We start from the raw sequence: 144179 nt of genomic DNA, 5'->3' as shown, positions 1-144179 counted from the left end.
TATATATATATATATATACAGAGGTGTAAACAGGAATGTAGTATACCTAGAGAAGTAATAAGTATGTATATGTATACACAGAGGTGCAACAGTTTGTAAAACAGTATGTAAAGTATATAAAGGTAAATAAAAGTAAAGAGCCAGTTGAAATGCAGAATAACAGCCATCATTTAAAGCACCTAAATATGCAACATATTGTATTATCTTTAAAACGTGTACATGGAGACCCTGAAGGCAGCATAGTGCTGCATTCCTGCTTCATGGGCTTTTCATGACACTGATTCTCTGCTGAACACAGACCTCTGCTGGATACTTGTTGTAAACAACAGTCTAGTTCACTTGAATTCATCCAACATCCAACTCATATGGTACAGAGATCTCCACTGGACAAAAATTAGACCCTCAACCTGAATTGAATAAATAATATATGGAAATGTTTGACCAATGAATTCCCTTCTTCTAAATAATAATAATACAAAATAATAACAGTATATGGCTTGAGATCGTCAGCTGGGATACAACGAAGATGGTAATGTAGCTGATTACAGGCACTATTTAGGAGGAAACTCGTTACCATGGTGAGAAATTGGTTGCAATGTAATCAAGGAGTAAAGTAGCAAAGAGACGAAACTCCGGATGTTTTTGACAACAGACGCTGCCGCCATTTTGGACTGATAACGCTTTTTATATTTATAATATTCTATTGTTCAACACAAGTCCATTTCTGTAGAATATTCTAGTTGGCTAGGTGTGTGTGATTTAATTCTTCTTCTACTGTGAGTTTATACAGTGATGCTACAACAGCATACAGTACAGTATATATGGATGATTAACATTACATGCACTGGCTGGTGTAGCTTTATCAAAGAGTAAAGAGGCAAAGAGACGAAACTCTGTGTTACTCTGCCATTTTGAAAACGCTTATTACTTATATGATATTTTATCATTCAACACAGGTCATTTCAGTAGAATATGACAATCAAATAGAGGTTATTTTGTTTCACTTTTGTATGTCACTTTTTATGTGGACGTTTTACTGGCGTCCAGTAGTCGCTTTCAGTCCAAAATGGCGGAAGCGTAGCTTTGCTACTGGGTGCTGATGTTGCAGTGGAACGGAATAATCGATTTTCACTTTTTAGCATTAGACGTTCCTTGATGTAATATATAGGCGATAGTGGGGAAATTGACACCAGGTTAGTTTGAAGTTAAACTGCTAAATTGTAAAGGTTATCCTGCCCATCTTCCTTTAGTGATTGGCATGCCATCTGATGCATATGGCACTGGTGTTAAAGGGCTACTGCAGTGATCTAGTGTGGCGTGTTCGTAACGTTGGGGAAATCCCAAGAGACAGATTAAAAAAACAAATGGTCGAAATTGTGGCAGCAGAGGCCAAGATATCCTGACTTTTAGTACCTGGTATGAGTTAAACTCTGGAAAAACCCTGGATCCTACAATTCCCACAATGCAACTGTGAATATTGCATCAGAGATGAGTTTCCTGTTGTTTTTAGGAACTTTTAATACAAGTCTGTCTCTGTCCTTATGTTTTATTTAAAAAAAACATTTATACTTAATAGGCTTCTTTTTCGACAAATGTGTTTCTTCTCCCTGATGCTTAGCCATTGTTCTATTAGCTCTTTGGTTGTTTTGACTGCGTACTTTCCTAATGCAGGATGAGGCTGTTTAGCAGGTTGGGTAGAAAAGTATGCAGTTAAAATAACCAAACAAAAAACAAACAACCAAAGAGCTGATAGAGCAATGGCCAGGCGTCAGGGAGAAGAAAACACTGAATTAGTCAAACAAGACTCAGTCAAAATTGAGTATATGTCTGGACCGTGTACGGTCAGTCTGAATTTCTGGCTAAATTGTTACACAAATAGTCAGTGATCATGTCTATAATGTTAAATCCCGCGCTACATGTCCACCAGGTCCGATGAGGACACTAGGGGCTGCTCTAATCAACTGGCTGTTCAAGCGGTGACACTGAATGCACCTGATTTGGTCCCTGGTTTTCTGCTCGCCGTTTCAAACAGGAAACACCATAGCGGCCCGCTCGTAAACATTCTGTTATTCCGTCCAAATTCATTCCATTTTGAAAGAGTAACGGCCATTGACTAAACTCCAACACTCGGCCAACCAATCGTGTAACTTCATCACTCAGTCACTCACTTTTTCTCTCATGCCAAAAAGAAGCCTAAGTATGATTGTTACAAAAAAAAAAAAACACACAGACAGAGAATTGTATTAAAAGTTTCTAAAACTAACAGGAAAACTCATCTCTGATGAAATATTCACAGGAAATAATCTGGTCAAAATTCATCTACTGTAAATTGCTCGTTTTACACAAACTTCCTGCAGTTATTGCGTTCACTACTTGGGCTAAATGTACAGTTTATACGTTGTTCGGTTCTGTTATTGTTATGCATTGAATATAATATGAAACATCCATAAAATATGTCACTTAGTTAGGGGTCGTCTGTTTACTCAATGATAGAAAAGGGGTCCATTAAGGAAAAAGGTTGCATTTGTTATGTTTCCCTACTCTTTTTTTGTTTTCCTTTACTTTATCATCTGTCTGTAACGCCATAAAAAGACAATTCTAATTTCCTAGTTTAAATATTACTCACATCACACCATCTGACAGTGTCTCCAAGATAGCATGCATGCAAATCCTCCCCATTTCTCATATAGCAGGGCACGTTTCTACCCAATAAGTCCAGCAGGTGGCAGTGGCAGCCTGTTGTTGACTGGAGCTGATGAACCGATTAACCCCAGAGTGAGTGAATCCTCAACCTCCCAGCACTGTAACAGAGATATGAGCCTGTCTTATGCTGATTTAACTCTGACATTGCATGCTGCCTGACTGGGATGATGCTGCATGCATGTTCATCCTGTGTGTGTGGATATGTCTGTAGGATGCAGTGAGCTGTCAACAGTCCATCATGGTTTCTTTTTCCCCTCCTCTCTCCTTAAAGCATGCATTGCACACTCACCTCCTCTTTGCATATTGCTGGTTAGAGCTGCATGTATGTGTGTGTTGCTGCGGTCTCCTGGGCGCTGCCACCCTGCCCAGACTACTAATGCCCTACCTGCTTCTCATTAGAGGGTCCCGCTTGAGTCCGGCCATCTGCACCAGCTGGTTGGCAGACCCTCTGCCAACCGTTTGATGTCGACGATGAGCTCAGCGACGCGCTCACGACGGTGTCCCTGCGCCAGACTTAAAAAGACCTTTTTGCTTTGTAGTTTTTTCTTTTTTTCTTGAAAAGCCCGAATAAAAGTTCTGATGTTTTCATCCAGGCTGGCAGGCTTAAAGGGGACCGAGGTGGGTTTTGGATGGCATCAGGCAAAGGTGCTTTACCAAGGTTTGCACAGTTTGAGCTGCCTAAGATGTGCTGGATTTGTCTTGGCAGAGGCTTAAAGAGAAAGAGGAAGAGGTGATGCGGTGGTAAACAGAGACTGAATGTACAAAATGTCTTCTTGACACTGCGGGTTACACTCTGTGTTGCAAAATCAACATCTCAAAATATTCTCCAGAACTTGTCAACATCTCCCATTGAGGTTTAAGGAATAGGAATAATTTATTTGACCTGGAATTATTTTAGGATTTTATTCATTTGTAAACGTTAAAGGGGCATTTTCACCCAAATTACTGTTTTTTTTATGCTACATGACTTATTTCTAAGAAACGTATGAGCACATCTCTGGTAAACACAAGATTTAAAGTGGTGCTTTTGTGCGATTCTTTGCGGAGAAACTCAATTTTACAGATCCGACAACTAAATCAACTAATCAATTAGTCGACTAAGAATTTCTTTGGTCGACGACAGCCCTAATATATATTTATATATATGCAAATTTTCTCAGTTACTTACGGGTGGTTTTGGTTTATTTGCTGAGGTTTGTGGACTATAAACATGTTTTGACTAGGGCTGTCAATTAATTACAATATATATTTGCAATAAATTCCATGATTGTCCATAGTTAATCAGGATTAATCACAGATTAATCGCACATTTTTTATCTGTTGAAAATGAACCTTAAAGGGAGATTTGCCAATTATTTAATACTCTTATCAACATGGGAGTGAGCAAATATGCAGCTTTATGCATGCATGTATGTATATATCTATTATTGGAAATCAATTACCAACACTAAACAATGACAAATATTGTCCAGAAACCCTCACAGGTACTGCATTTAGCATAAAACAATATGCTCCAATCATAACATGGCAAACTGCAGCCCAACAGGCAACAACAGCTGTCAGTGTGTCAGTGTGCTGACTTGACTATGACTTGCCCCAAACTGCATGTGATTATCATAAAGTGGGCATGTCTGTAAAGGAGAGACTCGTGGGGACCCAGAGAACCCATTTTCATTCACATATCTGGAGGTCAGAGGTCAAGGGACTCCTTTGAAAATGGCAATGACAGGTTTTCCTCACCAGAATATACCGCAAGTTTGCAGTGTTATTTAACCTCCTTCGCGACAAGCTAGTATGACATGCCCAACCTAAAAATCACAAGTTGCATTAATGCGTCAAATAAATTGGTGGCGTTAAAACAAATTTGCGTTAACGCGTTATTATCACATTAACATTGACAGCTCTACTTTAGATTCATTTCCGTAAGTAGTCAGAATGAATTGAGTTTCAATGCCCAGCCATATAAAGGCCCTATAAAAAAAGTGGTGGTGTAGAAACAGAATTTAAACCTTCTAAATGTACAGAAAATATAATTGAATAAATACAACATGAATCATTAAAAGGTGTGGGATGGAGTAGAGGGGACTTGGCGTCCAACCCAATATAACGGAGGAGATTGGAACTCTGTTTGTGGTGCTCAGCACAGTGAAAAATTACATTTGAAAAATTCAGCAGCAACATCTCTTTCCTAAAATATAAATGTTCCTGTTACTCTGGATAATTCACAGAACACAGTGTAAACAGTTTTCATCTGGAAGAGAGTAGTTCCAGTGAAAACTGCTCTACGTGAAGCGTGTGGATTATTTAGAATAACTGATATACATCTTAGTTTCTGTGTGTCTCTCTCTGATGGTAACCACTACTCCTGGAATAAGAAGGTGAGTAACGAGAGTTGTGTTTAGCATCCCTAAATCTAACATGTCCTCCTGTTTTTTTATCCCCTTTTATCACAGAATAAGAAGCAGTCAGTGACTATTTTGGCCGGCTCTGATGTCACGCTGGCCTTTGGGGCACGCAGAGCCGTCTGAGGGAAATATGACGAATGCCTCCGGATGACTGCGAGGTGGGTAAACATGTGTTCAGAGATACTGGATACGGGTAAATACACCCACGAGCGCCGGCTGACACATGGCCGAGCTAATCCTGCTCTCAATCTCTTCTTCTGCCTCTCTCTTCCTCTCCCTCGGCTCTTTTCCTTCATGGTTTCATCATCGGCCACACTTTGAAAACAAAAAACGGAGAATCTAAACGAGGAAGGAGTGAGAGTGGAAGGGAGGAGGATGCGAGGAGTGTTGGGAGGCAGTGCTTTAAACATGGTAATGGCCGACTCTCCATCATGTGGAGCCTCTTAGGGCCTGCAGCCGTGCTAGTGGCCCACCGAAACATAAAGATGAATTAATCATTGCCTTCTCTTCCATGCTCCTCTTCACTCTTTACTCCTCCATCCCTGCTCTTCCTCAAACTCCGACAAATACTCGCCCCAATCTCTCTCTGTTTTGTGTAAACATTAAACTTCATCCTTCTCTCTTTGCAGCAGCTTTTTTTTTTCTTTTTGCACTCTCTCTTACCTCTCCCCATCTTCCCCATCTATCTCTCTCGTAGCTTAAATCCTCCCCTTCCTCCCCTCCGGCGGATTGTACTGATGTGTAATGCTGACCCACTTTATTTGACGTAGAGCTGGGAAGAAGGAAGGAACGACTGAGGGAAAGGATGGAAGGAAGGGAGGAAGGACATCACAGCTCTCCTCCTCCTCCTCCTCCTTCACAGTGCTGTGTTTAAGGTAAATATTTTTACAGCACCACTCATCACAAGGGCTTCTGGGTCGGCCCTCCCCACTTCGCCAACCCCTTCTTACCGCAAGATCAAATATTCATATGCCCTCCCATCGTCTCTCTCCCTCCTCATCCCTCCATTACCCAGTGTGTTTAACCCCCAGCATCATGTCATCTCTAGCTCTGCCACTCCCACTTAGTCACCCCCTCACGTTCCACATCTCCATACTTCAACTCCCATACTCTCTATACCGGTGTAAGGGGTGTGTGTGTCATGTATGGGTCACACTTCACATGCAGTTAACACATCAGGTGGGAGTGACATGCACAGCCCTCATGTGTATTTCAGTAGGTTGGCTGAGATAATAAAGGAGCAATGCAATGCTTTCCGACATGATGTGCATGTGATGACAAAACTAAACGGATGCATCTTAAGTGGCGCTGAAATAGTAACATATGACTGAAGCATGCTGCACTCACCTGTCACTCACCTTCTACAGATCAGCCCAGCTGAACAGCAGTTCGTGAAATGGTCACAACATATAATGTATTGATTTGTGTACATAGACACGAATTTTGCATTTTTTTTCGTGATGGTCAGCAGGAAATCAATTTGTATGTTATCCACATAATTGTGAACCAGGAAGTATAAAGAGCGGCAAACACTACATTTTTGCCAGGGGGCTAACAGGATAATTCAGCCATACATAGAATATATAAAGACATGTCATGATAAACTCTCTATATGTCCTTGAAAGAATATCATGGGAATATTGCAGTTATACCATAGGAGATGAAATGATATTTCAAGAAATATTCTTATTTAATTTAATTTGTTTTTTTATTTACACTGTGGTTATATTGCATGTCTTTGCTGCTCATATTTGTACATATTTTTTATTTGTATTATTTATTTATATTACTCTACATATATTGTTATATATTGTATTATTATGTACTTTGAGTATGTTGTGCTTCTTTTCCTTTATGTGTACAAAACAATGCCTAAAAAATACTCTGTATAACAATAAATAATAACACTAAATATTGTGTATTTGTAAAGTTATTATTTCTTATAGTCAATCATTGACTATACACTGCCCTCCTGCGTAGACAACGAGTAACTACACCTGTGTACGTTTTATTTTGAAATGATTTACCGGAAGTGTGAGTATACTATAATGAATGCATTGACGTCACTTTGACTAATTGAGCAGTTCTTCATTGTCACCACTAGAGGACAGCAAACACGTGATTTTAAATACACAGATCGACATCTGCTAACATAAACACAGAGGTAGACTCAGGAACTGCTACGGCTTAATAATATGATATACATTCTTCAGGTTAAATAACTAAAAATAAACAATAAAAATGGTTTAAAGCTAACTTGACCTGTGTGTTTAAAATCATGAGTTTTAATGCCCTCCAGTGGTCACAGGTAGGAACTGCACCATATAATTTGTTAAACTAGCAACCATTGCAGACTTTAGTAGGAAAGATAGTTATCAATACTGATTACATTCTCTAGCGGTGTCAATAAGACAGTTATATGTTAATAATATTATCTGTATTTCTAATGTATGCTTTGTTATAAAACAATATCTGCATCATGTAATGTGCTAAGAAAGTACATTTCACAGAAATTGCTGCACTGATGAATAACTTGACAAATTGAATATTGCAGTTCTTCACAGTGTCCACTAGAGGGTAGTGAACATGATTTTAAATAAACAGATCATCTCTTTGCTTTGTGCAACCGACAAACATTTTGTTTTGTCTTTTACCTTAAATTTAACAGCAGTGACTTATTGTTAATCTTTTGCATCTTCTTGTCAACACAATATGGGAAATATAAAGGAAAACAACTAGTAGGATGTTGTGCTTCTGTTCCTTTATGTGTACAAAATAATCCCCAGTAATAAGTACAAAAAAACGCAAAAAACAAAAACAAAATAAGTTTTATTTTGAAATGACTCACCGGAAGTGTTAGTATACTATAATGACTGCATTGACGCTATTTTTACTAATTTGGCAGTTCCTCACTGTCACCACTAGACGGCAGCAAACACGGGATTTTAAATAGGTAGACTGCTAATGCTTAAAATATAAACATTATTCAGATTAAATAACTGGTAAATAAAAATGGTCTGTTGCTAACTTGATGTGTGTATTTAAAATAACACGTTTTTAAAGGCTCTGGGCCTGAATCTAATAAGGATTTAGGCCATAGGAAGCTGACTAAGGTGTAGTGACTGTTCCAACCAGAGGGAGGCAGTAATGCGTCATCATGTGGCGTCACACGCGCCTCGTCTTAAACTTTTCCTGCCGAAATTCATAGTTTCCAGTCACATGACAGGCGTGGAGCCCAACAGGAAGAAACACTGTTCCAGCATGGCGGCTAACAGGGAACTCCGTAGATAACCACACAACAAGCCTGTTTGAGTTATTACAACCCACAAGTGTTTAGATTTATTTATTTATTTATTGAAGAAGGATCCCCATTAGCTGATACCAATGGCACCAGCTAGTCTTCCTGGGGTCCGGTATCAAGTACATTACTATACACATACTATACTATACTTTGACTTTTTTGTTTCGACAAACTATAGTTTGACTTTTTTTTCGACAAACTATATTTTGACTTTTTTTTCGACAAACTATATTTTGACTTTTTTTTTTCGACAAACTATACTTTGACTTTTTTTTTTCGACAAACTATAATTTGACTTTTTTTTTTCGACAAACTATACTTTGACTTTTTTTTCGACAAACTATATTTTGACTTTTTTTTTTTCGACAAACTATACTTTGACTTTTTTTTCGACAAACTATATTTTGACTTTTTTTTTTCGACAAACTATATTTTGACTTTTTTTTTTCGACAAACTATATTTTGACTTTTTTTTTTCGACAAACTATACTTTGACTTTTTTTTTTCAGACAAACTATACAGACTTTTTTTCTACATACTATATAACTTTTTTTTCTACATACAATACAACTTTTTTTTCGACATACTATACTTTGACTTTTTTTTTTCCGACAAACTATACTTTTACTTTTTTTTTTCGACAAACTATATTTTGACTTTTTTTTCCGACAAACTATATTTTGACTTTTTTTTTTCGACAAACTATACTTTGACTTTTTTTTTTCGACAAACTATAATTTGACTTTTTTTTTCGACAAACTATATTTTGACTTTTTTTTTCGACAAACTATATTTTGACTTTTTTTTTCGACAAACTATATTTTGACTTTTTTTTTTCGACAAACTATAATTTGACTTTTTTTTTGTCAAACTATATTTTGACTTTTTTTTCCGACAAACTATACTTTGACTTTTTTTTTCCGACAAACTATATTTTGACATTTTTTTTCGACAAACTATACTTTGACTTTTTTTTTTCGACAAACTATAATTTTACTTTTTTTTTGTCAAACTATATTTTGACTTTTTTTTCCGACAAACTATACTTTGACTTTTTTTTTCCGACAAACTATATTTTGACTTTTTTTTTTCGACAAACTATATTTTGACTTTTTTTTTTCGACAAACTAAACTTTGACTTTTTTTTTTCGACAAACTATAATTTGACTTTTTTTTTCGACTAACTATATTTTGACTTTTTTTTTCGACAAACTATAATTTGACTTTTTTTTTTCGACAAACTATAATTTGACTTTTTTTTTTCGACAAACTATACTTTGACTTTTTTTTCGACAAACTATATTTTGACTTTTTTTTTTCGACAAACTATATTTTGACTTTTTTTTTTCGACAAACTATAATTTGACTTTTTTTTTTCGACAAACTATACTTTGACTTTTTTTTTTCAGACAAACTATACAGACTTTTTTTCTACATACTATATAACTTTTTTTTCTACATACAATACAACTTTTTTTTCGACATACTATACTTTCACTTTTTTTTTTCCGACAAACTATACTTTTACTTTTTTTTTTCGACAAACTATATTTTGACTTTTTTTTTCCGACAAACTATATTTTGACTTTTTTTTTCGACAAACTATATTTTGACTTTTTTTTTCGACAAACTATATTTTGACTTTTTTTTTTCGACAAACTATACTTTGACTTTTTTTTTTCGACAAACTATGATTTGACTTTTTTTTTTCGACAAACTATAATTTGACTTTTTTTTTCGACTAACTATATTTTGACTTTTTTTTTCGACAAACTATATTTTGACTTTTTTTTCCGACAAACTATATTTTGACTTTTTTTTCCGACAAACTATAATTTGACTTTTTTTTTGACAAACTATATTTTGACTTTTTTTTTCGACAAACTATACTTTGACTTTTTTTTTCCGACAAACTATATTTTGACTTTTTTTTTTCGACAAACTATATTTTGACTTTTTTTTTTCGACAAACTATACTTTGACTTTTTTTTTTCGACAAACTATATTTTGACTTTTTTTTTTCCGACAAACTATATTTTGACTTTTTTTTTCAACAAACTATATTTTTACTTTTTTTTTCGACAAACTATAATTTGACTTTTTTTTTCGACTAACTATATTTTGACTTTTTTTTTCGACAAACTATATTTTGACTTTTTTTTCCGACAAACTATATCTTGACTTTTTTTTTCGACAAACTATATTTTGACTTTTTTTTTCGACAAACTATATTTTGACTTTTTTTTTCGACAAACTATATTTTGACTTTTTTTTTCGACAAACTATATTTTGACTTTTTTTTTCGACAAACTATATTTTGACTTTTTTTTCCGACAAACTATACTTTGACTTTTTTTTGACAAAACTATATTTTGACTTTTTTTTTCGACAAACTATACTTTGACTTTTTTTTTTCGACAAACTATACTTTGACTTTTTTTTTTCGACAAACTATATTTTGACTTTTTTTTTGACAAACTATATTTTGACTTTTTTTTTCGACAAACTATATTTTGACTTTTTTTTCCGACAAACTATACTTTGACTTTTTTTTGACAAAACTATATTTTGACTTTTTTTTTCGACAAACTATACTTTGACTTTTTTTTTTCGACAAACTATACTTTGACTTTTTTTTTTCGACAAACTATATTTTGACTTTTTTTTCCGACAAACTATATTTTTACTTTTTTTTTCGACAAACTATATTTTTACTTTTTTTTTCGACAAACTATACTTTGACTTTTTTTTTCGACAAACTATACTTTCACTTTTTTTTTCGACAACTATAATTTGACTTTTTTTTCGACAAACTATATTTTGACTTTTTTTTTTGACAAACTATATTTTGACTTTTTTTTTCAACAAACTATATTTTGACTTTTTTTTTCGACAAACTATATTTTGACTTTTTTTTCCGACAAACTATATTTTGACTTTTTTTTTTCGACAAACTATATTTTGACTTTTTTTTCCGACAAACTATAATTTGACTTTTTTTTCAACAAACTATATTTTGACTAGATTAGATTAGATTTGAATTAAATCCAAGCAATAGGTGAAAAATTGCATGAGGAATATCATCTTTCTGACACACCCTCCTTTCCCTCTGTGTCTGTGAGTATCCAGTGATGACAGAGATCCACACTTGGCTGTGAAGAACGCCAGGGAAGGACGAGGAGGAGAGGGAGAGAGTCAGAGGGTTTTAAGGGGCATCTGAAGAGAGGGATAGAAGTCACATGGGTGGAGGACAGAAGAGCACTTGACGGACCTGCCTCTCCTGTCTCTCTCTCTCTCTCTCTCTCTCTCCCTCAATCAATATTTGATGCGAGGGACTAAAACCAGCTTTGTGAACTCTAAAAAAGTGTGACAGCTGAAAATGCTCGGAGGAGAGCGGCTTACAGCAGCCATCCAGAGGCAAAGCGTAGGGAGAGCTGCTACTCTGCAGACGTCTGAAATGAGGGAGGCAGAAGAAGAGAGACATGTGAGTGTGTGGAAGCCTGGCAGGGTGGAGATGCTGCAAACTAGACACACACACATCTGTATTATGAGGGAAATGGTAGAGTAGAAACAGCTGGATGAAAGGGGAATAAAAGTGCAGGCCTTCATGTATCCTTTCTGAAAATATAATCAGACTTTTATGTTTATTTTTGGTAGTTTGCTTTGTAAAATACAACCGTAAAATCTCCCAATCTTAAAATCTGTGCTTAAATCTAGTTGTAATCTCTGCTCTCACTTTAACCTAGCGTCTTCAAGCAGAGAGAACTGGCACATTGTCCTTACTTTGGAGGATTTTGTCTATTCTTGTGAGGACATTTGGTCAATCTGAAATGCACAGGAACACACACAAACACGGAGGTCTGCACACACGGACACACTGAGGGCAGGCAGGGCCATTGAAATATTGATGGAGGCTCTCTCCTTGCCGTAATGAAAAATCGTCCTCCGATAAATGTTTCATCCCTCCAGATGCATCACCTACCCATTTTTAACAGATGAGGCAATTCGTTGCAGAAACACAAACACTGGGGGAAATGGGTCTCACTGCAATTTGTTGCCCTCAGCATACAACTGAGAGGGGCAAGGTGGAGGGGGTTTTAAAACAGACAGAGAGAGGAGAACAAAGGAGGACGGAGCAGCGCTTTACATCTTATTCCCTTTACACCCACACTGATTTTCCTCACACTCTTTACATGAACAGCTGTGTATATGATGGTGTTATGGCCAAATTCTACATTGGTTACTGTAATAACCTACTGACTGTCATTTGGTATAGTGTTTATCCATTACTGGGATCAAAAATGAAAGAGATGGAACAAAAACTATAGAACAAGTACACAAAGATGATAAAGATAAAAGCTGCGGATACAATTTCTCCCCATCGACTAATAAACTAATCGACTAATCGATGCAGCTCTAGATGAGGCTGATGGGAATGTTGTTAGTCGTAAACCGAAGTAGGCCTGCCCCCTCTTGGTCGATTAGTCGACTAATTGGTTTTGGTCTTAGTTGACTAAGATTTCTTTTGTCAATTAGTCAGTTTTTTATGCTTTTTCATGCTGAATGACTTATTTCCAAGAAACTTATGAGCACATCTCTGGTAAACACAATATAGAGAAGTGGTGCTTTTGTGTGATTCTTTGTGGAGAAACTCAGTTTTACAGATTGTTAGATTAAATCAACTACATGAGACAGATGGAAAGTCAAGGGATCATCAAAGTTACAATTCATCTTGAGAGGAACATGAATGTCTGAACTGACTTTTTTTGACAATCCATCAAATAGTTGTCAAGAAATTTCGGTCCGCAGACCAACCAACTGACAGATCGACATTCCCATCCCTAGAGCAACGCATGATTAAAAACTACACAAAATGTTAAAAACTTAAAGGCACAACTGAAAACATTGATAACATTCAGCCACTAGATGTCACATTCTCCCTCCCCTGTTCCATTGCATTTACTTCACAACAAGTTGTTGCCAGGCACCTACCGTCAATCTCAGCTATTTACCTTTTTTTTTCCCACACTAACTGACGACCCAGAGATACCACATGATACTTACGTTTAGCTCACAAGCCTTGTTAGAAGTGGGAGCCAAACGTCAGATATCTTCCACAAAGATAAACAAAACATTAATTTTGAACCGCCAACATTTTTTTAATTATTAATTCACAATCATAATATTTTTTTTCAGGAAAACCCATGCTCTTATACAGCTTTCTAAAGGCTCTGTGGATGTATTGTTTTTTAAGAAATATTCATCTACATACAATTTTTTATCAATAAGACCTTTAAGTTAGGGTTGTTGATTTAAAGTGGGGAAAAGAACAAAAATAAAATTGTCAGTGTACTCTGCATTACTGGATCAATGTTGTTGTCGTTGTTGTTGTTGTTGTTGTGTATTCTGATAAATGAAAAACTGAACTGAAAAAAATAGTGAATCAGCATTTGATGCCAGTCCCTCAGAATGAAACGTTTTCTTATAAAACGCACCACTTTGCACAGATGTTCAGCAATCACACCAGGTAAAAATCCATTGTAAAAGAAGCAGATATACATTTTTTTAACAAAAAGAAAATACAGCCAGTCATGTTGTGCTCTGAATGGGAGATGCAGATGCATTCTGGGAGCAAGGAACTCAGAAACTGAAGGTAAAAACTGGCCTGACAGAAAAAGTAAATCACTTCATCACAGAATAACCCATAAAATACATGGAATATTCAAAGCTGAAAAATATGTTGTTTAGGAGCTGAAATGTAGATCTGACCTCCCTGGAAGGGAGGCAGGTAAACTTTCCTTAGGTCTCAATCAAGTGTCACACATTGATGATTGCTTCTCCCAGTGCTTATATCATCCCTGGGAAGCTCCAGCTTACCGTACATCCTTGCTGACGAGGCTTCAACACAGTTTGCTTGTCAGATGATTTGCCCCTGTGAGTGAGTCAGCAAGAACTTCTCCCCTTAAAAACCACAACAGCATCAGGGGAACTTTTTATTTTTTATCAAGCACCTTTCGAATAGAAAAACATTTTATCAAGGGGCAATATATGTGTGGCAATTTAAGCCCCACTTTTGATTTTACTTTGTTATACCCTTTCATATTACATAGGTGGAAGCACAAAAACTCTCTCTTTACAGCTTGATTTCTCTCCCACTTTGTGAATGTTATTGCCCCTTGGATGTCGTACGCTGACTCAACATGTAAGGGCCGAAGATAATAAATAAAAGTGAAGCTAATGTGTGTTAAAAGTTTGATTCCTATCAGCGTGAGCCTCCGACCCACTAACCCACTTTATACCATACCACCAGCCCATGGTTTGGCCATGCAATGCAGCATCTGCTGTTCAGCTCACACCACCTGCTTGCCTATATTTGTCCACTCTTCATATACTGTATATATATGTATCTTGCATGCCACATGTCATAACAGCTAAAGTTCCCTGAGTTTGCGCACAAGCTGTTTCAACTGTCCAACCGTGGCGCCATCAATAATTGAGTGTATGATAAAAAAAAACAGAATGCATGAATTGTTTTGCTTGAGTCACAACAGCGATATGCACACTCTCCTCTGTAAACACTGATGTATCGGAATGATTGATCGTCCATCCACAGCATGAAACGCAACATGAATGTTTTGATTGTTCATGCGTGGTGTGGCTGGGTGCGGCTGCTGTGGGTTAGATTACAGCAGAGACTTATTTGGGACATATTTTCCTCCTCAGCGACTGTAATTAGAAAAGCCTCTCTGCTCCCTCGCTCATACGGCGAGCGCGTACTGTAACTATAACTCCTCGGGGCTATTTTCCCAAACTCTTGCCAGACTGTAAATGACTGCAACTTGTTTGATTGGCAGTGCATGAGAGCTCGACATGGAAAGCAGGCTTATGCGCACAACCGCTCATATTAAAATGCCTCCATCCTTATTAAGATTCAGAGCGGATTGGCTGAATCTGTCTTTATGGTGCTCTCTGTCTCTTCATTGTTATTGAGCGAAAACCCATTAAAGCTGGGCTAAGACTTGGCAAGCTTGTGGGATGCTGCCAATACAACTCCGCTGACATTGTCTGTACCCTTGATACCTCAGCCGTTTGCCGGTCTCATGCTGAATGATAGAAATATTGGAATTCAACTGATTTCCCCTGGCAAAGCCGAGACATTTTCCCAGCTGCAGTTAAACACAATACAAGAGGTGAAACAGCTAAATTGAAATGATAAAACAGCTTCAGCGGGCGCTTTTAGAGACAATAGTGCCAATCAGGAAGGGTCCTAAAGGCCTGAATAGGGAAAGAGCAATGTCAATGAATTGTCCCACAATATCCCTCTATGCCAGGAGGCTGGGAGCAAAATGGCTTAACGGCGTCCCTTTTAGCACTGCAGCCATGCTTATCCTAATAATCTCTGTCACTGTTGGAAGGTCAATATGACTGGCACTCCAGGGAAGGACGCATGGGCCTAGTTTTGCTGTATTAGTGCTGTATTATCGACTCTATTGCTATTCTTATACAGCCGCTTCGTTGTAAATAGTTGATTCAGTCACCTGCTCTGTGGCTGATCTCTGCAGTGGTGCTCCAACACAAATCTGCCGTGCACCTCCTTTAATTTGTCAACATGCTTTGCTGCTATTATTTACCAATTTAGAGGATAGTTTTTACTTTTTAATGAAGCTTTTAGATTATTAGTAGCTGCGAGGAGTGTGATTACTTTGAGTGTCAGACAAACGTGTTACAATAACCTTATTAAGCTTATTGTGTTTTGTCTCTTAAGGAGGGATTTACAGTTGACCAGTCAGTGTGTGAGTTGACCACAGTGGCCTCCAGGGGGTGACAAGCTACAGGTGACCAGAGCAGAGGAGGAAATGAGGAAGAATTGGACAGCCGACGGCATGCTGGAAGAGCTGGAAGAAGATGTACTTTAGAAAGTGTGTGAGTCAGGCGTGATCTCATTTGGTTGGAGGCTGAAAAGGAAAGAAGTGCAACACTGTAATGTGGAAAAAAGGAAATGGCAGTAACAGTAATTGTGTTAATGGGTTTATATATATTGATTGTAGAGGTTATATAGCTTGTGAGGGAATTTTTTTGTCAGCCTTCTTCGGCTTCCCCCCATTGATCTTAAACCCCCAAATGCGTTGTTGGACTCTTTCCTATTTCATTTAAATTGTTATCATTGAGGTACACCATTAACTCTGCTGTAATAATCCATCCTAGGTAAAAGCTATTGCATTAGTATACTGTACATTATCTAACTTTCCATTTTCTATTTTAAGCCTTAACTGTCCAATTAAGTGCAATCAAATTGCGGCAGCTTCTTCCTTTACACGTTGTTCATCCAGATGAATTGGACTCAGATAAAATAGTTCAGAGATATAATTTCATCTGTTAGAGATTTATGTTTTTATTAAACCTGCTGCGTCTTTTAGTGAAATTTAGAAGGGAATAACATGTCAGTATGTTTAGGAACATCATTTTGTATGTACATGCGTACCAAAAATGGATCATTACTAGACAAACACATTAATCTTATACACATGACAGAGCCTTCTGCTGGCCACTCAGTGGATAAATGTTGCTTTTCCTCCTTTAATCTCGTGTTGTGGACACATTTCTGTTTCTGAAATGAACTGCTAATGCTAACTATCTTTATCATAGCTTCTTTTTATGTGGTACAGCTAACTGTTCGCTAAACCATTCCCCTGAAAAGTGATCGTCCAATCATAGCTTAGCTTGGGTGATCTGATCACAAGGGCGTCTTGAGTGACCACTTGTGATCAGCTCTCACTTCCCCGCTCTACATGCAAATACACACGTAGTAAACACATGGCTAATAACTCATGACGTTGTGACGTCTGCCTGTTTATTCACATGAGGGGCGTATTCAGACCCTGCGCATCCCAGCGGGATGTCAATTGAGTAGGCGGTCCTTCAATGTGGCCCAGGACACATTCGCCTACACACTGCTAAAATAATGTGTCTATAATGTGGTCTGAGCGATCTGATCTCAATGCATCCTCAATGCACAACAACTTCCTCATTCCTGAAGGTGGCGCTATGACTATCACTCAATAAAGGCACGTATATTTGTCTTCAGGCCTGGACTCTTATCCAGCTTGTGAAATTTGGGGCAGATTGGAATATGTAGAGTCAGGTTACAACAGCCTCCTGTGTCGTGTCGTATGCCTCGAATGGTTGAGGTTAGGATAGATCGTCTGGCAGCGAGTCTCATGAGAGTTTTTGCAGATCTCAGATAAAATTTTGCAATTTACAGGCTCCTTTCTAGTCGTTAGTCGGGAAGCGGAGTAGAGGAAAAGAGACACCGTTGGGTCCCTGGCACTTTGGTGCCCGGGCCCTAATTAACGGTTAATTAGCTCGCTTCAGCTGATTGAATCAGTTGTCATTTCAGCTGCAAAATTGACGGTCGCCGGCTATAAATGAGCAGCCTCCTTTTGTCTTCTTCTGTGTAAAATCAATGACCCATTGTTTCAATAATAATACGAATTTCAAGTAGTAAATCTGCCACCAGTGTCACTGTAAACTGCACGTGTACAGGCGTACCAACAGTACTATTCATCTCAACAAATGGAAAATCTTTAATAGTATTAAGCTATAGAGAGTAAAAAAACATGTTTATTTACATCAAAACGCTGTGGAGCATTTCTTATCATTTTACTCAAAGTTGCTCTTATTCAGTAGGAAGTGGTTAAAGGTCATCACCGGGCAGAGTGTGCTCCTTTGAGACAGCTGTGGGAGGGACAGGTAGATCCAAATGTTCTTGGATTTGGTCTTTTGTCCTCTTCTCACCTCCTTCCTGCACTTCCATGTTGTCCACCAGCCTCCTGCCTCTGGGCAGCATGCAGGTCGTTACTATCTGAGAAGGAGGAGGTTAACTGCTGTGATGTGTCACTAGCACTCTCTCTTCAAATGCTTCTTGAAACAACCACAGCCATTAGAGAAGAAGCAGCCAAAGACGTTTTAGTGTTTTTAAGTTTGCTTGTGAAGCAAATGCCTCACCAGCTGAGACGACAGCCTTTATAGATGAACCTTGGTGCTGCAGGAAGCTGCTTTTACTTGTGAATTACAGAAACAAAACGGTATGAATAAAGACGCCAATCGCTTCAGATCTGACAATATCCCATCATTCCATTGTGCGTGTCTCCATTCATGCAGCATCTTGCTGGCAGGCAAATGAGAATGAATAATCACAGGTGGTTGGAACAGACACTGGCATTACCAGAAGGCTCTGAAAGCACTGTTGTGTGCCGTCGCCTTGCAGCATCAGACAGCGCCCATGCATCATAACAATACAGCGTTGGCACACTCAGGACATGTTGACACAGCAGTATAGCCAGGTTGGCGAGGTGGCAATCATGCCCACACACTGACAGACCTGGCAGAAACATGATCTGGAAGAGCTGCCGACTGGGGCCTCGGGCATGGCTGCTGGCATGCCTTGGCATTTATAGTGCTGGTGTAATGAGTGTGTGATTGATTGGAGCCACAATAGGGTCTCATGTACTCAGAGCGGTATACAGCAGGCGGCTGGCACTCCTGGATTAGAGGCCCCCTGGGCTCCCACCCAGATTAAAGGGTTACATTAAACAGCATGAATAAAAGATTGAAATTATTCTCTTTGGAGCGTACCCGTAGGAGAAAGGATCGCAATGTGTTTACACTCGTGCCTGCTGGGAAGGATGCTCTGGATGATGCTTTTACCATTTCCTGTTTCCTCTTGAAACACATGCTTGCTTGCTTGCAGCAAATGTCTCTATCTGTGGCTTTATGCATCCAAGGGCGAGTAGAATTTAAATATGTAATTACCAGATACAAATTGTACAAATGGGACACCCGTAACATGATTATGCCAATGTTAAAGGTTACCTCAGTCATTTGGATAATTACATTTACATGCTTGGGGCCAGGATCTCCTTGAGGATGAGAGGCTACAGCAGCACCACCTGAACTGTTTCGGAGGCATCCAGGAACTTTATGTTATCATGCTTTAATGAGGACATTTGCGCCTGTGGTCAACATAATTTTGCTTAAACCTTAAGAAGAAGGATGGCCGCGGGCGCTTTTATGATTTTAATCTTCCTAATTGGCCAAATGGTTCATGAGCTAATGTAATGAAGGAGGGTGGGGTGCCTTAATCAACTACAGGAATTGTGGGTAAACCAGTGGGCGGCACGGGCCCCTGGCAGGGTCCGACTCCCACCCCCCCTGACACACTATTTCATCTTCAACTCACCGATCACTTAACCAAATGAATTGGCTGCTCACATGTCGTCATGGTGATATTTCACACGTTTTTTTTTTTACCAGCATCATAAATATTTCCCCCCTCTTTTCCTCACTGTGCTTTGCTAATTATTTATTTATAAACATTACATCTTAAACTGTGTTTTACAGTTTTATTTTTACAGCGGTTCATACCCAGTCTTGCCAAGAATGGAGTGAAACACCACCTCAGGATGTAAAAAAAAAAAAGAGCCCATAAAACGTTAGATTTACCACTACATCAAGGGGAATTAGGAAATAAAATCCAGGTATCGGTGCCATCCCTATTGGGGATCCATCAAACTGTTTCTATTGATCTGTAATTCATCATTCAATCCAGGGCAATGGGCTAACGCAAGCGGAACAAGAGTTGGCTCCGGCCTCAGATGAGGACTCGCACATAATCAATGGCTGCTAATACAGAGAATGCTCTAATTATTGACGAGCAGAGCAATGCTCCCCTCTGTTTCCCTATCCATTCACAAAAGGGTCAATTAAATAGCCGTCTCTGCCTCGGACTCTGCTGTTCAGATTGGTTAGAGGAGGCTGTCGTCCCATGGGAGACAGAGGTGAAAGGGTGACAGAGCCGGGGATTTAGGGCCTACAGGCGCAGCGATACACAGTTGGTCTTTCTAACCAACGGAGGATAAGATGCAGAAAAGATTTACTTATCAGTCGGCTCATCAGCAGAATCACAGGTGCAGCTCGGCATGGGATGGGCTTAGAGCAAATTCACAAAACCAACAGTAACTCACGTCAACATCTCCAGCTCTCTCCGGGCTCAGCTTGAGGTTTGTGTGTGAATATAAGTGTGTGTGAACTCTTGCTAAACTGTGACATGCTTAGCGGCTTGTGGTTAGAAAACATTTTCCATTATTTTGCACTTCATGTGTTGACAAAAGTCTTTCGTCGCAAGCATTCCAGACATTTCTCTGTCTCTCACATGTGAAAAGCAACTGGAAAAACACCAACACACATCTTCAACTCTGTTGGTCTCTCCCACACAAACACTGGGCCGGAAGGTGAGGCTTGGTGGTAAGTCAGTAAATGAGGTGTGGTGAGAGAGGGTGGTCTGACACGGAGACAAATGTAGCTCATAAAGCCGAGGGAAGATGAATTAACCCAACAACAGCTAACCGCCTTCAACCACTCTCACCACTTTACCTCCACTGAACCAGCATACTGCAGGTATCCTCTTTCTTCACCAGGTGACCCTTGACCCCCTCAGTGGTGTCAGGTGATATTACAATGGGACAGTGTCAGCAAACCACCGATATGGATGCCAGTGTCAGAACAATGATGGACAGCTCACAGACACAGATCTGACCTGGCAACCCCAGGAGTTTATAAAAAGTGGACAGTCAAGCTCTGTTTGAAAAGAAAAGGCTTCTTCAATCTATCTGCTCTTATTCAGTCCCTATTTAAATAAGATACACAGTGATACATTCATTTAATTATATGTTCTGAAAAATATTGTATTTTGTTTTCTGTTCTGTCTGCCATTTGTTGCTGGCAGGTTGTGAACAGTGTTTTTTTTTTTACAGATGCCTGCTGCAGCTGGAAATAAGGCTGATACAGTTGAAACAGTCAATCTGAAAAACTAAAACAATGAGCTAAAAGATGCTAAAAGGCTCTGCAGAGCTGAGGGGAGCAGCAAAGTTGGGTGATATTTCTCTTTGGGTTTGTTACCAGTGATACCTTTCACTTTACACATTTCATTTGATGTGTAAAGTTAATATAAAACAAGATTAATTAGCGCAGCTTTAAAGGGAAACTTTGGGTGGTTTGTGCATCTGAACCATGTTCGGCTTCCATCCGTGTTACCGGCGCCCAAAACACGTCATTTTGCATCATCCGGCGGACTGTGAATGACGCGAAATGGTGCGTTTCGTCATCGGATGGACCCTTGCCTGGCGGTGAGCTGGAAGAATTTGCAAAGTTTCCCTTTAACTCTAATGTTATATCTAGTATATATGCATTTAAATCATTTTAATAAAATTTAAAAAAAAAAATGTATTTAATTTTGCAGAAACTTTAATATTTTTTTTATTTTGTTCTACTCTAGTGTACCACTTGTATTACTACAATTTCAATTGTATGTTTTTTTTTTGCATTGTTAATACTGCCCATATGCCCTTGTATGCTCTTTTTTCTTTTCTTTTCCTGCACCCTGTCACTATTTGCTGCTGCAATAACCCAACTTTACTTCACAAACTGAATCCTAATCTAATGTAATCTAATCTAATCAAAAGGTACGATCATTTACTTTGATTCTATGTTTCCAGTGAGTTTGCATCTGTGAGTAGATTGTTAGGAATGTAATTCAATACCATTTCAATGATTTACGCCAAACTGAGCTGTGATGTCACCTTCCTCACGTGACCTGTCAAGCTCTAATTAGCTCTCTGTGATAAGAAGCGCAGAATAGCAGCGATCAATCTCTCCTCTGTAGTCAGAGGTGTAAATGTTTAGATGTACAGCCGTGTTACTTCCCATGTTAACACACACACACATCCATTAGACGGAGCCAGCAGGTCTATCTGGACTCCCTCTGACCTGCTGGGACCTTTATCACTGGGAGACTCTGCACCTGGACACTGAGCGCTTGTGTGTGTGTGTGTGTGTGCGTGTGTGTGTGGGAGTGGATCAATGCACAAGTATGTGTTTTTAAGACAAAGTGTGTGGGTTTATGTCTATTACAGTGTGTCAGAGACTTCATGAACGTGTGCACGAGTGTGACTTCCTGAGCGTGAGTTTGTGAGTGTTTTTGTGTCACAGGTCAGATTGGGAGAGACTGGGAGGTTGATGGGATCGTGACATAACAACCACAACACACACACACACATATACACACTCCCACACTCCTCTCCCTCCCGTATGGAATGCCATTTTTCAGCCGCAGTCTGACTTTCCTGTTTGAATTAGAGGTGCAAACATCAGCCCGTCTTGATAAATGGTGTTTTTCCAGGGCCAAAGGATCAAGGCATCTGTAATGTAGTGTAAATTGATGAAGAAACAAAGAGAGAGGGAACAAAAGAGAGTGGGGGAATAAACACTATAGTCACTGTGTGTGTGTGTGTGTGTGTGTGTGTGTGTGTGTGTGTGTTGGGGGGGCTGGAGGGAAATGACAAGCGGCTGAATGCGGAGTGGAAATAAAGGGATAGATGGATTTTAAGTTGGGTTAAAGAAGAGCAAAGCAGGGGGGCATCAAGAATGTCTGGAGGCCACTCTTATCTCTCTGAATGAAAGGAAAGGAATGCACACACACACACACACACACACACACAAACAGCGCACCTAAATTAAGATGTGCACTGAAGGAGAAGCAAGAACAAATCAATGGGCAGTTTAACTCCCATCTTCCAGGGGATATAAGGATACCTTTAGGGTAGACACAAATGTGTGTTCATGTGGCTCTTTGTGTACATGTGCATGGGAGGCGGGGGGGGGACTGCTGACAGAGAATTAGCCCATATACTTTTAGCTGCAGGGGACTTGGGTGGGAACATACACCCACGCACAACCTCAATCAACATCCCCCTTCCTCCTACTGTTCCTGCACCTCGGCAGGTCTGTCTATCCAACTGCCTGGAACCTTTTTTAGTGGGGTGAAAAGAGTGTGTGTGTGCTTTGTGGTAGGGGGGGTCTTTAATGACAGAGCGGCAGGGTGTCTCTAAGCCACCCGTGGGTGTACCTGAAAGCACCACCCACCCCTCCTGAATGAGGCTTGGACTGTGGTGGCTCTGTTGTCAGCTTTGGCTTGATGAGCTGAGGGGGATGGAGAGAATTAGCATTATGTTTTGTTTTGGATGACAAAATCGTTACACCAAACTTCATTCAAAAGTCTGTCACTTTAATACCGCCTTATCGTATTAAAGCTCTTTTCAGACATGGAATATGTCACTACCCTGGGTTCCTTTATCTGTTCAAGTAACAGGTTTCTGTCATTCAGGACTATAGGGGTGTTTCATGTGTTTTGTGTTATGTTCACTACGCCTTTATTCAGACAAGACAGGACATTTATAAAAAGAGCCACAACAGTCTTGGTAGTTAAGAAGTTATGATATGATGGAAATGTTTCCTGTTCTTTAATAAACACAGATGGAATTTAAAACTGTTTTCTTTTCCTATGAAGCTTTAATTGTCATCAATTTTTTTGTCAATCATTTTTCATAATTTATTAGCTAATGCTGCTGCCTATTTTATAATATCTAACGATGCTCAAGCACAGAAGGACAGGACGTTAACAGGACTCTCATTTTGTACGTATTTGCTCACATGCTGTATGTAAAGTGTTTTGCTGGATATTCACAAATTCATGCAGTTAGAGGAGATGGAAACTATAAATATAGGGAGGAAATGTGTGTGTGATTATTGTGTTTGTACAAGTTTTTTTTCTTTCTTTTGTTTTTAGTTTTAAATTTAAACATTTATTAGCGTATTGTACTCTTATGAAGTTATAAGCATGCTCTATTAATCTCAGACTTGTGTCGAGCTGGACGTGTTACGGAAATGTAAGTAAGTCCGACCTGGTAACGTTTCCATTGTGACTTATATGTAAAAGCGACTCTCACTTATTCAGACGTGAGACCAACATGTTAAACTGCCATCACGTTTACATAACAAGGTGCATATTTGAAAGAGGCTAATGATACAAGGTAAGACAAGTTATTAACGATAATCAATCAAATAGCACTTTTTTTCTGCACCCTGTCAGTTTTTAGACTCACATTAATCACCACGAAACATTGTTTATTTTGTTGTAAATAGTTTTTCCTATGAAAGAAGTATGTACCGTTAACAGCAAATTAAAGTGCCAATCCCAATGATTAATAGAAGGCCTTACTTACCACACCAGGTATGTATCTTGGTCAATAATTAAGTTTCAAGTGGAGTTAGGCAATAGGTTCTGTCGCTGCGAGAGAGAACAATACGTCTTGAGTCTACTGGGGAATACAGGTGAAAAATAAACAGGTAATAAGAGAAGGAAAGTAATAGCTCCATTCCTCAGTTTTGATTGAGAAATCTGCATTATTTTCATATGCAATTTTCTGCATTTCTTTGCTGTAGCTAACCAGTTTCCCTATTGAGGATCATAACAGTTTCAGTTTACAACATCCAAAAGCCGGATTTCAATGTCAAAAGATTTCTTGAACATTCTTTTATTCATCAAAAAAGCATGTTTTTGTGGTTTTACAAAAGAAACGGAAAATGATATTTAGTCATAAATTAGAATTAGATCAGAAGAAGTCAGATCAGCGAAGTAAGGACCGCAGGGGATAGCGATGTTCTAATCTCCATTCACTGACATTTGGGAAGAGTTGAATAGAACATATTTTATTGAGTCGAGGAGTTACATTTGAACACGGAGTGTAATTTGGAGGAAAGTGGTTGATGAATAGAATAAGAGCCACTTTCTTCCCTCTTTCTTTGTTTGTTTTTCCCCTCTCTCACACACTCACACACACCCTGGCTGACCTCGGCGTTTTGTCATCATCCATTAGTAATTAGGAGCTGTTTCCTGAGTGTGTATCCAGAGGCTGGCTGAATAAAGGCTTTAGAGGAAATAATAATAAATAATAATCAGGCTGAACCAATTAAGACTGATTACCCTCTGCATGATGCTGCGTGCTATACACTCTGCTCTGCATTTACAGCTTCTACGTGAATATCTATCTGCAGCCCGGCTCACATGCTGCTGGGTTTCTTCCTAAATAAAGAACACGTTCTCATCCTAACTTGTCACATACTGCTGCTTTGTCTCGCCCCTTGGCGTCAGTTTTTCGACACCAAAACTGCTATAGTTACCCTTGGCGTCACTTTAGGATAAGGCAACAAAACCACTATAGTTAGGTTTAGGAAAGAACTACATGGCTGGGCTTAAAACTACTATGTTTGTACAGTGAAAATGACACTGAACGTTGTGAACAAGGGACACGAACAGCGGTCTGCTGGATGGAACCTTATGTTTGTTGGACCCATCCACCTCCCCTCCCGCCCGCCCAGTGTGTCTCTTTCGCTCTTACATCGCCACACTCTTGGCGCACTTTCTCGAAGCGTTTACTGTTGGATGGGTTTACATTACAGTTAATTGAACTACCGGTGCGTTTCATAGTGGTGCTAAAGGGTGCCGTGTGCCACGGTACCGAACGCCGATGGCCGTGACAAAGCCTCGGTATTTGACACCCTGGGAATGAGAATGGGCTGAAATAAAGCCAATTCAATGCTCCTGTTCATAATGTTGCAGTAACTGTAAAACCCCTGAACATTTTACTCCTCATGGCGGCTCAGTCTGACTCCAAGAGACCTGGTCTCTGCCTCTCAGGAAGGCTCTAAGCCCCTTTAAGCCTCAGTCTTAGCAGGAGACAAAAGCTATGTGGCTTGGGGAGGATTAGTAATACGGGTGGAGAGGGTCGACATCCCAAAACGTGATTAAGTGTTTGGGAAGTGACAGAGGAGGGCTCGTGAGACTTTAAAGTAACGTACTGAAGACGCCGGGTCCTTTCTGATGTTAAATAAGGCTGGGAGATGCAGCTCAGTGGGGGGAGCGGGGTGACGAAGACGCAGGAGATGTCAATAAGGAGTGCTTGGCCTCTGACAAGGAAGATGTGGCTGCTTTTGTTTCGCTGCTGTCCTAAGGGTGGACCATGAGGAGCTGGGATCACACACACATGCTCACGCACAGTCTGTGAAATGAATACCTACATTATTGATCAGAAAAAAGAGAATGCTTTCTCCGACCAAAGCACTGGTCTAACACAATAACACTGACCCTTTAAGGTGCTGGAAGGCACATATCCCGTTACCCTAACCAAAGAAACAAAGGAGTTCTTTTCCCTTTATGAATAAACACATACTTGTATTGTCTTTTTATATACCACAATGCACATGTTTCTCCATACTTTCCCTGAAAACATTAAATATTCATCCTGCTTACCACCTCTGTGTCTCTCTTTCTGCCTCTGTCAATAGGTTTTTAATGGCGGGTAATTGTCATCTGTCAGCGGCCCCTGGGCCCGTCCCCAACGGCTGGTTTGTGACTGACACCCACAGCCACTCTGCTAAGAAGTGCCATATGGCTACAGTTAACACTGACATATAGGACTGTAACACAGCCTCATGGGAAAAGAGCGACAGGACTTGTGGATACGGTTTAATGTGTGTGAAAGAGAGTGAGAGCAAACACACAGTAACAGATTGGCTTTTAGAGATGATGAAGAGATGAAACACTGGTAGGTCAGAAGGAAGAACCCAGAGTGTTTTATTTTTATATTCTGGTGACACCTTAAATCTGTGTTAGTGGAGTGTGATTGGATGTAATGATGCTCTGATAACAGCAGGAGGGAACCAGTAGAATTATTGATGAAGAAATAATCAATCATGTGGCATAGATGAAAGAAGTTGAAATATTCTGATATCAGGTAACAAAAAATCTAACTCTATACCTATAGCTATTTGACCCGCCTGTTCTCATTCCCAGGTCATCGAATACCGAGGCCATCGACATTCGATACCGCCGCACAAGGCACCCTTTAGCGCCGGTATGAAACACACCTGGCGTTCCATCAAGTACAATGTAAACCTATCTGCGGCAACTGTAAACGCTCTGAGAAAGTGAACCAGGAATGTGGTGATGTAGTTTAAAGAGCGAAAGAGACACATCGGGCGGGCAGGAGGGGAGATGGAAGGGTCCAACAAACACAGGGTTTCATCAAGGAGACCGCTGCTAGTGTCCTTTTCGTCACATTACAACCAGCTGTTCGTTCATGTCCGGTGTCATTTTCACTGTACTAATGCAGTCGTTTTTAAGCCCAATCATGTAGTTCTTCTCTAAACCTAACTATAGTGGTTTTGTTGCATAAACCGAAAGTGACGCCAAAGGGTGTGACAAAGCGGCGGTATGTGACGAGGTGGGATGAGAACGTGTTGATTTGACCCCCCAACAAGCAATGCCAACATGCTAACAAGCGCATAGTGGCATGCTCACATTTAATGCTAATATCATTATTATCAGCCATATTTCTATTATTATTACTGCTATTAGTATTATCATTCTATTATATCCACCGCTACTATTATTATTGTTTGTTAAAGGGACGTTTTTTCTTGCCGCTACCGCCCTAGTGCTTGCTCATGGGGGATCTCATGTTGGGTCTGTGTAAATTATACAGTACGGTATAGACCTGCTCTACATGAAAAATGCCTCGAGATAACTTCTGTTATGATTTGACGCTATATAAATTTAATTTAATTAACGTTTGCTAATTGGCACTTAACACAAAGTACAGCTGAGGCTGAATTGTCAATGTATTTGGTCACAAACCAAAGTATTAGACAGGTTACAATTGTGACCTTATGATGGCGCTATGTATAAAGTCAGAGGATCACCGAAGTAATTTATGGTGAGGGGAACATAAACGTTTGTACCAAATTTCATGGCAATCCATCCAATAACTGTCAACACATTTCACTCAAAACCACAAATCTCAACCTCATGGAATCACTCGAGGAACAGTCATCTCCAAAGCCATCCTCTGGGGACCATGAATGTCTGTACAAAATTTCATGGCAATCAATCAAATAGTAAATTGAAATATTTCAGTCAGGACCAAAGTGGTTGACCAAACAATAGAGCAACATGCCATCCCTGGAGCCGCTATAGCATGGCTAATAATGTATGCTCAGTGTTTGGGGCAAAGACATTGGATGAGTTAAGCAATAAACATTTCAGCGAGTCTTATGATCCATTTTATGGTATTCAGGTTAAACATGTACAGTAGTTTTTATTGCTCCTTTTTTTAGTTGGAACAGATGTAGGTACACAAGTAGAAAATGGCATATATTAAGGAAGTATTACATTCATTTCACCCAGAAACTCGGGAGCGCAATCATTTCTGCATTTCTTCCTGTTTGTGTCCCAGTAGAAGAAGAAGCAGAAGTCATGTGACAGTGGTGGGGTGCCAAAATGTCCAGCCAAATGGTAAGTAATGTAATTTTGCTAAACTTTCAGTCAGACATGTGTATGCTAAAGTAACATCAATATTGGCTGCAGTCAATGAAGGTGTACCCATGCCAGTATTGTCCTGGCTCACTGCCGCGGGTTAATGGCACATGCAATTGGAACAGAGCCATTATTAATGTTATAGTGTTATTTTTTACTTTTGGCATAGCTGGGATAACCATTTCCCTCCTTTCTTCCAGTCTTTGTGCATAGCTAGACTAAAAACAAATGGCATCCGAATAAAGGCCCCGACACATTCAGCATGTTGAATCGGCGGCGGAGCCTGTTGGTGAGAGAAATCAATCTGATTGGCTGTTCAGCTTAAATGAATCAGTGCACGAGAAGGGAAACGGAAGTGAGGAAAGCAAGCCAACGAATAAAGTAAAAAGGAAAAACACATAAAGGCTCTTCTCAATTTTCATCTTCATCTCATCTGATCATTCCAATACACGAACATTTTCACAACGACATGGCCTTCTGGAATGAAGCTAAGTGGTGAGTGAGAGTGGTGTGAAAATGGTCGTCGAACGCCGCTTTGTTTCATGTACGTATCATAACAACGACTCGTATATCTGCCGTTGTGGGTCTTCCGGTTTCCCTTTTTGAATGGCGAATACAGACTACCGCCGCCTGCTGGTATGGAGAGTTATTTCATCTCAAGCAGGTGCAGAACGTACGTGGTAACTGGCCGTCGGCTTTAGTCTTTGAGGTGTGTTCAAGTGCAACTTGTCAGCCAAGACAAACGCAACAAAGGCAACATGAGGCAACGTAACAGTCGGCTTCATCGCTGCTAATGTAACATTAGCATACCAAAATACCAAAATAAATACAACAAAAGAACAGGTTATTCAGTAAAGAGATGTCATGGCTAATTGCTTATGGATGTAAAGTACAATTTTGAAAAGACAGATACAAATAAAAACCATAAAATTGTGAAACCTGTTACCTGTGAACTGTAAGCATGTTTCTAGTTCATGCTGCTATTACTCTTTCAGCAATAAAACCAGCGGCTTTTTCACAGGCCCAACTGAAATGTATTTTAAAAAAACTCAAGGAAAAAAGGGCTGCACCCGGTGCCAGACATTCCCTGTTTTACATTTTACAAGTGCTACTCCCGCATCCACTGATCCTGTACTGGAAAAGTGTGTACGTATATGTGAGAGAGGGTTCTGGCCTGAGTCATTTACCATTGGCTTAGTGTGATAAATATGACCTGTCTCTGCTACTCTGGGTTATGTGCCATTGAGGGATGGCGGCTGTGTTGTGTAACTGAGGACCGAGGCAGGAGAACAGGCCTAGTAAATGACTTTAGCCCTGAGAGAGAGTTGGTTATCATTAACGGAGACGCAACAGCGTCGCGCTGCTGTCAGAGCTCTAACCCGTGACACAGACGTGGCAAGGACATGAGATGTTGCGCTACAGTTTTGACCTTGTGTCATTTTTAGAGCGGCTGTATCCTCGGCAGTGCAGCTGTTTGGTTGGCTGTTTTTTCTTATTTTTGTACTTTTTTAGATTTATGTACCGTGTATGTCCATGAGTTTCAGAATGTCCATGACTGCGAGTGCAAGAAAACATGCTGACACACACACACACGCCGCACATAAACACACGTTTCCTCAGTGGCTGTTTGTCAGTTTTAGTTGTTTTTTTTATTCTACTCGTATTTTTAGCTAACTATCCTTTACAGAATGCTCTCATGTCAGATCAGAGAATTGGTTCTGTAGGCGTTTACCCAACCCGTTCTCACTCTGTATGAGACGCACCAGACTTTCAACGATAACGCCAATGTAAACCCATCATTATTAGATGCCGAGCAACTGACGTACAGTGGAAACCGATCACTATAAACGGATGATTATTATAACAACATTTTTTTGTTGTTCTTTATATCTCATGTAGATTACCATCTAATTGACATTTGTGTATGTAATACATGCCATTTCCCTCACCAAGGGTGAGGCATTGCCGTTTTTGGCCGGCTATGCATCACCACAGTGCGGGCAGCACATGCAGATGAGCGGCTCCCCATTGCCGGAGTAAAGTAAAAAGTACAGTAAAAAAGCAAAATAAAAATTAAATTAACGTAACCTAGTTATAAAATGTGTTTCCATATGTTGTCATGTATGAAAAGATTAGGATTGACAAAAAAATTGGTATCGATATTCATGCTCCCCTCAGGATGTGTTGTAATAATTTTGGTGACCCTTGACTTTCCATCTAGCACCATCAAATCAAAATGTTAACTTCTTAATGTAATAATGCTATTCCCATCAGCCTCAGCTGTACTTTAACTTATAATTAAGCTGTCAATCTATTAAAATATTTAATCGCGATTAATTGCAAATAAAAAAATTTGTATCTGTTCAAAATGTACCTTAAAGGGAGATTTGTCCAGTATTTAATACTCTTATCAACATGGGAGTGGGCAAACATGCTGCTTTATGCAAATATATGTAAATATTCATTATTGGAAATCAATTACCAACAAAACAATGACAAATATTTTCCAGAAACCCTCAGAGGTACTGCATTTAGCATAAAAAATATGCTCAAATCATAACATGGCAAACTGCAGCCCAACAGGCAACAACAGCTGTCAGTGTGTCAGTGTGCTGACTTGACTATGACTTGCCCCAAACTGCATGTGATTATCATAAAGTGGGCATGTCTGTAAAGGGGAGACTCGTGGGTACCCATAGAACCCGTTTACATTCACATATCTTGAGGTCAGCGGTCAAGGGACCCCTTTGAAAATGGCTATGTCAGTTTCTCCTTGCCAAAATTCAGCGTAAGTTTGGAGCGTTAATTATCTTCCTTCTCGACAAGCTAGTATGACCTGGTTGGTACCGATGGATTCCTTAGGTCTTATAGTTTTATATGATGCCAGCATCTTCACTCTATCTTTAAAACTGAGCCCGCTACAACCTTAGAAATTGCAAGTTGCGTTAATGTGTTAAAGAAATTAGTGGCGTTAAAACAAATTTGCATTAACGTGTTATTATCACGTTAACTTTGACAGCCCTAATAATAATAAAAGCTAATTTAGTGCAAATTTTATAACATAATAAACATTATATCAGCATGGTAGCATTGTCTTTGTGAGCATGATAATGATTACATTACTACAGCTACAGCTCTTAGCCTTGTTGAAAACAAATTACACATTTCTTTCTTTCCATTTCATTGTTATAGAACTCCTGTCTTCATCAGAGACTCACTGTAGAACCGTCCTTCATCTTTGTATAACCCACCTGTCTTCATTTCACATAAACCTCTGTCATAGCAGCTGTCTTCTCTTCTTCTCTTCCTCCCATTCCCGTCTCCCCGTCCCCCCTTCCTCAATCAGTTTGTCAGTCCATCACTTTCTAAACAGGCTACGGCAGCGCAGCATTGTTGTTGATTTCATACATGTCATACGACACAATTAAGTTAATGGCTCCATGAATGGATTTCATGGAGAGTCGGTTGGATTTGTTTGGGAGGCACTTTTGAGACACAAAGAGGCTGTCATCTCTGTTTGGCCATCAGCTCCAAAGCTCTTATTAGCAGATGAGACATTTGACAGTCGTGCTGCAAATGAAGTGATGATTTCTTTATAATGAGCACATTAGAGAATTGTTAAAGATTAGTTCATCATCTTTCTTTCTTTCTTTCTTTTAGCTGCTAAAATGTTAATTTGCAGCTTTAAAAATACTACAGCTTTCGCAGTCATATATATTCACAGAAAATTACATTACGACAATGACATTATGACGACAATGTGTATGTGAAGATTTACCCTAAGTGGTTTGCATTTATCTCACAGCACATGAGCTATAGAGGAAAGAGAAGCAAACTTTAAGCAAACACAGACTGCTGGTTTTGGGGTTTGGCCAGACTGGTGTGACCTTAGTGACCTCTGTCTTAAGAACTGGAGTGACCCTGGACTCCACTCTCTTCATCACATAACCGTTGCAAATTATCTGTTCTTCTAAGATGTTGATGCTGTGGAAGCTGACTTTTTGTTCCGCTAGTGCTGCCCCTGTTTATCGAAGCAGTCATCAGTGCTGCTCCTCATTTAGTATTTAATTCCGATTCTAGTCTTTCAAAGGGAAAACTTTGTTATTGTCACTTCCTGAGCATATGCTGTAGGGAATGTTAATGTCACAAGATGCCAAAATTAAATCCGCTCCTTGTTGATGTTATTTTTGTCGATTGACTAAATGGTGGTTTTGGACACATGACAAAATACCAAGATCTGCTTTTATGTTCTAAAAGCTGGTTTATGTACTCCTAAACCAAGTCTAATGAACGTGCAGCAGCAAGATAATGAAACAGATTTGCCAAAATCATTCATAACTATTTAAGGTTGGTGATCTTGAGAAACTAGCAAGAGTAGATTTTTTAAATTATTCAACAAAAAAAACAAGCCCAGTGTTGCCATCTCTTTTTCAATGAAAGTAGCTAGCAGCACTAACTCCAAAAGTCACTAAATCTAGCGAGAAAGTCTCAACACTGACAGTCCGTCCCTTCAGGTCTCCCTCCTGGCCATTAGCTAGCCAGTGGGACACACAAACAGGGACTCACATGCACTAACATGTACACGCGGCCGGACCGGCTATACGTAAACAAAGATGGTGTTGCCAGATTGGACTGGTTTCCGCCCAGTTGAGCTACTTTTGATTAAGATGGGCCGGGAAAAATAGCGTTGGGCTGGTATATGAAATTTGGGCTGCCTTTGTCAACATTTGGCGGGGTTTTGAAAATATTGTGGAAACAATATTATGAAACAAGCTGTCATTTTATGGTCAAAAACACACTCACAATTCAGTAAACTTCATTGTGTCCACTCACCCACTCATATTATTAACTCATGTAATTGTGTTTTATATTGCACATAATGGTTTTACGGTTTTTAACAGGTTCTGGCAAGGTTATGATTTGGGCTGGATTTCATTGAATTGGGCGGGTTTTAAGTTGTTACTGGGCTGTAAACTGGCAATCTGGTCTGGTAACACTGAACAAAGCACAGAGAAACTTGTTTGTTACAACACACACAGAGGGAGAGTGACTTCTTTCTCTACTCAGGTAGACATTACTCCACTTTTACATAGAAAATAGCTGCTATATTAATCTGAATGACGTTAAGAGAACCGTTAACTTATTTCCAAACCTGTTTCCATATTTATCATAGGGAGGCTTGTATATAATATCCACAATTCTGGGATCAGGTGTGCATGATTTTGGAAGAACCACAGGTAGAGTTTAAGCTGAGATGAGTTTTATTTCCTTCTCTCAGCCTGGAGGCGTCACTACAGCTCTGCAGCTCTACAGCCTGCTATCAGAGCTAAGAACTGCACCTTTAATCAACTTGTCAATAAACATGCACAGTCACCGCAGAGATTGCTCCACATTTTGTGTTATCAAAGTCAAAGCAGCACTGAGTTAATGCAGCTCAGACAGAGGCAGAGGCTCATTGTGCTGCTGCCTGGCTAGCAGCCACCACAGCAGCAGCAGCAGCAGCCCTGCTAGTCAGGATGTTGCAGACAGGGAGCCCCGAGTATTTGTGCTTTCATTACCCGCCATGCCAACCAAAACTGAGTCACGCTGCTGCAGGGAGTTTCACCGTGGACTGTTAGTTTTTGTTGGATACTGTTGCTGACGCCAGTGCAGAGGAACTTCTGTTGTGTGCGACAGTGCCGGTCTTGAAACTACATTTTTCAAAGATAAAGAAATAATCTCTGCCAACAGGAAGAGGGCAGCTGACTTATGTAACCGAATGCTATTACTGTGTCTGAGATCTCTCCCTTGTTCACTCACAGGTTCCTCAAATTATCACGAGGAGAAAATCTGAATTGTTATCCAACAGAGAACCACATCTGAACTGGAACCAGCACATATATACAACAGGGATTCAGTAGAACACAGGCTTTTTGATTTTCTTTATTTACTCTGGTATGGTGTTTATTTTCATCTGTTTCTTTTCAAAGAATCAGAAAAGGTACTGCAGGCAGCGTAACTTCTCTCTCAGCTCTTAAGTGGCCACTGAAGTGGTTATAGATTTTATGTATTATATAGACAACCAGTGGAGACGTCTACATAATTAGCAACAAAATGTTCCTTTAATGGCTCCGAGCCTGAGGTTATAAATATATTTCCTATATTTCTGTCAAAGTTTCCGTACATTACTGCATGTTTTTATAGTACAGTAAGTTCAAAGAGAAAGTCTTTTGAATCTAACAGATGCATCTTTTCTATGTGTTTAATGTGGCTTGGTGGCATTTCTCGTATATACAAACTTACCAGCCATTAAAACCAGTTCTGGTTCTGTGGCGGGTGACTGTTGTGGTTTGTTTGTGTGTGTATTTATGTGCGTGTGTATGTGTGTGTTCAGCTTACAGGGTTTAGGGCCCTTCCTCCTTTGAGTAGTTACTCGATTGTCTCAAAGGCAAGATGCCCAGAGCGCCTTTCACCTCTTGGCATTAACTCTGTTGGAGCTTTTTCAGTGCTTATGCACATATATTTGGGTATCTGGAGTGCCTACCAACTATAGACTGTATATTAAGTTGGGCAACATAAAAGCTCCCTAAAAGTGAAGCTAAAACATCTGGATAGCCCCCTGGTGGCTGGCTGCAGTACAGGTCATAAATCCTGCCCCCTCCATGTTAGCGGATGGGACATGGAGCAAACTAAAAAGTCAAAGTACACAAGTATAATTTTGCCCAAAGATGGTTTCTGTCATTTTATGCAGTTCATACCACACTGATGTATGAACAATTGTTAATTTTTCTGATAAGCTTGGTTTTAATTAGTTATTTGATGCTATAAAAAAGGAGGTCTTAAAGAGACAGGCGCTAAAACGGGGTGTTTCAGACAGAGGGTGAATACAGTATGAGAAAAATAATGTGTTTTTTGAACATTAAAGCATGAAATCATGTTCTAGTAGAAACCCCAAATACAACTATAAACCTGAAAACTAGCATAATATGTCCCCTTTAAGTGCCAAACATTAGAGAGTAGGCAGAAAAAAGGACATTTTCTGAACCAATATTTGGTGCATTTGAAAACTGTTATCTTCTATAAAAACAAGAAATGTTCATGATTGACATCCAGCAATATAACAAACTACAGTTTTATTAATATTACTTTCAACATGAGTGATGAGGAGAAAGAAATATTTCTTCATTCTAACAAACCATCAGTCTTTGAAACCGAGCTGCATTAAATTGAGATAAAGTGGATGAATGAGCGGAAAGGAGACATTACAAATTATATTGGCTTACAGTTTGAGTAAAACCTGAACACGAAGAGACAGTGCAGACTCAGAGGGATGGAAACTGTGTGTGTGTGTGTGCTGGTCAGAGGTGGCGTTAGATGAAATGCCTGCCTCTCTGGTGACCCCACTCCCATCCGTCATGGTAGGTAAACAGCCCTCTGTCACCAGCTGACACTCCACCAGCACCCTGATCGCCTCAATGTGCCAAGTTATGGGTGGGCTTCTGTGGAAAGGAAGATCAAGGACACACACACACACAAACACTGAGAAAACCAAGATTCATACATATCTTTCTATTATTATGGTTTCTATCTCTTTCACACACACACACACACACACACACACACACACAAACACTGAGAAAACCAACATTCATATATATGTCTTTCTATTACTATGGTTTCTGTCTCTTTCACACACACACACACACACAAACACACGAGAGGAGATCAACACACACATTTCCTCCTCGTTGTGAGGTCAGTGTGGGGTGTGAGGTGCCTGGCAGTTTGTTGTCACATTCATGACAACAGTGATGGGGTCTTCCACCACCTGGCTTAGATTAGCACCCGATGCCAGATGTATCTTTACTGCAACACACCCATCCACACACACACACACACACACGCACCACGTCGGGGCGGAGAATAGACAGCCAGAGAGAGAGTGCATGCTACAGAGAGAGGGGTGGCAGTATAGAGAGGTTGAGCTTGGCAGCCACAGAGTGGTCCGAGCCGTGACATGCATGATTGAATGAGCGAAGCATCTGCTCTCCTTCCCGGCCTCCTGCAATAACAAAGCCTGATTTGAAAATCCACAGCCTGAGGCCCTGGTTCATGCCTTATATGCGACTACATGTGCAGGAGACCTATACCTTGTTCATGCTTCCAGGGCATAGCTACAAACGCTTGCTTCCAGTAGGGAAATTGACATTTTTTAACTCCTTTTTGGGATTATTTATTTAAAACCCTTTTCTCGATCGCTGAGAAAACAAAATCTCACCTCAAGGTCCATTTTGTAGCCGTTTTGAGCTTTCAGTGACATATTATAATATATTTCATATATTTATATATATATCATATATTATTAATATATGATATTTACATGCATGCTAATATTCCACTATTATTCCGCATATGACAATATTGTCATTTTGATATGGGTCATGTAAACAGCATATTCTGTTTGCATATTCTGAATTAGGCCTTATTCCGAATGGAGAATTTTCCGATTAAGACATGTGAGATATGCAGATAATATTCTGGTTTTAGGAGCATTATACGGCACATTTGGAATATGCGTCTCAATTGGGGTTTTGAAGTCAGTTTGCAACAGAGTCTCTTGCCTGTGTACGGCCAGTTCTGTGTGTTCACAAACCAAGCCGACAGTTTGCAAAGATGCATGCCCAAAAGAAAAGCCCACATTTCTGGTCGGAAGGAGAAACACCCCTACTTTAAAACATTATGAAAGACTTGGATATCAGCAGGTTTTTCGATGTGCGCAAATACAACACCGACCTTTTCAAGAAGGTGGTTGAAGGAATGAAGGAGGAAGGCTGTGTTCTTGCATGGTCATATAAGATAATCGGAGTATGCACGGCTGCATGTAAACAGCTTAGTAGGAATATTGTCTTTTTTGGAATAAGGGAAAAAAACTGAATATTTTGTGCATGTAACAGTAGTCAATGATACCACATGGGTCTTGTCCATGTAGTGTAGTCAGTTGATGAAGAACAGAATAAACTAAAGCAACATACTAAACCAAACCAAACGGTATAAGGAGAAGGGAATGAACTGCAACAGCAGCACAGCAGACAGAGAGAAACCAGACTGCCAGTAACAGCAGGGCTTTATAGACTGGGGACACTGGGCCCAGGTGCTACCAGTTGGCTCTAACGATCTCCTGCCACCAGGTACCTGGAAAAACATGGCAAATGAATTGACGTGGAAAGGCAGGGGTCAGCACAATAAATACCGTTTATATAGCAGGAGCAACTGTCTTTTTGCAATACTGTTATGAAGGAAAAAAGGGTGGAAACATCAAACCAAAATGAATGTAAAAGCTGCCGGGAAAAAGTGTGGAGAAGGCTGCTTGTATATAAATCTACAAACATAAAACTCAAGAAGTCTGTGAGGCCAGTCTGGTATGGCTCTTTAAAGTTTTTAAAAGAGTTTCTTGACTATTTCTTGGCCAGGATCAGTGACTTCCTGGAGTCTCTGCTGGTCCCGGCCAAGAAACAATCCAACCCTCCCCCCTGTAAAATGGTGATTGTGGTGGTGCTGGTAGACGGACTGTTTTAGACAGACAGTTTCCCCGTTTCCAGTCTTTATGCTTAGCTAACAGCTTCAGCTCCAGCTACAGACAGTATTTACAGCACAGACATGAGAGGGGTATCAATTTTCTCATCTAAGTCTCAGCAAGAGTGTGAGTAGGTGTGTTTCCCAAAAAGTCCTGGCACACCAAGCCAATGGTCGGCCGTCGGACAGATTGGGGCCGTCGGTGAGCATCTGTCGGCCTAGTTTTTGCGGTGCGTCCCACACCGTCAGCTCTAGTCAGCCTGTGGTTAAGTTGAAGCTAAACTAAGTGGTGAGTGAGAGTGGTGTGAAAATGGTCAGCAAATGCCGCTTTGTTTCCAGTTTCCCTTTTTGAATGATGAATACAGACTTCCGTGACCTGCTGCTGTGGAGAGTTATTTAATCTCATGCAGGTACAGAACGTAGGTGCTAACTGGTCATTGGCTGCAGTTTTTGTGATGCGTTCAAGTGCAACTTGCCGACCAACACAAAGGCGACATGAGGCGACACAACAGTCGGCCTTCATCGCCTCTAGTTCTTTGATGTCGGGTTGGTGTGTCTGGGCCTGAAGTCTCTAACCATAGAGCGCACTGTTAGCCGAATGGTTACAGCGCCTGCCACATAACAGCAAAGTCCCTGGTTTGATTCCAGCCAACCTTTGTTGCATATCACACCCCCCTTGCTCCCTGTCTGCCTATTTTATATGTACTGTTTAATAAGAGTAAACATACCATTCTTTTTTTTTTAAATGGTGAACTATTCATTTAAAGATATCTCTAATAGATATCTAGCATTCTTGTTTTTTCTTCGTCAGTTTGTCAGTGGAACACATTTCTGCATATTTAAAGCAGTGAGTCACAGACTAAACAAAGGGAAATCATGTTTCAGGCATATCTTCAACATTTGCATGTTCTGCTGACTGAGGTCACATAGTCAAATGATGATAGTAAGAAACAAAGATTTATAGGATACACGTGTGTGTGTGTGTGTGTGTGTCCACCCCCGTCCTCACATCCTTCAGCCAGTCTGAATGTGTGTATTGACACCAAAGTGAGGACACCAATGACCGTCTCTCTCCTGACAAACACATGAATGAATAGACAGGCAATAAGAGAGGAAAGTATAGTGGCTGAAAGAGGAAACACAACACATTCAGCAAACTGTGAAATAAAGGTTATTGCGGGACGAGTGCTCGTAAATTTTAAACATCAAGCTGTTAAGTTGCTTTATGTATTTCCTACTCATTCCAAAGTAAAGACAAATGGCAGTGATGTCATGCTGCTTGTTATTTTCATAGTGGAAACAGGAATATAAATGACCAACATGACTCTTGTGTAACAGTCACTTGGCTGATCATAACTCAGAGGAAAAGCTGATTTCATTCACTATTCTCCACAGATATTGTAATCTCGTGCATTTTCTTTGAAAATGAATGAGCGATATATATTATGCTTTCAACGCAACTTTTTTCCAACAGTTCACATGAGATAAAACTTGAATCATCCCTCTGGGGAAAGTGGGTCATTGCAGCAACAAAGAGAAGGTTATAGTGTCTACCAGGGGAGAACAAATATACTTCCATTGTTCCTATAACGCTTTGATAGGACACAGCACTGCTTTAGTGACATTATAAATAGAGTAGTTACAATATTTACAGCAATGTTGACTTTGTCCTTTTGTCACCAGGCTCACTCACACCAGACCAACTTTACCCCAGAAACAGTCTCACGTCAGCTGGTTCCCCAGTGATTCAACACCCCCCCCTCTGCTCTCACACCAGCCCCAATACTCGACTCGTTATCAAGCCGTTAGTCCTCACTGATCTTCTAGAGCTTCTGTCTAAACCCACCCACCGCCTCCATTCAACCTCCATTAACACTCCACTGACAGCAAGTGGCAGTCTGATCCAGGATCAGGTCAGCTTTTAGTTCTTTAGGCTGAGCTTCAACACATCTTAATATGACCATATGATGTCATCCATTAGGGAACTAGTGGAGAATGATCAATACTACAATAGACATGTAACCAAACAGCTGTTATCATATCCAAGACAAACTGATGTACCAAAACAGTCATCAAATCGTGGAGTATAAAGTATACAATATGTTCTTAATGTAGAGGAGTTGAAATATAAAGTGGTTCAGTAAGGAACTGCTCTCAGGTCAGTTAAGTAGCCTAATTTCACACAATAAACATCCTCCAATAAGTGTAGTTGTTTGGATCGTAACCCTCTGAGATACTAACTAAAGCCTATGTGTAGCCCAGGAAGACAAAGAAACAGTAACACTGCCTGTCTAAAATGCAAAGGATCATCAAAGAGAGTGAAAAGTAGTAGGACGGACCAACTGGCTCACTCTCACCTACACACACCCCCACACACACGAATACACTGCTTTGAGGTCGTTATCAGCAAATGAAGAGAGGATGGGAGGTCTGGGAAAAGGAGGAGAGGGTGAGAAAGCTCTGAGATCTTGTTGACAGGTTGTTGCCCGATGGGCCGAACTCTGTCCGACAGGCCTGCCGGAGAACTAGTGTTGACGTGTCTTGTTCTTTGAAGAGACAGACAGGTTCCCGTGTCGTGACCGTCGGTGTCGGAAGTAAATGAGCATCTCTTACGATGCCACGGTTGTGTTACAGGAAGTTCTTGACATGTTGTGATGTATCACATTGTCTTCTTTTCGACTGACTCAGCAACACAGCGCTCAGAGTGGGGGAAATAACATGACATGCAATTTCCCGATTGTCACAAAGTGGACAAAACTGGGATAAATGTCGTAGGAAAACAACCATATGGAGCTCAAACTCTGATCTCTGATGCAAGCTCCAAACATCTGCTGTGAAACCGTTTATGTTGTAATAATTCAAGTCAGTGAGGAGACACGTTTTATATTAGAATCAGCGTATGTGCTAAAACCTCAAGTGCCATAACATACTTTTTAATGGTATTATTTCTTCAACGGGGCTGCCACCTGGCAGAAACATTGCTCTAGCATTTAGTTATTTCTGCACGGCTGCACACAATTTTATAAACGAACTGACTCGTTTGTTTGCTGCATCTCAGCGCAGAGCGACCTTGAGTGTTCGGTTGGTTGGTTTCTGCGCCAGCGATGACGGTTGGAGGCGCTCTGTGGGCCGCAGCGCTGAAACCCAATAGGGTCTCCATATTAGCGGGCACTGAGTGAAACAGTCAACAGCAGTGTTTCAGGGAAGCAGTGGAGCTTTAACACCTACTGTAACGCCCTGCCCTGCTTCCTGCTCTGGATTACATCTAGGCTTAGCTACAGTATGTAGGGCACACACACATAGATGCTGAGACTTTTTCTCAATGTCGGCTTCTCTTTCCCACCCACTCACATTCGCATCGGCGTTATCCAAACTGCCGTATTGCACCCACTCATGCTCGCCCACTCACACAAACACATGTGCAATGACATCCAAGCTATTTCCCATTAATGCGTACTTGTAATAATCTGTTTAAGTGTTATGTTAATGGACAAACAGCAAAACACCTAAAGCACTGAGCATTAGTGATACACCATTCAGAGCAGCTATGATAGGCCTTCGCACACGCGTGTGCACACACACATCCCATCATATGTGCACCCTTTTGCTACATATTAGGGAACTGGTAATGGAAAGCCCCCCTCCTGTGAGTGCTGGCCTCATTTTGGTAATTACCGTGTGGAAGGTGTAATGGAAGCCTACTCCCCCCTTTTGAGCAACACACAATGGCATGCATGCACACACACACATTCAAACACCCATCAGTGCATACAGTCACTGTATTTCCTCCTGTTCGTCTGCACTGTTTCATGCACAGTGTAGGAAAATTCCTCCTCTAGAAACTCTGTGAAACACACACACATACACACATATGCCATCTGTCAAATGGCCAGTCCTATCTGTTATCAGCATGTCTTGGCCCGTCATACCTGCCTGTCGTCTGCAGCCTGTGTCCCAGAATGCTGACAGATAAGCCTGAGTGTGTGTGCCAGTCAAGCATCAGTGTGTACGTTTTGGATCTTAAGGGGTTCCCACGTTCTGCCGGGTTAATCTCAGTCCCACTAGTTCAGTCAGCTGGCCAGCTATTAGACAAACCAATCACACTCTATCGCAAACAGAAAAGGAGTGGACAAGCTCTTGAACACTGTGACAAGCTCTAACACATCCGCATCGCTGTCGTACGGATGCAAACATGACCCCACGCTTATAAATACAAGCCTAAAGACACACTGTAAGATGTCACGCTGTAGAAACAGTTGTAGCAGTGAGACAAGATGCTCACTAAACCATGACATCAATTCAGTGCAGTGTTTGATGGCATAACTGAGCATGAAATAAGACCCGACAATTCAAACAGCTACTTGTTAGAGGGCACGATGGAGAGTGAGTTTGGGCGGCAGGCTTTTTGATGTTGATTCTGTGTCACTGAAAGTCACTACTCAGTCAGTTTTAATCAAGGAGGAAGAATGTAAGGTCATATAGCGGATACAGCGATGTAGTAAGGTCGACCAGGAACTGGAGGTTGTTTGTGCATTCGCGTTTCAGCAACTGAAAAACTGAGGATTAGTCAAATTAGACTAGCAAAGTAGTAAAGTGCGATGACTTTGTTGGAGACAAGTTTTGCATGAGATGAGTCAACAACACAGGGTCACTGTGTCGTTCTTGCACTGTAATCTGTTTTGCAAATGTGTTATTTGAATGAATGTTGAAAAAGGAGAAGTGCAGAGGTGGAGAGGGAGACAAAGGCAAGATTCCCATCTCTAGAGAAAATCTGTGTTTTCTTGTCATTTTTCTGCCTCGGTAAGAGACTACTCACAAATGGCAAGTTAGTTTTAGTTTTACTTTTAGTTTCTCTTGTTTGCTTTCTGGCTCTTCTCTGTAGGCCTATTTCTCTCCTTTTTGACTTGAAAAGTTACTTTGTTCAAACATCACAACAAGAAATTCCCATCTCAACTCCTAATATTGATACTAGAGACATCCAGTGCCTTCTTATAGTCTGAATAAAGGTACCCTAGTCATAGCAGTCTGGAGGCTTTTGAGCGGCAGTTCAGATTGCAAATTCCAATCTATTCGCAATGTAGGAACGAGGATTGGCAGGAACTAGGGCCCAGGAACCAAAACTGGGCATAGATTCCTGCTATGAAAGTCCCTAAAAAGGTTCTGTGGTTCGTGCAAAAGTTACTGCTTTGGAAAAAAAGACCACAGGCAGTGGATGAATCTTGACCTTTCAACTCTGAAGTCTGACATTATTTTAGCCTGCTGTCAACCACAGAAAGCTTTCCATGAGTCCAAGAACTGTTCCCGGAACTCAAGAACCATACAGGCATTTTAACAGACGGAACCATGCTGTCTTAATTCAGTTCCTGTTCGACCTGGTCTCAGAGGAAGGCGTATAAATAGCACAACATTACAAGGACCATCCGCGGGTCATGAGGATGTATTTTAAGCTTTTTGCGTGTCATTTGTACACCATGCAACGAAACTATAGTAACGTCCGCAGTTAGGCTGAGGCAATAACACCACTTGGTTTTAAACATCATGGTTGGGCTTAAAATGTGTGTAAACTAGGTAAAATACATACACAAACAACATAACAAAAGTACGGAAAACACATCGCAAACGTCAGTAAAAAACAAGTGACAAACGCCACTAACGTAACTTACAAAACTAAACACCAATCCCGAACACCGGTCTCCTGGTTGAAAGTCCTGTAATTGTTGGACCCACCTACCCGCCCACTATAAGCGGTCTTTCTCGCTTTTTATTCTACGTCACTAACTCTGAGCGTAGCATATTTACACGGATGCATTTACATTGCAGTCACTACAGACTACATGGCGTACAAATGACATGCCTAAAGCAGGACTGATGTTCTTATTGCACTCTAAATGCCTTGTTTGTGTCATTCCTTTTCGTGCGAACGGGCTGTCCTTCCTCTACTATAGTTCCTGAACCCAAAAAAGTCCCTGTTCTGGGTTTGCCCAGGAGCTATTGTGGTGTAACTGAAGGAGCCAGTATACTCTGTCTAGAGATAGAACATACTATATTGTCTTCTACATTGTTTTATTCCCTATGTCATGAATATAATACACAGCACAGGTTGTATTGTCAATATACTCTCTTCTCTCTCTAACCCAAACGGTAACACACACACACACACACACACACACACACGAGAGCAAACAGAAGGGGACTGGAAGACATAGTGGTGCTTGGAGGTGGGTGGCACTCCTCAGCGACTCTCAGTAATAAAAGTCGAGCGCGATTTGAAAAGGCCCTATTGTGGCTTCATTCTGTTTTTCCACGAGGGTAGCATTCCTCCCAAATTGGACAAAAGAATTTTAATGGGGCGGCTAATGGACTGTGATTAGATAGGAGGAGAGGGAGAGAGAGAGAGAGAGAAGGAGGGAGAAGGAGAGGGAGAGAAATAGGTGGGCCTTGTTGGGAGTGGGCAGGATGGGGGTCTAAACGCTGCGACGGGGGGTTTGAGTTTCATCCATCCAGAGAGAGGGGGCGATGGGCCAGGAGATTACCCCATTTACCTGCAACCTTTGAGGGGGAACTGGAGAGGAGGACAGGGGGGTTTAAAGCGGAGGTTAGGTTGCGAGGGGGGACACAGGGGACTCCACTCCAAAGGTATATCCGTACATATAGTGGTGGGATGGATGGAAGCCCACCTGCTTTTAGCTGTAAGTGGATTCAGTGTGGCTCAAGTGGCCTAATGCAGCGCTTACTCACTGTTGTTCAAAGAGAGACGGCAGGACTGTACCGGATGCTAAAAATAGGGATGATATACCTTTTTACCAAAATATGAGTACATATTTTAGAATGATAGACAGGATGTAACACAGAATAAGTTTCATTCATTGAACTCTACTGTTTATTGTTACATTCACCTTCAACACAGCTTAGAGCTTTCTCCACTAGAGCTTCTGCTATTGCTCTTCTATGTTAAGTTGAACTTGTTACTGTAGAGTAAAAGTTTGTTCTTGCTTTTGTGTAGAATTTGCCAGATTTTTATAACAGTTAAACATTTCAATCGACTATCAGCTGTAAGTTTAAGCCAGATTCAAGTCAAGAATCAGATGACTTTAACTTGACAAAATTGAAAAAGTTCAACACATGATGTGTGACTTCACGAGGACGAAGATTAAATTCATGCTATAAAAAGACAAAATTAACTTTGTTTTCCTGACGATGGATGAATCAATCAGATAAAAAATATGTTGTGATCAACACAAAACACAAGACAACATGCAACACAATTAGGCTCAGAAATTAGTGTGTCTCAGGACAAAAAAAACAAGGTGCACCTGATCATTATATCTGTAGATTCACTATACCACCTGTTAAAGTCTATTTAGAAATTTGAATGACATCACATGTGGTAAAGGGTACATCATGCCTAGTATAGGACTCTAAAGCACAAGAATTTAGGATTTGGACCTGACTTTGGACTTGTTGATCTTGACTTGTAGCGTGACTTGGGGGATTTAGAGCTAAGACTTGAGACTCATGTGGCATTCAAAACAATGACCTTGTCCTCCCTCTGCAACTACCTATTCATGTAATAAACCACTATCATAATGACGACATGCATATATTGGTGTAATTGATTTATTTATTTGGTTCTACATGAAAGTTTGACTAGGAGTATGTCATGAGGTATAACTTTTCTCTACATATTTTCCCTTCATATAGGTGTCAGATTATTAGGTTATCACATGCTGACAGGTAACAACTGAATAGAAGCAGAATTTACGTTAATAGCAATAGAAATCTATGCATGATTGCACATCATAAAAATATAAAAACTATACATTTATTCATACACATGCATCCATATATACACATACACACTTACATACAACCAAGCACACTGACACACTAAAAATATAAAAACAAACCCCAAGAACTTCAACTATCCATCTTTTGTTATGTACTTTTTATTACTGAAAACATTTTTCAAGATTTATGACAGTAGTATGATAACTTTTACACTAATTGTACCACTCATATAGAGCAGTTTAAACCTCTTTCACACCAAGATTGTGAGATTTGTGATAAAAATGTAATTCCTGTTGAAAAGCACAAAATCCAGTTCAATATCTGTGGAACTAAGTCACTAATTGACAAATTACACGTCACTGTAAAAATGTGTTTGGTTTGCTCAGTGATGTCAGTCACATGATTTGTTTATGCAGCACGCTGTGACACATGAGAAAGGTCATGCAGGTCTTGGCTGAGGTGAAAGGAGGACGGTGGTATCTCTCTATCATCCATCTGTCTGAGCCGAGACAAACAGAAGCCTGTCAATTATTAGCCGGCTACTGTTGACTTTTTATCCATTAAACAGTGACGTGTGGAAGGTGCTGGAAATCAGATTAAACTGGGAGCTTTTGCTTCTTGTAGTTAATGTGATCTTATAAGTGTGCACAATGTGGGATGTGGTTTGTAAGGTGGATGGCATTTTTAGTTTAGACTGAAATATCTCAACAACTGTTTGATGGATTGCCAATACATTTTGTACAGGCGTTCGTGGTCCCAAGAGGATGAATCCTACTGACTTTGGTGATCCCTTGACTTTTCCTCTGACACTACTATGACGTTCACATTTGTGGTTTTGAGTTAAATACAACAACTATTAGATGAATTGCTATGAATTTTGGTACAGGCATTCATGTTCCCCTCGGGATGAATTAAAACAATTTTGGTGATCCCCAAGTTTTCATCTAGCACCATCATCAGATCCAAATTTTATTTTGTCCAATACTTTGTTGTATGAACAAATACCTGAAAAACAAATGGCATTTCCATCAGCCTCAGGTGTACTTTGTGTTTAATGCTAGTTAGAAAATTAGTGCTGCCCCCTCTTAGTCGTTTAGTCGACTATTCGGTCATTTTAGTCTTAGTCGACTAAGATTTCTTTAGTCATTTTTATGCTTTTTTATGCTGAATGATTTATTTCCAAGAAACTTATGAGCACATCTCTGGTAAACACAAGATTTAAAGTGGTGCTTTTGTGTCATTCTTTGTGGAGAAACTCAGTTTTAAAGATCTGTCGATTAAATCAAGTAATCGATTAGCCTACAAAATCACAAGTTTTAATTGACTTAGAATTTCTTTGGTTGAGGACAGCCCTATAGCAAATGTTAGCATGCTAACACGCTAAGCTATGAGGGGGATACATTGACCATGCAGACTCTTTGTCTTGTTATATGCATCTATCATTTCCACAGTCATCTATATTGAGTTGGGGTTATATCCTAAAGGATCGAATCTGTAAAGCTTCATTTAATGCTGCTTTAATTTTGCACTTCTTATCATTTTATAACTAGTTGTATGTTTTTGCACACTGTAAATGTGCATCGGATCAAAAAATCTGACTGCAAAAGAACCAAAAAATCCTGGGCTATGTTCAGAAGTATACTCTACCGCTGCGGTTTGTCAATATTAGTTTGTCAGAGAACCGAAAACTTGAAAATGTCACATAACAGATCTTGAAATATAATCTCTCTTCACTTTCTCTTCATCTTTTAAAGCTATTCCTACCTGATAGAGTGAAAAGCACCATTTCAGATTTTTTTCTTTTCAATAACAAAACCTATTTCTATTCTAAATGTATGGACCTCTCCTCCATGATCTCCTTCATCACATCTCAGCTGTCATTCTGTCTGCCAATTCCACTAGACGGAAATGACTCGAAATACCTTTTTCTGCCTTCACAAGTGCGCCCACAGCACCCACAAACACATAAATACACACTCTACTCATACCTTCATCCCTATGTAGATAAACCAACCCGGCACACACACGCACACACACACCTACACACACACCATCACGCATACATACTGTCATTCTTTTCCAAATTGGATAGAGACACTGCCATGCGATATTTACATAAGTAATAACAGCCGGCTGCTCCGGGGGCCAGCAGCTCCTATCTCACAGCACAGGATGGGTAATTGCTATTTTGGCACTGAGGTGCTACCTGTGTGCTTAAGTGTGTGTGTGTGTGTGTGTGTGTGTATGTAAGGAGGAATCATTTGAATAAGAATCGAAGTAAGAGATTGAGTTGAGGTGAATTTATTAGGGATTTGTGGGTGTAAGCGTCCATGTTTGTGACAGAATAAACTTCTTCTTCTTCTCTTTTTATTTGCAGCACATGTCTGGATGACTGTTTGTGTTAGTTTGTGTCCAGTCAGTGGGAGATGGCAGGCTACATCTGCAGCCCACAGCTCCTCAGCTTGATGTTTGGTGTTGGGCTGGCGCAGTTTGCTATCAGCACATATTGTCTGCAAGTGTGCTGCTGTGTGTTTTAGACGGTTGGTGTGACTGGATCTCGCCCGTCCATTCTCTCTCTCCCCCATCTGCGTGTTTGAATGCTTATTTCAAGCAAATATGTGGGCAGCTGTCAGTCGACTCTGGATGACTCTGTTTCTCGGTGAATATGTTTGTTTTTGTCTTTTTGCATGTGTTTTTTGGAGTGTGTGCCTTGTGTGTCTACTTCGCCATTAGTGTGCCCATGCTCAGTGTGTGTATGTGTGTTGTTCTTGTACGTCTATCCTTATGAAAACCATTTTTATTTGGATACTAATAGACATTTTTAAGAAAAGATACATATTGTGAAGCCATTTTTCTCTATTTTTTTAGGGACTAATTTACAGTTTAGATTACTCCTCATGTCTGAGGAGTAATGCAGCTAATAGAAGGTCTTCACTGGTATAGTAAGTCAAACTGTGTGTATGTATGTGTGTGTGTGAATACGTGTGTGTAATCCTCAGTGGTCTCGACAGCTCGACAGCTCTCTCCTCCTCTGTGCAACTCAATAAGCTCTCGCTGCTGTCACTGCTCAGCGGCGGGACGCCATAGCAACCAGCCCACCTTTAGGTGATTACCATGCTCAGCCCTACCTCACCCACCTCCTCCATCAACACCCATGGTGCAAATACAGCCCGCCCCCGGGAGGACGAAGAGGAGGGAGAGAGAGAAGGAAAAGAATAGCTGGTCCGAACAAAACATAATTCACCTTAGCATTTCTCCATCTCTGTACAAGATTAGAGCGGCTCCTGCACTGTGGCTTCTGCTGATATCTTGTCAGATTGTCAGATTTAGTGATCCTTCTGCTTTCACTGGAGGATAGGGAGCGTTAAGGATGTTCAGTTGCCTCTCTGAGTCTGCAAAGTGCATGAATCACATTGGAGTGAACCAATAGAGAAAATCCATTGGCTTATAGCAGACAGAGGTTATGATATTGACTCACACTGTGTTTTTACTGTTGCAGGTAACATCTGAGTTACAAGATTTTATGCATAGTTAACAATAAATACACTTTAAGCATAAAGCACTGTTGTAAGTATGTATGTATGATAAAGCATTTACCAATGTTAACACAGCTATCCACACTGCATTGCATCTCTATTTCCTGCTGCATCTGATTCGACTGTTATGAGGCCATTAAATAGGCATTATCAGTCGCTATAAGCAACATAAATGTGGGTCAATAGGGGCCTACTACTGTACGTCTCTTATGTTGTAAAAGTGAAAGTGAAACTTAAAAGCAACACGTTCTAACATGTTGTAAAACTGAATGAAACGTCACGTTTTGAACACAAACAAAACCCGGTCTAAACCCGGCTGGGTTTGCTGCATTCACTGTAACTTTCCTCTTGTCTGATCGTCACAGGTTGTGGATGAGATGAGACTTTCCACCCCTCACATTTACATGAGCTTTATTTTTTCCCACCATTGGCATCAATCTATGTAATGAATAAGCAGATTTATGAATTCAATCAGTTAAAGACAGCACAGCACACCTCATTAATTTGCTGGCCTCTTGCCAGTTTTGCATGTTATTTGTTGTGACAGCGGCTTCTATTTGGCAGTAAAGTTTGATTATTTTATGGCTGAAAACAGGAAGACGGGGCTGTTTTTCACCTCAAAAGATTTTTGGTCTGTGACTGGACGCCACTGGAAAATGTGGTCTTCATTTTGTAAACCACTAGTTTAACATCAACAGCACCAAAGGCATGAGATAAATCTACAAACTGACCATGATTTGGTTTGTTTACGATAATCACATCGCAGTTCTTCCCATAGCACCTTTCATTTGTACCAGTTTGTCTGAAAGTAACAGCTGAAGGGCCAAATGCTCATTGTGTGCTCATTAACTCCCACTACCTTCTGTGCTTTCTCTTGATTCTCACTAAATTAGGAGATGACATCAGTTGGAACACAAACTCCATCACCAACTCACACCGTCAACTTCGATAGTTCAGCCAAGTGTCAGTTTGTGTGTGACTGTGACGCTCGTGTCTACATCTGTGCTCTGAGTCGTAAACTCACAATTAAAAACAATATCTCAGACTTTGAGAGAGAGAAGGTCTGTGCATGACTTTTATAAATGCAATGTGACTGGAATGTGCATTAATAATCCATTTGTACATTTGCATTCGTACACATACCCACCAAGGCTTAGGGTAATGTCCCACATGGAAGCATGCATGCCCTCCATATCTTCCACATACATACGTTTTGTCGTTGCTGCACCAGTGTCTTTCTCTAAGTGTGATGATTAGGAGGCGCTCCGAAGCGCCTGACACCGTGCCATAAATTAACTTTGAGACACCTTAAATCATCTCCCCTGGAGTGCTTATTCCCTTTTGCGGCTGCCAAATGTCTTTCGCGTGTAATCTTTTACATAAAAATTCTAAAGCTGCCTCGAGTTGGAGCTGATTTGTAGCTTGTGTTGATGCTTTAAGCGTTGAGTGACTGTGCCGCCGCGCCACAGACATCTAAATGCATCTAACGGCAGCAGCTTAATCTGGCAGCCAGATGAGTTTGCTGGATCGTTACCCAGCCTCCTAACAACCGAAAATGATGCTTCTACAACAAAACTGTGGGATAGGCGGCTTTTCATGTGGTTACAAAGAGTAATTTGTGACTTTGATACAACTTCGCTACCTTAACGCCTCATAAAACAAGACACAGCAACTTGTAAATCACACACCTTAGTCACAGCATACGCAATAAAGGTTTCCATAAAATGCACATTTCAGTTCTATTTATTTCCATCAGACTTGCCAGAGAAACCTCGATATGTCTTGATCAGGGAAGTGATATTACAGTGTGGCATTAGACAAACTCTCTGTGTGAGCACATACGTCCTGCTGTTAAGTCTCAAACCAGTGGCATTTCCCACAACAACAACTCAGGACTGGAAACTGAAGGGTGGTAAACAACATTGCAGACACAACAACGGGCCGCTTTGAAAACCCACAGGTAATTTTGAAATGACACAAAGGGCGTCTCGCAGCTCGGTTCTTTTTCTAGAGCTTGCGCCTGCTGGGCTCCACCGCCGGACCTGCCGTGATGCTTATTGACTGACACGCTGCCGTCAGGGGGTAAAGAGCCAGGTGGCAGGGGCACGAATAGGTCAGATAACAGCCAGAGACCTGCCGTGGGGCGTGGGGATGGAGGCTGCATGGTGGACGATGGTGGAGGGTTTCAGAGTTAACATGCTGAAGAATGCTTTTCTTGTGAGTGGTGGGGATCTTTTTTTAATCTCGCTGGTAGAAATTTACTCATGTGGTGTCTCCATGTAAAAAGTTATTAAAGTACTGTATCTGTAAATAGAAACATTATTCAGAGTTGACCATTTACGTTTGTTACACAACTGCTTACGTAGCCTACGTATACATATTTAAAAGAACCCTACATTGACTTTTGGTTTCACACGGGACACGAACACTAGCCTCCTGGGTGAAAGCCCGTGTTTGACCCACCCCTACCACCTACGCAGACTTTAATCAAAATGTACTTCTGTTGAACCTGGGAATTTGTGTGTCCACCACAACATAGGATCTTAATTGACTGTCCATTGGCATTGTTTCCGTGGTGCTGAAATGTAATTTTAACACATTACGTGCAACCACCGTGTGTAAGAGGAGCTGTTAAGAGGTCGTGGTCATGAGGCTGAGGAAAACACTAGTTCAGAACTGAGCTAAGGTGCTAGAATATCAGAGTTTAGAGTTAAGACAGAGGCCTGTCTTCCTTTTTATTTGGTTTGGGGAAGTTTACACTCAAGCAAATCCAGCCGAACTTGCATTAGATAGGGTTATGTTTGCCAAACTCAAAGGTTATTCCTCGTCCCCCTTTTCTCTTGTGAAAAACGATAGACGATAGCCAGTGGGTTCCCAGATTGCATTTCGGCCAATGCGTTCCACCTCTTCTGCTCTCCACACGGACTGTTTACCTGCATTCAACCAAAGCCTACTCTAACGTGATTGGTCAATACTACTCGGACTACAAACTGAAACCAGAACGCCTCCGTTACCAAAATCTTTTTCTGCTTATGAATACATACAGTACATGCATATGAATGCAGAACCTTATTATAGAGATTAGTTTAGAAATGTCACAGGAAGAGACTTTAGACTGGAAGAAGAAAAAAATGAGACATTAATAGAGATTTCTGGAGATAATATAGCTACACTGATGACAGATTTATACGTTTGAAATGGCTCATCAGCAATTCACATTGTCATTTATGGTCTTAGAATTAGTTGGCAGAATTAACGGGAGATTTATGCGACTGCAAAATGTCCTCAGGAGATTTGGAAGATCATAGGCAAGGATAAAAACAATTCCCATCATGCTGCAATCGAAAAGTGTATATCGCTCGTGTGCACGAGTGCATCTGTGTGTATGTGTGAGCAATATTTCCAGTCCAGTGGATTTTATCTCATCTCTGACATTCGGGTTCAGAGCTGCTCTCCTGCTGCTCCTTTGATCTCCTCTTCCCTTTCTGCTCTGGTCTCCTCCGACTCCCACTCGCTCTGACCTCCGGGGACTGTCTTCCTGACTGCGGGCCCGAGGAACGCCGCGTGACGCTGGGGATCCGAAGGTGGTGGGCAGGGCCGGTAGCCTGGGGGTCACAGGCCAGCAGGAGGGACTTCAGGGGCTTTAGTTGAAACAATGGTCCAAACTGTAGTCAGGGAGGTGGGATAAGATGAGAGGGGGAGGGGGGTGGGGGGGGGGGTCGGAGGATTTTGCTTTGTTGACAATAAATGTGTAGTGCACTGCCCGAAGAGATGTGACGGACTGAGCACGGTTGATAGAACGGTCTGATGGATTTTTGAAGGCCGGTAGCCGACAATTTGTGCTGATATTCAATTGACAAATGTTGTCTCTTCACTTCCAGCCGCCATCGCCGGACACAGCAAACACAAGTACAAAGTCTTGGCTCAGATCCCATATGTTTTCATATAGTCTACTATAAATGTGAGGCCCCACACCACCACTTCCACCGCAGACATCGGATTAAACAGAGTGTCACTTTCAGCGTTATCGAGCTTGATTACAGTAGCTTGATGTTTCTGTCATCAAGAGCACCGACACCTACCTATCATCCGTAGAAAGACCGTATTCATACACATACTGTATCACATATAGGTGCAAGTCTATTGGAAATCAGCATATATGAAAAGAGTAACGCCTGCACACGGACTCCAAACCATCAAATTATATATTTAAGTAGACAACATTTCAATCCCAGTTGATGCTTCGTAACCTGCCCAAGGTGATAAACCTCTTAAAACAATGAACAGTTCACTGAGTATACCAATTACATCAATCCCCAAAAATGGCATCATAACCTTTATTTAACTTGGAAGTCACATTGAGATTAAAACCTCTTTTTCAAGTGAGACCTAGCCAAGACAGGGTCAAATAGCAGCATCCAACACATAACAAGACAACAACACTGAATCACGGCAGCAATAATAGATACGACAAAATACATTACATCATACAGTGCATAATAATAGCACATTCTGACCAGACGCCATGACTATTAGCTATAATAAAATGTCATCTCCTGATGAGGAGAACTGATCTAATTAGTGCAGCTATGACTGCTATTATCAGCAGCTGTTTGTAAGGCTGCTGTGGAAGAAAGCCTCTCACTTTCCTTCAGCTAAGTCAGCCCTCAACGCTGTGCATTATGTTGTAAACGTTGTCACATATTTGCTGAAATGCAGGTCAACCTAAACCTAAAAAAAACTGCTTCAGATATGATTTTACAAACTGATTGAAAAAGTTAGAACGTCCTCTATGTCAGAGAGCGAGATATAACTGATTCATATCCAGTTCTTTCAAAGGTGACGGGAGTCCCAAATATCAGCAAATCTCTCTTTAACACAAGTTTGTTTGTGTGAGTGAGCTTGTGTGTGTGCGTGTCTGTGTGTGTGTGTGTGTGCTCAAGCAAAGGATTTGGAGTCGGTGTGCATGATTGGCACACAATGCAGATGTGTGGGCAGCAGATGCCATCTGGAGAAAGCGGAGTGGGCTGGAGGAGAGGAGGAGGGGGGGGTCGCTCCGCCACTTCGCCCTCGGAAAAAAAAGCCGATGGTTTGACAGGAAGATAAAGGGAACGATGGGAGTGTAATCAATCAAAAACACTGCGACACAAATAAAGGAAGACAAGAGACACAATCCGCCCACTCGCACCCTGTCCCGACCACCATCACTGTCCGCCATTGTTGGTCCGCAAAACTTTTCTGCCATTGGTTGAAAGGATCAAAAGCGACCCTCCAGGTGCCCCTCGGGCTTTATAAGGTTGCCAGGCTTGACGTTGGGGAAGAAAACAGGGCAAAGTGCAATTCATCTGGAGATGTGGTTTAACACAACCAATGTTCGGGGGTAAATTGGCCAATTTCGGTCGAGCACCAGGTGCTTTGTCTGCTTCATTACGCCGGTCGAGATACAGCCACAGGAGAGACCATAACCCCACAAAGGCCCAGTATCCCGTCCCCAGGAGACTCTCATAAGCCCACACACACCTCTCCATCTATTCCTAAATCAGCCTCATTCTTCTTGACTTATAACGTTCTCCAAGATCTGGATCCATAGCTGCCCTCAAAGACCAGTTACACATAAAAAGACACGCTATACTCTCTCTTTCTTTGAGTGGCATCTGCGAAGGAAAAACAAAGCCACACTATGTCTAGAAGCATTTGAGACAATGGCAGGTCTATTCGCAGTGACATCACCCCTATGAGAAAACTCCTCGATGTTTCCTTGTATGGGCAGAAATAAATACATCGTAGCCAAGACTTGGAAGCCTGAGGTTGGTGTGACAGCTACTAAAAGGCATGGGAACTAGAGTGCTCGGGATGTGCCAAACGTCGATGCTAGAGGCTACAATATTTCCACACAAAGACACACTCATATCTTTGTATGTATCTATGACTCTGTAATGAGAAGGAAAAAGGGAAGTCAGACACCTGCTGCGTTTGAGGGAATCTTCTTATATCCTGCATCACAAACTATCATAAATTCAAAATGCACATGGCTTCATTTCAATTTTAAAGATTGCACATCACAGAAATAACAATATTGAGATTGAGATTCATGTGATGGAGTTCTGTTTTGACGTGCCGTCCTCAGAAAGGAGCAGGAAGCAATGGACTCTAAAGAAGACACAATATTATAAAAGGTGCTGGTTGTGGAAAGCTATGTGGCCACAGTGTGCGGTGATGCAGAACGGCCTAACCAGCCCACACGGTGACAATCTCCCCTGCAGATCATTGAAAGGTTTCCTGCCTGCCGCTGCAACGGCCACATCTCATGGGAGCAATAGAAGACCTGTGTAGGAGGACATGAAAGAGTGACAGCACCCTGGGCCAAGAACCCCAAACCTGGACACAGCTGGCGTTTCTCAAACATGAACAATGCAGCCTTTGTTTGGAGAAAAAAAACGGCAGAACTAAACTAAACTAAATCCTGCACACCCGTTCACCTATAGCAGCTCTATATCTGTACCCCCGTACTGATGGAGATGGATGAATCCCTGTGCACATTCCATCATAAATACCCATAAAGCCTTGGTAATATTAAAATAATAGCAAGTGACAATAATCCAATACAAGCTCGCCACCGTTCACAAAACAAGGCATTGTCAATTCCACAAAGTGCAATACCATGTAATGTGAGGGAGGTCATGCTCATGCTTGTTCTCTGATCCAATTTTGGAGGCAGAACAGGCGTCAATATGTCCACTAGGTGGCGACCTTGGTCTGATGCGGCTCACCTTGGACCAGCGCTGCGCTTGACTGGAGCCAGACTACATGCAGGATCAGCAGCACAGTCACAGTGAGAGAGAGAGAGAGCTGCTGAGGAGCACAGAGGACAAACACTGACGCATTGCATTTGACTCATATTAATGTATAAGTGAGGAGCAGTTTTCTAGCTTCCATTTAGGAAGCAGTGATGGACTTTCTTTTTCAAAACAAACAGTGCTCTGTCTTAACGTCTAGGCAGCACATGAGCACACTTTAATTCGTTTTCACAGGTTTACTGAAAAAGGGCAGTTTATTCTAGTAATGCCAAAACGTGACTCACAAGGAGTTTTAGAATAATAATTCAATAATAAAATAAAGGTAATTGCACTTGTAAAACAGGTAGGGTATAGATGTAACAAATAAATACATGTAAACAAAGGTAGTTGCACTTGAGGTGTATATCCTTCTGAGACCCAGCCCATTGACATGTGTCCTCTGTAGTGGACATTTTGTCCACATGCATATCCTCTTACTCTTTTGACCTACTATATCAACCCCTGGTGTATTGTAAAGAGGACATCATGGGCTTTCCAGTGATATGGTGTTTTTATTAATCAATTTGAATGTATTCTTGTTTTAATATCACTCTACAGCCATAATCTGTTCATTCTTTTAGTCTTTTCACAGTGAAATAGTCCTGTAGCCTAAATTGTTAAGATTTGTTTTTAACCCTAAATAGGAAGGAAATCACAAAAAAAAAGTAATTGGAAGACACTTTTTTTTTAAGTCTGTTCCCAGGAGGATATTGCATCAACGACATTGCACATGTAGCAGCTGTAGAATGGTTGCTGGTAGATTGAAGGACACTACTCAGACCAGGAATCAGGATCTGCACCTTTATTTCCTATAAGGAGCAGCACAGGGCACAGTCAACACACACACACACACACACACAGTGGCAGGCTCTTTCTCAGTCCCCAGTACAAAAGTTGTCCATACTTTTTTTATTTTGTGCGTCAACAATTAAAGCCCCCCCCCTGCTACAACATGCAACCCGGAACCATGAAAACACAACCGTTTCATTCATTTAATACAAAGTTAACACAAGTAAAGTTCACAAAAAAATAAAAATAACATAAGCAACATATTGACTCAGCTACACACAGACAGATGTATTTACATCGTCTTTGTACCTGCATGGCAAATGTGGAGCTGTCACCATCTCTAGTGTCCATTGGTACCTGAGAGAGTGAGTTGTTGGGGGGGGGCAGTTAATGATTATTCACCCCACTACCCCATCCCACCCCCCCTCACCGTCCACTATACGTTTCCTATATGGATTGACGCGTCAGAGCGCACAGAGTAAGACCCGCCTCCTGGCTGCTGTGGTGCGCTCGTTGCGTCTCTCTCTCCACCGTGTTCGCTTCATACCCATATTCCACTGGGAGAGAGAGAGAGAGATTGAGAGAGAAAGAGAGAGAGGGAGAGAGAGAGAGAGAGAGAGAGCAGGACCTGGGAGAAGAAGAGCAACGAAAGAGAAAAAGAGGAGAGAGAGAAAAACGGAACACAACGACACACAAATGGCACTCATGGCAGGGATTTTGTTCACGGTCACCTTTCTTGTTTTTTTTGGGATTTCTACATTTGTTTCGCCGGCTCGGATATATCCCCCAAATGAAGGTAAGGTTGTTGTCGGGAGAAAGGAAATAACTGCCTGCCTGCCTCGGACTTCTGGCTTCACATCTCCGATCCGTCTCCCCAGTGTGTGTTTGTGCGCAACTATACTATAGTTACGAGCGCGCGGATGAGTTTTATGGAGGAAAAAAAAGGAAAAAGAGCACTGACGGTCACCTTTACGCAGCGACTTTTGCGTTGGTTTAGGCTATGTGATGTGATGTGAACGCAACTGGAATGAGAAGTGGCTCTCCAAATGCGCATCGGCTGTTTTGGGTCTCTGCTCGCGGTGCTTGGATCGTGCCAGCTGCAGAAAGCTGCAGAAAGCCTGCATGGAAGCAGGAATACACACAGTCTCCGAGACCTGCTGATCTCTCTGTTATAAGAGAGAGAAGGTCGAACTGCTTTCTGCGTAAAAAGAAGTTCTATCTGTACCCCCGTACTGATGGAGATGGATGAATCCCTGTGCACATTCCATCATAAATACCCATAAAGCCTTGGTAATATTAGAATAATAGCAAGTGACAATAATCCAATACAAGCTCGCCACCGATCACAAAACAAGGCATTGTCAATTCCACATAGTGCAATACCATGTAATGTGAGGGAAGTCATGCTCAGAAAGCCTGCATGGGAGCAGGAATACACACAGCCTCAGAGACGAGCTGATCTCTCTGTTATAAGAGAGAGAGAAGGTCGAGTCGCTCTCTGCGTAAAAAAGAAGTTTAATGTTGCGCAGAATTTAAACGGACGTGTGTTGTAGAAGGCAAGGCAAGGCAGCTTTATTTGTAAAGCACATTTCAGCAACAGGGCAATTCAAAGTGCTTTACAGAAACATTCAAGAACATTGCGACAAAGTGCAAAAGAATATTAAGACATAATTAAAACAGTTATAAAAACATTAAAGATTAGAAAATAAAAACAAACTAAAAATAAAAGCTATAGGATAGAAGTTAAAATAGAATATAACACACAAGAGTAAAAGCTGTAGTGCAGTATATAAGATCATTTTCTGGTTTAATAAAAGGCAGCAGCAGCAAAGTTTTAAGCTTTGATTTAAAATAACTAAGAGTTGGAGTTGGTCCTGCAGGTTTCTCGGAGCTTGTTCCAAATATTTGTTGCATAAAACTGAAAGCTGCTTCTTCTGCATGATAGTACTGACTCTGGGGACACTAAGCAGACCTGATCCAGATGAACCTGAGAGGTCTGGATGGTTCAGAACATAGCAGAAGATCAGAAATGTATTTTGGCCCTAAACCATTTAGTGCTTTGTAAACCAGCAGCAGTAGAAGAGAAATGGAGACTCGACACACACACACACACACACACACACACACACACACACACACACACACAGACCGACTGGCAGAGCAGCTCTGGACATTCTGGAATTTATCCATTCCAGAATGAATTTATCCATTCCAGAATTTATCCATTCCAGAATGAATTTATCCATTCCAGAATGAATTTATCCATTCCAGAATGAATTTATCCATTCCAGAATTTATCCATTCCAGAATGAATTTATCCATTCCAGAATTTATCCATTCCAGAATGAATTTATCCATTCCAGAATGTCTCGCAGTGCTCGCTCCTGTTGTCACAGTGCGGTTCTGGTGGAAGGTGATTCTGTGAATAAAAAGATAAAAACAACAGTAAAAGTTAATTTGGTGTATTAGATACATGCCGAATTAAAGAGATGTTCCCTGCGATTAATAACAGCTCCTCTGCTCTGCCCTACCGGGTTTACATTTACTGAGAAGCGACCAAACATTGAAGTGCGAGATGTTTAAATAGAGCCCGGTGTGTGTGCGACACTAAACAAGAGCTCGGAGGGTTTCTGGACTAGAGCTGCCTGCTCGGGGTCCCAGTTTCTAAATGTTACAGGCCCAATACTGGTTACTTTCCAGTGCAAACACTAATAAATAAAGTACTTTATTTGATTTAAAACCACCTCATCGGACGCATGGAGTCTGTCTCCTGCACAATCATGTTTCTTCTCAGCAGAGCTCAGATGTTTGACCTAACAAGTCCACAACGATGCATCCAGAGCTCATTTCAGTTAAATATAAAAGAAATGTTGAACATTTTAAATGGATCAGTCTGTATTGTAGCTGATAAATTATACTCACATAAGGGCCTTATTTATTAATTTAAATACAGAGCAGCTTATTAAGCATTTTTACTCGCACCAAATTGAAAAACCTAAAAATAAATATAGGTCGAATTTACAATCCAACATTTTTGTTTAATTAATGCTTCACAGACGTTCTGTTATACTTTTCTTTTTCGAGAAAATATAGTGTGAGACATCTTAAGGCATCTTAAATGCGTTTTGTTTTCCAAGTTTATGCACAGGGCTCCTAATTGATTCACATCTAACAGGCTTCAGGCCGACGCTGAGCAAAATGATCTATTATTACTTTAAAGACAGTGGAGGAGTACATTTGTCTTTAGTAGAAAATCTTTATCTCAACGAAAATCAATCAAAAGGCCTTGCATAAAGCACAGCAGGGAATTACATATAACCAAACATGTACATGACTCGTTGGCCTGCAGTTTGTATTCTCTCTGTGTACTCACATTCATCATGGGAATATTTCTCTAGTTATTTCTATTCATTAAAGGCTTGTTTTTGCAAAACATAGGAACCCATTTTTCCTCCTTGTGTAAGTGGATCACATGCCAGTGTGGCTGATGTTGTGTGGACTGACTGAGCCTACATGCTCACTTCTCCCATTCTTGTTTTCCAGTCACGTTATTGGACTCCAGATCTGTACAGGGGGAGCTGGGATGGGTCGCCAACCCAACAGAAGGAGGGGTAAGTACGGCAAAGAAGTGTCCCCTTGTTAGGACGCATGGTCCCCTATTGAGCAGAAATGGAGAGATAATATCCATTATTGGCAAGAGCTGTGGAGTGGACCGCCAAACAGATACACAGCCCTCTTTGATAAGACTTAGTCCTGGTGAGCCCTTTATGGGAATATCATTGTTGATGATTTATTGTGCAGCTGTCTGCACTGTAGGGATATTAGGCTCAGGGTGAGATCAAGGCATCATTTCCAGTATCTCACACTAAAATACGGCTAAATTGGAGTTTTGTTGTATATAGAGACCCTCTGGAACACCCTCCAGGGCCCCATGGGGTCCCCGGAATCCACTTTGAGAACCACCGGTCTATAGGCACCCCCGTCACCTCCAACCCCTGCTCTCCTTTCTCCTCGCTTCCCCTTCTCTCTAACCACTCTGTAATGGTCAGATGCTGGGGCCGATACTGCAGCGGGCGTCAGGTTTCCTGAATAGACGGTGGATTGAATCGGTCTTTGTGGAGAAACTTTATATCCCTTTCCACCATTGAGTCGAAAGAGAGGGAGCGAGAGAGGGGGACTTGGCAGCTGAGAGAGGGTCCTCTGGAATGGATGAATGAGGGGGAAAGTGCAGAAGGGTTTAGCTCTTGCCGCAGGACGACTGGATCTCGCTATAAAGCAACGGGGGATAGGGTCGACCAAATGATCCCTCAGTCTAATTGGGATATCTACAGTGGCTACGATAAGGGAAAGAATAGGGGCCCCACAGTGGCCACGGGCATTAGATGGTTATGGAAAGGTAGGGCATATGCCACCATGCCTTAACCAAGTCTCAATTTGATATAGAAATGTCCAAAAATGTATTTGAATGCCGTATCTTTGGAAGCCAGTAGTGATCTAAATTAATAATTGCTCACATTAAACAAATAACAGTGTTCTGTCTGTCAGCAGTAACTGCTCCATTTGTTCCACTTACAGAAATGCAATGATGAGCTAATGTTTTATGAAAATTAATACAAATAAGCAACAATCAACTAATGAATAGGAACCCAGGGGAGCCGAATTTCACCTTGTGCAGCTGTTGCAGGCTCTGCTCGCGAGCGTTTCTCAGTGAACTTGGCCGGCGCTGCGTTCAGGCCCTCCCCACGGCCGTTTTATCGCAAACAAGTGATTGACAGGGTCCTGGCAGCGCCGGCAGGCCTCCATTCACCCTCTCATTACGACCAATTGGCCTTATTCTCCCTCTTCCCTGCTATCGGGGAAAGGTGCGGCCTTATCTCAGCGCCGCTTGATTTCCACAACAAAAGCGGGGCTAAAGGAAGAGAGCAGAGAGGAATGGAACAGCAGGGAATGATAGACATTTTCTCAAATCGTACAGCCGCAGCTATGTTTAGCATTATCCCACCCTCCTGGGAAATAAGGCTTTAAACCAGATTGTTTATGATAAGGCGTCAAATCAAATCTGGCAGCATAACCCATATCTTCCACTGTTCCATTATGACTTTTTTTTAATACTGTTTTCTAAATGGTTGAAGCTACGGCAGCCAAAGGCCTGTCTGCTCTTGTTTACAGCCCAGCTCAGTCAAAGACTCTATTTAAAACACACAGTGAAAAACTTAAGGGAACACAGCGCTTTGAGCCTCTCAAGACATGCTCGTATTTGCTCAACGGTGATCTGTCGAGAGGGGAACTTTATCATAAGTAAAACAAACATTCCCTCCTGGCTAAAATAAGCCAGGCCGTACAGGATAACGTAATCCATGCGCCCCACGTCAGCATCTCCCTCTCTCTCTCCTATGAGTTCATACTAACTACAGCAGTGAACATGTGTCTCCCGGTCCCCATCATGTATGCTGATGTAAAGCAGGCACACATTAGATCATTAGCATTGATTCCAGACCTTTAGTTTTTTGCATCCACATAATCCCCTGGTTTTCATTCTTTCCTTTTTTCTGAGCAGTGTGTGTGTTTATATATGAAGATGGTTTTGTATACCACTCCCCAAGTAATTGAAGAGTATGCATTACAGAGGCATAGAACTAATTACAAATTTCCGTTCACGCAGTGGAAGGGAAGCCATGAATATTAATATCTTTGTGATTCTATATTAGGACGTAACAAGTCTATTAGGTGCCATTCATAAAATATGCATTAAGTTTAGCCATCAATTAATTGCTCTGCTGAGAATCAAATATTGACTAATCTTCCTGCATGCACTTTTGCACAGTATCTCTCATTCTTGGCATGAACTGGCTCTCAGTCATGTGTGATACTCATATAGTCCATTTTAATTAGTTTGCAGATTGAAAGTCACAGGTTTAAAAACACCCTTGTAACATTTTTATTGCTGTGTCCTTTCCCCAGTGGGAGGAAGTGAGCATTATGGATGAAAAGAACATTCCCATCCGGACGTACCAGGTGTGTAACGTCATGGAGCCAAGCCAGAACAACTGGCTCCGCACTGACTGGATCCCCCGAGGCGGTGCCCAGCGTGTCTACATTGAGATCAAGTTCACCCTGCGGGACTGCAACAGCCTCCCGGGGGTCATGGGAACCTGCAAGGAAACCTTCAATCTTTACTACTACGAGTCCAACAACGACAAGGAGCGCTACATCCGCGAGAACCAGTTCGGCAAGATCGACACCATCGCCGCGGATGAGAGCTTCACCCAGGTGGACATCGGCGATCGCATCATGAAGCTGAACACCGAGGTCCGGGATGTGGGCGCCTTGACTCGGAAGGGCTTCTATTTGGCCTTCCAGGATGTTGGAGCGTGCATTGCGCTTGTGTCCGTCAGGGTCTTCTACAAGAAGTGTCCTTTAGCGGTGCGTAACTTGGCCCAGTTCCCCGATACCATTACTGGAGCCGATACCTCCTCACTTGTGGAAGTTCGTGGCTCGTGCGTGGATAATTCAGAGGAGAAGGAGGTTCCAAAGATGTACTGCGGGGCTGACGGAGAGTGGTTGGTGCCCATTGGGAATTGCCTGTGTAACCCTGGATACGAGGAGCGCAATGCAGAATGCCAAGGTAAAGAATTGATGTGTTTTTTTTGGGGCTGACTGTTTCTCCTTTCACTATTTATAGATCACTCTCTTCCAGTCCCTAAAGTATCCCACCTCTTTAATTCCCCCCATCCTCTCGGTCTGCCTCTTTGTCTTTATCCCCCACGTTTCGTTCTCTTTGTCCTTCCCTCGCCTCGATTCACCCACCTCGCGCTCTGTGGGATATTTTTGACTCCTCGCTCTCCCACTCTCTACAGTCTTCTTTCCAGTGTCTGGTTGTGTGATAGAAGCAATGATGATTGTAAATGGAGTAATTAGCAGGCCCACTGGGAGGCGTTGTGCAATGGGATGCGTCCCAGGAGAATTGGTGACACCGGGAGCGGAGTGTAGAGCTCCAACTGGTTTGCACTACCGCTGTGTCTTTCACCCCCACCTGCACTTTCTCTTATTCCCATTGGAGGCCAAAGCTGGGAAGAAGAGATAGACAGCTTCAGAGGAAAGGAAAGAGAGAGAAAGAGTTTATCATTCCAAGCAGGTATGAGAAGAACGAAAATACACAGCTGTGAGATGGGGTTGAAATAGTGCTATTTGGTAGCGGGGAATAGCCCTTCGTGGACGATTATTCTAGTCTCAGCTCGCCGTGATCCTATACCAGGCTGTTTGATGAGGTTTTAAGGTCAGTGCAGGGTGCCTCCTTTCAGATAGTTTTAAATCAGGAGCATGATAGAGCCTCAGCATGTTGCTGAATTCAGAATATTGCCTAGAAATGCCCATAAACGCTGCAAATAGATCATTCCGAATTTATGCTTCAAGACACTTATGATGAATGCCATTTTTGATCGACTCTACTCTAATTAAAACTGCTTGTTTCATCGCACATAGTAGATTGTAGTTTATGGCATGCAGCAGTGTAATTGTGGATAGCATCTAGTAGTATCCAGCAGCTGTTTTGTGGATCACATGCAGCATTTTGCCAAGCCGAGAAGGCGCAGTTGTCAGCTGGCCAGACGAGTGGATGCCAATTCTGCCACGATGGTTTATTGGTGTACCCCACCCGCCACCCACCGCCGTCGCACACAGAAAGCAGCAAGCCACAGCAGCGAGGGGTCAGAGGCTGGGCACGGGTGATTAACAGGGGGACGGACCACTACACCTCTCCTAATTTACGAGGGAGCCTTTATCTTGGAGGGCTAATTGCATGACAAACAGGTCTGGTGATTTAGGGGTACCGTTGGCTGCTTGGGGTCGGGGAGGCAAAAGGGTGCAAGTGAGCCGGGGGGTTGAGGGAGGGTGACCAGAAAGTAGTTAGTTAGAGACTTTAGGTAAATCTAGCCTGGATTATCATGCAATTTACTATAACAACCTCTCTTGTTTCAAATCACAATGAGAGCCTGATCTCATTCTGTATATCATAACTTGCATTTTCCTGCAACATTGAAATAGATTCCTTATCTCTTGTCTTTAATTTCATTTGAAATAAATGGGGGTTACTCTCCGAAGAAGGCAACAAAGGATTTGGAAACCTTGCTGTTATATGACTAATGCAGTCTCATAGTGTGTCTGCCAGCCTGTTAGTTGGCGGTGTGGCTTTTCAAGCCAATATATCCATTTAGTTCACATATCGCTGCATCTGCTTTAGTTTGTTTGGTTTAACAGTGCCAGTGCATCCACCCCATTCCCTTTTAGCTTCAATTACACTGTTTAAAAAGTTTCTTAGCATTTCACTTCCAATTGGAAACTGGATAACATGCATTGGGTTTGACGCTGCATGGCTGCCAGAGGCGCCAGTGTGGGTCACATCCAGTGAGTGAAGGGTTAAAAGGTGCTGGCCACTATCAGTCTTCAAGTGCACTGATGAGCTGGTTAATATTCCCCCATGTGAAAGGCTCTATGGGAGAGGGGCTTCATGTTGACCAAGGGACTAAACTGGTTTTGGGGGAGGGAGGATATCAAGGGAGAGTTGTGTGGTAAGGTGTGTGTGTTAACAGTTTTTTTCTGACATAAAAAGTTTGAAAGTGTGTGAGAGTGTGTCAGCCTTTGCTCACTATGCGGCTTGGTTGAAAACCTTTTCTTTTTAAAGGTTTTCTATGGTGCACACAAGCCCAATTGTGTGTGTGTGTGTGTGTGTGAGAGAGAGAGAGTGTGTTCGCATACTTGTGTGTCTGTGCTTGTCTTGTGTTCGTGCGGGGTTACAAGGGCACCTTGGCCCCTGGTTCCCAGCCCAGGATGAATGGGCTCTCCTCCATCATTGTTTGGGGCAGCAGCGGAGCCGACTGAGGCTGGCAATGTTTGGGGGGGAAAAGAGGTAGAAGTGGGGGGGGGGCTGACGGGGCACGTAAGAATTGTATTCTCCACCCCTGGCAGAGGTCAGAGTTCACCTCCTTCTGCATCCATCTTACTGCTGCGTCTGACAGGGTCGTGGATTTAGGATTGATTAAGACGTCAGGATTTTGACAGCTGTGGGGGTGTGTGTGTGTGTGTGTCTGAGCTCGAGGTGGGCCAAGGGTGGCCGGGGTGTAGACCCAGGGCCAAGGCAAGAGGGACAACCAGGGCACTGAGGGCCAAGGGGGCCCCCTGATCTAACGAGAAGGGACTCTGTCTGTTTGCATTTGGGATCCCTTTCCCTGTTAACCACCACCTCCCCCCAAATGCTCTGCTGTTGAAGGGTGGGGGGTCAGGAAGAGCCCTTCGCTCCTCATCTGGTGAGGGGGTCCCTACTGTTGGAGGGGTGGGGGTGTCGACGAGGGGGGATTAGTGAGAACTACGTACGTCGTTATGGGGAAATGATAATTACCTTAACTGTTTTTGTCGACCGAGAGAAACTTGTGAACGACGGCGTGCTCTGGCAGCACTTTTGCCTCTGCAGAGCAAAATCAGCAAATCTCAAGTTGTGTGTGTTTCCTTCAAGTTATAGTTGTTGGCGTGTGTGTTTGTTGAGGGTATAGCTCGGTTGAGGCGTGAAGGTGACAGACACTTTTCACATCGAATAATGCTAGTTCATGGTTGAGCTTTTAACCGGCACCCTGCAATCTATCATCACCACCAATCAACACACACACACACACACACACTCCTCTATGGTAGCTAACAGTGCCTCAAAAACAGGATTTAACTTTGAAGTTAACAATTGTTGAATACCTTTTACACTTTTATTCACTTTATAAATTTAAATTAATTCCTTATGGACTTTTGCACATTGTATCTTTCCCCCTTTGTTTTGCTCTTATTTAATAAAACATACCAGAGCTGCAACAATTAATCAATTGTTCGTTTAGTTGTCAATTATTAAACTAATCGACAATTATTTCGATAATCCATTTGAGTAATTTTTTTAAGAAAAGAAATCAAAATTCTCTGATTCCAGCTTCTTAAATGTGAATATTTTCTGGTTTCTTTACTCCTCTATGACAGTAAATTGAATATCTTTGAGTTGTGGACAAAACAAGACATTTGAGGACGTCATCTTGGGCTTTGGGAAACACTGATCGACATTTTTCACCATTTTCTACACCAAACATACTAATCGATTAATTGAGAAAATAATCAACAGATTAATTGACAATGAAAATATCGTTAGTTGCAGCCCTACAACACACAAAATGCATCTCCATTTTTAGATAAATGCTGCATCAAGGAATCTACAATCTTTACCTTCCTTTTCACCACTTTGTGTGTTCCCTCAAAACCTGTTTGCATGTGTGTGTGTGTGTGTGTGGATAACGGCTTAGGACCGATCAGTGTGTGATCGGAGCATTTTCTCACCTGAGACCCCCCCCCTCCACCTTCCACCCTCTCTATTCCCAGCAGCCTTTGCTGAGCTGGAAACTCTCATTCATATTGGATTAAGAGGTTTTAGGGATGAAGTTTCTCTCCTGTGCGCCACTCATTGTGTGTGTGTGTATCTGGGTCTTCCATTCTCTCTCCCTCCCTCTGTTGACAGTGTTAAATATGCGCTTGGGAGCATCATTCTAAATTCACCACGTAATTCTATTTAGCCCGCCGGTCCCCGATGGCTTTAAATACACAGACTCAGTCCCTTGCTCCTCTTCCTCCTCCATCTCTTCTGCATACACACAAATTAAGTATTTGCATCTTCTTGTTGGCCGACTTGGTTGCTCGTCCTGTTGCTTTCATGGCTCTTTCTAAGCATTTTTTTCTCACATCATATATCTCTTTCTCCTTTTATCTCCCTCCATTTTTCTGTTAGCAATTTTCCCCCCGTTCACATTCTATCTTTTTTTTATCCTCCTCTCTTTTTTTCCCCTCCCTCCTCTGTGCTCCGGCCGTCGAGGTGGTTAGTGTTCGTCAGCCTGTCTCTGGTGGCAGCAGCAGGAAGTGGGCTGAATAATGAGATTACCTTCACTGTTGGGGAGGGAGGCAGCACACAGAACATCATCACCTATCATTGTTCCCCACAAACACACACATGCAGGCACACACATGCACAAGTGTGCACACAAACCTGCATAATCAAAACCCCAGACACATGCAGGGAAGGATGTCTTAGGTGACAGGAACCAGTATGTGCATGTGCGCACTCGCGTGTGCATGCATGCTCGCACTTACACAAACCGACATTAAAAAAATCCAGGCACACACGTGTAGAAAAGGACATGTTAAGTAATAGACTCACAGACACATTCATAAATATGTATAGCAGATGCACACGGGAGCTTTAGTATGCGTTAGCGCACACAGACACACACTCAGAGCTGAGCCGAGTGCAGCAGAGTGGAGGTGAATGTACTCATCACTCTCACTGCCACCAGAGAGGCTCATTTTGTGCTGCTGAATAGAGACGAGGAATCTATTACCAACAGAGAGCAGGAAAGAACAACAGATAGAAAGAGAGGACACAATGTCTCATGAGCAATCCTCCGCCACTGCCACCCTCCCCTTCCTGCTGAAATAATTACTTAAAGCATTTTTTTTATATTCTGTTCTTGTTTAGCTCCTCAAATGATGAAAAAAACTCCTCTCAACACACAAATCCTCCCCTGACTGGGTGGAGGTGGAGGAGGGAGGTGAAAGGGGGGGGAGTGGTAATTCAGCCGTCATTAGCTGAGGTGCTGAAATGTTTTTCCTGCTTGGGCTGCCGTACCGCCTCAGTGTTTGTTCCCTTCGCAGTTCTCGACACTCATCACCCCTCTCCCCTTCCCCTCTCGGTGCCCTGTTCAGGGCAGGAAGCCACCGGTGATCGAGCATGACCCGGGGCCGATGGCCTTATAGTGCTCCCGCAGCGCCAGCTACACCGCAGCGCGTAGGGATCCGCTGCCACATATTCATCTTTAAATCATTTCTCTCCTATTGAGTTTTAAAAGCTCATTCTTTCCTATGAAAAATCAAGTTCCTTTTAAGAATTGTCTGGAGCAATGCGCTTTATGCAAAGAACTGACGCTGGTTTCAGGAAAGTGCCAGAAGTATGTCAAACTTCATTAGAAATAAGTAGAATTATCCCAGCCTCAAACTGGTTTGTGGAAAAATAAGATTTAAGTTGTGGATATGAGACTAAATAACATGTTACAATGAAAATGATGGTCATGGAGAGACAGCTCCAGAAACATCTTGGAGAAAAAAAGTAATTGTCTTGTACAAAACATAGAGTAAATACTTTAATTGTCACTGTAAGACTACGTAAATCTAAAATGTCAACTTTTAATGAGCCAAGGAAACAGCACTGTTTTTAGCTTTGTGATGATGCATGTTTCAGATAATCTACTGGATTTATTTTTAAAACCCATTTTAAAGCAACTACAAGGAGTTTTAACTGGTTTTGAAACAGTCTCAATTCAATACTGTCACAGTCTGGCTTCAAAACTGTGACAAAAATGGGAAACACATGGGTATACCTAACAAATAAAGTGATTTAATCACCAAAAGTACATAAAAAAAAGAGAAAACAAATGTATGGGAGGACTCTGTAAAGTCAAAGAAAAGAAACCAAAAGCTACAACACAAAGATGTGTTGTGAGAGGAGATCTGCCAAACCAGAGACTGCTGCATGCTCAGGCTTTTATACAAGGAGCACTCCGGGCTCAGGTGTGTCCCATACCGCGGATTATACTCCTCAGGTCTGCAGCCCTGCAGAGAGATAGCAGAGACACAGCAGAGGATCCCTCTATGCCTCTATAATAGGGCTGTGTATTGGCAATAATCTGCAGATATGATACGTATCATGATACAGGGGTCACGATTCAATATATTGCAATATATTGCGGTACTGTAAGTAAGGCAATATATTGTGATTTTTTAAAATCTAATTTTTAGAAAACTGTCTGAACACATGGTCATATGCATAAAATTTGAGTAAAAAAAGTTCACTTTTTTATGCAATCAGAACAGTTGGATTTGCATTTGCAACATCCAACATCATAGCACTACTTTTTGTGCAATCTGAGCCACTGTTTGCCACAAACCTTTGTATGTAAACTATTAATTAAAAATCTATTGTTTTTGAGAATCAATACAATATCACAAAATATAATATAACAATACTCAAGTGTATTGATATTTTCTTACAACCCTAATATATGACCTACATAAGTAAAGGAGACCATCAGTGAGAAGATTGCCTATGTCTATATAGTTATTCTTAATGCTTGTTATCGGTGCCACCGGGTCCAATTATGGCAAAATCAGACAAAATCATGCAGGTTCACCATAAACCCCTTCAGCTCAGACTTCAGTGGGGCCTCCATTGAACAGCCGACGCTGACACCACGGTGCTGGAGGTCCAGGCCGTATTGCTGGGCCCGCTGGAGGGAAGGGAGGCACGGGGAGAACCAGAACCAGGACTGCATGGAGCAGACTGTCAGACCCTGCTGCAGTAAAATGAGAGGATTTCCAAAGGGAATCTGGTGCTTGGTAACACTACCGCTTTTCTCTACAAGGACCGCCAAAATCAAAACATAATTAAAGTTCCTCGCAGTTGTTTTAAAAATTTAAAATCACAAAAATTGGAGGCACAATGTTGTCATCGGACAGCGGACGCTACCTTCTAAACAGTACACTATGCAGATAGTAGTAACAGGTAATGTGGAGTAAGGACAGCTTACATGATCCGTTAAAGTGCTGCTAACATCGTCAGCTGGCATCAGGAACATATAGCTGTGGAAGTGTCAAGAAGGGGTTTAAAAGGATGATAAAATGTCTCTGTCTATCTCCTCTCCTCTCTCATCTTTTTGAAAAGCATCTTCTCTTTGAAGCCCGCGATGGGAAGAGGGAGCGATTAAAGCAGTCAGCAAGCAAATTAGCATGTCAAAAGGCCCTGAATCAATACCCCAGCTCTCTACCAACACAACCCTGCAGTCCTTTCACCCCCTCTCCCTATCCATCCCTGACGTTCCCCCATTCCTCCGGCTGTTTCCCTTCTTCTCCCTCCATTTTCTCCTGCACTCCTGCACACTCTCCCTCTTGCTCTCTTGCCCCTCTCTTTCTCTTCCGCTCACTTCAAATTTTTCTTCCCCCTCTTCCTTCCAAAAACCTCTCGGTTTCTCCCTCAGCTGACAGAGCGAGAGACGAGAGGCAGTAAGGAGAGATGGACGGATGTATAGGCAGAGAAAGACGGACAAAGGGAGAAGTGGACAGCGATCAAGTGGGCATGGGTGGACTGTTTCAGAGAGAGAGGTTATGAAAGAGAAAGAGAGGGCCTCTGCCACCTTCTTTGTGCTGACGGAGAGGGAGAACAGACCTCTCTCGCCAAGAAGAGCGGAGGAGATGGAGATGAGGAGGCAGGGAGGGAAAGAAAAAGAGACAAAAACATGGGGGGAAGTGAAGAGGAAAGAGATTTAGTTCCAGTCTGGCAACTGTGCTTTTTCTACACTTCATCCGTCGGTTCACCATTTCACGGAAATCCCTTTGATCTGGGGCAAATGTGTTACTGATCGCGAGGACTGTGTGTGCGTGTGTGGACAGACAGAAAGTGTGTGTGTGTCTGAATCATTATCTGTCCTATATTTATTCTGTGCATCTGTCGCGGCAAGGCGTATCACATGCTGTATCACATGCTGTATCATAAACTTCTATTAACGTTCCAATCGCGTTGCGCGATCTGCGCCTGGAGACAAAGCAGCCCAGCAGCCCCTCAGATGGACGGCCAACTCTCTCTCCATATACGACAATTGAGGGCTGATTGCAAACACCTTGAACATGTTTTATCTCTCCGTCCCTCTCTCTCTCTCCTGCTGATTTCTATCTTAAGCTCCCTCCATCCTGCCGATAGTAGGTGGTCTTTTCTTCCCCTTCCTCGTCATCTATTTTCTCAGGGGGCGCAGGGTTCAGTGGCCAAATGAAAGGCTGCTCCGTGGCAATCAGTTAGGGGTTATGACAAAAAGCCTTGCAATAAAGAACCGCTCTGTAATCTGATGTGCCCTGAGACTGGACGCAGTGCCCATTTTAATGAGCTGAGATCCCCCTTTTCTAATCACGGTGGTGGAGGAGATGGCACACTGGCTCATTCTCCCTGGAAAAACACACACACACTTAGAATGTGTGATGTGTATGTAGGAAGAAGAATGGGGAATACAGGCCGGTTGTTGCGAGGAAACATCTGCCAATGCAATAGAGTTGTGAAGTGGGAGGAGGTGTTTTGGGTATCCAGGGTTCTGGAAGAAAAGTCCTGTTCATTACCTTCATGAAAATGTTAGAAGAGTTTGGCTTGAATGGCTATTAAACTCTCTCATGTGATTCATCACCACAAAAGATGAACAACTGCATTAGAAAAAAGCTGATTCATTGATTAGTGGTTGAAGGTTCAATGCTGTGTAAATATAAGGACAAAACGTCAACTACGACGTCCAAGGTACCTTCAGGTAAGAAACATCCAATCACAGATCTTACAATCCTGTTACATATGCCACTAATGATGAGCTGGAGCTAAAGTTGTTGCTTCGTAGAAACCTGAAAATATATTCAGGAGTTTAAATTAGTTCACTTTTAGTTTCTGGGTCAATTTTGAATGAATACTGCAACTGCGGCTACATCACACATACGTTTTTGCATAACTTTTGCTATGTTTCTGTCAGGCGTCCACACTACTCCGACGTTTTCGAGCCCCTAAAACAGAGACGATTGAAAACGTTGCTGATCCCGGTTAGTTTTAAAACTCCGGAGTTGCGTTTTAGTCTTGACCGATGACAATGAAAAACGATGACGCAGACACCCATGTTCGCTTCTTGATTGGGTCTTATCAGTCATGACGTGTCCTTCCCTGATTTGCCATGCTTCTATCACGTGAGCACTATTTGGTTCCCAATTCCAATGACAAAGCGCTTCAGATTTACTACTGCTCTGACTGTCTTGTTCTCTGTAGCATCAATGGCCGGGGATCATGGGAATTATAGTATTTAGACCGAGCCTCTAACTAAAGACCACAACTCAAACCTGCAGTATACATTATCAAGGTGTTGCTATGTTGAAGGAGAATATTATATTTGTGTCCACGGAAATTCCTACAGGAAATTACTGCGCCTGGCCAAGAAATAGTCCAGCACATAATCCTCCGTAGCACCACAACTTGGTATTTTTACACGGATCAAAAAAGAAGAAGAGGTATAACATGTTAATTAGTGACTGTTGGAGCTGCTGGTGGGCAGATTTTGTTTCTTTTCGACAGAGCCAGACTAGCTGTTTCCCCCTGCTTCCAGTCTTTAAACTAAGCTAAGCTAACCGGCTGCTGGCTCTAGCTTCATATTTACTATCCCCTCTTTGAAATGGGAATTTACGGTGGGAACTGCTTGACAACTCTATTTGCCATTTTACATAAACTCTAACACACATCCATGCACCTGGTTTCAGCCCAGAACTGTGAGATCAGGTATAGCTGACTTCTTGCTGCGAATACATGTGCACGCACACCAGCATGCAAACTACATGTGTATCAAGCACACCATGGGGTCTCCTGTGAGGTGTAACCTCTCTGTGGGAGAGCTGAAATGTAATTTGGGGATGTGGAGGTCTCGCAGCACCGGGGATCCGAATGCTGCAGATCTCCAGCCAAAGGCGGAGGTGTGTCCGTGCTAGGGCACGTCTCTGGGATTAGAAACCTTGATCTCCCCTGATCCGCGGCGAGCTGTCAAATACTGCTGGAAGGGGAGGAAGAAAAAAAAGTGAGAGACGCGCTCCCTTGAAGGCTCACACCACGGAGGAATGTGAGGGGAAGAAGAAACAGGAGAGAACAGAGAAAGACAGAGAGGATAGAGATTGAGAAAAAAGGAAGTGATTGAAAGGAAAAGGAGGCACGTAGATATCTTAGTAGAGAGTGTGATAATGTGTGTGACAGAGGGAGTGTGTGTGAAGGAGAGAGGAAGATGAATTGACTCCTGTCTAGTGGCCCTGATAAACGGCTGGCGATGTGAAAGGTGAAGTGGGGGGTTATGGGTACAGACGGTGATCGCTCTTTGAACAAGCCTAGCGTGGTCGTGTCGCGACCTCTGGCAGCTGCGGTTGATATTGCCGTCAATATCACTACCTGTGTGTATTGTAGGGTTGTTTCACCTGACTTTGAGCTGTTTTCACTGGAACTACTTTCTACTGAAGAAATAGTCCTGATAGCACACTATCTATTACTCTGGATAATCTACAGAATTTACCTTTTAAGCAGTTTAAATGGCAAGAAGAGCTATGTGTTGGTGTGATGTCGACTCTTTTTGTTTGGTGTGTAAAGATGAAGGCTGTCAATCGATTAGAATATCTAATCGTGATTAATTGCATATTAATCACACTTTTTTATCTGTTCAAAATGTACTTTAAAGGGAGATTTGTCAAGTATTTAATACTCTTATCAACATGGGAGTGGACAAATATGCTTGCTTTATGAAAATGTATGTATATATTGTGGGTACCCATAGAACCCATTTTCATTCACATATCTTGAGGTCAGAGGTCAAGGGACCCCTTTGAAAATGTCCATGCCAGTTTTCCTCACCAAAATGTTGCATTAATTTTGGGCGTTATTTAGCCTCCTTGGTGACAAGCTAGTATGACATGGTTGGTACCAATGGATTCCTTAGGTTTTGTAGTTTAATATAATACCAGTATCTTCATTTTAGCTTTAAAACGGAGCCTGTTACATCCTAAAAATCACAAGATGTGTTAATGCATTATTATTAACTTTGACAACCCGAGTAAAGCAATATTGGCAGTGTTAAGCGAGACAATAAAGGAAGTCATGAACATATTTCTGGCAGCTCTGCGAGGCATCGGGCGCTGCTCGAATCCCTGACAAAGCTGCCAAGTACGGAGCGTCACCTTAAGTGGTGAAAGAAACCATAAAGATAAGGAGAGATAACAGAAAAGGCAGGGAGAGAGCAGTAGACATACTTGGAGTGAAAGAAAACATAACCCAGAAACTCGACGCTGGCTCTCCTCCAGTGGTGCCCACACACTTACTTCAAAGCTCGCTTTGCATTTGAATCTCACTGCCCTTTGTTTGCCTCTTCCCATCATCGCCGTGCCTGTGCGTCTGTCCTCACATCAAAGCTAAAGGCTAAAACGTTACACATTAGCAGAGTAACCCTGTCTAAGCAACAGCCATTAACCCCAGGCTCCAGTTACACCCCCCTATAGCCCCCCCGCAAGGCCAGGTTCAACTAGCCTGGGGGTTAGGGAGGCCAACGCATGCACCCAACTGCAAAGTTTGTGGACGCACATATATGCTACTCGCTTTGGAATGCACACATGCAAAGCCATACCGTGCGAACAGGAGCTGACACAGATTCAAGTCGGAGGGGGTATCGCTTCCACGACAGCAATGACCTCGATCCTGTTTTGAGAGAGAGAGAGGAGGGAAAAGTGGTCTGGAGAGAGTGAGGCCTGAGTGACACCAGGAGAGGTCAAAGGTTAAAGCAGTGACAGCCAGAGTGGAGACCAGCAGACATGTCATTGGGCCGACATGAGCTGTTGAAGAGCTAGTGACCCAGGAAAGTTTTTATGTACCCTGACTGAGCACACGCACACACACACATTGCATATAACTGCATGAGACACAATGCATGTGCACGGTGTTCTCAGGGACACACACCCTCGCGCACACACACATGCACAATAGAAGGTGCGTTAAGGCCCCAGACAGGCTGTCGTCTGGAAGCTACAAGTAGATTACCTAAACAAACAACCTAAAAATACCTTCCTTTTCACCCGTAAGTCGACCCTTTTCCAACCCCTCCTCATAACCCACCACGCCGCTTCTGAGAAACCGGCAAGGTTGATGTTAAACTCCCCCCCCCCTGCGCCCCCCGAAACCTCAGACAACTGGGTAATTAAAGTTTTTGTATGCGTGTTTCTGCACAGTTAAGTGTTGACACGTGTGCTCTCTGATTTGACGTGTCACGTGTATGTGAGGTGTGTTTGAATGTGCTTTGCGTTTTGATTTTTGGGATGTGGCAGAGAAGCCAAAACTCACTTTAACCAGCAGGCAAACTCTCCAATGCAACTGATTTTCATTTTGGGTTGTTTGTCTTATGAAAATCCCCTCTGCAGGCCATTGTTTATCCGTTTTGTTTCCATATTTATCTGGATACCAGGCCATGTGATGTGGAAGTGAATGTTTGTTTTCTCTTTAAGGTATATGTGATATGGCGTTGTGGTAATGACATCATACCATCGTAGCCACCTGAGGACACACATGTGGAAAGCAGAAAGGGTGGAAACATTGAGACGCATTTTAGAGAAAAACTGAAATGATCTAATTATAGACAATCAACCTTAATTTAAGTTTCAATAAATATCAGTACACTAACACTGATCACCCAAACAGCCCAGTCACAACAGTAACAGGTCATTCTGTAATGAAGTGAGGCAACATGAGAATAGAGATGCATCACTGATGCATAATAATAATTTACAGGAACTGTGTAGGTGGTTATCATCTTGATTAGAGCTAATTAGTCAATTAAGCGATATAGATGGAAAAATAATCAATAAGCAATTATTTTTATAATAGATTAATTAAATTAAATTAGTTATTTTTTAAGTAAAACTTTCAACCATTCTGTAGGTACAGCCTCTCAGTTGTAAGAATTTGAAACTTTTCTTTTTCTTATTTATTTATTTATTCATTTATGTATTAGTTTATGTATTAGTTTATTTATATGTTTTTGACTAAGAAAGAAAAGTTTCAATTTTTTCTTTGTCTTATTTATTTGTTTGTTTATTTTTCATTTATTCATTTATGTATTAGTTTATGTTTCTTTCTTTATTCTATTTCTTTATTATTTAAAATAAATAAGAAAGAAAAGTTAAAAAAATGTCTTTGTCTTATTTGATAGTAAACTGAACATTTTTAGGTATTTGAAAGCTGTTTGTGGAAAATAAGCAAATTGAAGGAGACTTTGGGATCACTTTGGGTGTTATGAAATCATGGTGGGAATTTTTCAATATTTTCTGACATTCTGTAAACTAAATGGAAAAGTAAATAAATCAAAACAATAATTGACAAATTAGTCGGTAATAGAAATAATGTTAGTTGCAGCCCTAAACTTGACGAAGATTTTAGGTCACATTGTCCAGCCCTAATTTTAGCCTTATGTCAGACAAGTACAATGATTCTTTGTTCATTTTATTGAGCTACGTCATTAAAATAAGCTCAAAATGTTGTACCACTTGTTGAATTAAAAACCTGGAAAAGATGTAATTTAAGATGTCGCAATGTCACAATAACCAAATCTTGCATCACAAAATTGATATTGATTTATTACAAGTGTTGCATTGTGGGGGATTTCAGGGAATTGTTATGTATTTGTGCTACGGCGCGACACGTGGTTCACCCTTGTTTACAGAGTTTGGATATGAGGCCCCATTGAGACTGCTTCCCTATCGCTTCCTCTTCCTCCTCACCTATTCTTAGTGTGTGTTTGTGTGTGTTTTCCTCACACCTCCTCCCTTTTCCTGACCCATTCTCCGTGACTCGCCGCGAGTAGAATAGTTTAACTCTCCCAATTGTTTAGCGGTGTGTGCCGATGTGAGTGTCCCCTCGCGCAGCGGCATTAGCATACTCCTCCACCTCCCACCTCTCTGCCTCTTTTTTTTCATAATTGAATTGAAATGCAGCTCTTTTCATTGTAAACAATGTCAGGAAAGCATGAGATACACCGCCTGCTCACGCACACACACACATGCAGACGCACACACACATGTGCAACATGGAGCCCCTGGAGACCTTGGGGAAATTGGACCAAGACAATACCTTGACTGAGTTTGTTTACCTCATCGTCCCCGTTGTGCTCATGTCAAAGCCCGTTCGGTGTGTTTGCATGCACACACGGTATTGCAGAGAGCATCTGCGTAGTCCAGAGGGCCTTTGAAGGGCTTTGTGTGCATACCTGAGAGTGTGCAGGTGTGCAGAGGTTTGTAAGCCTCTGTTTGTGTATATATCTCTGTCTTGTTTGCCTTGAATTACAGTCCATTACCCACCTGCTGTGCAAATCTTAGGTCACAAAAGGTCCTTAGTGGGTTGGCGTCGTGCCCGGTTTTGGGTGGTGCCACCCTTTGCGGACCTGGCATGGGTGCAGAAGTGGAATCTGAGTGGCCCCCACCCATCCGCGCCAAGTTAAAGTGTTTCACCCAACAAAGATGGATCTGTTTGCCGTTCTGTCCATCTCTGTAGCCTTCAGTAACCTTCACTACCCTGGTCTGATTTTTAAGGAGTGGTTTTGTCCGTTCTGAAGTGGCTGGGTGGAATACTTTAGATTTCTACGATATAACCATTGTGCTAATATTCGTTCTTAAGGCCAGGCTAGAGGAATTAGGGAGGAAGTTGAGGCCTACGTGTAAATAAGAACGTGGCGTCCTTGGTTCGCAGGAAGTCTTCAGAACAATATTTCAGCAACAATATAATAATGGCACCTCTTAACAAAAATACATTGGAGCAGGAAACTGTTCGTTAGGCTTCAGAAAGGTTTTAGACACGACATACGTGGCAAGAAATCAGTCATGAATATAAAATGCTGCAAATTAGCACATTTCAGGTTGAACTCTGGTGTGAAGGAACAGTTGGAGGCTTTGAAATGTTTTTGAATGTGACATTTTTTTGCTCTCAGGGTTTACTTTTGTTTTTATTAAAATGTATTTTGCTCTTCTGCTTCTTTGGCTGGCGCTCCTATGTGTCAGGTACGACATTTTAATTAGGGCCGTGTCGTGGGTGGCTCTTGTGTGATGGATCGGCGCCGCTGAAAATACAGTTATAAATCATCCGCCGTTTGACAGACAAACTGCTGGCAACTCTTGCACCCCCTGGCACTGGCCGCCGCTAGCAAAGCCGCGGTGATTGTCAGCAAGGTTGGCTTGTGTGTTATTAACATCGTTAGCCTCGCTGGCTTTTGTTCTTGGCCTTCATTAACACTAGTAAGGATGTCAACCCAGATGTCACTACCCGACTCTTTTTTTTTGGTTTAGCATTTTTAAGAACGGTACCTCCAGTGTGGGACCTTTTCCCCCTAGGTCAAGGTCAAGATGTGTAACGAGTGTATGTCATCAATCATCGTGATCAGTTTCGGTGGCCGTGTGTCCCTCATCCATCACGCTGATGGCTTCCGCTGGCCGTGTGGCTGCGTGTCGCCGTCAGGGCCGGAGGTAATTAATAACCTCCAGTGACGGAATTAATGAGTTAACCTGCTCCGCTCTCCTGCTGTTCCAGCGACAGATGCTAACGGTCAGAAGCTAGTTATCCCTGCTAATATGCCAGTGGCTCAGGTGTATTGACGTGGATGGTCTTTTATTATCTATATGCGTGTCTGGGTGGGAGTAGACAGTATATATACATCCAAGACTTTGAAAATCCGACTCGGGACTGCAGCCGGGGGGTAAACAAAGCACTCTTAGAATAGTAATCCTTTCTAGGAGTCTCACCTGAGCAACGCACTGCTTTCCACAGGGAGAGGAAGAGATAGAAGAGACACAAAGGCAGAGGGATATGTCAGAAAGGCAGGTTGAATAGAGATCGCTGGCTCCTCAAGGTGCAGGAGAAGGAGAGACTCTCCTTGCCCTCAGGTCCTGAAAGCTGATCGCTTCGCTTTTTGAAAGAGCGGCTTTGTGAGGACGCCTCTGACTGCTCTTCTGAAGAGCGCTCAGTGTCTGTTATGACTAAAAAAGACTGACTGAGTTTTCATCACCCAAAGAAGATAAAACGCAGGCTTGAAAGGAGGGAAAATGGTGTAGCTTGAACTTAATTCTCTGTTTTTTGATTATAAGAGAGGCAATTGTTCTGCCTGGGCAGGCCTAGTTATTGTGTGCCGTGTGCTGGGTGTTATATTCCTGGGGTTTTTTGGACGCCTATTGTAGCGCAAGTTTGCTCTCATGCTTTCAGTCCCTGGTGTATTGGATACTTTGTTGTGTAGGCTGCAGAATAGCTCGCCTATCAGGCTTTGCATGCGGGTCACTCAAGGTGGGCTGCAGTGGGTGGGTGTGTGGGTAGATGTGGTTTTATTTGGCGGCATTTTAGGGAGCATCCACGGCTGTTCAAAGCCTGGCGTGTAGGTTGTTGCCACTCAGAGGAAAACTTTGCTGGGTTTTAGTTGGCTCGCGTGTGGGTAGCTATCATTGTATCATTAGCTTTTGTGCACTCGTAGTTTTTTTGCACATGGCTGCGTCGACGATTTTCTTGAACAGAAGTTCCCGTTTCCCCTCCCCTTCACGCGGCGCAACCGATTCAGCCAGCAGAATCCCCACCACACGGACAAAACTACTCATTAACTCCCTCCACCCTCGTTGCCCCCCCTTTTCCTCTAAAACGTGCTCCAGCTTAGAGACAACAGGGATGGGGACAGGGCGGGGGAGAGACTGACAAAAGGGGGGAAAAAAGACTAAAGCCAGAGAAGAGGATTGAATGAGTGAAAGAGCTGCTGGGGGAGAAAAGGGGGAAGAATGCGATGTCCCGGTCTATGAGGGATTTCATTTTTTTGCCTTTCCAGAATAGAACAGTAAGTCACCAGTCTCTTTGTCTGCCTTTGATCTCTCAGCTCAGGGATTTGGCACCTGACAAACCCCTCTCTGTCTGAAAGGAGGCCTGCAGAGAGAAAGCCTAGGAGAGCGGCAGACAGAGATAGAGGGCGACTGAGAGTGGAGAGGAAATAATACAGTTAGAGTTAGCGAGCGACGGGGCGAAAAAACGTGAGACAGTATAAAAAAGATGGTGTGGAAAAATTGGGTTAGACATTTGAGAGCCGTACGAGAGGATGTGATGAGGGCTTCTCAGCTCACATCCCATAAAAACTAAATACATGTGTGTTCACGTGTGTCTGTATTTGCGTCGGTGTGTGGGTTTGCCAGGGCTGGCCCGGACAGTGATAAATCCAGCGAGTCTTAAGGGAGATTCCTCTCTGAAGCCACGGTCTCTCGGACCACCCACCACTGCGGTCTCTTCCCTCGCACACACACACTCACACACTCCTAATAGGAAGCAAATTCTCCAGCTTTACTTGGATATCGACTTCTCTTTTCCCTCGACTGTTCCTCTCTGCGGGGCAGTCGCTGCTATAAACAAGCCCTCATATGTTGACATCACATTTTCAAACATTTCTGATACGCAGAGTTTAAAAACCGCAGATGAAGATCCTGGAGCATGTCTATGGCAGGCAGGGATTTAGAGTTGGGCAAAAGATTCTGGGACAGGCTGTGTGGGGACTTTGGGGTCAGTCCGGGACAGCTTAATAATTGACGAGCGAAAAACTCATCAACCGTGCACAGTTTGAGGTAGCCCGCTCTTAAACTGTGTCTCTTTAAAGAGGCTCAGGCCCAAAGGCTGTGAAGCATGGGACTCAATTAACTCTCGCTTCAGCTTTTAGCTTCGTCTCAAACAGCTGCTTGACCCCACTCTCAACTCCGGACACTTTCCTGCTCAGCGCACACGTACAAACCCTAGCAGCAACTTTGTGTTTTGTCACCTGAAGCGGTCACAACCTCTTAAACAATACCCACAAATCCCAGTGTCCTTCTGTCTCTAGTGATGAGACTGGGCGTGGAAAGATTACTTTAAAGATAGAGAGATAACACAAAGCGCCTCCCGACTAATCTCCCTCCTTTTTTTTTGGAACCGTGAAGAAAAGAAACGGAGGCTTCACGCACCCCTGCAGGCTACAATCAAAGAGACCCTTAGCTTAGCGTTAGCGAGTGAAGCGGCAGGGATTTAGCCCTGATTGACTGAGTGGGAACGGGCAAAGAATGGCTCAGCAGGTAGCAGCTAGCCCGGCCCGGTTAACGCCACGCTACCCTAATCCAGCTGCCGAAGAAGAGCGGCTGCGGGGCAAAGAGACTGACTTTATTACGCCTCCAAGAGAGGGCTTTCCTGGTATTTTAGTGGGTTTGTGGATTTCTTTTTCTGTTCGTACGTGCGAGCGTGTCAGGCGGTTGGTGGAATGTGTGTTTTTGTTGGACGATGGACTTCCTCCTCGCTGCGGTGTGTGTGGAAAGGCATTGATTTTATTTCTAGTGTGGTGAACACATGTTGGAGTTTGTTTATGTAACTGTTCTTTTGTATGAAGGATCCCCTGATGTATTTATGACTGTGGCATTGGAGCCCATGCCTTTCAAATGCACTTTTAGATCTGGGTTGTGTATGTGCTTGCGAAGACAGCAAGACTCAAGATGTGTATGTGTGTGTATAGGGGGGGATTCGCTTTCCCCCTGCAGACTATAAGTGTGTAATTATGTGATTTATATTGGGTATAAATTTACCCATCTGTCTCCAATGGGTCTTTACATCATAACAAGACAGACACACATACAAACCACCGACCCTGCGGCCCCAATACCATTCGCCGCCCACTGCCAAGCACATGGCAGCCTCATTGACTGACAGGTTATTTGGTCCAATCGGTGTCGCGACTGTCTGCGCCGCACCTCTCAGAGAATTGCTCTTTTGTCCTCCTCTTCTGGTTCAGCGCTCACAGGGTGAAACACAACCCTGCTAGGCTTCCCTGGCCATTATAGAAACCGATAGACGAGGGAGAAACTCCTTGAAACACGAGCCCACCAATCAAACTGTCACTCAAAAGAAAGGCGAGCACTGTCGCCAAAAGTAGGAAAAGTGTCACTTAGGTTACCGTTTCAGACTGAGGTGTGTGTGTGTGTGTGTGTGTGTGTGTGCGTGTGTGTGTGTGTGTGTGTTCGGTAAAAACAGCCCTGTGAGAGTGACAGAGCTCCTGGTGTGCCAAGCGTGGTGGCATTTGTTTGTTAAATGATCTGAAATGCCAGCGGCTCTGGTTTCATTGCGGCTCCAAGTCCTGCCAATCGAGCATAGCTTAAATTTGTGAGAAAGACAAGAGGTAGTTATTTGATCTTCTCTTTTTGTCGGAGGAAATAGCGCCCTTTACTCCCGTTCTGTTGTTTTTGATAATAGAATGCAGGTTCGTGAGAAAAGAGAAAAGAAAGATGGAAAATGAAGACAAAGGGAGGGAGGATTGGGGAAAGAGGAAGAAGCCTCTGGGCAACATATTGTTTTCTTGTTGCTAATTGGGTGAAAATGGGCGAGATCACAGAGTTCTCTTCTTCCCTCCCATTGGAAAACAACTATTTGATGTCAAGTGCAACGCTATGGCAACATCGCCTTATAAGCAAAACCTTAGACAGCCACTTATATCAACTTCACGTGTGATATGTATACTTCTTCATTGATTTCTGGGGATTTTTATTGGAGATGGCAATGCCGTCAGTCAATACTGGCCTAAAATATCTCAACAACTATTGGATGGATTGCCATGCAATTTTGTACAGACATTCATGGCTCCTAAAAGATGTATCCTGATGGATTTGGTGATCCTCTGACCTTTCCTCTAGCAGTCTCTAGTAGGGATGTCACAAGAACTGATACTTTGGTACCAAGTCGATGCCAAAATTCGGAAAACGTGATGGTACTCGTTTTTCTACCGTACCGTATCGGGGATCAAGGCTTGAGACTAGGACGCCGTCCCGTCGTCCTGGGAACGATAGAAATGCTACATTATGAACAACAAATCTGTGTTGAAATCAGCAACACGAGAGCTAGTTAACGTTAGCTGGCTAAATAACGGAGCTAACAGCTAACGAGTTACAATAGGATGCACTCAGGCTCTATTCAGTAAAAATTAGTATTGGGCGAAGGTAAATTATAACGTTATCATGATGTGTTCAAATGTAATCTTGTAAAAATGTAGGTTTTGGCAAGAAACTTGTGGCAGATTGTCAGGGATTAATAATAAATTCTCAAAAAACAGTATGCAAATGGTGGAGTGTATGTTGAAGTACATGGGATTCATTGTTTTGTTTTATTTTTTATCGTGCTATCGAATTGGGTATTAAGAATAGTGGAATTTCACTGTTTTCTCTCTGGTATCGTGACATCGCTGGTCTCAAGAACCTTCCTCTCTAGTATAAAAGATCTGTAATTTATATACTTGTATTTCATGTTGACGTCATATCTTAAACCAAACTCCTCTGTGTCCTTGTTATCTTTCAGCCTGTAAGATCGGTTACTACCGCGCCCTGGCCACTGATGGCTCCTGTTCCAAGTGTCCGCTCCACAGCTACTCCGTCAGGGAGGGATCCACCTCCTGCGTCTGCGACAAGGCATACTTCCGCTCTGAAACGGACCCGGCGTCCATGCCCTGCACCCGTAAGTACACCCACAATGCATAGGTTATATTTGAGTAAGCCATGACGAGCTGTGATTTACAGTATTTTGTAAACAGATATTTTTCCAAGCATGCAGCTGTATACTATATAAGTAAGACAATACTGGGAAAGAGCACCTCACACACACACACACACTCAGTGATTGCTTTTGCCTAAACATGGTCATGGATTCTCTCTCTTGCAACGTCAAACTGAATTACCCCCTCGCACACGCAGAGACAGCCCTCCTGCACACACATAAAGCAGGCGGCTGCTGGTTTAATAGGTGTCTTTTGATTCCAGGTGGTACTTAGCGATCAGTCACGGTGACAGAGAACTAATGAGGGTATAAACCGCTGCATCCCAGATCCAATGTTCCACAGAGAGGCTGCAAAACAACAGAGGAGGGCGAGAACGATCGGGAAAGACAAATAGAGATAAGATGTTAGCGGAGACACAGGGAGGCGACGAAAAAGGTGGAAAAACAAGGGCAGACGATAGCTGGAGATGCACGCCGAGAATGACTAAGATGTGATAGAGATAGAGGGTTAGGTGACGAGGAGAAAGAAAAGGGGACGAAATGCAGGAGTGCATCAAGCTGAAGGAAGAGATCCTTACTTTATCAGTGTTTGTCTGCACTTTGTTCCATCCGGCCGTATGAGTCAACCACTGGTGAATCTGGTTCTTCCAATCCTCCCCCCTGACTCCTTATGCCTGTGATAACAAATATTAACATCCTGATGACACCTCTTCCTTTTTTAAACCTCATTCCCTCTCTGACTCACTGAACTGGGCAGTCATACTGGTAGAAATATACACCCCCCCCCCACAACACACAAAGCCCTACACTCTCATTTCCCAGGAAAATAACAGCATTCAGACTTATGACAGACGTTTGTGTACGAGTGAGTATGTGTCATTAAACATTTTAACAACCAAAACATCTGTTAAGCTGCTTAGCTCATAGTTGGCTCACAATTTTGGCCCGAATGATCTGTCAGGTTCCTGTGGATTCATCACTCAGCGAAACAGTTTATTGAATCAGAAGAGCAGCCGAACCCCTCCCGCACAACACTTCACCGTCCAAGCGGCAACAAAACTGAACGGCCTCTAATTATTCCCCCGCTGCACACGGCATCTATGCAACATCGTAAACAATGTTCTATTGTGGAACATTTTTCATGATCAAGAATTAAATGAGTTATACTTGAACAAGATGGCAATCTGCAACATCCTTGATTACAGTTTGGCTCCATCTTTGGTGCTAACTGCTGATTGCTGAACTACACTGTTTTTCTAAGTGTCACTAAGCACTAAACGAGTTTACTCGGACCAGGAAATAGAAACACTTTTCTGAATCTGTTATAAGTCAGTTTTAATTAAAAAGGTTGATAAAGGTTGCATTTGCCTCTGGTAACAGCCCGTTCGCACGAAAAGCAAGGCATTTAATGTGCAATAAGAACGCCTTTTTTAGTTCTGCGTGTCATTTGTACGCCATGTATCCTGCATTGACTGCAATATAAACGCAACCGTGTATAAATGCAACAGTAAGAGTTAGTGACGTAGTATATAAAGCGAGAAAGACCACTTATGGTTAGTTGGAGGGGAGTTGGATGGGTCCAACAAACACCAGACTTTAACCAGGAGACCGGTGTTCCAGACCGCCGTTTTGTTTTGCAAGTTACCTGATGTTTGTCACGTGTTTTCCATAGTTATGTTAGGTTGTTTCCGTACGTATTTTACTTAGTTTCCGTATTTATTTTAAGCCCAACTATGATGTTTTTTTCCTTACCCTAACTGTAGATGTTTGCCTGGTGTACAAATAATATGCGAAAAGGCTCAAATGCGTCCTCATGACACACAGAATGTATGTGTAATGTCGTGCTATTGATACGCCTTCCCGTGAGGCCGGGTCACTGGTAAACAGTTTCGAAGTGAAAATGTCTAGGGCTTTTATTGTGTAAGGTAAGAACGAAAGGAGTGGATCTGGTCTGAGCTGCCTACGTCAATGTTGAAAGGAGCAATAAAGTTTGCCGTCTTGGTTCGGACTACAGAGCCTCCATGTTGTTGTACACTATAGTCATTTGAATATGTCCCTTCTGCACAACGCGATTGATTAATGCCTTTATTCGCGGTGTGAAAGCTCCGAAAAATCAACCTCATTCCGGAAAGAAATTATGTTTATTTTTTATAGTGTAATATTTGCATTCTGTGTGAAAATATTTTTCAAAACCTCCGTTTAACCTGGATTTTTATCTGTTTATTCGAATTCCACCGGTTTTTAATATATATCTATATTTAACCAGGAGAAGTGCTTCACTGAGATAAAACATCTCTTTTGCAGGAGCAGCACGTAGAACATGAGGTTACAAAAAATATATAAACATCACAAACTTATATATACTTATAATATACTCTGATAAATAATAAGTATTTTTATGAAAATAAAAACACAACCCTTACTACTATGTTGCATACCTCCCCCTTACTGTTTTGCCACATCACTAATATATTGAGTTATTAATGCATGATCTTGGAGCTTATCCCTATTGTCTTGTTAGTCCGTGTGGCATTTGAGTGTGGCTGCTGATAGCAACAGCTGTCAAAGCTCATTACTCTGCTTATTTCACTCTGCCTTCTCTACTGCGCTCTGAACTGCACCGTTAGGAACTGAACATTAGCTGGACTCCCTCAGCGACCTTTGCCCCGCCTCGTCAGCCGGCCAACATCTGATCTTTGAACTCTCACCCCGTCTGTCGTCTGCTGTTTTCCTTCCTCGTGCATTTTTTTTCTTTTTACTTCTCACCCACATGTTAGAGCTCTGTAATTACAGCTGTCACTCACACATCCCTCCTCATCCACATCTTGTTTTCACTCTCTCTCTCTCTTTCTCTCAAAACCCACTCAGAGTCACGAACAGAGCAGATGAAGGAAAAAAAAAAACCCTCCTTAAAGTCATTTCCCAGTTTGCCTCGCTGAAGGTCAGGCTGGGAAAGAGCCAGCATCTCTGGTAATTGGGTCTGTGTGTGTGTGTGTGTGTGTGTGTGCGTGTGCGTATGGGTAATTGAAAACGCTTTTCCCCCCTCTTAGCTCGGAGTCTAGCGATGCAAGCTGATGATTAAAACTGGATGTTGTGTAATTCCGTCACTGTGTGACTGTTTGTGTGCAGGCCTGTTAGTCCTGCTGTATTCCATCTGTCAGCGCCTGTCTTGCATCTACGCTCGTTTGCAGCAATTGTCCTTTTGATCGGCGATTAAATGTGTGCTACATTTGATCGAAACACTCGCTTTCCAGATTAGAAACAAGAGACACTTGCCTCCCACACTTTGGATCAATCTGCCTGAGGAAACCTGGCAGGAGAAATGTGTTTTATTACTTTTTAAAAACAGATTTTCTTTAGTCTAACAGTCTGTTTTGACCACTTTTTTTATGGTTTGTATTTTTATGTTTCTTGTCCTGCTTTGGTGTTTCCTGGCTTGCCTCCATTGCTCTTGTTGTGTATTTTATCTAGTTGCTGTTGCTATATACTTTTTTGTAGACCACTTTTGTAGCCATGCTTTGAAAAACACATAGATAAAAGATTTTATTTTTGTCAAGATTGCTAATAGGCAACTGTACAAAAATGTTCAACTTCCACATAGTCCACATAGTTTATAGGCAGATATTTATATTATATACAACATTAAGTAAGTTTTAATAAAGTCAACAGGTAGAAAATATCCCTTAAAGACAATTTGCAGCTCAATTCATACAGTTAACCATTTGTGCCCAAAGACTATATTTAGTATGATAAGAAAAACTGCCATCACATTTTTTCTGATTGAAATTTGGTACAAACATACTTTGAGCAAGTATCTAACAGTATATCTTTGAAATTTTTAGATCATGTGAAAAATCACACTTTTATTAATAGTCAAAATCAAGATTTTTGAAAAATGGAAAAAAAATTACACTGCAAATGTTTGCATATCTTTGATATTCAACTTGTTATGAGTTCATAGATACCAAATACTTGATTGTGCTCCATGTAGATTCTGAGATACAGACATTTGTTTTTATCATAAAACAGAGTCTTATGGCAATTCTTGAAATAGTCACAAAATTTAATCTATTTGATTCGTGTACATAGACGCAAATTTCCCTTTTTTTTGGCGCTCAGCACGACTTTCAACAATGCATTTTTCCGTTCCAGCCTTTTCAAAATAAAACTACTCAGTTAGGTTTAGGAATAGATTGGCTTGATTAGGCTAAGGCAACAAACTACTCAGTTGTTGTTTAGGAAAAGATCGAGGTTTGGGTTAAAATAACTCTTCAAGTGGCATAACTTAAGTACAGAAGTTACGTGACAAATATATAAACTTTGACTTCTGGTTTCACACGGGACACGAACAGCGGTCTCCTGGGTAAACTCCTGTGTTTTTTGACCCACTCGTCCATCAGCAATTACGTGGATTACATTTGAATTGATCTTGTGCTGTGCTTGTGCTGACCATCACGATAAAAATGTGACATACGTGTCTATTTACACGAATCAATACATTACATTTTGTGACTATTTCCTGAACTGCTGTGCGACAGGGCTGTATCATACCATATCTAGTATTTGGGCACATGGGACGACTGTTTTTTTCCTAAAACATAATGGAGTTTATTACAAAAACAGTCGTCCCATGTGTCCAAATTAGGCCAAATACTATAAAACAGTATGATAAGAAAAACTCACTTTTCAGCCAAACGGTTTGACAGATTTTGAAAATATCTTCACATTTGTGCTTAGTTAAGCCCAAAAAACACTCCCACCAAAAGGAAATTAAAAATTTCAGTTGCGGACCCAAATATGTTCGTGGCAAAAAAAAGCGGCAATACACATGAATAAATGTGGGTGAATATAAATACACACACATACACCACAGGGCGGTAATGAGGACCAGGGACAGACACCCGTGGGAGCAGGCTGCTCCGCTGCGTTCAGGTTATAAGGAGGGGCTGTTCTCCATTTTGGGGTTTCTGTTGGCCCTTGATGTGTTTCTCAGACTTTTCCCAGTTTTCTTAGCAGCGGTTTGGTGGAGGAAGAGGGAGGGATGGAGGGATGGAGGGAGGAATGAACGCAGGTCGGGGAGGACTCGAGGGGGGCATTGAATGAATCCCAGCCGGATGGTAATAGCGGACTCAATGTTCTGGCCAATTTAGCCTGCTCTCTACCTTGGCCCCGCACAACAGTCGGCGAACAATTACTGATAGAGAGGGACAGAAGGAGAGAGGGATGAAAGAAGAGGAGAGGTGGAAGCATGCAGAGAGGAAGGATGGAGGATGGGAGGGGAGTAAAAATGAGAAAGACAGATGAAAGAAGGGGGAGATGGAAGCGAAGGAGCGACAGGAAAAGAAAGAAACGAGGCTCGGAGCAAATTGCGAGGCCGTAAATGAACGGAAAAGGAGAAGAGGGAAAAAAGAAATCACCAACTTTCTTCATGGAGAAACTTTCTAAGTCTCCCTCTGGATTCCACCCGGAAGGAGTGTGAATTTTAAGGCCATGTTGAGCTAACGTTGCACAGAGGTTGTGTGAGCGTTGCGCTCCCGTCTCCCGTCCCGCCGCTCTCTCTCCCAGGATTAATTACCGGGTGTCAGTCACAGCTGACGGCTCTCCCACGCTCCCTTGCTCCCACCGGTGCATTCTGGGAGAGCGACAGGTACAGCCAAAGGTAGTTTGTGTGTGTCTGTGTGTGTGTGCGTGTGCGTGTGTGTGTGTGTGTGTGTGTGTGGAATGCAGCGGGGAATACTGACATATTGTGGAATGTGTTTAAGACTTTGTACAGTCATATAGTTATATACCGCTGTTGCAACTCTGGTCTCAGCAACAAACTGTAAGCATCCTGAGGTCATTATACGCACACTAACCAACACACAGATCTTAGTACATTTCTGAGGACATTACTGTCACATTAAAGGAATACTTCTTACAGAAGTACATTTATTTGCTTTCTTGCCAATATATACCACCTGTACGCTAACTATAAAGCTGGAGCCAGTAGACAGCTAGCTTAGTTTAGCATGAGGGCTGGAAGACGGGGCTTCATAGTTAGCATACAGACACGAGACTGGTATCAATCCTCCAACATATCCTCATACAACGGTTTGTATGATATCTTAGGTATCAAAATAAACTTCCGTCTTCACAGGAAACTATTTGGTTAGGATTAGGCAACAAAACCACTTAGTTAGGATTAGGAAAAAATCGTGGTTGAATTATGCCAAACCGGAAGTGGTTAAGCTGCACCATAAGTGGTGTAACTTCAATACGGAAGTTCTGTGACAAAAACTACCTAGTTAGGTTGAGGAAAAGATCGTGGTTTGGGTTAAAATAACACCGGAAGTACCGTAATCTAAGTTTGAAAGTTACGTGACAAATACATCAACGTTGACTTCTGGTTTCACACGGCACACAAACACCATTCTCCATCCATCCCGACCTCCTCCCAATGCGGCGTTTGCCACTATTTATACTTGTTCACAATTACGTGGATTACATACAAATTGATTTTGTGGGATATACACAATTTATGGTGCACTTACTTTTCGTAGGTATAGCTACGAACGGTGTATGAGAACAATGAGCAATCCTCTCATCTATTTCTCCGCAAGAAAGCGAATAAGCGTATTTCCCAACATATCAAACTACTGCTTTAACTCCCTAAACCTCCTCTATTCGTGTCTGTAATTGAGAAATAACTCTTCAATTGGGAGCTCATTTTCATCTTTTTATCCCTGCGAGGACAAGAACAGAAGAACAAGAGCACACACAGTCTCAGACTAGAAACATTCATATTACCTTTGTCTTGTTAAGTTTCTGACACCGTGAGCCAAGATAACAGCAGAGTAATAGCTTTATGGTGCATCTCAGACATTATTGCGCATTATTGAATGTTGAAAGGGATTAGTGGTTAGTGGAACCTAGCACACTGACAAAGGCACTATTATAATGACGGTTGGGTGTAGGCACCTTAATTTAGAAACCCCATCTGTAACTTGTTCCCATTGTCTGAGAAGCAAACGGAGAGAATGAGGTGAAAAGGAAAAAGCGGGGAAAGGGGGGAGGCAGAGCTATAGCATCATTTTTAATGAGAATTTATTAATAGGTTTTCAATGAAGGCTGCGGTTGGTAAGGGGAAGTTAAGGGGTGCTCATATTAACACACTGTGTATCGTTTCATCTTCATGCTTGTGTCTTGTGCTGTTAGTGACACTTTAGGTCATTTTCAGTGAAGCAGACGCCATCCATTCCTGTCCCCTCCCTCCCTCCATCCATCCAGACCTGCTCCTTCCATACTAATCAGAGGCTTTCTGCTTCCTGGATGAACAGACGGTGTTTGTCTTCTCCTTCTGTCCTTTTCCATCTCCTTTCACAGCCTCAGCTTCCCCTCCACAGTCACCACTATCTGCCAGACTAACGCTGGCATACGCGAGTCCAGTCCGTACAGCATGAGAGTTTTTTGTGAAGGCGCGTGCATCACGGGTGAAATTGTACTTCCACGTCTCCATTAACGCGGCAACAAAAGCGCACTTATTCCTCCTCGGGCGACCGTGTGCACACACTGTCCCCACCGCCGCTCTCTGTGTCTCTGTGAAATCACTCATTGCCACTCGGCTCCTCCAAAAATAACACTGATAATTAATTTCCGTTGCGAAATGATTCGTCTGTGGACTGACTGGCTTTCATATTTCACCCTGCATCGATCCCCCCCAGCCCGCTCGCGTGCGCTTCATTAGTCAGAGAGAGAGCGAGCGAGCGAGACAGGGAAAACAGAGAGAGAGGGAGATGGTTAAGTCAATTACTGTCGCTTATGTTTGAAAGCAACGCAAAAAAAACACATTAATTACAATAGAGCTGACATGTGAATTGAAACTGATGAGCAGGGGAGTTCGTGTCACATATCCGTGGAGCTGCTCCTCTTATAAAACACACAGAGGGTACATCAGAGCAGGAACTTAATAATAACAGGGTCCAAAGAAAACTTTGTCTAAAGTTATTGAGTGGGTGCCATAAAGGCCGACTGTTAGCAGCGGGCTCGGGCGCCCTGCCACCTCCAGCTGATCCGACATATGAATGGGAAAGAAAGCTGGCGGCCTATTGGATTTCAGTTAACGTGCTGAATTAACTGAGGTGAAATTGGATCCTCCCTCGCTGTAATGGACAGGACATTAAAAGGGAACTCAAGAAGCCTCAGCTCTCAATAAAGGGACAACCCAGTCAATTACACATATACATCTTTCTTCTGTATGTGTGGAAAGAATCAGTTACCTGACCCATTGACTTTCTTTGCAGTATTCACCAAACACGTATTTCTATTCTATGTTCTATTCTTTAAAAAAAACATGTGATCTCTTAAATAATGTCTCTCTCTGCTACCATAATAAATATAAGTGTAACTCTGTACCTGCTTAGCATTTGGCCTCTTACCACTCCTGGTAATAACATCAGCTCTTTCCTCTGTCTTCCTCCTCCACAGGCCCTCCGTCGGCGCCCGCCCACCTCATTTCTAATGTGAACGAGACCTCTGTAAACCTGGAGTGGAGCCCGCCCCTTAGCACAGGGGGGCGCCAAGACTTGACATACAACGTGGTGTGTAAACGCTGCGGGCCCGACGGCCGCCGCTGTCAGCCCTGCGGTAACGGCATCCACTTCAGCCCCCAGCAGCTGAGCCTGAAGGGAACCCGGGTGTCCATCAACGAACTGCAGGCCCACACCAACTACACCTTCGAGGTGTGGGCGGTGAACGGAGTCTCGCCTCAGAGCCCCGGGCCGGAGCAGGCTGTGTCTGTCACCGTCACCACCAACCAGGCTGGTAAGAGGACCAATGATTGTTTGAGTGAGCGGGTGATTTGGGTTGTGTTAAAGATGGGATGTGTTTAGTTCCAACAGTCATAGGAAGTCACCACCAAGAAAGATTTTGTGACAAACTGCCAGCAGCCATGAAGACCAAAATTGATTTAGACATCTTTGCCCTGAAGTGCAGCTTTAGTTAGCTGATATTTCTTAATCTTAATAATAATAATAATAATAATAATAATAAAGATAATCCAATAGCTAGTCAAAGTGCTCCCCATAAGTGTGTGGCATTGAATAATTCAAGGATAAATAAGTGTTAATGTCAATCTGACTGGAAGTGGGCAACACTGATGGGCCTGTTACGACGCTGGCTTGAGGGAAACAACGTGAAGGAAGACACAAAGTTGAATCAACTCAACACAATCTTTGAATTTATGAAGTAAGCAAAAGAAAACAAAGAGCAAACAAAGTGGTGTTGAGAGAGTCTGCTGGCTGAGACAGAGAGTGCTGCTGGATGGAGGAGGGGCTTTTAAACTCAGTTACTCAGAGCAGGTGCCTCACATCAACAATCAGGGCTGGTAGGCCAGACTGCAACCCGACTGAACAGACAGACACTGAGAAAAAAATGTGCTGGGACATAACAGGCCCGATATATTGACATACCAATATCTTTTTAACCCTATTGGACACGGTGGATCCCAACGAAACGCTGCGGATTACATGATTTCATGCAAGATTTATGGATTTAGTTACAGAGAAAGTTATGAGGAAATGGGAGTAACTAAACATAACTGCTCCTTTCTGTTTCTGATGGGCTAGCTTGTGTCTGTAAAAAATGTTTATTGGGACACCAACATATTTTCAGTCAACAGCTTTACATTAGTGCAGAACGTATATAACACTATATGCAACCATGGCCACTATGGTTACCTGTAGCTATAGATAGGAGTCAATAGTTGGGCGCTATGTTAAAATATCCGACCACCGTCAGTCCAACAACCGGCGATTGAAGATATATTTGCGCAGGTGTGTGCAGACCATTAAAATAGCGAAATAAAATGACAAAAATCGCCTTAAAATAACCAACCAGCCAAGCAACAAAACTACCGTAACGTCCGCAGTTGGGTTGAGGTAACAAAACCATTTAGTTATGTTTAGGATAAATGTCATAGTTAGGCTTAAAATAAGTACGTAAACTAGGTAAAATATGTAACATAAATACGGAAAACATGTGACAAACGTCACTAAAAAACACTAATGTAAATGTTAAAAAAAAAACAACCTCAAACACCGTTCTCCTGGTTGAAAGTCCTGTGTTTGTGGCATGCAATTGGAAGAGTGTGTTGGCAGAGAAGCTTTGTAGTTGTGTGTGTGTTTGGGGGCTTGTATTTGATGCAGGGCACAGGTTCGTTACACTGAGCACTTGAAGTAGTTTTTTTGGGGGGCGATATGCGTGTCAAAACATGTTTATTAAAGCTGTAAATAATTTGAGTTAAGGCTGGATGATTACCGAGGAGGATGATGGATTCTCTGCAGTGGGAAATGATTTTCTGCAATATTTCACTTGAGTTTTGCATAATTAGGCATGAGAAGCCTAGGCTGCAGATAGGGGCAACGTGCTATATTTAGCTCCCAAGCTAATGAATTAGATGAGTTGTATTGATCTGTGGAGGCTTCATTACAAATGTTGCTGGATCGTGTGTAATTATTCTAGTAGAACACACACCCGTGAATACAGCCTCTCCTCCAGAGCTGGAGAAGAGCCCTCTAGCCCGGGGGTGCGTTCAAAGCCTCCTGTTGTTTTGTCATTTAGCCATTTTGCAACCGGTTGTTGTGCAAATGGATTTTACGACCCTGGCCCTTTCTCTTCATCCCTCCCTGCTCTCCTCCACTTATAGCCGATCATTACTATGGTTTTCTTTACTGCTCTGTTCTTGGGTGGCAAGCTAAGTGCCTTTTTGTGTCCCTTTTTTTATCACTAATTTCCATCCCTGGGAAAGGCGAATATCTTGAATAGGGCTTGTACTGGCAATAAGGACACAGTGGCTTGATTTATCAGCCGGGGTCAGAGAGATGGAGATGAATGGATGCGCTGCCTGTGGGAGAGCTGCGAGTCCTGCCAGACAGGCATGTGGGAGCTGTAATGGAGCACACCCTGGAGTCCAGGCCGAGGGCTCGTGATCGCATGTCAGTACGGTCACTCTGGTGCAGAGTTGCGCAAAAAACTCAAAAGTGCACACTCTCACACATGGATTCAAACAAAGACATATAACACACACACACACACACACACAGCGATGTCCCCCTGAGGTTGCTCCAGGCTAATCTGCTGACTTCAACTTGTAAGATATAGATGATGTTGCCTTTGGCTCGTCACTGGTGCATGTTTCACAACTGTTCCCCAGGATTAGTTATATGAAGCCTGCAGCTGGAAGCTCTATCATGGTGTGTGTGTGTGTTTGCACATGTGCAGAACCGACTGCATGCTTGGCTAAAAGTGAGAAAATGTGTTACACAGAATGTTTGTACGCTCATGGATGGAGATGATCTACATTTGCCTCTCAAACAATGTCCTCTATGTGTCTCCGGGTTGTGCATGTCTCTTCTAATTTGCGTGCATGTGTGTGTGTGTTAAAGAGAATAGCTCCAGACTGATTGGATTTCTTCCTGCTAATGCTCGGTAGGGGCTTTGGAAGCTCTGGTTTCAGCCGCTGGTAATCCAGCCAGTCATCTGCGGCTGTCCCTCTCTCTGTATCGCCTCCCGTCATCCAGACACCGCGGATTACACATTTATTATGATAGCTTTATTGGGATTTATAAGTGCTGTGGAAAAGACACCCCTGCCACCGCCTTCCAATAAAAGTTCAGATTTCGGATAAAGAGGAAGAAGTGAGGTAGACAGGTTGGAGAGCGAATATGTATTTTTTGCGTGAGAGGAAAATGGATGAAGGTGCAGGGGAGAAATACGCCAGGAGACAAAAATTAAGACATGAGTCTTGCTGATTGCATGTGCATGCGTCTGTGACCAGGCATGCGTTAGTGTGTGTGTGCAAAGAGGTCAGATTCCGCGTCTAGCCATGAACAATTCCACCGTCGTAAATCAGCCGGGGTGTAACCCTTTGACCCGGCCTGCATGAGGAGAGGGAGGGGAGACCGGGGGGGATGTCCAGGCTTTGAACTGACCCCTGGCTGTAAATGGGTGTTTTTTCCCCGTTTTATGGGATCAAGCACTTTGTGCGTGTGTGTATGTGTGAGAAAGGGGGAAAGAGAGAGTCGGAGAGAGAGGTGTTTATGTCTCCATACAAAATACTTGGCAGGCTTAGGTGACTAAAAGTGAATTAGTGCATGAGAGAGTGTGTGTGTGGGCACGTCTGTCAGCGCACACGTGTGTGAGTTTCCATCTCTCTGGCAAAATCGGACAGACGTACATGTGGAAATGTGTTCGGGGAGATGGAAGTGGGCTTTATAGGCGAGGGGTGGGGGGATCTTGTATGCAGGAGCCATTTTCTCGACACCCTGAAAAACGGCTCCCTCCTCGGCTATTTTTCCTTGGCGGCAGTGAAGTCGAGTGACTCCAGTCTGGCAACCAGGCTCCAATATGGCAACCACATGTGCACCCCGGCCTCTGTCTCTTTTAATGTCAAACTGTAATCGACCGCATATTCGCGCAACTGCTCACGCCGACCGCAGCTGCTCCTCGCAACACAAATACTTTGTGCTGAACATGCTCGCGAAGACAAACTCGCTCACTGAACAAACTGTGTTCCACACAGAGACAAAACCTCACAAACGTCTGCAAAAAAACCCTCCACCATTGTCCCGGGGGAGCGATTCTTCAAACCAAACCAAACCAAACCCAGATCTCTGTGTGCCTCTGCCAGGTTTTTACTCATTATAATGTATGCATAGGTGGCATGATTGAGTTTGTAGCTGTCTGTGTGAGATAATGGGACTAGGTGTGTGTTTTTCTATGTGAATCTCTATCTTTCTGTTTGTGTGATGAGGTCCTTTGTGTTGCTGGGTATGTGTGTGTTGCAAGCTGTGAAAGAGTTTTTTTGGAGCGCACAATTCTGAAATGAGATCTGAATATTCATTGCGTCTAACACTTATTATTCCACCAGCGTTTTTTTTAGCCCACGCGTTCAGGAGGCTGTAAGAAATTACAGATCTGCCCCACATATTTAAATTCATCTACAGAGGTGCCAGCGAGTCTAGCACGGTCGGCCCAGCCTCAGGTTAAACTTTTCTCCATTGTCAGGTTTAGTCTTGCATCAGCTCTGTACACGTGGTGCACGCAAGGTTTTACAATATTTTACATTTCTCTGTGGTCAGTTTGCTTTTCAGGCATTCCTCTGACTAATTTATGTTCAAAACAAAAAGAAGAAAACTTGGCCTTGATGGATCATCTGTCTTGTGACTGGCTGTTAAACTTGCAGACTCGCGTAGGGAATCTCAGAAGGGACCACTCAGAGAATCACTCATCTTTATCCTCACATTAGTCGAGGGAAAAATAAAAAACGCAACGAGAGGAGGCGAACGCGATTAAATCGCCATATCTGTCATCTTTGGAGGGAAGATGGATGTGTGGATTACCTCGGGGCTGCGGAGGCCTGCGACCCCACGGGGGTTTTCTTTCTGAGTCAGAGCGTCCCCGGTCAGCCCCAGGAGGGCCTTCAAATTGGCTCTCGCTGCCGGGTAAGATTGATCGGAGGGATACAAATGGCCGCCATCTAATTGTTTAACGGAGACGCAACACATTAGGCCAACAGGATTACACAACCTTGGGTTAATCTATTTACCAAGAGATGTCTGCAATCCCATCCCTCTCCCTCTCCATCTCCATCTCAGCCCCTACCAGTCACAAACCCCCCGCCACCCTCCAGCCGCTTCTTCAACCCGCTGAAATTCAATCCGAGGCTGGTGCTTGAATTCCAGGCCCGTTTGAACTCAATCCCCGGCTAAAAGCAGGGTTTTGTTAGCGTTAGCTTGCAGGCTAGGCTCCCTGGAGCCCCTGGTCAAAGTGATGAGAATGTATATAATGTCATAGATAATCCAATCATAATCGGTGGGCCGTGAACCCCTCATTAATCATCCCACTGTAATTTTTTAAAAGGCAGATGGTCTGGAACGAGTAAGGTTACAGTATCACTGAGGACCAGAGGTCAAAGACTCGCCCCTTGTGAACTTGTAAGAGCAGACGCACAAATGAAACGCTACCTGGGCATCAGTGGAAATGTTTTTTATGTGTGGTGCTTTGTTCTGGCTCTGTGGAGACTGAGGTTGTTTGGTTGTTGAGGGTACTAGTGATGAATGTAGGGGGGTTTAAGGCCCAGACGCACCAAGCCGACATCAAAGAACTAGCGGCGATGAAGGCCGACTGTTGCATCGCCTCTTGTCGCCTTTGTCTTGGCCGACAGGTTGCATTTGAACACACTGCAAAGACGACAGCCGACGGCCAGTTAGCACGGACGTTCTGCACCTGCATGAGATGAAATAACTCTCCACACCAGCAGGTGGCGGTAGTCTGTAGTCACCTTTTCAAAAAGGGAAACCGGAAAACCGAGGACGGCGGATATACAAGCCGTTGTTATGATACGTACATGAAACAAAGCGGTGTTTGCCGACCATTTTCACACCACTCTCACTCACCACTTAGCTTCATTCCAGATGGCCATGTCGCTGTGAAAATATGTATGTATGTATTGGAATGATCAGATGAGATGTGTAGATGCTACGACCCCCAAACTGCTGTGTGTGTGTGTGTGTGTGTTTGGGTCTTTTTCTACCTGAGTTGTGTGTTCATCCGTGTAACCTATTGTTCTTTGCTCTATAACTCCACCTGCTCCATCATATATCCTCTTCTCTGCTCAAAACTCAATCTGTGCACGAGGGTTTCGCTGTTTACAACACTATCTCTCTGACGCCTGTGGATTTCTCTTTCCAGCGTCAATAGCGTGTATGACCCAATTTTAGTGTTGTCACACTCCCTGAAGATAGAGGTTTGATTTGTGCAGCGGTGACACAGCGGAGGGAGGGGACGAGTGTAAGCCATTATCTGTGCTTTAACCTTCACATGTTAAAGGCGTCTGAACGCAGATAGCACGGCTGCTTGAAATATGGCCTCATTATCAGCTGCAGCAGAAAGGGCTCCAGATAAGATCGCTCACTGGAGCTTTAATGAAAACCAATTGATTTGCTCTCTTGAAGACAAAAAAAAAGAGGCGTTGAGCTCATTTCGAGCGTTCCGAGGCGGACTTTGTAGCAACGCAAGGTTTCCCAGGGTGACCTGAGTATCTGCAGAAAATGAAGTTAGACATTATTTTGCCAGCTTGTAGGAAAAGTGTCTGAGACGCTAGCGTCAGCCGAGAGGAAATTGGATCACTTTTATTGATGCCAGCCATTAGTTCAGAAGGAGAGTATTGCCATACACTCTAGCTGTGGTGATTCAGCTGTGTGGCCATACAGCTCTGACTGTAATGCCTCCGATTTTGAATGGAAGCCAAATTCAAAGACAAATGGAAGTGATTGCCTTGTGGCCTGGCCCGCTGTTTAACTTTCTCAGCAGGAGAACACAAAACAGACTTGGTGTCTCCAAGGCTGAAATAACATGGAGGACTGGGAGAAAGCAGTGGGCTAAAATTGTCTTTTTCTTTTTTTTCTGTCTCTCTTTGATCCTCTCACTAGCTCCTTCTCCAGTGACTTCCATCCAGGCGAAAGATATCACAAGACACACCATCTCGCTGGCCTGGCAGCCACCGGATAGAGCCAACGGGGTCATCCTGGAGTATGAGGTCAAGTACTACGAGAAGGTGAGGGGTCCTATGAGAGATGAAGTTCCTGCTGATGAAAGAAAATAGACTGTAAGAAAGCCCCATCTGATTTGTTCTCTCTCTGTTTCTGTCTCACCATCTGTCAGGACCAAAATGAAAGAAGCTACAGAATCATAAAAACCTCGTCGAGGAACACGGACATCAAAGGTCTCACCCCCCTCACCTCCTACGTGTTCCACGTGCGCGCTCGCACGGCGGCCGGCTACGGGGAATTCAGCGGCCCGTTTGAGTTCATGACCAACTCCGGTGAGTTCAGCCACTCTTTCTCCTCGATGACATCACTGCACCGCAGAGCCCGAGAGGCTCGGTGCCAGCTCCATCACGCCCCCGTTTCTGCAAAATACTGTGATGATAGCATCTTTTACGAGTTTGTCTCTTTCATTGTAGAGTCGTTAATCAAAATAGCTGTCGTCTATAAAAGATAAATGATATTTTGCTCCAGCACCTGACTGGCAACTTGAGCAGTTTCCATTATTCAAGATGCAATGAGTCTCAGTGGGTGTGCCAGAGAGGGTTCAACCATTGAAGAATGATACCATTTCCTGAGATTTTTAGTTGGAAGCTGCTGATAACTACTTTTTGTTTCTCGTGTTTCCACCAGACTCTAAAACTTTATAAAACCCAAGGATAACAACACTAAAAGCAACTACGTGTGTGGACTCTGATCAGAAAATCAAATTAGCCCCACTGTCTGACTGATTGATAAAACCCACAGAACGTTATTTTTTATTCCCTTTGAGATCCCAAAGTTTGATGCAATGGAGCAGCCACCAAAAGAAAACAAATCTTGGGACAAGCTGATACAAAATATATATATATATATATATATATATATATATATATATATATATATATAATACTGTCAGACAGTGTGGAATAACATAATCTTAACCTTAATGCTCCTTAAGGGGACATAAAAGGGAATGTTAAGGAGTTGAAATTAATTCAGGTGAAGAGCTTAAACAAGCTCAGTTATAATATGTAATCAAACAAACCTATAAAGTTGACTGTTTATGGGAGATTTTGACAGAGCAGGGGTGTCAGAGTCATTTTAGTTCATGGACCACATACAGCCCAATTTAAACTCAAGTGGGCCGGGACCAGTAAAACCATTACATAATAGCCCATAAACACAACACCTCCAGTTCTTTCCCTTTATTTTATTTTAAAGAAGTACAAGTACATTTTGAAAACATTTACGATTGATGAACAATCCTTTTACAAAACAGATGATGAACACGACTTAAAACTGACTGCTGTTTCCTCAAACCTACCAAATTAATTTTTTGTATTTTTCGCGATGATAAGTCTGATAGTGGCGCCACATATTATATTCCTTGAGCGCTGAAAGGTGCTGTGAACACACCAAGCACACTGGCTTCCCATTTACCTCTGTGAAGAAATAGGAACTGGTCCATTTTTCACACTCTGTGTCCACTTTTCTCCTTTCCCCAAGTGGACAAATAGGAATAGTTGTGCATTTTAATGACATATTGGAATTAACGACATCTCTGCAGTTTTCACACTTTTTAAAGTCATCTAGTGGGCCGGATTGGACCCTTTGTTTCGGCTGGTTCGGGCCGTCGGGCCTTATGTTTGACACCCTTGACATAGAGAGTCACAGAGATGCACTGTAAGCCCAGGTGTCCCCTTTGTAATGCAGATGGAGACAGCAGCGCATGATAATGACATGGTCAAGCACACATCCTAATGGGCCGGCATTGTCTCAGTGGAAAAGGAGGAAGTGTGAGGCGGGAGCGATGACTTTGACAAACACACAATGTATGCGGGCTCTTTCATGTGCGGCGACTCGGTCGAGCGCAGTGATATTGACTTTGTCTCTGTCCAACTGTCCTCCCTTTGTCTTTTCTTACCCTCCCTCTCCTTTTCTTTCCTCCCATCTTTCCTCCCTTTTTCCTCAGTTCCAGCTCCCATTATCGGCGATGGGGCCAACTCCACGGTGTTACTGGTGTCTGTGGTGGGCAGCGTGGTCCTCCTCATCATCCTCATCAGCGCCTTCGTCATCAGCCGAAGGTGAGCTTCACCCCTCTCTGTCCCTTATGCTTTCCGTCTGTCCCCCTTTCCTCCCAGATGAGGGATGTCTTGCTTAGCGCCGGGGAAAAGTAGCTGTCAGAGAGATGGACGTCACTCGAAAACACAAACACACACACACACACACACGCTGGGCCAGACAGCCATCTCGCTCACGTCGGATGAGTGATGACTCGCCACACTGGAGACGTGATTGACAGCTCCGACAGCTGAAGAGATGCAATCAGCGACCCCTCGCTCCCTGTCCTCTGCATCCCGCCATCCCTCTATCTCTCGGCTAGTGGCTGTAATCCTGGCCGCTAGTTATTTTCCCCCGCTGCGCCTTGCTGACCGCCGTGAAGAGAATGAGAGAGAGAGGAGGAATAAAAAAGAGGGAGAGGGATAGGAGGGTGGACAATGAGATAAGCGGGCAATGAAAAGTAGGAGATAGAATCCAGCCAGAGTGAGACAGAGAGGCATCAGGTGGATTTGCAGGGACCCAATCTCAGGGTGTTAACCAGCGAGCAGGACAAAGCACCGTCACACAGATGGGATTACATGCAGATGGGGCTGCTTCACCTCAGGGTGTTAACCACACTCCCCCTATGCGTGTGTGTGTGTATGTGTGTGTGTGCACATCCTTATGTGAAAAAAGTATTGTTTTCATGTGTGTGGTGGCACGGGGGTGAAGGGGAGCGTTAATGGTTGGTGTGTTGATCCCTGCGTGTGTGTGCCTCTTTATATGGAAAGCAAATCACTGTTTGCATGTGTGTATTGGTGTTGAGAATGATGGGGAGTGAAGGGGGATGTTGATTGTGTGTGTGTGTGTGTGTGTGTGTGTGTGTGTGTGTGTGTGTGATTGCCTCTCTCCCCAGCCAAGCAGGTGGTTGTCTCAGCCTTTTTTATATGCATGTGACGGCCACTGTCATTGTGCTGCCGCGGCCGTCCTGTGATTGTGGGGAGGGACTGTAATCACGTAGCCGTTTACCATCATTACACAACCATAGAGGAGGACAATGTCTCGCACATCTGGTCATTTCCACCACTGACCCAGCGCATCAATATAAGCACAGGTGTCAGGCTGCCGGAGGGATTCAGAGGGATTTAAGTGCATCTTCTCTGGGATTGATTTGCTGCTATATGCTCAGTGCCCTTCAGGAACCTTCAGTGCTGCAGGACACTTTTGGCTTAAAGTAGTAATACCACAATGTAAAAATACCACGTTACAAGAAGAAGCTGTTGTGTAAACAGCATTTTAACATTGAAGCTGGTCAAGGAGGAGATCATATAAACTAATATATATATATATATATATATATATATATTACTGTATATATATTTTATAGGGCTGTCAAAGTTAACGCGATAATTAACGCAAATTCATTTTAATGGCACTAGTATTTTTAACGCATTAGCGGGCTCAGTTGTAAAGCCAGAGTAAAGATACTGGCATCATATGAAACTATAAAACCTAAGGAATCCATTGGTACCAACCATCTCATACTAACTTGTTACGAAAGAGGCTAAATAATGCTCCAAAATTACGCTCAAATTTGGCAAAGAAAAACTGTCATGACCATTTTCAAAGGGGTCCCTTGACCTCTGACCTCAAGATATGTGAATGAAAATAGGTCCTATGGGTACCCACGAGTCATGGTCAAGTCAGCACACTGACACACTGACAGCTGTTGTTGCCTGTTGGGCTGCAGTTTGCCATGTTGTGATTTGAGCATATTTATTTTTTATGCTAAACGCAGTACCTGTGAGGGTTTCTGGACAATATCTGTCATTGTTTTGTGTTGTTAATTGATTTCCAATAATAAATATATACATACATTTGCATAAAGCAGCATATTTGTCCACTCCAATGTTGATAAGAGTATTAAATACATGACAATACTTGACCCGTTAGGGTACTTTTTGAACAGATACAAAATGTGCTATGGACAATCATGAGATTAATCTTAATCTTTATGCTAAGCTAAGCTAACCCTCCCCTTGTTGTAGCTTCATATTTAATGGAGAGACATGAGACTGGTACCATCATCTCATCCGACACTTGGTTAGGAAGCTAATAAGCGTATTTCCCAAAATGTTGAACTACTCTTTTAAAGCTTTTATCCTCATAACGAAGAGCAATTATTAAAAAAACAACATTAGATTAGCATTCAAGAGCCGTTTCCGTCTTTGTAATGAGCTCCCTTTAACGAATAATTAATATCAAACAAGAATATCAATGTCTGATGAGTAATCAGTGATTGTGTCGCCACTTCACATCGTTTAATTGATGTATTAAGTGGGTTTGGAGTCTCGGTTTAAGTTTTAATTAGGGTTTACTGAATTGACACTTGTGTTCCATTATTATTATAATTCCTTGTTTTTAAATACAGCTGCTTTTTTTTATTTTATTACATTTGAAACTTTGAAATCCTACGTGTGCCGTCGTCACTGTGACTGACCGTTCTGCTCTTTTTGCCCCCAGAAGGAGTAAGTACAGCAAAGCCAAGCAGGACTCGGACGAAGAGAAGCACTTACATCAAGGTAACTCTCAGTTAACTCTCCGACCACACACTCTATGACTGAAAAAACATCACCGCCGGCAGGTGTGTTCATGTGCATGCACTCTAAACCGCAAATGAAGCCCATAAAATGGTGGGAAAAAAAACAAACTATTTTGAAGTTAATGTACTTGCATCCTCACATGCTCCAAACACCTCATTATCAAGTCATCAGCGCTGTTATTTGCGTCCCACAAACATTTCAAGTTAATGAGCTCCATCTTCATCGGAGTCAGCCATAGTGACATGAAAAGCAATGAGAGAGTGTGGAGCGAGGTATGGAGAGAAGAAAGGAGGAGGAGGAGGTGGTTCCACAGAGGAAGGCGGTGTAGCCTGCAGCATGATGGAAATAAAGAACAGATGGAGCGTACTCGCCGGAATGAATTAACCTTCATTTTTTCACTCCCTTCTATATTTTTTTTTCCTCCTTCCTTCCTTTCTTTCCAAAACTTCTTTCCTCAGGAGTGAGGATATACGTTGACCCCTTTACCTATGAGGACCCGAACCAAGCTGTGCGTGAGTTCGCCAAAGAGATCGACGCCTCCTGCATCAAGATTGAGAAAGTTATTGGCATCGGTGAGGAGCTACGTTTTGTTTTTATAATCCAGAGACTTCAGTTCATTCTGACATTTTTCATCAATTAGTATAAATGCAGTGTTTTAGGGAGCCTTTACCGTAAGGCATATTGTAACACACTTTGGATAAAAGCATCCACTTAATGGGATAATAGTATAGTTGGTATTCGTTTCATGCAAATATTCTGTAGCCAGCATATCTTTCTAAGTGACTCATGTCTGTGTTTGCTCTCATATGCACCCGCTGTGAATAAAAAACATTGTTTTCTCAGACAATGATATTTCTGCCTCTAGAGAGGTCGACGAGTAAAGAAATAAATGAATAAAAATCAGAGGAGACTAAATATGTTCTATTTCTGTGGCCAGAGAAAAGTCATCCAATGACAAAATAATAAAGAGAAAGAATCAATATCCATTTCCCCTCTCTCTCTCTCTCTCTCTCTCTCTCTGCTCCAGTGGGTGAGAGGAGGAGGAGGGGGGGTGAGGGATTAGAGACCCTGATCAATGTTTAAAGTGGACCCCTTCTAACCTACACACACACACACACACACACACACACACACACACGCACACACACAAACACCATCACCCACTCCCTTATTGATGCAATTTATAATCTGTTTATCAGAGTATCATCATTCCACATTTTCAACCCGAGCGTGTGTTTTCAGGGGAGTTCGGAGAGGTGTGTAGCGGGCGCCTGAAGATGCCGGGCAAGAGGGAGATCTGCGTGGCCATCAAGACGCTGAAGGCCGGCTACACCGACAAGCAGAGGAGGGACTTCCTGTCCGAGGCCAGCATCATGGGCCAGTTCGACCACCCCAACATCATTCACCTCGAGGGCGTGGTCACCAAATGTAAGTCAAGCATTTGATTTTGTTCATTTTTTACGTATAGAAGGGTGTAGGATGAGAAGTTTGTATTTCCAAATGATGTAAAGAACATAATTTGGTGCATAATTCTTTCGCTATTCGAGAAACCTTAAAGGTTATATTGATAACATTTTTATGTAGACAAATAATTAAAAAATATATGATACATCCACAAAGCTTTTAGAAAGGTGACAAATATAAAAGTATCCATACAGTAATCATTTAAAACATTTTGGCGGGTCCAAAATTAATGTTTTGATTACCTCTGTTGAGGATATCAGACGTTTGGTTCCCACTGCTAACAAGGCTTGTGAGCCAATAGTATAACGACATTAGTATCACGTGTCGTCAGCAATCAAGTTGCCATTTAGTGTGTAAAAAACAGATAAATTGCTGAATGTTGTCAATGTTAGCAATTGCACCTTTAAGCTTTTTTTGAGAAATGAAATTGCTCCAGCAAATTGCAGCTCACATTCATTCACACACACACAATGACTTTTATATATTAATAACACAGGAAGGACATTCATTTCTGCTGTCCCCTTTCTCCCTTAAAAAAAAAAAAAAGTAACAATAAATCATTACAAACTACGTCTGTGGTTTTGGGTGACTTTGGAAAAGGGTGACTGTCGGGACAAACCAATCTTTACCAGCCAAAGGTGTGTGTTTGTGTGGCGTTGTGTGTTTTAATGTGTGCATACCTGCAGCATCTAAAGATGTACGACCACTCGTGTTTGCATCTGTTCAAGGAGACCTGTATTCGCACATGTTTGCATGTGTGCGTTGTCCGGACATCCCATCCGGGGTATCCCCAGGTGGGCTTTGTCCAGATGGAAGGGGTCCAGATTTGTGGGGAGGGGGAGGTGGAGTTAGAGGTATAGCTGGGCAGTTGGGAGGGGGGTCTAATGGGTCCAGGAACAGGCCCTGTAGCGCGGCACCAGGCTCATTAATCATGGTGTCAGCTGTAAATGTGTTTGGGGTTAGGGAGTGATACCCTATCCCTCCTCTATCTGCTGCTGCACGGCCACAATCTCCCTCCCTCTGCCCTTGGCACTCTCTCCTCTCCGTCTCTCTGTTTTCTCCCTACCTTTAACACCTTCCCCCGGTGCTATTTGTTAGGCTAGAAGTGTACGTGCATGTGCGCGTGTGTGTTTGTGTGCGTGTTTGAATGTCTTGTCAGCACATGTCGGCGTCTGTGCACCTTTGATTGCACGCATGTGTGCGTGAGTGTTACCATAGCTGATGGCCAGCCTCGGCTCGGGTTAGATGGATGAAGTGCCGTAATGTGTCGTGACACAGCAGCCCGGCTCTATCTGAGCTAGATAACACTGTCTCTCCCACTGTCGTACACACACACACACACACACACACACACAGAGAGATGCACATGTACACACTTAGCCCAGCCGGAGCTGAAAGTGAACAGCAGCACAGGCAGAATTGTTTATCACCTATCACACGTCTCACGGCGGGGGGATGACCTCTCAGACCTCGAGGAGACGGAGTGAGAAAGACAAGAGAAAAGGACAGATGGACAGGAGGAAGGAAAAGAAATCGGAGACAAGTCACAGACAGGGAAGGTGCAAATAGAGACGCGGAGGGAAAGAGACAGGATGGCGGTTAGGAGCTGATGGATTAGAGGAGAGACGGAGAACAACAGTGGGAACGACAGAGAGAGAAAGCAGAGGGCGGTGGAACTACTGGACCGGAGGCTGAAAGAGAAAGAGACGGAGCGAGGCAGAGGGAGAGAGATGAAGGAGAAGCAGATGAGCTATGCAGCAGTGACAGCAGCCGACATGAAAGGATGGTGAAGATCAACACGATAGAACTCCCACTCCACCTCCATCCACTCTTACTTTTGAGAGCTTGACACAAGGTTTGGGCAAATTAGTCCTTCACACTTGAGTGTGTCAGTGGAATCTATTAAAAATCCATTATTTGAATTGCACTCCCTTCTCCATTACAATCAAGTTAAAAGGAATTCTCAATCTGGCCTCAGTTTGCTGGCACGTCCAACAGAGACAATTAAGCCTTATTAATTATGGAAGAACTCCAAATAGATGCTGAAATACATAAATGTGCTAAAATCTCTCACTGCTGGCTGCAGTCCACCATCTTGAATCCTGCACAGACTTAATGTTTCTGTCATGCTAGTGTGTAATTAAAATCCAGCCTCCGCTGGAGCTCGAAATCAGACGGGATATGTTTAACAGCTGATTTACATAAAGTAAGAGCGTGCTAATTTAAAGAAGATCTGCGTTTAAAAGCCAGATCTTTGTTCGCTGCAAACGCCGGGGCCTCCGGAGAGCGTTTGCCCAACGCTCCCCCAATATTGTCCCCCTGTTGCGTTTCTCCCCTTCCCCTGTTTTGTTGGCAGGTGATAATCGGCCCACTGGCGGGGCCCTTGCCCAGAGTTCATTGCCAAAGGCGGCAGGGCGTATTCAGTAAACAAGGAATTAGCATGCAAATGGGAAGGGAGGAAGAGGGCGGGGCTGGGAAGGCGAGAGTTTAAGGTCGCAGGTCAGACGCTCCTCAGACTTGATTGGGGAGCTGTCAATCACCGGCGGCCCCGGGGCAGAGGCGAGCAACAAAGGGAACAAAGATGGCTGACAAAGAGGGCCCCCGCTCTCCCCCCAACTTTAACTCCACTTCCTCTTTTTTTGGGGCACCGCCGGAGCGCCCCGTAATTAATGGAGTGCCAATCACGCGGCGGGTACGGCGGTGACTGACGGCCTCTTGGCACGGCGATGAGGCCCGCTGCGGAGTGGAGGAACTTCACCTTCAAGACCTCGGCTGCCAACCGCTCGGCTGGCGCTCTGCTGCTTTTAGGCATTCTGCTGGAGATTTCACACAACCTTCCCTCTAGGCATTAGAGGTTTAAGTCAGCACTTCTCTTCTACGCTTTTAAGTCCACCTTAACTGTGCCACTGTGAAATGGAACGCAGCGCTGTTCTAGGAGGAATTCGTGGCAGCACTTTTCAGCATGTGTTGTTGCCATGGCTGGTTAGGCACCAGCTTGCTGCCATTTTGGGACAAAAACAAGCCACCCTCCCTTCCTTTCCTTTTCCCCCTCTCTCTCTTTCCTCCTCTCCTCATGACCGCTACCACCCCCCCCTCATCCTAAGAGAGACAAAGACAGACAGAGACCCACCAGGGAACGTCCACCCTCCCCACCGCCTGCCCCGGCTCAGATAAAGACACAGACGCTTCCCCAGGAGAGACAGAGAGCGGAGGACAGAGGGATGGGGTGAAACAGGCCAGAGAGGAGTGGCAGGGATCGGAGGGAGAGAGAGAAAGCAATAGAGAGGAGCTAGCAGGAGAGTGACAGATGCGTGGAAAGTTGGCAGAGGAGAAAGAGGGCAAAGGGACAGTGAGGGAAATAAATAGCGAGTCAGAGGGATTCTGGGTGAGTGACTGTGAGGAGACTTCGGATAATGCGTCCAACGTCAGTTCATATTTGCATATACACAAGATGGTGTATGTGTGTGTGTGTGTGTGTGTGTGTGTGAGTGTGGGTTGTGTTTCAGTTGAGATGCCTTTGCATGTGCAGGGAAAGAAGAGGGACGTCAGGGCAACGGTAACACTGAGCTAATTAAATCACTACGGGACAGAGATGGATGGCCTAACACACACACACACACACACACACACACATTCCCTGGAGAACCCCCCTGCTGTGTCGGGCTGTGATGTGCATCGTTTACCTCTATAATCATCTCTCTCTCTCTCTCTCTCTCTCTCTCCCTCTCCGTAGGTAAGCCAGTGATGATTATCACAGAGTACATGGAAAACGGATCGCTGGATGCATTCCTGAGGGTCAGTCATGCGTTTCTCTCTGTGCACATGTGTGTTTGTGTACGTGTGTGTGTGTGTGTGTGTGTGTGTGAGCGGGCGATACGACTGTAGCGTGCCGATCCCATCTTATCTCTGTAATGTCATCCCCCTGAAATTACAAGCGTTCGTTCACAAACATTCGCCCTAATCTTTATCCCCTCCTTGATCGACTTACTAGTTTTTCCGACAAGGAGGTTGGCGCAGGTTGATTCCAGGGTTCGCTACACTTTGGGTTTTAGATGCTTAGCTGCTTTATCCAGTGAGCATACATAGTGTTAGAGCAAACATATATAAAAGGAACATTCGTTGGCATAAATGATGTTGCACAAATAACAACTTGTTGCACGATAGTAGTAGATGTAAGGATGTTTGTATATGAAAGACGACATATCATTTGCACATACATTTGGGTATCTAGAGTGCTGCCAACCCACAAACTGTGAAATAAGACAACCCAGTCAGATTATTGTGGGCTGCCTAGTTCAGAAATGCCTAGCATCGCCCTGTTGGGGTTTCTTTCATAACAATGACTGGCTCGCTGTACATTATCCCTTACATATAAGATGAGCTATACTTTAAAACACTTAGACATGTATGAAACAAAATAACATTCTCCCTTTTTTTCCTGCAGAAGAACGACGGGCGCTTCACGGTGATCCAGCTGGTCGGCATCCTGCGCGGAATTGCATCGGGCATGAAGTACCTGTCAGACATGAGCTACGTTCACCGCGACCTGGCGGCTCGCAACATCCTGGTCAACAGCAACCTGGTGTGCAAGGTGTCCGACTTCGGCATGTCCCGAGTGCTGGAGGACGACCCCGAGGCTGCGTACACCACCAGGGTGAGCGTGCGTGTGCTTATAGGACTGACTCAGTGGTCCGTCTGCGTGTCACCTTGCTTGTCGGCTTTCATTACTCAGCCCATCTTTCAATTACAGGGAGGGAAGATCCCCATCCGCTGGACGGCCCCGGAGGCCATCGCTTACAGGAAGTTCACCTCGGCCAGCGACGTGTGGAGCTACGGCATCGTCATGTGGGAGGTGATGTCATACGGCGAGCGGCCATACTGGGACATGAGTAACCAAGACGTAAGTCTGGAGAAATCTAATTAAACGCAGGCAAACATAAATAATATACAGCTTGAATTAGGTTGGAATATTGGAGCGTGAGCAATAATTCCCAGGTGAATGTGAACTGTCAAACATTTTTAAAAGATACTTCATCACTTTAACTCGGTTATGTAATCACATCACCTGCAGGGGTGATAAAACACCAGCAGTATATTCCCTTTTCTCATTACACATTAAATTCACAATTCTAGTGGCGCTAATGATGATAAAGAATTTAATTTATGCAGAACCAAATGTCTTGTGTAGGTGCCGTAAGTAAGATGATTGAAATCAAGCTATGGGTATAAAAATATGGGGAAAACGACAAATCAAACTGCCTACAGATTTTTATTTCCTTTCACACAAACAAACTCAAAGAAACAAAGTCACTTACAGCAGCATTGATCTCCTGTCCAGGTGATCAAGGCTATTGATGAGGGCTATCGGCTGCCCCCGCCCATGGACTGCCCCGTGGCGCTCCACCAGCTCATGCTGGACTGCTGGCAGCGAGAGCGGGCCGACCGGCCAAAGTTTGGACAGATCGTCAACATGCTGGACAAACTGATCCGCAACCCCAACACCCTGAAGAGGACCGGGGGAGAGACCACTGTCAGGTGAGAGGACACGACTCAGACAGACGCTAAATACACGTGGTGTTAAAGGGTCAGTTCACACAAATCACAGAAACATATTTTCACCATCTAGCCATGCAGACAGTTTCTATTTGCCCCATCCCAGTGCCAAGTTCCAGTCCCAGCCCATTCCCTGGTTACTCTGGATAATCTACAGAACACACTACGAACTAGGGATGCAAAACTGAACCGTTCAATGGCGTACAAACTGAACTTGCTTGTTTAACTGTTGCACCTATATTAAATACAAGCCTGCTAATTATTTGACAATGTCCCAGAGACATAGAAGAGACAATTATCTGAACATAGGCCTACTTGACCATTAGTAGCCTGCCTTATTTCATGTATAAAATCAGTGTTATGGCTTCATATAATGTAGAAATATCATTCATTACTATCAATTAATCTATATATATATATATATTTACTTACTTATTTACTTTACTTGTATATTCTTTGATATGCTATTACACATGTTTATTTCACACATTCTTTGCATTAATTAGCGTGATTTTAGCCTGACTGAGCTACTGAGTTAAAAATAACACTTCCAAGTCAAGAAGTGACCTTTACGGCTCCATCCCTGAATGCTCCGACTGTCTTCAAAAGTATAGAAAACATGTGGAATTCACATAAAGCTCGCAGCGGCAACCCGCAAATATGTTGTGTTAAAAAGCCAATGTGCATTAACACACATGTGCAGCCCATTTACTGCACAGTACATTACGTTCTACCTCTCACATACACACACATATACTCTCCTATTCTCTGGCTGGTGTTTACATTCTCCATTAAACATTATCTACCAGCAACGTGTGGCTCTTTTCAGCACAAACACCCCCCGTAATGGATTCCTCTGCAAACTAGCTTTAATGGTGCTGTACACTCAGGAATGTAGGCGCTCTAAACGGGGGGCGGGAGGGGGGAATTACGACGTAACGCCGAGTTAAAAACAAACATGACCCTGCAGGTCCGACACCATTACTCTCGAGCGGCTCGATGTGTTAAGAATGACCTACGTGTGTTTACAGACTCGACGCTGGCCAGTGGTAGTCTGTTAGCGTTTAACGAGTGTGTGAGCGCACGCGAGCAAATCGTGCACACACTCACCTACAGTGAGAGCGAGAGGGGAGTCCTTGTGGAGTAATTAGCACAACTCAAACCTATAAATGCAGCTTTTACTGTTACAAGAAGGGAGGGGAAAGTAGAATGTGTGTGTGTGTGAAAAGGGATCCTCGTGCATAATCTTTTCCACCTACTGAGTAGAGATGACTTATTAAAGAGTCTGACATCCGGTTCTCACACTTCTACTCAACATCTTTTTTAAAGAAGAGATAAAGAGAGATAGAGTGAGAGTGAGAGAGCCAGCAGAGCGCGACGAGACTCGCCGGCCCCGTGTAAATGTTTCATGCTGCTGCGATGCTCGACAGAAAGGAAAGATGGGAGAAAAAAAGAGAAAAACGAGCGAGGTAATTCTGCTGATGAATAACTGAATGTGAGGAGGAACTCCGGCGTGCTGTAAAATTCACCGAGGTGTGCCCGGGGTTGTGTGTTTTCTGTAAAATAAGGATTAACTAACTGTGTCGGTCACACCCAGGAGGAACCGTGTTTGGCTTGGCTCGGTTTTCTGGTAGGACCCACGAAACAGGGACACAAAACAGAGCTGAACCTCGACAGGAGGAAAAGCTAGAGAGAAATGTAGCATGGTGCATTTTACAGCTTGCGGGCGGCTCTCTGTCAGCGCTCGGGGCGAATGCGTCACGGCCTTCTAAAGCTTCAGTACAGCATCACAGTCAGGAAGGAGGGAACTCTACTTCCTGTAACGCCGTCGTTTCTGTTATCATGAATCAATGTTGTTCCACACTGTGTAAGAAACCCGATCATTACCTTTCAATTCAAAAGCACTTAATAAGGAATGCAACTTTTATTGTGGACAGTTGCACACGTCATGGTTTTAGGCTACAGCTTACATGCTGGACTGAAGCATCAAACACTGAAGCAATAGAGATGATGTTGAGGGTTGAAGAAACTGAAGTTGATGAAGTTAACTCTCTACTGTCCTCTCCTCCACCCAGCAGGCCTAACACCACCCTGCTGGAGCCAGGCAGCCCCGAGGCGTCCTCGTCCGTGGGCACAGTGGAGGACTGGCTGCAGGCCATCGGCATGGAGAGATACAACGACAACTTCACCGCCGCCGGCTACACCACTCCAGAGGCCGTGGTCCACATGACACAAGAGTGAGTAGGGAGGGAGAATAGGAAGCAAACAGAAGCTCGTCACACGCTGCGAAAAAGTTTTCTTATAGCAAGTGAATTCTGTGAATGGAGTGGGACATTTTCTTTACTGTAGTCTCACTTGACATTTTTAGAAGTGTTAGTTAAAGAACGAGTTAGGCTCCAGGCTGAATTGTTTTCTTAGGAATTACAATAAAATTTTACTTACATATCTGAAAATTGTTTTTTGAAGATTTTGTAGACTGATTTTGAAGTTAAACTTTAAATAGGAACAGTTCAATATTGTGAGAAATACACTTATTCGCTGTCTTGCGGAGAGTTAGATGAGACGATCGATACCACTCTCATGTCTGTACTCTAACATGAAACTACATCCAGCAGCCGGTTAGCTTAGCTTAGCATAAAAACTGGAGGAAACAGCTAGCCTCGCTCTGTACAACGGTAAATAATCTGCCTGGCAACACCTCTAAATATTACATATGAACATGTTCCTTCTCATTTGTTTAATTCATACACAAATAGAAATGTAAAAAGTAGGGCTGTCAAAGTTAGCACGCTAACGCAAATTTTATAATAATTTATTTAACACGTAAGTGTAACTTTTTATGTTGTAGCGGGCTCAGTTCTTGTTTTTCTACAGTGAAGATACTAACATCATATGAAACTAAAAAACCTAAGGAATCCATTGGTACCAACCATGTCATACTAGCTTGTCAGGAAAGAGGTTAAATAACGCTCAGTACTTACACTACATTTTGGTGAGGAAAAACTGTCATGGCCATTTTCAAAGGGGTCCCTTGACCTCTGACCTCAAGATCAGTGAATGTAAATGTGTTCTATGGGTATCCACGAGTCTCCCCTTTACAGACATGCCCACTTTATGATAATCACATGCAGTTTGGGGCAAGTCATAGTCAAGTCAGCACACTGACACACTGACAGCTGTTGTTGCTTGTTGGGCTGCAGTTTGCCATGTTATGATTGTAGCATATTGTTTTATGCTAAATGCAGTACCTGTGAGGGTTTCTGGACAATATTTTTCATTGTTTTGTGTTGTTAATTAATTTCCAATAATAAATATATACAGACATTTGTATAAAACAGCATATTTGCCCACTCCCATGTTGATAAGAGTATTAAATACTTGACAAATCTCCCTTTAAAGTACATTTTGAACAGATAGAAAATATGCGATTAATTTGTGACTAAATATTTTAATCGACAGCCAAGAGAATTGACAGCCCTAGTAAAATTCTTTAGCCAAGGTAAGCGATTCGCCTGCTGGTTGTAGCTTCATATTTAGAGTAGGCTAACCTACAGATATGAGAGTGGTATCGATCTTCTCATCTAACTCTCAGCAAAAAAGCAAATAAGTGTATCCCCCAAAATGTCAAACTATTATTACACTCCTTTAGTATTCGAGCAGAATCAATTTGTGATATCTTTTGCGAAGTCTACATGTGTTAAAAGTTTCTCAGTCTCTGTCACTTGTCTGTATTATTTTCATTTTTCAGATGTGAAGATTATAGGATTAGGATTTCTGTGTTGGCAAGTGTAATTCCTCATACGGCAGTAAAACTGTCAGGACAGTTTCCACTGGAAGGCTGTAAAATCCATCATGTGGATCAGGCCTACGGGTGTTTGTTATTGTTGTCTCCGGTCCTAAAAGGCCTCTCCTCTCCATCCTTTGCAGGGACATGGCTCGCATAGGCATCACCTCGGCAGCACACCAGAACAAGATCCTGACCAGCGTCCAGGGAATGCTGTCCCAAATGCAACAGATGCAAGGCAGAATGGTTCCCGTCTGAGAGATTTAAACAAAGAAAAAAAAGGAAAAGGAAGCAAAGCGACTTCGTTTCTTATGAAAAAAATAAATAAATAACAAAAAAGATTTAAATATAAAAAAAGAGACAAATAAACTATGAAGAAATAGTTTACCTCATCCATGCACTTTAAATTGGATCTTAAAGAAAAGAAGATGTTGATGATGAAGAAGAAAAAAAAAGTGGTGAAAATGGCACTTTTTTTAAAAATCAGACCTTTACCTTGCCCTTTTTTTGTGTTGCTTTGGAGAATGGGACGCTTCTGTCTGAAGCATTTATGGATAGATGGAGGGACGGCTGGAAAAGTGCTTCCGAGAGGCCAATCTGGAGTGCCTTTAATGGTCTGGAAGGAAACGCGAGGGAGGGGGGGATCGTACCTTTCTTCCTCCTCTACGGCAGAGTGTTGCTTCTTTCTGGAATAATCCGCGGAGCAGATTTTTTTGATTTCCTATGACTGTGTTTATTGTACATGAATTGTTTCTGTGGGACTCGCAGGCCTCCCCGGCCACCATTGTTCTCCCTCTCAGCTGGATCTGTTTGATATCTCACAGACAAGATGGAGGATCCTGACCGTCGTATATAAACAGTGCATCTCTGAGAGGTTGAGGGTTGGATTCCGAGGGGAGATGGCGGTGCAGGGGAGGGCTTATTTTGAGGAGCTTTTTTTTTTTTAAGTGTTTTGTTCTGGCCTTGTTTTTCTCCCAGAACGCTGTATTTTGTTGCCCTCAGGATGTTGCTGAGAATGTCTTTGATCTTCCAGAGGAGCCTTCCCACTCCCCTGTCTTCCCAAAAATGCCCTCCTACACCTCACATAAACACACAATCTGGATTCTTCCATTCATCTCCCCATCTGAATCAAATCCACAGTCCCAACTCCTCCTCACCACTTCTGATTGACAGCTGTTTGGACCAGTTGAATTGGCTTTCTAAAATTGGACGCCAGAATGAAGGAATGTATTGGCGGGATTTATTTGGACAAAAGGATGCAACAAAGGCAATATGGATGCATGAATGAATCAGAATCATCATCTGCATCATCATCGCCAAGAATACACACAAGAAAATACACAGAGGATTACTCAAACCGTCATCAAGGTGAGGATCAATAGGGTTTTATTTGTTTCTTACTTAGTCTCAGCGCAAAAAAAACAAAGATATTGGATTAAACCTCCCTTTATTGTTGCAGTATGCTTCTAATATCAACTCTGTCTAGCCACAGAGTGCCTAAAAGATTCATTAGACCCCCCCTCTGTCTCATCACTGGCCCCTCAGCTCCAGAAACGCTGTTAATTAACAAGTGGGTCGCGCCACCTCAGGCAGCCAGAGCAGATCAATAGCCACTGGTCTGTGATCAGTCTGCGAGCCTGATGCTGCTGGCATGTTAATGAGAAGAATTAATCAGCCGCTGACTCCCAATCAGCCAAACAGAGCCCACCAGAGCTCGGGAACACTATCCGGGAAACAGAAGAAGGTATAAGATAGAAGTCACACTCTCGTTTGATTCATTTAAATGAATGTCACATATTGTTCTCTCTTTATGATCAATACATGGCCATTTTTGGATTTTCTGAGTAGAAGATCATAATTACTGCACACACATGTCTGTAGCATAGTAAGCAACTTCAAGACTGATCTCAACCACTTACATAATTGGTTTAATTTATGTGACGCATTGATTTATTGAATTTATTTTATACACATAGTCACCAGTTAATTAGGTTCTGTAAAACTAGCTAAAACAATGCAGTCTGAAATACAATAGCCCTGCAATAAATCCATAATAATGTTGTGTTTTTGTTGCTCAGAGAAATTCAAATTTAATTTTAAGGTTGTTATGGAGGCTATAGTTTGTGATGGTGTTGAATAGCACTGCAACTAACAATTATCATAATTAATATGCTTTATTAATTATGTTTTCACTTATTTGTTTTGTCCATAAAATGTGGATAAATCCCCATTATAATTGTCACAGAGACATGGTGATGTTTTTAAATTGTTTTATCTGCCCAGCATTCCCAAACCAAAACATAATCAATTTACTATCATATATTATAAATAAAAGCATTAAATCCGCACATTTAAGAAGCTAAAACCAGCAAACATTTTGCTTAAACAATGACACATCACAATTAATCAATTATAAAAATCAATTTTCTGTTGATCAACTAATTGATTGACTAATAGTTTTAGCTCTACTGGTGAATTGAATTTCATTATACTGAGAGGTGTTTCTAATATTTTAGAATAAAACTATTTAAAAACAGTATATAACAGTATAAAGCAGTACATTTTTCAGTTTAAAAACATTTACTTCATGTAATACAAAACTCAAATGCTGTACAAGACATTTTTGTAAACATGAACATTAAATATTGAAAGCTAAAGTGCTATAACGAATCATATTCCTGCTTGAGGAATGTCGAAGGATTTATTTCCGTTGGCATTAGAGAAGAGCACAGTGTGGTTCCACTGGCTGTTGAATCTATACGAGTATTCATCTAATACATGCTAGTTAAATGTCTGTTGGTGTGCGTTTGATGTGTGCCAATAAGTCAAGGGCATGTTTCATATATTATGTACACACAGCAGCATGTGGTGCACACAAGTTAATACATCGTTGCCACAAAATCCATATTTTCCCCCTGTGGGGCGGCCGCTCGCAGTCTCTGGATGCTCCGTTTCTGGCATCCGACTTTGTTTAGCAGATGAGTCGAATGTTCCATCGGGCCGGGGCCGGAGCCGGGGAGCAGTATTGTTGGTCAGGACTGGATGCCAAGCAGAAATTGTTTATATTCAAAACCACCATGACTGATGCAGCCTCTCTTTTCCTCCCCCCTTTTTTCTTTCCCCACAGCTGCCGCCGTCCATCACAAACAGGATCCCGGCCTCGCTCGCCACGACCAGAATTCTTCCTCTTTGTCTTCCTCCTCCTGCTCTCCACTCCTCTTCTCTCCTCTCCTCGGAGTCTCCTCCGACACCAACATGAAAAATCCATCCCCGAGCGTCTGGGACGTCGCACCGTCACAACACGTCAACTTGACAAACTAGCCGCCACGCTCTTGTGGCCATCCAGCAAATGTGCTGGAATTACTATGAATGATTTAACAGCTTAAAAAAAGAGACAATAAGAAGAATGTAATATAATCGAGAAGCCCTGCTCCAGCGGATAATGTACTTTTATTTTGAAAGTTTCATTATTTTTTTTTTTTTATTGTTTTGTTCTGTTTGCATGTAAAGTAACAAACGTTTGATTTGAGCGTGCGAATGTGATGACGTGTGTGTGCACGGGTGAGTGTGTGTGTGTGTGTGTGTGTAGCTGTATGAGTGTTTCAAGTACTATCAGTAATTGTGTGTTTTCATGCCACTGTGGAGGAAGAGAAGATAACAGAGATGAAAAAGAAAAACTGTTTTTTTTTTTTTTTGCTTTTGTGTTGTCTAAAAAAAATGATGTAAGGTGTGTTGCTCCCGTCGTGTGAACTCTACTCAGCAACAGGCATTTATTAAACAGCTTTCTGGAATGCAACCCATTTCTGCTTTGGCAGTAACGGCGGCTTGTAAACGGACACACGGAGACGAGTGCGACTAAAAGCCTCCTGTGCATTTAGAAACACAGACCAGAGTTTGGACTCTCCGAGCTCACGACAAGTCAAGGAGAAAATGTCGGAACCATGTCTCTCTCTGTGGAAATGGGGGCAGTTTAAAAGGACGCACCTGTACACGACAAAGGATCAGAGAAGTGAGGAAAAGAAGGGAAATCTGTTGGTTATTTTATTTTTTCCAGAGCACATACAGCTACAGGTTTTACCCAATGGACTATATTCCTTTTTGTTCCTTTATCTCTTTAAACTATACTCATGCGAATGTTTTTGAACTCGTAAATGACGCTTCATATAATACAACAACACCTCCGTCCTTAATACAGCTCTACTGCTCTTTCCTTTTTTGGCTTTTGGGTTTTATCTATCGAAAAAGGACCTGTTTGGAAATATGCAAGACATGTTGGGAAGGAGAAGGAAACCAGAATGTACTGTAAAATACTTTTTTCCTTTACTTAAATGTTGGACGATTTGAAAAAAAAAAAAGAGAAAAAAAATTAACAAAACGCAAGAGTTAATGTTTGTCATTGTATGCCTTCCGATGCCATATGATCTAGCCATGTAGATCTAACATTCAATCTTTTTTTGTACTTTTTTTTTTTGGACATGATCATGTTTTTTTTTTGTTGGCCTTGTTTGTTTTATTTTGTTTTTGTCAAGGAGCTCTAGGTACATGTAACTTATGTCATTTATTTATGTCCTTTTATATCTAGTTTGTAAAATAATAGCCTAAAGTGAAGAAAATAAAGGGGTGCCAAAGTGCATTCTTAATAAAGTAGAAACCATATGACGATCTCCCCGCCTCTCATTCATACACACACACACACACATTGTCTGAGGCCATCAGCATTGTCATCAGTTATTGCAGCCATTAGAGGAGAGCTGATTATCTAACTATCGTGCATTGATTACTGCATTATATGATTGCACATAATGGAGGGGTTATGTAACAGAAGGAAGAGGTCGAGGTAGCACATCAAGCAGTTTCTTGGCCTCATTTTGGCTTTCTATTTTTCACTGTCGCTCTGTGTAACCCAAACACACACGAAATCAAAAAAAGGCCCGTCTGTTGGCCGTGTGTTCCCTCTTCAGCACATGCTCGGCAGATATCATGACTCCGGACTACCAAGACTTGGCCCTCAACTCCTCTCAGGCCTTGGAGCTGCAGCGAGCGAGCGCCACTCACTTGGCGCGGTTGTGTGTGCATGTATGTGTGTGTGTGTTTAATCAGAACAACATCTGCTTCCTGCGCTCACTTCCAGCAGCGATAAACCACTGATTGTCCTGAGTCTTTGATAAGGACCCGGGAGAGAGAGAGAGAGAGAGAGAGGGGGGAGGGGGGAGAAGAAAGGACAGTTTTAGAAATGGAGCTCGAGCCAACGTTGACCCAAACGGCGTTTTACACATTTCCTGAGAAATCACCAGCACAAGGCGTGCATACATTAAAGCTCTGAAGTTTGGAGATGTTTATCGGCCTCGGAGGGAAAGTGTACCTCCTTCGCAGATTGTTGGCAAGCTCAGAAGGGATGATGAAAAAAAGATTAGCGAGGACTGAGTTTGATAAATTTGCCCTAAACTGAGAACGTTTTTTAGATTTTTGACAACTTGGCATGGTGTTTGAATATTAAAAAAAAAAAGATAATAAATGCATTTATTAAGCATGAATGTATACACAAGGGTTATTCGAGCATGCAAGTTCATTCTTGACCTGAAACATCCAATTAGTTTTCAAGATATTTCACTCTGAATCACAAATGTCCTCCTCATGGTGGTGCTAAAGGAAAGTCAGGGGGACCAAGAACGTTGTTGGGATTCATCATCTGGGGACGCTGCTAATGTGGCTAACAAGAAGAAGAGAGATTGTTTCTGAAAGAAGCAAAAGCAAAGTGCTAAATGCAGCCCTGACTTTGAGCAAAAAGGAGTACAGAAAAGGACAAAGAGAGGAATAAACCCAGACGGAGAGTGTGAGAGCTGCAGGTCACATGGAAAGTAAAAGCTGGCCGTCTGCTACGTTTGGCAAAACCAAAGTAAGCGGAGTCATGTTGAAAGTTCAGGCAGTGGCCATGTTTCGGCTGGAATGCTGCTTCTCTCTTAACAAAATCAGCACAATTCAACACCTCTGTCAGTAAAGCCTCTCTTTTAACCTCGACTTCTCAGGGAGATGGCCCAAGAAACCGGTCTCTCAGGCCTGTGATCCTTTTTATGGGTCGAAATACAGCACAGATGATGGGAAGAAAAGGCCATCCAGTATTTGGATAATTGCTGAGTTTATCTAGCACTGAACCTGAAGCTTCAATAAATTCTACAATACATATTTGTAATGTGGCTTATGCCAGCCTGGTATTGTAGGGATTACATCCATATTGGACGATTCCAAAGTTAACATTTTACTTTCACGTGCCAACGTTCAGGGTCAATCCTGAAAGTAGTGTGTTCTCTATGTGCAGGGTATCTGCACATTTTTTAAATCAAATGTAATGCTTTTCTACACCTTTTTAAGACCTAAACAAAGAAAACTTAAAACCCTTTCCATCCGCGAGGGCTGCGAGTGTCTGCATGGCCAAAATGACGTCACACCATCAGACACGTCACTTCGCGGGGGGTGCGGCGGGTTGTTGCCTGTCAGCGCACATCCACATTTTTCTAACTACATGGACGCGGAACAGAAAAAGGAGAACTTTGAGGAGCTTTGAGAATGTTTGTTTGCCGAGAGGAGAAACCCACAAGGAGTATAAAAGATCCAAACATTTCCTCTTCATGATTCCACGTCAGCTCATGTCCGCACGGCCGTCCTTGCGGAAAGTATAACCTAAGCTTAAGGGTCATGATATTCATAGGTATATTTTTCTAATGTTGATATGCATCTCCATGCAAAATCACGTATACAATTATCAAAATAACGTTCAGGATGAAGTTCTATCTGATTTCGCTTTCAGGTTGTAGCACTGGGCAGCTGTGTCATTTGGGTAAATACTAGTATCAGATCTGACTCGGCATCGAAAGACTATAATATTTCAAGACTCTGGTTGGGATCAGGGTCAGAAAAACTTGCCAAAGTATCCACACTTTAGCCTTAGTTTACTTTAGTAGTTTTCATTGCCACAATGTTTTTTCACCATCCCATAGTTGCCAAGTACAACTAGAAGTAGCCTGAATTTCAAAAAGACTGCCACCGAACGTAATGAAGGGTTTTGCAGAATCATCTAATATTTTGTGCTCATAGACTGTATATAAGAAGTGGACGTAGTCACCGTGACGTCACCCATTGGTTTGTGGACTGCTGTTTTGAAGCCTCGAGTTCGGCATTTTGGCCATCACCGTGTTTTTTTTTTTTGCAACCAGAAGTGACACAAGAGGGTGGAGCTAAGTACAACTGAACGCTGAATAAGACATTTTTAGGCGACCAAAAAGGTTATAATTAACTTTCGTGAACTGAAAACACACTGTGAAAGGGTTAAAGTTGTAAGATGATTGATTGACGACCGTTGATTACAGAACTCGGGTTGGGATCAGGGCCAGAGAAACTTTCCAAACCTCAACCACAGTTTTATTTGTCATTGCCACAATCTTTCCCTGGCCTCAATCATTCCATAGTTCCCAAATACAAATAAAGCGTTAATTTGAAAAAGATTGCCACTGAACACAATCAATCAAGGGTTATGTAGAATCATCCAAGATGTTGTGCTTTGTGCACATAATTCATAGAAATACACTTTGGAATTTGTGGGCTTCTTAAGATAACCATAAAACTTGTCTCAATCAAGCTGTCTCTCACTTATAGCCACACAAAGGGGCTACAGTGAAGACCAAGTCAAGAGACAACAATCCTACCACTTCAGATCCTATTTCACACACACACACACACACACACACACATCGCTAGCAGCCTCAATGCTTTTGTAAACCAATCTAATTAAGAAACCTTCAGGTGAAGTGCTAGCCCTTCAAACTGGCTTAACCCCCGCTGCTCCATACTGTCACTACAGCCCTTTTCATTGGGTCACTTTGTTTCATAATTCAATTTCCTGATTCGAAAGATAAAACCCCTCCTGGCCCGTCCTCTAAGCCAATCACAATGGGGCGCCACCTCTCAAACTGACGTTATGATTACTTTGTCCTTTGTGTTGTCGTTCTTAAGTACGTCCTTAAATCCAAACAATATGATAATCCATAATCCAAACGCTTCAATCATAATCCCCAGATGCTCCAAGTCTTTCTTTTCTTAACTCTCCAGGTGATTGGTTGGCATTTTTCTTTTGGTGAAGGATGATTTGAGAGGTAAACTGAGTGCTGCTATGACGTATGGGGAAATATCTGACGGGGGAAAAAAGAGAAAAGCTGGGGGAAGAAAAACAACGAGAGCTGAAAGCTTCAGTGGGAAAATAGCTGGGCAGAGACTCTCAAACGTCTGAGCATATTGATCGAGTGGCTTCCAGCATAGAGCTGACCTTGTGTCTGGTCTGCGAGGTATTACTTCTGAGGACTTTTGATGGACAACACACATGCAGCGATACCCATAAAGGGCCTATAAAATGCCTGTCTCGGAACAAAACAGCAGCAAATCCTGGCAGCATGACAGAATGTGTCTTAATTTAGCTGCGTTTGAAATCTCACCGTCAAACGCAGCTTTGGTTCAGCGAACACCAGAGGCAGAAACTATCGCAGACAAACACCCGACAACATGAAAAAGCACTTACGGGAGAAGCACCCTCTCTTGGTTGCAACCCGGCCTAAAGGCAACTTTTCCCCCCCTCCAGAGTCTCCCGTGAGTGATGGAAATGAACGGGAGACGAATGAGAATCAGAGAACAAAACAAACAGGAGAAAACAGCTCTGCGTCGGCGCGACAAAGAAAGAGAGAGAAAGGAGATAAAGGAGAGAGGAAAGCGAGTGAAGATTGATGGGTGTCAACTTTAGAGACAAAGCTGAGAACGTGTTTGAGTCGAGATTTTTTACAAGTAATTGGCAGCAGATCTGAGAGCATTTACTCAAGGATGCTTGAAAGTAGTAAAAATACATACCTAACAGATGTCTATATGAGAATCTTCAGTGAAGAGTTTTCAAAGAAAACAGAGGAGAGTTCTCCTTTCTTTTGCAAGGGCAACTTGGAGAAATAAAAGACAGCAGCAACAATGTCTCCTTAGGTTTTTTGGTACATATACATCCAAAATGTTCTCAATTTCTTGTCTTTCAAACCTGTTTAACACACACTAGCGGAATGGCTCTTTTGGATGATACTGTAGATCTGACGGTCGGTCAGTCTGTCCATCACTTTAGTCCAGATGGAAATATCTGAACAACTATGAGATGGATCGCTATAAGATTTGGTACAGACGTTCATGGCTCCCACATGATTTATCCGGCTAACCTCTTGTGCCACCAGCAGTTTGACAATTTTGGTGTTGAGTGAAATGTGTGGACAGTTATGGGATGGTCTGCCATGAAATTTAGTACAGACATTCATTTTCCTCTGGTGCCAAAAAAGTTTCTTTATTGAAATAGCCTCACAACTATTGGGTGGATTTGGGAAATGTGGTACAAAAATTCATGAATCCCCGGGTGGTTGAATTTTAAAAACTGTCATGGTCCTCTGACCTTTCATTTAGTGCCATCATGTCAAATTTTTTATATGCCCAATACTTTGGCTATTTCTCAAATCACCTGTGTGTCTACAGCTTCATAAAGCTACAACCATGGCTATAGACCATAGACTGTATATAAGAAGTGGACGTGGTCACCGTGACGTCACCCATTGGGTTGTGGAATGCCGTTTCGAAGCCTCGAGTTTGGCATTTTGGCCATCACCATCTTGGTTATTTGCAACCAGAAGTGACACAAGAGGGGGAGCTAAGTACAACTGAACTCTGAATAAAACATTTTTAGGTGACTAAATGGGACCATAATTTACTAAATGAACATCATGCTGTATTGAAGAAGACTTGAAACTAGCGATTGAGACCACAAACTCATGTTTACAATGTTTACTGAGGTAATAAATCCAGTGAGAAGTAGGCTCATTTTTGCAACCAGATGAGTCGCCCCCTGCTGGCTGTTATAAAGAATGCAAGTTTAGGGCACTTCAGCATTGGCTTCACTTTTCAGACCCCAGAGTTGCCCACTGCTGTAGAATCTTAAGCTGTTTTCTCATATGAACTCCAGACAATATCTGGAGAGTCAGGTCCGGACATTGTCTGGAGTTTCCCTTTCATACATGTAGCACACAACAGGAGATTTTCCATGTGAGACGCATTTTCACCTACTAGAAATACTTTGTTTGGTTTCTGCAAGTGGTGACACCTGGGTAGAGCGTGCAGGAGGCAGGACATGATGCAGATTGGGTCATAAACATCCAAGTCGCTTGCCTTTCCTTTAATTTGTCAGACAATTTCAGTGTTGGCCCTTAGTAACAGAAGTTCTCAAATGTTGTCGTGTCTCCAGTTAGACATTGTTGGCGTCTTTGTGTAAATGACCCGTCCTCTTATCCCTCAGATGTTATTTTCTTCCAGTTTTGGAATGCCAGCATATGATAGAAATGTTATCAACCCACCCACCCACTCGCTAGCTGTGAATTCTCTGTACAATGACCGGCTCTATTCACACATGGGCTCAATCAGACATTACACAGACTTTGTATAGAGAGCTGGCAGGGTAAAGTCCAAATGATTCACACATTTGCATTCTCACATACAGCTCCTCCGGGTAAAGTCTAGATCATTTCAGGGTTGCAGTGCATGTGTGAAAGGGTTTAAAGTCTTGTTCTGTGATGGCTGGGAGTCCAAACTGAAAGTTGGACGTGGATGGATGATAAAGGGATTTCAGGGGAGATCTGGATGAAGTGACAGAGAGGTTTTTTTCTGTTTATGAACTCAGTATTCAGCACCTCATAAAACATGGCTGTTTTCAAACATGCCCTGAACATCTGTCTAAAGGTTAGGAGGACAAAACTGAAAGACATTTGCGGTAAAGCCAAACTATGTGCTGGTTGAAGACGCAAAGCATACTGCAGCTGCTTTTCTGGGAAAACAAAATCCATTGTTTGACAGTGACGGCCGCAGCTAACCTAAATTGGTATGTTTTTTGCTAAAGGCTACGGTCACCAAACCAAAGACAAGAAGAGCCTTTAAGTAAGCAGCCTTTGCATCTCTCCCCACCTGCTTTGTGTGGGAAACCGTCCCTCTACAGGAGCCTAATCCTCACTGATTGTTGGTCTGTTGGGAGAACGTGGAGCTTTATCAGCCCCACCAGACTAATCTCACCTCCGGGCCAAAGGGTGCCGGCGGGTGGCCTGTTCCCAAAGGAAGGCGAAGGGAGGTCACCTACTTGACCACTCAATTGCTTCTTATCCAGATCCACCGGCCACACCGCTGGCTCCACCTGATAGGCTGACCTTAGACCTCACTGAATACACTGACTATGCACACCAGAGCCAAATCCACACAACACAAACATGTTAATCTCGAGAGCAAACCACTTTCCCTGAACACCAGGTCTCTGGTCTTGGACTCCTCTGCCCACATACTGGACGGTTAAGGAGTAAAGTGCATGTGCAAGAGGGTGATTTGTGTGGATTTGGCTTCCATCTCTGCCAGCAAGATGAAGGTTAATCAAGTCAACCCCCAACCTCCTCTTCCTCCTCCCCCTCTGTGTCTGGATGGCGGCCTGATGAAGGTCCAGCAGGCTATCAGCTCAAGCTGAAAGTGGTTATCACAGTGAAAGCAATGTTCAAAATCCCCCTGATAACTGCTGATGGACTGAGATGGACGGACAGCTGTGTATATATAGAGAGACAGAGGGAGAGAAGTGGAAAAGAGAAACGAAAAGAAACCTGTAGATGAAAGGAGAAGTTGGGAGACTGCCAGGTGATTCAATTCAAACTCTTCGCAGTTGTCCCCAAACCAATTTTTTAACCTTATTTAAAAAGTTGGAACAAAAAAAGTGAAAAGAGGGAATGATTGAATGAAAGAAAGAAAGAAAAGGCACCCTGTGACACAACGGCCATCCATCATCGGCTGGTTTGAGCCCAACGGTGAGAAAAAGGAGCTCAGATTAAAGGAGACGGAGAGAGTCGGGCTCGGGGATTTTCTCTGTTCAGTGCAGCGTTGGCCTTTGGACTGTTGACAGCAATAAGATTCCTATCACTGCTCACATGTGGGCTACAACACATGAAAGCCAGCGCGCACACAAACATGTGGACATGTACACGCACACACCGTCCACACAGTCTTAATCCTCGCTTTTCAGCAGGTTGGAGAATGGAATTAAAATAGCATCCATGCCAGGGGATCATGGTACAACGATAAGATCATGAATAGAGAAATACAGTATGAAACACCAGCTTGTCTGTATGGAACATTTCTTTAATACCCCGCAGGTCTTTGTTAACATGGGATATACAGTATGTGTGTTTGTGTGATACAAGATAATGCGGTCTTATATTTCACATTAAAATGTATTACAACTACTACAATAATATACTACTACTTAGCTAAAATATAAACAATACAAATACCTCAAAGAAGAAAAACTGATTCAACAGAGTTTGAGACATGGATAAATGACAACAATAAATAAAGTAAATAAAATAAATAAAATAAATAAAATAAATAAAATAAATAAAAAATAAATAAAATAGAATAAAACACAAACAAAAAAGTATTGTGCAAATTGAATACAAACACTAACAAAGTTATAACTTATAACTGTAGTGTTCCTGATATTACTCCTTCTGCTACAAAGGGCCATATTTTCGTGGGCTGTGCAACGACCGCGCAAGCAGCGCTCCGACAGTTTGGTATTTTCCTGACCTTGAAATTCGCTTTGCCCGTGGTATTTTGGTGCCGGTGGTGTGAGAGTGCACGGTCCACAAGGGGGATGACATACCCAAACAGGTGGGAGGCAGTGTAAAGCAAGTTGTTGGTATTTCGGTAGTAAATGTCTCTTAGACTTAATGCTTTGAATATGTCCAAAAGTCTGTTTCTGACGCAACCTGACAGCAACAACAGAAAAATGTTAAATAACCATAAATAAACAATTTATTAAACACCTCCCAGCCAGCCTGTTCTCCTAAAGGTTACGTTCCCATACAACCAAACTGCATTGTCAATTATGTTTTGAGGGAAACATATTTTGTCGCAGATTACGTTTGTTTCTGATGCATCACAAATATGTTTGTAATCGTAATGTGCGGAAGTCCGCGTAGGGAGGAGGTCAGGGGTGCAGAGACCACTGTTCTGTGTCCCATGTGAAACTAAAAGTCCACATTCACTTGTTTTAATCATTGTTTTTTTTTACTAAACCTAATTAAGAAGTGCATTTTTTGGTTTTGCTTCAATTTACAACATTAACCACGTGTTTAAAATTGTTTAAAAGTGCAACCGTAATCCGGGACAAAAGTAGGTTTCCCTCAAGACGTAATTGAGAATGCAGGAGGTGCATGTTTTTGGCTTATAACGCCAGAGTTAATGCAGAGAGTTATCTCCTTTGTGAGGCGTCACTAGTGAGGCGACATGTTGTGCAATGGCAGCATAAATATATCACGTGGCCAAATAACCTGCTGACAGGACTTTTTACATGTTTACACGTAAATGTTGAGTTACTCTTCCTCTATCGTGAGGAACAGAGGTGTCAGAATGTGCCACAGAGGTCTGCTATTTATCCAATGCAACACGCCCACGACACAAACCGCGTCTCCGGTGTGTGTGTACTTGTACAGCTATCTTTGTGAGGACCAATTTGAGTTTTAGATCTTCAGAGAGAGGACCTGTTTGAGGGTTCAGACTTGACTTTAAGGTTCAGGTTAGAATTAGGGTTTGGTTAGGGTAGGGGTCAGGCATTTAGTTGTGAAGATTAAGGTTAGGGCAGTAGTTCTCAAACTTCTTCTGTCGTTCCCCCTTTTGGAGGATGAAATATTTTTAGCTTTTTTAGCTTTGAACTATTCGGTGCAGCCCTACTTAGTCAGCTTTTCTCTTGATTGAGCTGAGCACATGGTCTTGTTTTTCTTGGAAACTGTCTGTTTTTCTTTCTGGCCCTGTCAAATAGCTGTCCATTGTGTAAACCTACATCTGTCTGAATAAACACCATTGCTACAGACAATTTATTTACTGTGAAAAAGTTTCTGATGTCAAAGCATTAAGCACTTTGTGTCCTCATAAAGATAAAAGTACAAGGTTGTGTGTGTGTGGACCAAGCTGCCCACTGGCTGTGACAGCACTTCAATAGTGTTTTTACATTGTCGTCTGGATGAAACAAATTTTTTAAACTGTGCTTGTGTAGACAGGATTTCTTTTTTTAAGAATGAAGGAAAAACAAAAATACCCGTGTACATGTGGACAATGCCGAAGACTGAGTACCAGGACTTAAATGCAAACTTAATGTGATGAGGGGATGAAGTGCATGTGGAGAGCTGAGAGGAGAAGCTCAGGTGAGGAGAATGAGCTGATCAGACAGCAGGGAAGAACTAACCAGGCTCATTCAGAGCAGGTGTGTAGATGGACAAAGGAGGAAAAACAACAAACAGAAAACCCCCAAACCTAGAAAACTGCAAGATTAGATAGTATTGAATGTACACTATACAGTGATAGTACACAGTTCAGTATATGTACATTAGCAGTGCACATCAATAATTCATATTATATGCTGCTGGAATTTTCTACCAGATTTTAAAGGCGGGCAAAAACCTTTTGTGTTCTCTGTTGTTTTTAACTGCATATTAAGCACATAAAGCACTTTCACTGCCTGTGTATGAAATTAACTATATACTAAATAAGCTCATTTTGCCTTTCCATATCAGGTTGAGCCTCCCCACATGTTAATCAGGGGTCATATTCAGATCAATCATTAGCATTTTCTCTCCTCATATGCTGAGTTTTGGCTTTGAAACGACTGCTCGCCCTTAAGCAAGAAGTTTTGCCTGAGGGAGACCAGTCTGGGTTGAATCATTACCAGTAAAGCCTATCTTTTAATGGAGCTTTTAATGTGGCTACCAATCCATTTTACTGGGGTTTGGATTCCGCTGTCTGCAATCCAAAAACACGCATTAACTAGAGAGTCTAAATACCTCATACTTACAGTATAAGTGTCTTAGCTATGTGATGAACTGCTGACCTCTCAAGGGTGTTTCCATTCCTGCTGCATGATGCATGCTGGGATTGGCTCCAGCTCCCAAGTGATTCTAAATAAGCATAAGAAATGATTGAAAATTAATGACTTAATAAATTGGCATTTCCTGCCATGTCTCTCGCCATTTTCTGCTGATTAGAAAATCAACAAAAACTACTGAAGTAGAGATCACACGGAGTGATATAATTCAAGTGTGTTTTTCAGAAATAACAAAGCTCAGCGTGCGCTCTTTGGACAGTGAAAATTGAGCACTTAATAAAGCTGTGTAATAAGCAGGGCTGGTATTTGCTCGCATATTTATTTGCAGCCCTTTCATCCAGCCTCGCTCAGCGTGCCTCCTTACATGCTATTTAAGACATCATTCAATCTCTGAACTCCAGCCCCCTCACCGCCCCGGCTCCTCAACCCCCCTCGGAGTGAGGGATTCTGGGGCTGGGCCGGGTTCCTCACCCATACACGACCCCATCGACTGAACCGTTCTCCACCGGCTAAATGATTGATACTAGCCTTTGCTAACTAGACTCTTGAGTCCAAAAACAACTAAGGCTGACTGGCCAGTCGGCTACAGCCTGTGTGTGTGCATGTGTGTGTGAGTGTGTGTGCGGATGTATAATCAACCCAGGAGACTCCGTAAAAATATGTGTGCAGGAATGAGGTAGAGTGTGTTTGTGTATGTTTGTGAGAAAATGTGCTTGCGGGTATGAAAGTTTAAAATAGCAAGCCTTTTGAGTAGTTAAGGTGTATATATTGGGGGAGTGTGTGTTTGTGTATTAGTAGTGAGTGTGTGTTTGTGTAAGGCTTAGCACAGCGTTGCTTTTCCTGTTTCATGTTTAGCCTCAAATCCCGACAGTACATGTACATTACATGAGCTCTTTAGTGTGGGAATATATACTGTAGGTGTGTGTGTGTGTGTGTTTTTGAGTATAAATTTGACTGGTTGACTTGAATTGAGTGGGACCACACAGCATGTACTGATGGAGTCAGTTGCTTGGTCTTAATAAGGTTACAGTTGGGCTAATTGAATGAAGTGCGTTGTGCTTTGGTTCACCGGTCAGCCTGCTAACGCTTTATGAACCCCTGACACAAATCGCACAGCCCATTAAGTAGCTATAAAAGGGCCAACAGCAAACATGGCAGGTTACACAACAAGTAAAAACCTGCAAATATTAGGACACAAATCATTCAAAGTGACATTAATGAAATATCATTCCATTCCCTGAAGATTTAAAAACGTTAAATCTTGATTATCTGAAGGGAATCCTTTATCTTCAGCTCAGCTCTGTGTTCGGTCCTTGTTAACCCCGAAGCTCTGTACCTATTAATAACTATTATAGCCGTATCTCTACCATCATTACTGGATGGACCTATCTTGGGAACCTATGGCTAGACTATCACCGTGGAAACCAAAGTCTTGCCTCTTATTAATTGCCAATTAAACTGGGTCAAGTAACCTGTTTTAAGAAATCATGGAGGTCCAATAACTTAAAACTCCCTTCTTGTCCAATGGCTGCGCTCTGGCTCATGGGTATTTGTGATATTTCTAAAGAGAGAGTCAACAACTCGCCAGTGAAGTGTGAGGACACCAATGAGAAGTCAAATATTTGAGGTAGGGTTCAAGAGAGGAAAGAAACACGGAGGAAAAAAGTACAAATTTGAATTTTACCCATGGGCCACACCCCTTACACACACACACACACACACACACACACAGAAAATAAACCAGCTGTGTGTGGTCCTTCATTACGGAGGAGAGATTAACTGGAGGATGTCGCTAATTAATGGAAGTCAGAAACAGCATCACTCCAGTCTGGAGGACCTTCAGACTGTCTGATACGTAGCTGTTTTTCTTCCCACAGAGGCACATGCACACAAACAATAGAGCCCAAAACAAGCCTTACCTATAGTCTGTTTGCGGCCTTTGTCATGGCAAAAAAAAAAATGACATCCATAGAAAAGTTTGGTCTCACTTTGAACCGGAGTATCTGCGGATTAATTCCATACCCGATATGTTATGATCCAGGAAAGGTACAATACGAGTATGAATAAATCCCTGTTTTTGTTATCTTCACCACCATCATGACTGTAAGGGAGTCGGGAGTCGGGAGGGACAACTGAGTGCACCGAGTGCATTTTCTAGTTTTATTATTTTAGTTTTACATACCTCATATTTATTTCTTTTCATTTTCTCTATTTATCTGTACTATCGCCGTCCTTGTGCTGCTGCAACAACCAAATTATGCCTCTGGGGATCAATAAAGGGTTTTCTCATCTTATTTATGTGTGATGCAGCCATCCTCGTCTTAGTAAAAGCATTAAAGTACAACAGAAGTAATTGATAAATGGTCGCTGAATTATTAATGAGGTAACAGATGTAATTTCTGTAGTTGTCATAAGTGGCTTCCCATTTTATCAAGAAGATGCATCACTGTTTGAAACATGGCTTTCTGCGACAATGTTTCCATTATTAAGTAGAGATGGTGCAACTGAACAAAGTGGCAAGTTTAGTGTGAAATAGTTACCGCATATAATTAATGTTGACTTTACATTTGAATTTACAAAGCTGGGTTCAGCTGGTGTAACAGGCTACTACTGGACGGATGGATCTACAGTAAAACTGCTCATGGCTCACCAAGTAAGTTCATGCATGTTTCTTGTAGCTGAGGTTCTGGTGATTTTCAGGTTTTCACTTCATTTGAAGGATTACGTGGTTCCTCTGTGGGTCAAGAACAGTCTGTGACCCTCAAGCTGATGAAACACACACACACACACACACACACACACACACACACAGTGAAAACCACGTTGGATAAACTAAACTAAAACAAACATGTTTGTCTTTTGTAATTGAAAACTTGACATTTGAACATTTTTCATCCAGAACACATGCACATAAATCAGTGTGTGATGAATTTTAAGCAAAATGTAGTTTTTTTCCTTCACCTCCCCCACCCACAACGCTCTCCTCCCTCCCACCTCTGCTTTATCTCTCTCTCTGTATCTCTAGTCTAAATAAAATGTCTGCAGGGGTAACTCAGTCCCTGAAACAGTGGAGATTATCGTGTCCATTGGGGAAAACAGTGAGTGGAGGGAGAAAGAGAAGAAGAAAGTGTGCTCACTGAGTGGAATTCAGTTCACTTAAAAATAGACCTCTGGCTTTTCTCTCAGCGTTTTTAGTTAACGGGCACGGCAGCCCTGTGGTTTAAGAAACAGTACTGTATAGTGACAATGAAACCGTCAATTGATGATGTTTGTGCTAATATTATTTATAGATGGTTATGTTGTGTTTCTTGATTAATTAGTTAATTATGTAGTCTATAAAATGACAGACTGAAAAAGGCCTATTCACATTTTCCCAGAGCCAGGGGAACGACTACAGATTGATTTTAGTTTCCAAAACTAAAAAAAAAAAAGGCAGCAAATCCTCATATTTGAGAAGCTGAAACCAATAATGACTAAAATGTCAGACATTCATTATCCCCACAGGATTAACTGCAATGACTTGGTGATCCTTTAACTTTCTATGTAGGGTCAAAATCATTTTCTCCAATACTTTGATTTGTGACCAAATACCTACAAAAATAATGACATTCCCATCAACCTATTATAGTGCCATTAACAAATGTTAGCATGCTAACATTTGTTAATGGCACTATAATAGGTTGATGACACTAAATTAGGACATTGAACATGGTAAGCATTATACTTGCTAAACAGAGGCATTTTAGCATTGTCATGTGAGCATGTCAGCATTTTGATGATAGCATTTAGCTCTGTGTGCAGTACAGCCTCACTAGCATCACTGACTTGTTTGAGAAGTTACTTAAACAATACATTGTTGTTGTTTACTGACTGTCGATCGACTAATCGGTTTATCGACTAATTGTTTCTGCAATAACATTATTATTAATTTTAATGATCTTATGATAAAAATTTTATGTAGATGAATATTTAAAAAATAAATAATAATACATCCGCAGAGCTTTTAGAAAGGTGGCAAATAAAAGAATGTCTATTCCTAAAAAAAAAAAAAAGAAAGATATCTGATGTTTGGTTCCCACTTCTAACACGGCTTGTGAGCTAATAGTATGACAACGTTGGTATCACGTGGTATATCTGTGTCTGTAAGTTGGCAGTTAGCGTGGAAAAAAACTGTCTGAGTTTGACGTTAAGAGCCTGGAAACCACTTGTTGTGAAGTAAATGCAATGGAACGGCAGAGGGAGAATGCGTGTGGGTTATCAAAATCTTATCAAAATGACCTTTAAGTATTTAATTAGGAAAATTATAAAATGTATTCAGGTATTTTTGGAACATTTTTAGCATAATTCATTAATAGTAAATCAATTAATAAATCAAGGTTAATGCTGACCCATTTTCAAGGTTATGGTATCAATGATAGCATATCATCATGGATATTACTAAGCAGCGGATGTATCATTTGTAACCAGCACTGAGTATTAATCTGGTGTAATGGTGTAATCCAGAAGCAGACATATGCAGTATGTAGACACACCATCACGTCAGGATGGTCGTATTTCACTCCTCACATATTCATTGACACGATCACACTTAAGAGCTAAGCTGCTGTACAACATAATGACACTTTCCCCATGATGCCAGGCGTTAAAACGTAACTTCAGTAGGAGGGGCGTGGGTGGCGGCAGAGGTCGTTACCTCCAAGAGAAACACTCCCTGCCATCCGAGGAAATCAAACGGGCGGCCTGACAGACAATCCTCCAATTTATTTGGCTCACAGCGTGCTACCGGCGGAAGGCGAAGCTAAAATGGAAACTCAGTAACTGACCTTTAATGTAATACGGCGCCGATGGCTCACCAAAGAAAGCCTCTGGAGCAGCGGCCGCTGTGTGACTCTGGGTATGTGAGTGTGTGTGTGTGATGAGTTATGACCAGCTCTCATGTCGGCATTTGGGAAGTTGAGAGCCAAAGCCAGGTGGATTAGGACAACTCGCCTCTGTGAGAATGCTCAAATGGGTTTAAGGAAGTAGGAGTGTGTGTGGGTGCGTGTGTGTGCGTGTGGGTGTGTGTGGCAGAGAACAGAAATACACTATAAAAGGAGAGGCATAAAAACGCCGCCTTAAACAAAAGAAAGCAAAATAAAGAAGGCAAACCACTGGCACGGCACGGAAAATAAAACATGTAAAAAAAGTAAAATGTGACTCAATCATACTGAGAAAAACAAAACCCAGAAAAACTTAACAGCGTGCATGCATGGGCTGAGGTTTGGTTTGAGGCACTAAACTTCCAGATACACACTTCCTCTGGCCCTTCACTTGCGGGTCACGACCTCTCTGACCTCCAAAACAGGTGTGTCAGCAAGGCCGTACAGAGTCCCTTTGTGTGGTGGAAACAAATGATACTTATAAACACTCCTTCAGTCTCTAAAGGGGGACAGGGGGCTAATGGTGGTGGAGTGGAGAGGAAGTTTCCATTGACTGAGCTGAGGAAAGATTGACCTGAGAACATTCCAGGAATAAAGACACTCAATGTGATCCCATGAAATATACTGTCAACCAGCTAAGTGAACATTTCCTGTTACCTCCTAATGTAAAAAAATGTCTGTAGTTTAATTGAAAATCTGAAATTCTTTGCTGCAAATCCAACAATATCCATTTAAATTCTAACCAGCATTTATACATTCCCTTATTGAATTAGTGTGTTAGTTTAATAAACTCCGTGCTAATTGAGGAAAACGTAAAAGGATTGAGGTCCAAAGCAACATCCCGTTAAAAGTAGCCTGAGCAAATGTTTTTTTGATCTTTGAATGATCAATTTGAATTACTTATACAGCCAAAAGCTGCATGGGTACATCAAAGTGAGACTGATTCATTTGTGCATCCTCTCGATATGGGTGGGGCTTGAATCTGGGTAACATAGGGAGTTTTGGGGCTATTTGGGAAGCTACATGTAGCTGGAGAGCTAACCAGCCGTAATAGCTTACTAGCCAAACTTATCAGTTTAGGCAGCTAGTGTGGTGGTTAACCGGATAGTAGATTTGGCATTTTTTGAAATGTATTTGTTCGCACAATAAAACACAGCAGCAGAAACAAAGGGAAAAAAGTTGTGCAGGTGAGATTAAAACAACCCAGGGGGCTTATAGAAGGAATCTCACCTCAATAAGCATTATAAGCAAATACAAAAGTCATATAATCAACAAAAGTAAACACACAAGCAAACATAAAATCCAAAAGCAAACGTAAAGTTAACACAGTTCACTCAGATGACGTATTTGTAAGGTCAACATAGTCTACATAGTATTCAACATAAACTGCTCCACAAAAGTGCAGTATTTATACTGTTATATGGAAGTGGGTAGTCTCCATTCCCTTAAAGGTCAGCACAGTCAACACACATCTCAACAGTTCACCAGATCTGGATTTACTTTGCCGTTGCAAACGCATCAACAGATCACAGATATTCAATTGAAATCAACTGATTTAGCTCCGAAATGTTGCTGTTTTTAAATGCTGGTGTGAGTGGGACTTGCGTCACAAGGTTATCTCAGAAAGCTTTGTAATCTGTACAGCATATGACCCCCCCGTGAATTTGGACCATTGATCGGGATAACAAAGGCTCCACTAAACACCTTATAGGGAGGAAAGGGCATACCATGGAGAACAACAACAGAGTCGAATAACAGTAACAGTAGAATTACAGTGTAGAGAAACAGACATACAGTACATTATAAAACCAACAACTGGGAAGTTCCAAAATTTTGCATAATATACTTTTCCAAAGCAACTTTCCCCACTGGTTGTATGAAAAAATATGCAATGGCATCCATGGCTCCACAGGAGATACTGAGAATTCATTGAGATTATCTAATTTACCTACAAACAAAACCCATCAGAATACTTTCAAAGATAACATAACACGTGGCTTTAAATGTTATAAGAGATTCAAGCAAGTGCAAATGTGTACGAGGAAGAGACGAGAAGATCAGAGAGAAGACATAAAGCCACTTCCAGGTTAAGAGCTGTGGGCCTATCAAGAATAACCGAGGTCAACAAATAAGAGAAAATGACTTTTAAGAAAATATTCTAGAAGTGATAATGGGTGGGTGCATTTAGCAGTTATTAGCTTCTGAAGCACTACTCTCAGCCTTTGTTGTCATCCAGAGATTGTACTGTTGTTACATGCCATTACATCAGTTTCTCCCCTTTCAGAAGAGACACTTCACTTTCATAGAGAGAAAGAAAAAAAGGAGCTCCAGTCGATGCTTGTTCCCTTCTTTTCCCTTTCAGGCAATGAATAGAATTTACTTATTCATCCGTTCCGAGCGACACATGAATGCATTCATCAAAGCCACCCTAATCCTGTGTTTTGCTCACATGTGTTTTTGTAAGCGCGAGTGATGTTGCATCGGTAAACATTATTATCCCGGGACGAGGTGTAAAATGACAGCGAGACACGGAGACAGAGAGAGAGATGAGGGAGCTGCTTAGGGGAGATATCATTTGTGTCAGTCGAAGTGAACACCTATCGATTTACATCCAGCGCTCCTCCGCGCGCCACAATGAGACCTCATGCATAATTCATGGCGGACCTATGAAAGAGCCATAAATACAGTCACTGTGCTCGTCAGCACAGCACACTCTCAGCACTTACGGTCACCCAACACGGCTAGTTAGCAGAGGAAGTGGGGAGATGAGGATGGGATGAGGAGGAAGAGAGGATGCACTTGAAGCAAAGATTAGGATGATATAATGTTCTTGCTCTGTCTCCACTAGCTTGTATATATTCAGATTGCTCGTGCACTACATGCCTGGTGATCTGCCCTTTAATAAAGGTGTACCTGCAGGGGTCCTTAATGATTGCTAGACGTCTTTTGTTTGGGGTTTGTATCCCAGAGTCGTGGAGGCCTTCTTCAGCCCAGCAGCCCCCGCTTTGACGACCCAAAGGATTTACATCCCGCTCCCCGCCGTAAAACAGCCACTCGCCTTTCATTCCTTCCACCCCGCCTTTACGATCTGGAGGGGAAAGGGTGCCTGAGTTATGGGCTTTGTTTGGGACAGAAGAAAAAATAAAAATGCAATACAGCCGCAGCATGTCAGAAATGTCAGGCTGGATTGTCTGCCTCGCATGTGCGGTGAATTTAGAGGGGACTGACCGGGGGGATGAGGTGGCGTGCGTTTGCAGTGGACGCTGTTGCGCGTGTGTGGTTTTCATCAAACCATCATTACATCCAATGAGATCGACGGATAAATCACGCAAATGCAACACGTGCACACGACTCTGAATCGAATGTTTGAGCTGAAAATCATCAACAAGAGGGGAACGCAGAGGATGGAGTTACAGAAAGTGAAGTGAGGCTGCTTGTGCATTTTTGGAAGAGAGCAAAGTATGAAGCGAGGACTGTCCTTTCAACACAATACACACTCTGTTTGCCTGTGTAGTGGTGGAATGGCTGCTGTCTGATGACTTGAAATGCACACCGCTCCATTTGTCAAAAAAGCGCGTTGCCCTTATGCGCTAAATCTCCACACTACTGAGGTCATCGCCTCACGACGGCCATCCCTCTCTCGTCATCTGTCTCCTCAAGCCCTGAGACCCTCCCCTCCCCCCATGAAGTGCACTTTCTCACACAAACACACACAAATTAATACAAACCTTCATCTCAGCCCGGCTCCTCTCCACCGTAAAGCAGCAAACGACTGCTCCGTCCTTGAACGTAAAAGTATTAGGGAGACAGACAAGGCGTAGGAGGAGGAGGAGGAGGAGGAGGAGGAGGAGAGAAGGCACGAGAAGGAAAACAAGGTAAAAGAAAGGGCTTTTTCATGCTGACAGTCAGCTTAATGAAATTGCAGTTAGGGCTCGTATATCTGCTGGCCCCAAGGTTCAGCCCCCCCTCGAGGCTCGCCGAGGCAAGCTGCGTTGTGCCAGGCCCGGGTTGACGGGGGGGTCGGGTTCGGCTGAGGAGAGCCAAGCCAGGCCGGCGAGGGTCAACCAGTGCTGGGGAGGGTCGAGGCGGGCTAACGAGAGCTGAGCCAGGCTAAGGGAGGGTCAGGGTGGGGCTCGGGGAGAGCAGTGTCGGCCTTGAGCGCGGTGCAGTCAGGCACATCCATCCACACCGGCAGACAGGAAGGACGGGACATCAGTCACCGGAGCTGCAAACCGCAGAATGCTGCACACCGAACACACAGTTACACACATGCACGCTCACACAAATACTCCCTCTTCTCCGTCCTCCTCTGCAGCTTCACATCTCTGCCAATTCCACTCCCCCTATCCACTCACACTCTTCCAGTAACTGATGCACTGCAGAGTAAAACGGCTAATTAGCAGCTAACGAAATACATCAAGGGGGTCACTACACATACAAGTTATAAACCTGTTCATTCAGCACTACAGTGTGATTTAACAGTCTGAAACGCTGGGCTTTTATCCCGCCACCGAGTGAACGATGTAGTCGGTAATGTTCAACAGCACGTGAAACGGCCTGCGCCGCTGCCGTGTTGACGTGCATGTGATGAGCTGCGGATGAACTGGGCCAAGGGTATCTGCTACAGTCAGATGAAAAGCCATCCTGTACACAAGGGAGCCTCTATCCACAGAAGAGCAAACTAATTTCTAGGCCAAGAAAGTTATCGGTGTGTGCAAGGGAAATTGAAACAGAGAAATCTTTAGTGTGCAGGGAGAGAGACATAAGGTAAAGAGTTTAAATCGATAAAGTGCGTGTTTGTTTGAGGGCGGGAAGGTCGTAATGTGTGGTTTAAGGGGTAATTAGCTCATGCGCAGCCAGTCAAAACAAATAAAGCAGTAAATCTGAATGTACAATACTTCTCTTTGGCCTTCAAACTCCAAGGCCTGAATCCATTACATCAACGCAGGATACCTCAAAACTATTTCAACTCAGACGACAAGGCTGCGTTAAACTAACTGGTCAAGGAGCCTGGAGGCATCCTTTGATCGTTAAGGTAAGTCAAAAATGCTAAGGCCGAGTGGAAGGGGGGGATGTAGTTTGAGGTTTTTTTTCTTCTAACGGTGGCCTTGAATGCCTCGCTCTATCAAAAGCATACCATTTACAGGCAACAATAAAGAGAAGCAAAGTAGGTAGGGTAGCAGACAGGTACGTCTGGAATGCTGTGGGAAATAAAGTCTCTGTAAACGATCGCTTTCTTTTTCATTCTCAACATTCTTTCAACTTTTCCTTTCCCTTAAGGCTCAGGGTACAAAAATTACAAAGCCATGTTCTTACTTACCTCCAGTGGAGTCCACTCATGCAGATAGTTTTGGATTTATTTGCCCAGATTTTTGAGATATCAATCTCTGAAAGAAAAGCCTCTACTGCAGTGTAATAGGAGTGAATGGAACTTATTTGTGTTGTCCAGAGCATTGATAAAATTACAGTCTAGACCTTCAAAAGCAGCACCTTTATCCAGAATTATGTGTAAGAGTTCTGCTACCCAAGTCTATCCAGAAAGGTCCCGTCAAAGAATCAGGTTTTGGGACAAGTTTGGGTTGTTTTGTTCGGGATTGGTCATTTTCAAATGTAATTTATAGAGAAATTTCTCTTTTATCTCTCTGACTGTACCAACTGTCTGCAGCCATGTTTGTCATGGTTTGCAAGTTGATACACAATGCTCATTGGGAAGGATGCCATGCAGCACCGAAAGTCCATTTGTCCGACAGCCTGTTATCCCCAAAACAAACACCCAAAAATATACATGGCTAATTATTATGCAGACTGCGTTATTTGCACATGTGGAGAGGTTAGTAACCAGAGCTTTCTGCCAGAAAGGGTCTATTTTAACCCAAACCGTGATCTTTTCCAAAACCTAACCAAGTAGTTTTGTTGCAATGGGTTTTCGGAACAACGGGCGTTTGTTTTTTGGATAACGGGCTGTTGGAGAAATGGGCTTTCGGTCCAATGGGACATTTTTTTGACGGAGCATGGCCAATGCATCGCATTAGCCTGGCAAGCTAACGGTCCGTAATGAAATAAACCAAAAATACAGCCTCTGGCCTTGGGTCGGATTTGTTTCTTAAATTTGCCAGCAGGAGACTGTCCTCCTAAGAAAAACACAGTAGACTACCAGTCGTTCCATCAATTCCCCAAAACAACATTTTATGTTCTAGTGACAAAGACCTCTAGCGATGGTAGGACTTACATCTCGTGTTGGTCCGGAACAACAGAGGAAGTAGTGTGACATTGTTATAGATGGTTGGATGGGTCAAAAATATGTTGACATGGGAGAACATCGTTTTTTTCTACCAAGAGTCAGTGTTGGTTTCCACAATCTCTCTCTTTCTCAACCCTAACTAAGTCGTTTTTGTGCCTGAACCTAACCTTAAAGGCCGCTATTAGCACTGTAGAGCGATGTTTTTATGAGTGAGTCACTGTTTTGTTTGGGTGGAAGCAGATTTTTCACAGACGGATATCTAAACACCTGTTGAAAAAAAAAAAAAAAAATGATGTGCACGTCTAGATACCACTAAGGGAAAGCAACAATATGTGTTTTTTTGGTTGAAAAGACCATTTTCATTTTTACTTCAATCCTGCTTTTCTCTCTGCTCTGCTTTACTTCTGTTTATGTCATGAGAATGTCAGCAATGAGTTTTCCATGCAGACTCTCCTGCATAGCAGCCCACTTAATAAACACTGAGTTTCAGCCTGAGCCTTTGCCCCATACGCGAGTTATGAAAATGTAGGAGTGTAATAAATGTAAGTGCACAATAATAAACATTGAGTACATGTGTGGGTTTATGCTCTGCTACTGACCCTGAAACCTGAATGTGTGATAAGACGTAATGAATTTCTCTGGCCTGACATAAACTATAGCGTTGACTCAGTGTTTACCCTGCAGTGGAATGCCAGATACATGGAGCCGCTCTCTCCCCGAGTCTGCCGCTGCTTATATCGGATGACTGCACACCAACACACACACACACTCAGCAATAAGAGCTTTTAAATTCATCACATATTATTTATAATCTTTACAAGGCTGTTAAACCGAAGACAAGGTGTGTGCATGAGTGTGCACATGGGTGAGTTTTTGCACTGTACATACTGTACACAGTCTCACGGCACTTCATAAAATAGTCACAAAATGTAATCTATTTGATTCGTGTATATAGACACGAATTTCGCTTTTTTTTCGTGATCCTCAGCACGACTTCCAACAACGTATTTTTCATGTGTTTTCCTACGACTGTCCAGCAACACGTGAGGCACGTGTCAATTTCTGCTCCAGTCTTTTCAAAATAAGACTACTTAAGTTATTGAAAAGATCGACTTGGTTAGGCTACAAAACTACCTAGTTAGGCTTAGGAAAAGATTGTAGTTTGGGTTAAAATAATTCCAGAAGTGGCGGAACATAAAGGTCCAATATTGTGTTAATTTTCAGGTTCATACTTGTATTTTGTGTGTCATACTAGAACATGTTTACATGCTGTAATGTTAAAAAAACAACTTCATTTTCCTCATACTGTCTGCCTGAATATATCTGTATTCACCATCTGTCTGAAACGCTCCGTTTTAGCGCATCTTAACGGAATTGCGTTACTAGGCAACAGCTTGGGTCCATGGTTACTTCCTGTCAGCTGATGTCATTCACATACACTGCAACCAAAAATAAACTGGGACACATTTAGAATGTTAATGTTTTTTTATACTGTGAAATGGTCATAATATTGTAAAGTTGTGACATCACAAAGTCACAGAAATCCTGACGGCTTGTTTAAAGGCTCAGTTTCTGAATACAGGCTGTGCATATTTCTCCATGGATTGAGCGTTTTGATACTTTTAAAGCATTTATATAGCACTTAAACATGCTTTATAATGTATAAAGAAACAGTAATCTCACTTTTTACAATATGGGACCTTTAAGTATGGAAGTATCGTGACAAATAAATCAACATTGACCTCTGGTTCCACACAGGACACAAACGCCAGCGACAGTACTGTGTTTTTTGACCTGCCCATCCACCTTCGTGACTATTTCACGAACTGCTCTGTGACTGGGCTGCAACTTTGCTTCCTTCTCCGGAAATATATATTTTCAACCTTTATCTTTATCTCTCTGTCTTTCTATATGCTATTGTCTCTAAATCAATTTGCCTGTGAGCCAACCTTCAGAACTAACTGTTTGTACTTTTTTTCCTGGTGCCAGGATTGATAACTGGATTAGAGGCTCAATAATAAGAACACAATGGCCTTCTTTGATAAGAGCAACGCAGTCAGAACGGGAGGCTGAGAGGGGAAACTGCACCTCATAGAAACCGCTGTGGATTACTAAATAAAAGAGCCATAAAACACAGCCCTTTGGCTCTAGCACAGGAAAGCTTATGCTAAGACACAGCGGTAATGATTTTAATATCTGTGAGACCACACGCTGTAAATTTCAAATGCACCTAGTGCTGTGAGATACACCCCTCCGCTAGTATGTGACTCCCCTTTTCTCCGTCTGCTCTCACTCTCTGCCTTCCATCACCTCCCTTCTGGGTCTTTCCTTCACATTCTGAGAGGAAAATATGCAGAATCAGCTCCTGAGTTTCACTTTATTTACACAGGAGTAGATGATCTTTTTGTTATTTATTTGTTTCCACTCTTCGACCTTTTCTTCTTTGGACCAGTTTTAAAAACATCAGTTGTGTGAAGACCTCTAATTTCTGTGTTTCTGTATTAATGAGACTTCTTTCTTCTCTGATACGAAGCAGGCCTGCACAAATGAATCTATATAACTCTTGAACACACAAGAAGAGCAAATCTTTGAAACTATGGGTCCACTTTGGAGGCCATTCAGGCATCTGGCAAGTCACATCAAACGCA

General features: G+C 42.4%; 1 protein-coding gene across 6 annotated transcripts; it reads left to right on the top strand.

Annotated features, from left to right (window-relative positions):
• Positions 1-57664: 57664 nt before the first annotated feature.
• Positions 57665-120062, top strand: epha4l (eph receptor A4, like). Of its 6 annotated transcripts, none has more exons than XM_037775382.1 (18): positions 57673-57975; positions 60723-60790; positions 63141-63804; positions 84205-84360; positions 92863-93198; positions 99867-99991; positions 100099-100258; positions 101935-102046; positions 104526-104584; positions 105064-105177; positions 105848-106033; positions 109803-109864; positions 110514-110723; positions 110820-110969; positions 111408-111604; positions 113701-113859; positions 115550-116774; positions 118534-120062. In XM_037775382.1, exons 1-17 carry the CDS (start codon positions 57876-57878, stop codon positions 115662-115664), a joined length of 2973 nt encoding a protein of 990 aa, XP_037631310.1. In that variant the 5' UTR covers positions 57673-57875; the 3' UTR covers positions 115665-116774; positions 118534-120062. The 6 variants fall into 6 exon arrangements, with proteins under 6 accessions (XP_037631308.1, XP_037631307.1, XP_037631306.1 ...); XM_037775381.1 differs by having other exon boundaries at positions 57674-57975; positions 113698-113859; XM_037775380.1 differs by having other exon boundaries at positions 57665-57975; positions 101941-102046; positions 104529-104584; positions 110514-110969; positions 113698-113859.
• The last annotated feature ends 24117 nt before the right edge of the window (positions 120063-144179 follow it).

The sequence above is a fragment of the Sebastes umbrosus genome, chromosome 7 (genome assembly GCF_015220745.1).
Source record: "Sebastes umbrosus isolate fSebUmb1 chromosome 7, fSebUmb1.pri, whole genome shotgun sequence".
Taxonomy (NCBI): domain Eukaryota; kingdom Metazoa; phylum Chordata; class Actinopteri; order Perciformes; family Sebastidae; genus Sebastes; species Sebastes umbrosus.
This window is presented reverse-complemented; position numbering and strand designations above follow the sequence as displayed.

Coding starts and splice junctions, on each gene's coding strand:
- epha4l (XM_037775377.1), top strand. CDS start 57,876: ATGGCACTCATGGCAGGGATTTTGTTCACGGTCACCTTTCTTGTTTTT. Junction 106,034..109,802: donor CGAGGGCGTGGTCACCAAAT/GTAAGTCAAGCA, acceptor CCCTCTCCGTAG/GTAAGCCAGTGATGATTATC. Junction 110,970..111,407: donor GGGACATGAGTAACCAAGAC/GTAAGTCTGGAG, acceptor TCTCCTGTCCAG/GTGATCAAGGCTATTGATGA.